We start from the raw sequence: 144,179 nt of genomic DNA on the forward strand, positions 1-144,179 counted from the left end.
TTTGTTTTTTCAATCCCCGGTATCTTGGCAATTGCATGCTGTGAAAAAAAACGGGTAATTTGTGCTTTCTTATGTGACCTTTAAACACTGGAATAGAAGATAATACGTGTAATGATGCTTCCAATTAACTTTGTGAAAATTGTGAGTGAAATTATTTTTCATATTTCACACATTTATCATCACATTTTGGCATTGTACTTGTAAGCATGTGTTGCTGGGTGGGAACTAGTTCCTGTTTATCGTCTCAAGATGAAATGGCGTTGCCGTGTCAATTTTACTGAAATTACCAAAATGCATGATCATGTATCATTTATAAAAATATATTGCATAAGCCATCACCTGCTACCACATAAGACGTGTAACTTTGGAAGTGAAGTTATCAAAATGAAATCTTGTAACTGTAAACCACTGTGTCCATTCGATTTAGATTACCAAGAAATATATATGATCGTGATGTGAAAGATATAATTATGCAAAACAATTAAGAACTATGGCATACAGAATTAAGCGTCCAAGAAGGGGTGGTCGTCGAGTTATCAGTGTTTGTGCGTGTGTCTGTGTGCGTGTGCGTGTGCGTGTGCGTGTGCGTGTGCGTGTGCGTGTGCGTGTGCGTGTGTAAAACATGTTCATACACAGATACTGGTTTCGCTGCTTGCTATTTTCGCAAGAATTAACACTGTGAATTTTAATATATGTGGACTCCTACAAATACCGATCTCAACAACGACCAAAACTTTCAACGATGACAGTATCAATACATGGCGTAAAGCACACCATCGCGTAAATTCACGACACAGTTCTCTTTCTAATACCACGCCTTTCGGAATAAATACATTCCAAAATAAACCATGACCGCATCTTTCGTTAGAGGCAGGGTCAAGGTCATCAAGATACCTTACCGACACACAACATATTGATTTACGTCCCTTGAATAACAACAAATATTGTTTTACATTAATTTTATAATAGGGTGACAGTTTGGACTATGAGCGTGATAGTCTAGTGGTTCAACACTACCGCAAGCGATATCCTGTCGGACAAGCAGTGCTGACAGTGATGGGCTCCTCACTGATTTGTTGATATGAAAATATTTTATTTTAATTGAAATGTCAATATTTAAACATTAAACAGCTACCTTACAATGACAGAATTACCTCAAGCGCCATTATTTCTGGTTCTCAGATAGGCTTTAAGGAGACCCACACTGATGATGTATTTGGTTGGTTTGTTGTTTAACACCGCGCTTAGCAGTATTCCAGTGATATGGCTGCATATATCGGAGCCTGTAAATAATCGAGTCCGGGCCACACAAATTCAGTGATCAACAGCATGAGCCTCGATCTACGTAATTAGGAACCGATGACATGTGCCAACAAAGTTAGCAATCCTGACCGATTTCGTTTGTCTTCCTTTACGACCAGCCTGAGTTACACTGTGACTGTTTTTTGTTGTCACTGGCTAAAATTGTACTTAGACTTTGTGTTGACCGTTTCTCATTTCAAGTCTGGTTATATTGACCAAACGATTGTAACATTCGCCATTGAGAAACGGACCTCCTGTCCTCGGGATTAAAATGGCGCACACTCACTTGGATTCTCCTCAGGGAGTTGAGACTGAAAATATGATATGCCGTTGAGATGAACCTCTAACGATCGAGGGAAATCAAAATACCTTTGAGCAGCTTAGATGGCTATTGGCGCTATGTATGATCCTTGTCTTCATAAGATGCGCGCTCATCCGAGTAGACAGCCACCTGATACAGTTTCATTCTACAATAAGCGTGGGTTGAGAACCAATTCGGATCCCGATTCCACTCATGATTCACATTTTATATCCAACCACAACGGAAAGATGCCGCCATTAAGTGTTTCGACGTCGGTGCCAATAACGCCGTGAATACTATACCGCGGTTGGTTAGAGTTGCTCATCGTCTCACGGACATCTTTTATCTACATAACAGTCTTCCCAATCTAAATATGGAAACATATTGTATGCAGTCAGTTGCACAGAATGTAGTATCATGTATCCCTGTTGCTATAAATAGTAAAGCACATTCTATTGATGAAGCGGGCCCCGCCAGCATGTCTGTAAGACGCCCATTTTTCCATAAATGCACCCTCCATCAACATTTACAGACTTCCGTTACGGATTTATCTCAAAGAAATATTTGAGGTTTTAGCTGACTACTTTCTTACGATAAGCTGCGAGCGGCGTTTTGTTTGATGCCTTCTGAAACCATGTAGCCGATAATTGCTATTGCGGTATCACGCCAAGCATGAGTACACCCTCCAGTACACCCAGTTGATGATACACAATGACGTACATATCCACAACTGAAACATAATCTCCCGTTCTGTAAAGCAATGTTTGGTCTTCAGTGCCGTTCTCTGATTACTCTGTTACACCCTTTACATAGTTCCGGCTCTTGGCGCCTCTGAGTAATCTATGTCCGTACACGATATTTGGCCGTATATTGAATGCAGTGTATTGAATGCCACAACGTGAAAGCTGACTCCTGGGTTGATTTTGTGTTCAAATCTTCAATAAACGAGACATGGTAGTTTGTGCCATTCCGTTCAATCGATTAAATTTGTTCTTTCAACACAGAAACGTTCTATTTTGAGAGGAAATACTTTGCATGAAGATCAACACCATTTCATAATTATTTATTTATTCATAAAACACATTCTCATGACATAGCAGACTCGCCTCTTTTTGTAAGCAGATATTTCTGATGGATGTGGAGAGAGTTTCGTGGCGTCTATCATGAGTTTATGGATGTCTAGTTTGAAAGTAACGTTTCTAAGAATAGAATTTAATGTTTCCTAATTGCATGCCCAACTGCATGTCCGACTAGACAGTATAGTTGAGAGTAAGTACTGGTATATATTTGTATTGACTCTCCAGACGAGATTGTGGGCGGTGGGGATAGCCTAGTGGTAAAGCGTTCGTTCGTCGCGCCGAAGATCCGAGTTCGATTCCCAACATGGGCACAATCAACGAAGCCCATTTCTAGTGTCACCCGACGTGATATTGCTAAATGAGACGCCAAACCGTACTCACTCACTCACTCAGACGATCTTACAAATGCAAGTAGTTAACTCTTGTTTTAGGGGATTCAAAACTGCCTCTTCAAGAATCGAAATTCCATCATAATGGATACTAACCTCAGTAGAATTTTTATCATCCGCATATTGGCCTACACGTGTTCAGAACGCCGTCAAGAGATCAGGGTACATTGTCTTTCTCAACTCCCTGGGGATGATACTACTAAAGCTACATGTCAGACGCTAAAGGGTTGACAGTCACATGACATTATAACCCGACTGCGCCCACCTCACTGATGTGTTAAGAATACAGGCAAAGATGCGACATGTCTGACTGTTCTTGTGAAAGGCTAATAATAGGGTTAATTGTGTCATATGATACAGGGTGTTACCGGTAAGCCAGACCATACATACCGCTGGAATGCATTACAATAATTTAGTGGTGTAACGATTCATCGATCACACCGATCGCACCATACGCACCGATGTATCGACCCAGGGGCCGCCGATACAGTGAATCGATACAAAGTTTTGAATCGTCGTATATCCCGATATGATAACATAATTATTATATGATATATTCTGTTATCTTCAGCTAGCTGGTTGTTATCTGGCTTCACAGTTATGGTCTCATATCGATATTTCTCTGTGCATATGAAAAATATATTCACTGTTAGGTGAGTAAATGTTTAATGAACTGTGTCAAGTGTCAGCAGATATGATACATAGATCCATGAGGATCAAGGTTAGAACTGCTCTTCAGCAAACGATATTTGTGGTAAGAGGGGACTAAGGGGACCGACTGATCAGACTCACTGACTTGGCTGACACATGTCATCGATCGATGCTCGTGATATCAAACGCTGGATTCCGGCCCAGGCTGTATTTGTCCAAGATCGTCGTCACAACACAAAACACTAAACGTAACCGGGGCGAACAGGGATTCGAACAATTAATCAAAGATAATCACAACACAGCCAATGGACCCAACAGCACAGCAAATTGCGGCGGTCCCACCCTGCCTAAGCTGTCAATGACGTAGACGATAACACAACATGCTCGCTCCGTGGTTTCAACTGCACAGGAAAGAATGTCTACACGATCTGATCCGTCGGTTCACTCCACCGTGGTATATTTGAACACCCACTGACACTGATTGATATGTTTTAATTACAAAGTTGTGAGTTTGGTGAGCATGCACCTTGAATATCATAACAAATTTGTTTGGCTCAATTCAAGGATTCGTAGTCATGGATATATAGCATGAAATGGATATAAAGTAATCAGTAGTTCTCAATAACGCATTGATTTTGTGTGCAATTATAGTACATTGGGGTCATTTACAACACAGTTTCAAGGTATTACCGAGTATTTTTGCTTTAAATATTTAGATGATAAAAATAGAAACACAGTCAGCTCTATCACATGGCAAGGGATTGATAACGTGTTCGGATACGTTTTCCGAAGTTAGGTACATCACGTGACATGTTCACAACATGGTGTAGCATTACTGAATATGTATGATTTTATTTCTGGATATTTATTTGTACAGAAACCATTTACGGTCATTAGTGCAAACTGTAAGGAGTGGGTTTCATATACACATGCTAAGGAAGAAAACGAAAGAAGGGCCTTTTCGGAAATTTGAAACTTCAGTCAATCAGCATAGTTTTGTATTTCAAAACGGATTTATCGAAAAGTGGTTAAAACAAAGTTTAGCTTTAGTAAAACATTGGTAAACAGTTCACAAAAGTTTGATTTGTTGAAACATTTACGTGTGTACGCACGTTCGCGTGTGACCTTGTACTGATAGAGGGAGTGAGTTAGTTCTATGTCACTTTTAGAAATATTCCAGGAATATCATGTCTGGGATCACCAGAAATGGACTTCAAACAGTGAACCAATATGGGGAATCGAACCCGGGTCTTTGGCCTGGCTGACAAACGCTTCAACCGCTAGGCTACCCTTCAGCTCTTGTACTGATAGAAACTAATGTCCGTTTTATTGCGCTAACACAGTATGTGTCCCCTCAATGCCGCACGCCAACCAGCGAAACAACAAGTGCTGACGAGCCAGCCAGCGAAACAACAAGTAACATTTTGACGCCTTGGGGAATCGACCCAACGATCTTCTCATCTTAGTACAGACTCCTAGGCCACGGACCTAAGTTGTGTAACTCGAAAAACTGAAACCATTACGGTGTGTCTCTACCTCTTTCACAGGATCAGGGGCGGTGGGGGTAGCCTAATGGTTAAAGTATTTGTCCGGCACGCCGAAGATTGGGTTCGATTCCCCACATAAGTACAATACGTGAAGCCCATTTCTGGTGTTCCCCGCCGTGATATTGCTAAATATTGCAAAACGCTCCTTAAAACATAACTCAATCAACAAAATCAAAGCAAAAGAGTGACTCTGATTGTTAGAAGCTGGGTTATCACATCTACAGAACACGGTATTGATCTGTTACAGCACGTTTCTGTATTTCGTTGGCAGCTCCACGGTCTGAGGAGCCGAGGTCCAGGCTGCCTCCGTCTGATGAGTGACCCGTGCCTGGCCTGCCATAACTGGTAGAACGTGGCAGAACGTGGCAGTTAGCCAGCTCCAAGCTAATTGGCGGAACTAGTAGCGTAAATTTGTACAACATGCACTTTATCAGTCTTCAACATGGCGGTTCGTTGTGGCAGAGTAGCGGTAATGATTTCGAGGAGGTATCAACATGCATCGTGTAATCAACTGCTACGTTGTATTAATACGATTACTACAGAGGATGAGTGAGTGAACGAGTGAATGAGTGAGTGAGTTTAGTTTTACCCCACACCCAGCAATATTCCCGCTATATGGCGGCTGTCTGTAAATAATCGAGTCTGGTCCAGACAATCCAGTGATCAACAACATGAACATCGATCTGCGAAATATGGAACCGATGACATGTGTCAACCAAGTCAGCGAGCCTGGCTACTCGATCCCGTTAGTCGTCTCTTACGACAAGTATAGTCACCTTTTATGGCAAGCATGGGTTGCTGAAGACCTATTCTACCACGGACCTTCACGGGTCAGTGAGTGTGAGTGAGTTTCCGTGTATCAACGCAGTTTCTCGATGTCTCAGTCTAACGTGGTAGGAAAGCGTTGAGGCAGCTTGATTGCCTTATCATCATGGGGCCACACTTAAACTGGTCGCATATCAAAATGCATTTGTTTCAACGTAGGGGTGGTGGGGTAGCACAGTGTTTAAACCGTTCGCTCGTCACAGTTTTATTCTACACACGGGTACAGTTTGAAGTCCGTTTCTGGCGTTCCCCGTCGTAAACTAAACCCCACTCACTGTTCCAAACACATTATTACAATACAGGAGAAGCTTCAGAGCCTGTAGAATTGGACGACGTATACAATTTCCGTACATTGTTCTTTTAGTCAACTATCGGTAGTTCTATGGACTCTCAACATCTGTATTGTAATGAGTGCGACCTTCCGGTGCAGTAGCGGTTGGTTGAAGCGAAGACCTGGGTTTGGTTCCCCACATGGGTACAATGTGTGAAGCCAATTTCTGGAGTTTTCGGCTGGGTATGGCTGGAATATTGCTAAACACGGCGTAAAAACATACTCACCCGTTAACTCATTAGATCACATGACACGAAGTGTCCTGCACGTGTGTATTGAGCAGATATGTAGCGGCCATGTAATCAAAGACATTAGTACGTATATAGAGGATATTACTTCAGATTACTTCATATCATAAAACGAGCAGAGAGTCATTCTAATAGTCAATGAGATTATGAGGAGAATTAGGCACCCCGATGAGAAGTTATATTCTCCTCCTCTGCAAATCTGCCTCCTTAAGCATATGAGCTAATTCTTGTTCTGACCCGTGAAGGTCCCGGGCTAGAATAGGCCTTAAGCAACCCATGCTTGCTGTAAACGGCGGCTATGTTTGTCGTAAGAGGCGAGTAACGGGGTCGAGTGGTCAGTCTCGCTGACTTGGTTAACACGTCATCGGTCCCAAATTGTGTAGATCGATGTTCATGCTGTTGATCAGTGGATTGTCTGGTCCAGACTCGATTATTTACAGACCGTCGCCATATGGCTGGAATATTGCTGAGTGTGTTGTTAAACTAAACTCACTTACTATTTGTGTATTCTGGCCAAGACTTTTAACCTCCGTTTCAGGAAATGACAATAGCACAAAGAGCCAATTTCCTTTCAGTTAGTTACGTACCTGAACTTGAAGTACAGAACCCTGGTGAATTCGATTCCTGTATGGTATGTTTAGATCTTTGCATCCAAGAGATTCACAGTGACTAAAATACCTCTCCAAATGAATTATGAGAAGAGAACATTCTCTTTATTTCGAACATCCCAGCAGTTCCAGACTTTTTAGTTTGCGTTTCACAACAAGGTACAATCATTTTTTAAGATTTCAAAGAGAGTCATTCGCCTTCTTTGAGGCTGGTCGATCGTGGCTCAAAAGCATTGAAACTTACGGATGTCGTAGCGCTACTAACGCTTTGTGGATTGAGACCCAGGGCTCTTAGAAAATATACTGTCCCCCCTAAAAACCCCATAGGCCCGAAGTCTGTTAGGAAAAGGTTGTATTTTCAAACATGTATAACCCGTCCACAAATAGTCTTTAGTGCACGACTTTTTACACCCTAATAGAAGAAGGTAATGTCTACACAACCAAGCAGATACATTTAGATAACGGAGACGATGAGCACGATGGTGATGAGGGCGAGATCTCGGGTCTCCTGGTTCTCAGACCAATTTCTTTCAACGTGTTCCTTGCAGTTTGACCGGATATCCTCAGAAATCAAGGCATCCTGACAGCTGTGCTCTCACCCCTGGCGGCGCGATCACGCAAACGTAGTACCCGGATGTACCTATCTTCGGCTGCAGTGGTAACTCCAGGTCTGTCCGTACGGAGACGGTCATTTGCTATACCTGTTTGGTTGCAACGAGCTGCCATGATATCTTGCTCAGGGTAACATTCAGACGCCTGGCAACAGAAGGTTTGCATTCTTTCAATGGCGATGTTCAGTGTTGCAGAGTCAAGAAGTGAGGTACTGATTTGACCTTGAAACTCCTTCAATACGAATGCTTCTGTTCGAAAGTAAAGCGTGAAGCGTGAAAAACCCGTGAGGGTCCAGGGGTAAAATAGGCCTTCAGCAACCCATGCTTGCCATAAAAGGCGACTATGCTTGTCTATGCGACTAACGGGACCGGGGTTGACACATGTCATCGGTTCCCAATTGCGCAGATCGATACTCTTTCTGTTGATCAGTGGTTTGTCTGGTCCAGACTGGATCACTTACAGACTGCTACATATATCTGGAATAGTGCTGACGGTGGCGTAAAACTAAACTCAATCACTGTCTCGAAAGTAATCTGGATTTTCATTGCGTGTCCTTTGATGTACAATTTCAAGTGGAAGATGATTTCTGTGGCGTTGTGGCGATGCCTTTTTAATCCTTGTCGGAAACCTCACCAACATCAATACTTTAGGTAAAAACAATTTTGTATTTGTGAAATTGTGTAAAATCATCTTATCAACACTTTTGTTTCACATTTTGACGATTGTTTGAACACAATAGGTAATGAATAGATTTCTAAAAATACAAATCGCCTATTTTGTGATAGTATATGACGCATAAGTGGGTTCTATGGATGCCAATTTCCGCCCCATTTCAATCATTAAACAGTGGTTAGAACATCTTAGAAAACACAGTGTAGAGCGATACATTTTCACTGATATACTAGACAAATAACTTGCAAAAACACCTCAGTATTAATTGACCGATATAAAGATAATTTAGAGCACTGATTTAAACTTTCGAACCGCCGCTGGTTATCAATATCAACACACCTCTGCTTGAACGATTGAATGAAGGAAGCGAGGTTGTTAATCCCTTGATCGGTTCATACCGACCCAAATCCATATTCTAAGAGCAGAGTTTTAACTCGAAAGGCCCAACAACAAATACCATCGTTATATACACATTTCATACTGATAAACAGGATGTAGTATAACATTATTAGCTTGATAGAGTAATCTAACCCAATTAATCTTGATGGAGTATCGCCCAAGCTCTCCATGAGCTGCAATATTAGGAGTTGATCTACGGAGATGTATCAGGTGTTGACAAAGTCTGTTATGGAGAGCCTCAATATCTGGTCCCGGATGGAATCCCCAGATTTCACTGCCGTATGTAAGCACATGAAACAAAACATCAAATGGTAGTTTATCAAACTGAGCAATCTCAGGCTTAAAACACCGGAAGGCTTTAAGACCTTGTTGAACAAGAGTTTTCTGGGTCATATACCATAAACCTGAGCTAGCCAAATGAACACCGAGATATCTGTATGTACTAACACACCACTTCTAGGGATTTACCATTAAACCTGAATCTAAACCCCATTTCCCGAAGACGATTTCTTTACTTTTATTATTATTGACAAGGAGTTGCCACTTACTACAGACTCAACTGCAGTCCTTTAACAGTGCTGCCAATAATAGTAATGTCATGTGCAAAAAGTAAGATAAGTAACTGGATAACGCCTTTGGCGGTACATCCTCTTCCCACAGAGGTTACTTGTCATATCTTCCTACGAACCTCTGTTCTAATACGGCCATATTTTGTTGGTTCTCATAAAATCCCCTAGCGGCAAATAATCGCAACTCGAAGTATCTCCATCCTTTCTGTTCAGTCAGAACGCGTGATACATCGACTTACATCCAACTTGACTAACCTAAGCAAGTTGGCGACTTGTGTTGATGTGACACACAAGTTTAATAACTAGCATCTCTGTTGTCAACGAGGGCGATGGAGACGCCATTGAATCGCCATTTCATGGATGTGCTCTGTGGGGAAGAGGTTCAAGTTTTCCCGATGCATACGGAAATTACCGAGGCCTTACGAATGATCACTTTTGAAAGAACGTCGGTGATTGCACAACTAAATCAGATGGCAACCAATCAATAATCTTGAAAACTCGCACCATGAAAGAGCCGTATTAGAACAGACGTTCGTAGGAAGATATGACAAGTAACCTCTGTGGAAAGAGAATGTTGGCGGTGCACCACTGATAATCTTCACCCAAGGATTTGACAACATCTTTAATGTAATTGAGAACAAAAACGTCGAAAGCTGGCATCCCTAAAGAACCCCATATGCAAATCCATCACCAAGAGAGACACAAGCTTTAAGATTTGTGTATATATTGCTTATCAACCTGTACATTTGGCCTTTGATGTTGCCAGGCCAACGCTTGTATGGCAGACCTGTACGCGAGACAGTCAAAAGCAGCCCAAAGATAGTCTACCCCGATATAACGACAAATACTTTGTTTAGACTGTGATTTCTAGACACAAGACATAATCAACAACGCTGCTGCCATCATTTGCAAAACATGTAGACCGGCCTAGATTCTTGTCTTCCCCAACACCCCTATTACAGATGCGGAGACCTGTTTGATTACACAGTTCCAGCAGATGGTAACCGCGTTTACTGATACATTTGTCCAGTCATACGAGTCCTCGACATAGTTCAGCTCTTGATCCATTGGTATGTAATAGGAGTCATCATCCGCTATATACTCACAGAAATTACCCCACCAGTACGTGCATTTAGATCCCACTGGACTTTAATATCGCAATCCGGAGTTTCTGATCTGAGAGTATTTTAGCAAAATATCAAATATAGGTTGATTGGCATGTCGGATGCTGCTTTCAGGAGAAAATCACGGTTTGATTGATTGTGCAATCTTAAACCATATAATATTATAGGAAATGCACGGTATAAGAGATACGTTCTTACAGACAATATCCTTAACTATAACCAATAGTCCCCCCTGAGTTTCTGAAGGCATGATTACCCTTGGAGCGTAATTTAATGAAGTGTTAGTAGTTTGAAAGCACAAAACAATCGCCGTTACATCATTCTGTTCAATAAAATTCAGAAAATCGTTGTTTCTGAAATGTTTCTTTAATCCTTCGCTATTCCAGACAAGAAATATCCAGAAGTCAGCACATGTGGCCTGGCCGATTCCCTAGGTGTCGTCGGAGTTATCGTCATGGGAGCGACGTGATGGGGTTTTACATATTGCAGATTACCATCACGTTCATCAAATCTATACAGCTTATTGCCAGTAATCAGTTTATCGTACCTGAGACTGAGAACAGAAAAAATTTATTTCCCTTTCGGTGAGCATCATCGATGAAAACTTTCAGTTTTCTGCGGATTGCTCTGATGCGTTCGGTGAAGTCCTGACTCACACCAATTCTGGTTTTCTTCAGTTTCTTTCAGCACCACAGTCTTTGATGCCTCGTTGGAGAAGGTAACAAGAATCGGTTTGGCTTCTGCTGACCTGGCGGTCAAGCTTTTCGCTACATCAATATCAGTCTCAGGTATATCCATACTCTCACGTAAAAGTGTCATCACCTTTTGTTCCGTGTCCACCAGCGTCTCTCCAGATGATTCTTCAACATTAAAGATAAGTAGATTGTTCCTTTTCAATTGACCATAAGACATGCCTATTTTTCGCAATGAGCTATCAACAGGTTTCTTCAGCAAAATATTATCCAGCAAGTACTGTCATTTCACATCCCATTTTACCGATTCTCTCCGTCTGTTTTTCGAAATTTCCATTCATTCCAGCACGCATATCTTTAATTCCTTTCATTATCATAAGGTCACAATTCATAGTTGTCTGGGGAAACTTCGGGTCCACCTCGGCACGTGCAGCACGCGCTGGTAGAGCATGGTATACATCTTCTTGTCATGAACGAGATGTACACGGTGCAAAAAACAGCCATTTCGTGCCCTACGCAGCCAATTCCTACCCTTCACATATCAATTAAAGAATATATGAACACGTTTAGGTGTGTGTATGCTAAAACTTTGCTCAACACAGCACTGCGTTTTCTTTCTTAGAAGCAATTTTCATCATAGCCGAAGTCCGTGCTCGTCCGTGCGGCGTGCTCCAGCGATCGGGTCACGTGATCCGGATATCCTTCGAAGCCAAAGCATCCTGGCTGCTGTGCTATCACCCCTGGCAGTACGATCACGCAAACGTAGTACCCGGATGTACCTATCTTCGGCCGCAGTGGTAACTCGAGGTCTGCCGGTACGGAGACGGTCATTTGCTATACCTGTTTGGTTGCAAAGTGCTGCAAGCCATGATATCTTGTTCAGACTAGCATTCAGAAGCCTGGCAACAGAACATTTGTTATCTCCAGCGTGCATTCTTTCAATGGCGATGTTCCGTGTCGCACAGTCAAGATGTGGCATACTGATTTGACCCTGAAACTCATTCAAAACGAATGCTACTTTTTGAAAGTAATCTGACCCGTGAAGGTCCAGGGAAGAATAAGACTTCAGCAAACCAATGCTTGCCATAAAAGGCGACACTGCTTGTCGTAAAAGGCAACAAACGGGATCGGGTGGTCTGGTTCGCTGACTTGGTTGACACATATCATCGGTTCCAATTGCGCAGATCGATGCTCACGTTGTTGATCACTGGATTGTGTGGTCCAGGCTCGATTATTTACGGATCGCCGCATATATCTGGAATATTGCTGAGTGCGGTGTAAAACTAAACTCACTCACTCGAAAATAATCTGAATTTCATTGCTGGACGTGGACAGTGCATGACCGTTGCTGTACGATTTCAAGTAGTAGGTGATTTCTGTGGTGTTTTGGCGATTTCTTTTTAATCCTTGTAGGAAATCTCTCCAGCATCAACATTTTTGGGTAAAATCAGTTGTGTATTTGTGAAATTGTGTAAAATCATGTTATCAACGCTTTTGTTACATATTTTGACGCTTGTTTGAACACAATAGGTAATGAATAGATTTTTAAGAATACAAATCGCCCATGCGTTTCTTTTTTGTATGGATATATCTGATAGTAATTCTGTAATCACAATCAAAGTTGCTTTCATCAGATGTTGAAAGTGATTTCTGTTTTTTCTTGCATGTGTTTGTGACGGATGTTAGAAGTAGTACTCTTTGAGATGATATAGTAACAACACTGTTTGATAGCGGTACATGAACATGCTCACCATATAGTATGAACAGTACAATCTCTCCTGCGTTTAGAATAGATATAGTGAAAAAGGTTATTCGCTCGGATTTACCATAAGATCAGCAGTCTTCGGGGAACGAAGCTACATTCATGCATCTGACCGTTAACAAAGTAATGTGATCTGCTAATGAACTCACTGTCAGTGGAATACTAATGTAAGATTTCCGTTCGTTACAAGAATGAGGAGAGTCATAAACTGTTTTTAAGAGAAACCCAACAAATGAATATGTTGCGTTTCTTTTTTGTATGGATATATCTGATAGTAATTCTGTAATCACAATCAAAGTTGCTTTCATCAGATGTTGAAAGTGATTTCTGTTTTTTCTTGCATGTGTTTGTGACGGATGTTAGAAGTCTTCGGGGAACGAAGCTACATTCATGCATCTGACCGTTAACAAAGTAATGTGATCTGCTAATGAACTCACTGTCAGTGGAATACTAATGTAAGATTTCCGTTCGTTACAAGAATGAGGAGAGTCATAAACTGTTTTTAAGAGAAACCCAACAAATGAATATGTTGCGTTTCTTTTTTGTATGGATATATCTGATAGTAATTCTGTAATCACAATCAAACTGTTTTTAAGAGAAACCCAACAAATGAATATGTTGCACGAAACATTTAAACTTTTCAAATGTCACCAGCATGTTAGCAATAATCCTTTTGAAAGCTTGCTCAGGACTTGATTTAACCATGATGAAAAGGAATATGGCGAAGGTCTGACTTAACCAGCTCAGCACTACTTATGGCACACTTTAATCTCCCGCTCAGGTAATACTGACAGTGACTCTGAGGTAGAAGAGTTCTAGCGGGCATTCATATATCATTGATTGCACCAGCTGTAGGATACAAGCTGGAACTAACCTCGCCATGCCACAGGAGGGTACCACCCGTTAGAATTGGCCTGCAGCAACAATGCTTGTCGTAAGAGGTGGTCAGGCTTTGATGACTTGGTTGATGCATTGAGATTCATGTTGTTGATCTTAGGATTGTCTGCTCCATACTCAGTTATTCACAGATCGCTTCCATATAGCTGAGTGTGATATTGCTGAGTATGTCGTTAAACATCAAACAGATGTAGGTACCTATATCACGGAAGCTCTGACACTCACCCTCGATTATCCGGTGTATCAAGTGCGTTATCAGGGTCCATCTCTGTATTTCTTATCAATTCCAATATCGCCAGCAGTGGAGTAGCCCAGTGGTTAATACGTTCGCTCGTCACACCTAAGACCCGGGTTTAATTCCCCACATAGAGACGATGTGTGAAACCCATTTCTGGGGTCCCCCGCTGCGGGTATATTGCTAACCTGGGTAAAACTTACTCTCTCGCACCTGCGTGTAATCTGATTAAGTTTTGTATCCGGCCATCGAGTCAGATTCAAACCAAATGGTGTCAGATTTTCCCAATGTGTAAACAAACACCCTTGAACACATGCTGGAATTGCTTAACTTACACTTTATTGCAACTGTGTTTGAATTGTTCAATAATTTCTTTAAAAAACTGATTATAACATGATTTTGTATATGTGATTTTGACTTTTAATGAGTAAATCTTCTGGTATCACCTGGTAAACGGGTTGTGTCCATTGCTACTACTCATCACTCATCACATCATCACCGTCTTGTACATTCAGTTCCAAGGTTATATATTGCTCAGTCTGTCGTCACAAATTTTATCAAACAGCAAAAACACCTTCATTCAAAATCTGGACTTGATTGTTAATTTCATGATATATCAAAAGTGTACGACATTGCAAAAATTCTCTTATTTTGTGTAAACGAAGATAAAAGAGTCGCATTTTCAATATCAAATTTTAAAATATCATTTGCATGTCATGTTTTAATAAATGTTTTATTGAGAGATGCCAAAGTATGTAAATGGACACAAGCCAATTATGCTTAATAATTCTTTGTACACATCATAAAAATATACTTTGACATAGTAAACAGTGTCTGAATTGATCATCACAGAATTTAATCTATACATTCAATGCAGTGGTGTTACAGCTGAGTATTGAATTAAACGTAACGTGCAGGGGTCATAGCTTGGAGGTCATTACGGTATATTCTGGTAGACAGTAGGCTTCCAATGACAGTTCAATGTCTGTCACGCTGCCTCATACTCTTCGACAAAATTATGTATTTGCTTCTTTTACAGATTTGCAAAAACCCTTTAATATTGCAGCTGTACAATGACTTATCGAATAACTTTTTCCTGCGGGCATATAGACATTCCAGCATCTTCCGCGAAGTAACCAGCATGCCGTCCATTGTGTTTAGTTATCGGGTGAATACATCTCTTAGCTGACATTAGGCTGTCAGTCTTGTCTGCCACCCCAGAGAAGAACAGATGTGTTGAAGATTGGAAAATATGTAGTCTGTGGAGTCTTGAGAAGTTAGTCTGAAAGTGCTCAGACACGTCTGGAGGGATGGTTGTCATGTGACATGGTCACAGCCTGCCGGACAGATTCTGGAAGTCAGGGGTCAGGGGTCAGGGGTCAGTCTGACCTGAAAGAAACAAAAAATGCAGTTAAATATCATCTCAGCAAAAATAATCTTGAATGATGTTTGCATCGGAATCTGGGGATACATTCATAGCATGGCGAACACTGATCGCATCGGAATGATGAGTAAGACAATTAGATGTCACCCTCCTTAAATTTTAGAGTCGTAAATGTTTTTTTTTTTATGGCCCTGACCTAAGTATTGCTCTGTCGTATTCCCAATGCAGGATATTAACTAGAAAGAATTGCTTTCTGACATACGACCCAAATATTGTTTTGTGTTGTTTTTATCGGATAACACAAGAATTGTTTCTGTCGTATGACCCAAGTATTGCTTCTGTCATATGACACGTATTGTTTATCTCGTATGAGCCAACCTAAGTCAGACAGGTTGTTTTGGAATAATAACAGAGGTAGATGGAGCTTGAAAAGCCCTTTCCTGTGATTATGTTTTAGTGTCTACTTCAGGACAGCCACGTCCAAATATTTCCAAAGGCCAAAACCTACGTAGCCAGGCCATGTGATATTTAGTTATTATTATTCTATCTGCATTCTTAATCTTTATCACTACCGTACAGTGCTTTGTACTGCAGGCTACCCTGTTCCTCTTTGTCACTGCCATTAATTACTGTATATGACATTCATGGCCTTTATTGGTCATCTCCCTTGGCTGTGTCTGTCATCACATCAGCTGTACAAGGAAGTGCTATTGTTTCTCTATCTGTCCATTGTTGAACCTTTGCCTGTTCATTGTTGTTAGAAACCTGCATACATATGTGTGTGTGTAGTCACTTATATACTGAATGTGAGTGCTGAGTCCGGTATTCCGACTGTCTATGTAGGGACAAGTAGTGAGCAGGATTATGCCGCTCGCAGGAAAGGCCCTGGGGTTGAGCTGGAAGTCTGCTCACCTCATTCATGTGTACTCGTTTGTCATGTCTTGTTAAACCGACTAAAGAAGTTCGAACTAAACTACGCCTTCGTCTTCATCAACGTATTCATTTGTCTTCGTCAACGTAGTGTTCATCTTAATCATGAGCTAATTCACCATGAGCCGATCCCCAGTCGTCGCACCAACCATGTACTACGCGTTGACAATTATAACGTTGTTGGAGTATGCGTCACAGTTTTCGAGAAAATAGCTTTAAAAATATGATACTAAGTGCCAAAATGACCCAAGTCAGATTTGGGTAGTTTTGGCTGACAACAGTGATGACTTTGACTGTTTGGGCATGGAACTACCGTCAACTCTTCCTGAAGGAGGTAGAAAAGTCTTCCGACTGCATGGATACCAAGCAAACGAGGAACTCAGAATAACGACAGTTAATACGGTTATAAATTATATGAAATAAAATTTAACAAAATATGTGATTGAACGATAAAATTATTAATTTAGGCCTGTAATCTCCATTTGCCCTCTCCCATGACTTAGGTTGTTTTGGCAGGGTATGATCAAACATGTTGATGTTTATTCCTACTAAATGTGTTTCAAAGAATAATTAACATGTTTTGAAGCTTAAACGATTGATAAAATGTACGGATATTAATTAACATACAGAAGTTTTACGTCATACAATACTTAAATTGACAAATCGATGATAGTTACGGTGTCCAAGACAAAAAGCCACCCCCCACCCCACTCGCCCACCCGATCCCCGATTAGGGCCACATATTGAGACGTCTGAAGCATGATTTGTCGCAAAATTCTTGGTAATTAATCACCCTACAAGATGCCAGTGTACAGCGTTATGCATAACATACACTCAATTGGTGAAGGGTTCGCTCTCACTTTGCAAGAGTCTGACCAAAAGGGTCCTGTAAAGACAACACTGTACTATGGCTGGTTGAGAGATGCGAGCCAAGTACTTACCACTAGCAGCTGAAGGGTTAGCCTTTGTTTAAGGGCTATAGTCTGTATCTACAATGCGACACATTTATGCGACTTGCGTTTCATAACATGATTACAAAAGAACACGATGTCATAAATTATCATACAATGCGTAGTGTTCACAGCAGAATAAAGCCAACGGATATTTTCGGTATCCGTTGGGGTCATATACGGATATCGATGCATATGCAAGTTTTAGGGACTATTTCAAACTGTAAACAAACATGGCGTCACGCCTATCTATCGACGATCGTGTCCAGATTGACGGTCGTGATTACGGTACTGAGAGTGTCTTGATGAGAGAAAATTTGTTTGTTTCTTGTCATTTTTCAAACTAAGTTAATATTTGTTGACATCAGTACGCTCTTTAACCTAAAAGCTGACTGGGAACTACATGACGTAACGCATTTAAATGAGTGATCAGTAGAAAACTGCGTCACCGAGCTTGTGACGTCATGTATTACTACGCACATATTTGTGACGTCATAGATATGTGGGCACATCTCAGGAAGTTTAGTTTCATGCTCTGTGGCAAATGAAATCAAACATTTTTTTAAATTTTAAAGTAAGAATGCCTTTGTATGATAAATAGGTTCTCACACACGTTTGTTTTGGGATGGTTAATACCCTGCATATGTTTATTCCCAATGCAGGATATTAACCATCCCAAAACACACTCGCGTGATAGCCTATATTTACGTGAAGCATTCAGCATACATACTGACGCCTAATAGATGACAGTGAATATATCACGAAACATCACACAGTAAATGATGCTGATCAGATTTACATTCAAACAACAAAATAATTATTTTTAAAACTTATTTTTGTATCTGCACCATTATTTATTGTATACTTATACCTATTACCCTATTTGTGTTCTTACTGTCCGTTTGCTATTGATGGTCAACATTCTACTGCTGTAGCCTGACGTGATGGAACCATTCTAATATTTATGTCCACTAAGTATTGCGGTGTTACAGGGCAAAACAGAATTCCATGTGAGGAAGTGTTTGCGTTATGATAAAAAATCAGCTGACAATATTCGGAGAGAACTACAGCTAATTTCATCAGGAATAGGATCCATAACTGCTCCATTCACTTCAATTTCCCATCTCTTGTGCTCTTAATTTCAACTGGAATCTGTTGGGGATAGGATAGTCAGGACAAGTATTCATTTGCTTGGATGGTAATATATCATGCAGAAAGAATTTCCAACTCTATAACATGTTTTGGCAGTGCCACATATACACATTTCTGCTCATCTGACACCAGTGCAGACAGGTAAGACCTTATCTCACAGAAGAGTGTCATCTGGCTATACATTCAGTGTTACTTGTTTAACTTCGCGAATAAAACCATTAATCTAGCTACCATCAAGGCGGTTTGTATATCTCTGAATGACTGTCACAGAAACCAGTGGCTGATATTATGAACGACGACAGTGTGCTGTCAGGATATATGTGAAAAACAGTTTTGTGATGACAGCGACTAGTGACTTCAAATGTTGTGATGACCTTTGGTGCTACAGGTGATGAGTTGGTTTTCAACCCAAGCATTAAGGTACACTACCTAAGTGAGATTAGTTTTACGCCGCACTCAGCAGTATTCCAGCTATATGGCGGATGTCTGTAAAAAATCGAGTCGGGGCCAGACAATCCAGTGGTCAAGGGTATCAGCATCGATTTGTGCAAATGGAAACCGATGATTTGTGTCAACCACGTCAGCGAGCCTTTACCACCCGATCCCGTTAGCTGCCTCTTCCAGCATGCATGAAGATACTGAAGGCCAATATCCTGACCCGGATCTTCATTGGCACTAACTTACTAGATAATAGAATGACATGAGTGATGTCTATGCTTTCATCAGGAGTCTGTTTCCAGCTGCAGATCCCAGTTAGCGATTGTTCATTCAAGAAGTTTGTTGTTTTGGATTGTTCCTTAGTGTTCGTGAAAATTAAAGTTTTAAATTTAGTTCATATTTTCATCTTCAACAATGTACGTTCCTGTTACTTGTGGAATTACATCGTGAAGGGCACCTCTGTCTGTGTCTCCGATCATTATGTCATGTGAAACGGATTAATTTCTACGAGATTGAATTGTGGTTTGACATACAGACAAAATTAGTATTACATACGTTTTTTATGTTACCTGAACAACAAAAACAAAACACGCTGCATTTTCTTTTCAGTTTGTTCATTTAATTGCATAAATTTTGAATTAAAACACTTCTTGAGACCCTTGATGATAGACACTGGTGAAATTCTGTTGTTTTATGACATTTGATAAGATGTTGATTGCCATGTTCATATTTCTAAATGTAAAAGAGTCTGTTCTATAATGTCATTGGCCATAATGTGGTTATGAAACTAAAAACTAAAATACACTGACACAGTGCTAAAAATTCTGTTTCATGGTTACCAATTTATAGCAACTGCAACTATAAGATTCTGGTTATCTTGTTCAACACCATATTTTTGGCGGAAACGATTTGTTCCACACTCCATATGCATGACATTGCTTGTTATAGACTGAGGCTCATGCTATTACAATCTCAGGAACATGCTGACACTAGGAACTGTTCTATTGTCATTGTTATCATTTAGCATTGAAATAAAATAATAATCATACTTACAAACATTATCATGGTAATTTACACTGAAATAATCAAACTTTTTAAGTATTTGTATGATTTAGTATATATTCATGTTTATTTTGCCATGGAACTGTTCTGACTACGGTTGTTTTGGCATGGAAACCTGTGCTGACTTGTTTTGTCACTTCATGAAGAAGTCACAAATAAACGTTGAAATATTACTGAAAAATAGAATTGTAAGGCCCCATAATCCTTAATGTATGTTTCACGTTATGATTTCTGCCTATTTAATGCCTCTAGTAAAGATGAAATTACCGTTTTTCGCCTCTCCTGTAAAATTGCGAAAAATGACTTAGGTTGTCTTGGCATGCAACATTCACCTATTGTTTCTGTCATATGACCCGAGTATTGCAGCTGGGCGCAACCGCCATAGCAGGTCACCCCAGACATATTCGCCAACATCTAATGTTATCATTTGCTTTCAGAGAGTATGTTTTTACGCTGCTCTTAGCAATATTCCAGCAATATCACGGCGAGGGACATCAGAAATGGGATTCACATTTTGTATCCTTTTTGGGGAATCGAATCTGGGTCTTCGGGGTTCCTACATTCAGCGATCCGTTGATATAAATTTTATCACTGCTTTACGACCAAGGGAATCTGTGTCGATGAGCAATCGAGACTAGGAATGCTCACGCGTTTCTGCAAACCTATGTCCACAGAATAGACATGCACAATCAGTATGAGGACATTTCACGGCGCTCAGAAAGAACATGACGCAAAACAATTCCAACCGCCCAGTTTTATGTTTGGAAAGAGACATTTCTCGATTCTACCAGTTTTCGGGTTATTGAAATGAGGTAAGGTTGCCGGAAGCTCTGTTCACTAGTACCAAGAACTTGGCTTGCTTATGAGAACGTTTCTTCATTTGACCACCGATTGGTGTCCTCCGACCTTCACACAGTGAGGTACCGCCTCAGAGTGAAACATCTGATATTAATGAGAATGACACTGCGCTTATCAAATTACATCTGCACGTTGACGTGTTCAATAATTTCGGGCTTCAATTCCTAATATTTTTATAATTGGAGTCATAGTATAGAGATGGTCCAATTCAGTTTCTATATTTCCCCTTAATTAGAAATTTAACTTCATGAGTGAACATTCTGTTAGAGAGACAGTTTGCTAAAATATGTACATCTGAACTTTCCTATCCAGCAAATTATATTTTGAACATATAGTACTTGTGAAACCAATTATGAAAACAGAATTAAACCCAAAGGCATAGATTTCTTTCGACAAATATCGTTTTTGATCATGCCAATGCTCAGTGCATCAAACGGAACGAGTTTCAACAGAAATGGATTCGAGTGGCTTTTTATTCGGGAGTCTTAATTAAATTAAAAAACCCCAAGTGGTTCCAGACTTCCGGGAAAGGGTATTAAATAACAATATAGCACTACCCGTCTAAAATAATGTCAGTTGTACAAACATATGTATTTTGTGAGAGAAAAAAGAACATAACCTAAATGTTTTCAACACTGTTTTTGAGACGAAGTGGAAGGTTTGGAACATAATCTGATTTTAGGGTGTAACAAGATATGTCAAACGTTGCCTTGGGACATTCACGCTTACAATGAGATTAACTTATACTCTGCAAAAAATAAAAATAAAAACCGCAAAAAAGAAAAATGGAAATATCTGACAGGGTTTTAAAATTTAAAATGAATACACAAAATGAACTTCTCATGTCTAAGTGATTTGTGTGGGATGAAAAACCTATGGCCAAAACGTACCAAAAAAAGTAGGGGAAACTTCACATCAACATGGAATAAACGTGCAGTTAAAATTGCGTTCCCGTTATGCCAACGTCATTTTGTCAACACGACAACGTCCGACCCTACACGGCAATACTGACAACGACGTTTTTCAGAAACCACGACATTCAAGTACATTGCTTTAAAAGTCTCAAGATCTAAGCACCATCGAACTTGTATGTGATGCATATTGGAACAAGCATTCAATGGGATAAACTGTAATCGCACTCGCTCTATGGGGTGACCATGCTGACCTTGAGAACAGTTGACCTTCACATTGACATTCGACTGTGCACGATTAACCTCGGTCAGTGACAGTGACTCGTGCCAGATCTGAACAATTTGTTGTGATCTGTTAACTATATTCATCATAAATATGCAAGTATGGTATGAAAACAACTTTTGCGTTTCTTTTTAGTAGCATATACTTCCGTTCGCAGGAATAAAGTATTCTATTGTTATAAAATACTTTAAACTGTCAAGCATCAACTGCTGCAGGTTGTGATTAATCCTATATTGTTTCACTGGATAATCAAAAGGATTAAAGAAAACGTGTTTCTTGGTGCTAATGGTAAAAGCATCATGCACAATACGAAGTTAAAGAAGGGTAAAAAGAAAACCTGTCACTGAACGTAAAATGCTCCGAATTCAATGTGTTAACTTAATTGTCTGAACAATCATTTAGTAAACCAACAAGCGCCAGCAGCGGCGCTCTCCGGTGACAGTCAATGTGAAGTGTCCTTTGAAATATTTGACAACATAATAACCGAGCCAAAAAGGTTTAAATTCAACACGCCGAATCCAATCGTCTAGCATCACAAACATAGACCTTATTTCCCCACGCACGTCCAAATATCCCTTGTGGGAGAATCCACAGCAATGAAGAGATTTCACAAATCTAATTTCTTCATACAAACAGTTTACGTGAATCATGATGTTTAATTTGCTAACGTCTTCGTTTACATTGCAGCTCAAAAGCCTCGTAAAGTAGGTTAAAGAACTAGCCCTAGTCTATATCAGATCAATGGAAGACTGAACAGATCTGGTACTTCTAGTGATTGTCATCTAGATCTGCCTTGCTCCCCAGATATGGTCTCCCCTGGTAGACTGTTTGGCATGGCAAAGTATGGTTAAGATTAATGACTATTTGAAGATGTTGACATATCGAAAATAGCCCTTGTTATAGAGTAAAATACATTGTTTGATTATTAGATTATAGAAATGGAGGGCCATGATATGCCCATGTATGTTTTTCGCTATCTGGAACGTTTTCTGTCAGTGAAATCCCTTGAATTCAGAACCAATGGCATTTAAACGTTGTTGTGTGGATGTTGATTTGACCTACATAAAAGTTTCGAGTTATCCGCGGTTCGACACAAACGTACGTTATTCGCTGTCTGGAATGTGTTCCGTGAGTGAGATTCCTCAGTATCGCCATGCAATGAAAACCGTTGTGTGGATGTTGAAGTGACAGACATAAAAGTTTTGAGTTAGCTGCAGTTCGACACAAACGCTGTCTGGAAGGTCTTCTGGGAGAGATTCCTTGATTTAAGAACCGCCATACAGTGAAACGGCATTGTGTTATCTAAAACGTTTATAAGTTAACCACGGTTAGACACAAACATACTGAAGAATTAAGAAAGCATACGAAGGGCCAAGCTTGTACTTCGACACAACGACACAACGACACAATGTTGTTAGATTGTATACATCTTTGTCCTAAGGTTTGAATCGTCAAACATGGAGGTAACAAACTTTGGAGAAAACAGTGACATTAGTTAAAACGTAGTTTCAGTATCATGCTTTATGCAGGAACTCCCCCCCCAAAAGTCGAGATACAGCCGAGATGACTTGTCTGTAACAGTGTGATAATGCAATAATGCTTTAGGAAAAAAACTACAAGTTTATCAGCTTATGCTCTGTCTGTCTAGGGAATGTTCTCTGATCAAAACGTCGGAACAATCTCTTAGGAATAGGCCTTCGTATGGAGAACACTCTAGTTACATGGTGGATGGGTTTTGTACCTGTATGCTCGCACCGATCATTGTTAGAAGCGCTACTTATTAAAATGGCGATTTCTGCTTCCTGACATTCAATACTGTGTTTAAGGGAGTGCGCTTAGTATGTTTCCCATGTCGTCTTCGAATATGTAAAATCAGATGAAGAAATTAAAGGCGGGGCAATGAAAAAAATAAGATATAAATGCATCTCAAAATATTAACCGCATGCAAGCAATTCCAAGAACATTGTGTCCCACCTCTTACTTCCTCCGGGAGAGAGACCGCGCCCTGATCATATCGAATATCCTGTCACTGTTTGACCCAGTCATTATCTTCTGTCGCATGAGCCTATGTCTCCAGTTGATGATGTCTTGCAACTGCTTCACTATTGACTCGGGGCTCTCATAACTGCTAGGTGTCTCTATATTCTGTAAATATGGGAAAGAAGAGATGAGAAATGCTTTTGAGCAATTTTAATATATACCATAAAAATGTAGGAGATATTCCATCGCGCGAGCATACTACTAGACAATGCCAATGCATATGAGATTAAAAGTTTCTAAAAGAATGGAATAAATTGTTACATCTTCCTTTATTTTCTCTTCATCATCTCTTTTCTCCTTGGCTTCATCATTTGCATTTTATCAATCTTGTAAATCCTTTATCTCTACTTTTTTGAATGATTTAGTAATCCTTCCAATGATAAATGATACCGGTTGGTGTGCAACAAATCTTTCATTTCTCAAGGATTTATCTTTCAATATAAAAAGAAATCTTCCAGCGTAGAGCTGAGTGCATGAATGAGTTTCGTTTTACGCCGCAATCAACAGTACTCAAGCTATATGGTGGCATTCAGTAGATAATCGAGTCTGGACAGACAATCCAATGGTCAAAAGCATGAGCATCGATCTACACAACTGGGATACGATGACAGGTGTCAACCCAGTTAGCGAGCCTGACCACCCGATCCCAGAGCGGACTTTTTGTGTAATTTTTCGTACATGCGGCATTATTGGTCAAAAGGCCTTATTTGCTGAATTTATAAACCGGTTACCTGTCTCTTGTCATAGAATAGGGATGAAGGGTGTCGAGAACAACAAAGAATACATTACCCGCCTACAAAGTTTTTACATGTTATTTAAGCACCACATCCTGGCTCAGCCAGCTTCAGGAATTTTGGTTCATTCCCGGAATTTTAGTAACTTCAGTTTTGCGAAATAGTGTCTGTTGAACAGAAGACTAATTACTGCGTCTAGACCAGGAAGCGCAAAGGGCAAGAGACTGCGATGTAATATATGGGTACCAAATCTGACTAATTAGTCGCCAGTGTTTGAGTAGATTGTTCTTGTAAATCATTCTGGGAGCATACTTTACTTAAATTTTAAAGGTGAAAGACCAGATGGTCGTTTTTGTCCTCCTTGGAATATGACGGAGGGAAAATCGGCTTCCTCTGTCGTAAAAGTCGTGAAAACTGTACGAATAGACAAATATGTGGCGATACCATGTGTTCAGGAAATGGGACGTGCCGGTCAATATGAAATTGTTCTTCTTTTAATGTATTCCTGTTAAAACGTGAATATGTCACTTTCTGATCCGTGTGATCGACTGAGTTTCTTTTGCGCAGGTTGTACCAATATTCCAGGGGACACCAGGAACGAGCTTCACACATTGTACCATGTGGGGAATCGAACCCGGGACCTCGGCGTCAAAGCAAACGCGTTGACCACAAGGCTAACCCACAACCCCTTCTGTTGCTTAAGATCAATCTATCGCTTTTAGATATTACAAAATCAGTATCGTGTTTCAGGAATGCCTGGTCCAGACTCAGTTGTTTACGGTGAGTAAGTTTAGTTTTACGCCGCACTCAGCAATAACCCAGCGGTCTGTAAATAATCGAGTCAGGACAGTTAATTTAGTGATCAACACCATGAGCATCGATCTATGCAACTGGCATACGATGGCATGTCTCAGCGAGCCTGACCACCCGATCCCGTTTGTATCCTCTCACGACAAGCATGGGGTGCTGAAGATCAATTCAAATCTGGATCATCGAAATTAATTTTTATAGGAAGGTTTATATTAATATATTTCTTTCAACCATTGTAGGTAGGAATTGTTCTGATGATGGCATCAACAATTTGGTCGGTTACATTGAGATACGGTGCAAACAATATTACAGTATTAAGAATATGCGTAGCGGTAGATTTTAGGCAGAAAGTACTAATACAAATCTCAACCCTCTGTTTCCGATGACATATCAGATAGGTGGACGTCGAAAATACACGATGTTGCATTTTAATAACCAGTGGAATTAAACATAGAATAAAATACCGTGGATTACATACCTGTACATAATTTCTTTTACGAAACTGAAAAAGAGAATAAAAAGGTAATAAGAGATTCATATTATGTGAATTCAAGTGAATATGTACTTTGTTTGATGGCATGTGTGATTCAGTTTGCTTAGAAGAGTTCTGCTGCTTTATGTGTGCCAGGAGCCTAGGTCTTGGGATCTCTGATGCGCCCTGGTTCGGTGATCAGGTGTGTTTGCATGATGTGATGTATGATGTAAGAGGACGTTACCTCTTGGGCTTTCCTTCCACAGTTTTCTGATCGCCGTGATTTAAATGAATTAATGTTCAAAACGGCATTAAACTATACTCATTCATCCACTATTTGATCAATCCACTTATGCTCACTTAATACATAGGATATCGTAATACTTATGATCACTTCATATTTATAATCACATACTTGTGATCAGTTAATACGTATGATCTCTTAATACTTATGATCACTTCATATTTACAACCATATCATAGTTAGGATGACATCATACTTATGATCACTTCATACTTGTGATCATTTCACATTTATGATGTCTTCACGCTTATGATCACTAAGTATTTATGATCTTTCCATACTTATGACCACTTTATACTAAGGATCGCTTCATATTTATAATCACTCCATACTCACTCCGCCTGGACAGTTCTGAAACAAGAAACAACGTTGTTAAGTATTACAAAATATACATAAAACCTTCACCGTATATCATACAATATTTTTCAAAGTACATTACAATTAAGGTAGGCTCTTCAGATATTTTCCATTTTTGAAATGCACATGAGATTACTGCATTAACTTAGATTCTAAATATAGTGGTGAAAGCTGCAACTTACCCGTGGGTGTGCCTGTAGGTTTGGAAACAAAAACCCAGAATGAGCTGTAGATTACATTAGTAAATTCAATAATAACCAAACTTAAAGATAATGGACATGGAACGACAAAAATCAATGCTATTATTCCAAGTCACCATCCAGCCACCAGTTAATATGAATTATATGGAATCTGCGGACCTTTTAAACTACAGAAATACGCCAGACCGTTCAACAATTGTGTGAATTGATCCTCTGTAGCTATTTCTGCAAGAAGCTGCATCTGGTGACCTTGAAAACCATGACACAATGTGACCATTCATTAAATCTGACCCGTACATGACACATTTTTTCAGGATTTTAAGCGCCCTACATCCAGCAACCAGTCAATCCTAACCCAAATTGAAATAATCTACAACTCACAAACTACAGCCTGTATCTCCTGCGGCTCTATGACCGACTCTATTATAGGTTTCAAATTGGAACAAAAATATCACCGTAGATATTGGAAATTACAATTAACGTTGAAACGGTTTATAGTATCTCATTCTGTCATAGGATTTTGAAAATATCGAGTTGTGTCCTGGTAAAGGGGATTAGATCCAACTTCTGCATTGTATTTTCACACTAATGACTATTATTGATGATTATATCAGTAGTAAAGCAAATGTTCCATTGGTTTTCTAATTCGATTATGATATATTCGTATTTGTATAAATTTCAATCTTACAATGAAGTCGTGAAGATGACATAGGACAAAATTAATAATTAATTTGTGTTGGTACAAGAGAGGAAAATCGCTCTTATTCCATTCTAACTGAAATGTTTTGCGCAATATTGACTTTAGTCTGTATGATAAAAACGTTTAGAAGCAGATTTATAACTTATCTTATTTTTTAAAGAAATTCTGTGCACTTACTTCATCTTTTGAAGTTGAAAATTGTCTAACATGAAAGATTGAACTTTTCACGTGGTACAAGAATAGATGTTTACCTCTCCATTTTCATCAGCAGAAAAACCTCTGAAGGTTGTACAATTAGTAAGTATCATGTTTTCAAATCACAGCCTGCGTTCCTAACAGGAAATGACCGAGGTACAAATGTGAGACTAAGTATCAGTTCTCCGGGAAATAATTTGTCTGTTCCCTGTCACTCCTTGTCGTTGTCAGCGTCTTCCCCGTCGATGAAGGCGCGGTGTATTAATTTCCCACCTAGCGACCTACGTCGAACACGGGAACAGTTTCCACGTCAGTAAAGGCTGTACCAAATTTTGAAGGGGAACATTTCGTTTCCTGTGTCTTGTTCTGAATGTGGCGCAGTACACTTGTGAAACCCACTTCTGTATAGATACACATGGGTTGGATCAATAGCTGGACACAGGACACAAACAAATGTGTTCACGCATGTTTCTGTATGCTCCTCTTAAAAAGTAACTAAAAGCGACCAAGAAATATAATGTTAATAAAGCATTGGAACACTGATGCAGAAAACGTGTACAAGAACGTTTATGTCAGCAGACACAGTTTACTTGTACCGTGAAGCGGTGGGTTAGGCCAGTGGTTTAAGCGTTCGCTCTGCATGCCGAAGACCCGAGTTCGATTCCCCACATGGGTGCAATGTGTGAAACCCATTTATGTCCCTCTGCCATGATATTGCTAAAATATTGCTAAAAAGCATAAAACTGAACTAAATCACTTGCCATACGCAGCAGTTCCATACACGTGCCTGTCCTTGCCGGTGGTAATACCGGATCATCATTTGTTTTAATAATGGCTGATTCTGCCAATCAGTTTCTATCAAATCATGTAATTTCTTAAAATCAGTGCTAATGTTTTTTTTTTCATTATTCTATTTTTTCTCTCGCCCGCCTGTTTTCTTGCTGGTTTGAGATGAAAAACACACTAAACCTATCGACTGCCTTACCGGACACGAGAGTACATGTAGCAAGTAACATGTTGTAATGGTGTTCACATGAAACAACTAGCTGGAACATGTGACATTTTAACAACTGAAACGTACCTGACACATCTGTATCCATGCAGCAAGTTAAAGACAAGAAGTCATAATTATGTTTCAGGTGATGTATAAATGTGACACCTCTTTGTCAACTGATAAGGTTCATTTCGTCACACTATAGTATGACTGGAATAAAAATAAACATAATAACAGACCCGTGAAGATCCGTGTTAGAACTGATCTTCAGTAACCCATACTGTACTAAAGGGATCGGGCGGTCAGGCTCGCTGACTTGGTTGACCCATGTCATTGTATCCAAGTTGCGTACATTGATGCTCAAGCTGTTGATCACTGGATTGTCTGGACTAGATTTATATATAGCTGCAATACTGCTGTGTTCGGCGATAAAGAACCAACCAACATACTATCAGTATGTTGTCTATATGATATATTACACATGTTACAGTCAGATTGTGAAATTAGTCATTTCTTGAAAAGGAGGGTCAGCCGTTTCGCGTCAATTTGTGTAACAAAATCAACATACTCCAGTCATTTCATGAAATTTCTTTTAGTGGCAATAAGCAATGTGATGATGTTGATTTTGTGATTCGCATTTGTAGATTAAGTTGAAATGAAATGGCGGAAGTATATTGATTGTTGTTACACAAAATGACGCCAAATTGCTGACTCAGTCATTTCACGAAAATACGTTTACCTCTCCATTTTCATCAGCAGAAGAAAACCTGAATGTTGTACAATTGGTAAGTATCATGTTTTCAAATCACAGCCTGCGTTCCTAACAGTAAATGACCGAGGTTTATATATAAAGATGACACCCTCTCTAAAGAGACAGTTTGATGTGCTCAAAGGCAGGGATCACGTGGTGTGACATGCTATGTATCTGACACGGGATGGATTATACCATTGTCACATAACACTTATAGCCATATAGGCAGGCAAAATGGATTCACATGTTTTTGACATTCTGGAATAAAAGCGACGAAAAGACAGTTAAAGGATGTTCCGCGTGTATCTCTAAGCTAAAACATATGATGGTCATAATAGTTCTAAAATGGTTTTCACATATGCTTGACATATCTTTGGATTTCACACATGCTTGACATATCATTGGATTTCACATATGCTTGACATATCATTGGATTTCACATATGCTTGACATATCATTGGATTTCATAATATGCTTGACATATTATGACTGCGTCTCTTACCAAGAGAAAGTCAAACGGAAAATCAAACGCTTCACGTCTTTTTAAAGTCTGTATCTTGTCTTTGTCATAACAATGTAAACACTTTTAAACTGTAAGATATGCAAACAGTGGAGATTACAACAAAGAAATAGCGATCTTCACAAGGTCTTGTTAGAAAATCAATACTTTCATCCTAAGTCAGACCATTCAACTGTAGCAGTTTGTGTTTGACGTAAAACGATATAAAATTCAGCCACTTTTTACTTCGTAATTGGTCTGTTAACAACAGCTGTTCCGCGTAAGTATGCCCGTCTCAAAACTGACATAGGAGACGAAAGCGGAACCAGCGTCTATATATAATGTAAAAAAACAAGTAAAATAACACTGCTCTGTGTACTAGAATCTTGCTGTTTGATACTGAGGGTACTGGGTTAATTGTATTGACGTCATACTCACCAGCTGATCACGCATGGATGCAAAAAACAAACAAAGTGCACGGTATTAAAAATAGGTCGCTATAATCATACACTGATACCGGAAGCTTAGTACAAGGAACCAAACAACACAAGAACGAGTAAAGAGAAATAAGAGTATTATTATATGTAATCAATAATAATAAATTTTATGAAATCTGTGAGTAAAAACAGGTTTAACGCTGCTTTGAACAGTATCCAGTTATATAGCGGGTTTGCCCCTGCAATACGCCTGGGAAAACCTAAGTGATAAAGTTATAAATGGTTTTTTGCATTACTTTGGTGAACCAAAGGAGAGCCAGAAGTGTCACCATTGGGCCAGATGTAGGATTCGAACAACCCACGACCAGTGGATCATTAAGGGAACTGACAGCAACACTGCTGCATGGCGACAGGCGTCGACTTAGATGAAGTAGCTGTCTACGCCCACATGAATGGTCTTAAAGGTTTCTGGGGCCGTGACGTAGCTTAGTGGCTGAAGCGTTCGCTCGTCAAGCCGAAGCACCGGTTTCCATTCCAAAGTATGTACAATATGTGAAGTGCATTTCTGTTGTGTCATATTGCTATAAGCGGAGCGAGATATACTCACTTCCTGTTTCAGCTTGGATTAGATGTTACTAATAGTCCACAGAGAGTGGAGGAGAAGAAACATCTTACTATAGATATAGGATCTTTTATCTTTAACCAAACCAAACACATAAAACTGTTGGACGACATCCACAAGTCCACAACTTCCTTTCAAGGAGCTCATTTGAAGGCTAATTCTGACTCCAGAAACTGGACGTCAAGGTCTTCAGTGAAGCAAACGGCACTTGCGAGTGGGAGCGTGTAAGTGAGGAAATGTTCTCTTCCCGGATGAGCCCGTGAAGATCCGGGTTGGAATTGATCTTCAGTCACCCATGCTGGCCGTAAAAGCGGTTGGTTAAGATCGCTGACTTGGTTGACGCATGTTATCAATTCCCAGTTGCGTACATCGATGCTCATGCTGTTGATCAGTGGATTGCCTGGTCCAGATTTATTTACAGATCGCCGCCATATAGCTGGAATATTGCTGTGTGCGGCGATAAACTAAACTCGCTCATTGACTTCACCGATGAGCACGTGTCAACAGGTTGGGGACTTGAATGTTGTGTGGTACCGAGAAGAGACTTTTGCAAACACGGGTTGCCTGCAGAACGCACTGGTGATGACGTTTTAGCACTTTAACGCCAGACCAAACGCCCCTGCAGTAGTACAACAGTCATGTTTATGTGTTACCCTATAAGATGCAGGAAATGGCACTGAATCCTCCAACAACGCTGCAGGAGCTTCGACAAATCCCTCCTTGGTTATTGGATGGTCTTTTAGTGGCCTCAGTGAAGTGAAAATACCAGGCCAGCATAAACGCCCAAGGTGGACACACACGCTTCTGACCGCGTGAACGTGCTTGTGGACCTCCGTTTGTGATATGGCTCATTTGCCTTAGCAATTACCATGTGTCTTTTCATGCAGTAGCCTATCTTCGCGGCAGTATGAGGTAAACGCTGATTCTGTGTGCCAGTTGCGTGTCCAAATAACTCTTGCCTTTAGGTTATTTTTAAAGAACCAACCTAAACAGAATAATCCTTTCATTATAGGGTTTGGGTGCCAAATTAATCACATAACCAATACCTAAATAATGAATAATAATGCCACACAACTCGCATGTTCACATGCTTTGGTGAGTCCTAAATGCATATAAATATGAGTACTCACCCTTAAACCCTTTATGATCACACATCGATGACGGGGGTTGAAAAAGAAGCATAGTTCTGTGTTAACAACATGTAATGGGTGATACAGTTTTACTTTATATATTCTCAGGTGTACGTTTACGTCATTAAAAAAACCCAAAGAACAACGATCACAAGAACATATCTCGTTAAATTGTTTAATAATGTCGATCACAGAGTATTCTTTTAATTTTCATAAATTTACAGATATTATTTTGTCATAAGAAGAATTGTACAGTGTGAGCTGATAATATTCTCAGCAACACAACCTTTTCAGCATTTCACTGTGCAGCAGTGTATACAATAACTAGTCGATACAAAATTGTAACTATGGCATTGTTCGAAAGGTAGCTAAAGATGGATATTAATTCCACAGTATTGATGAAAAACAATTATAAATACTAGTGTAGAAGACACTAAGATGGTACAATAGGCGACAGCATGCGAGGTGATACGGATACAACAATTGCACACGCACGTACACGCACACTCACTCACATAATGAAATTTCATCTTTGGAGAAATATTACCTTGAAATTTTACTATTATATGCCACGCTGAACATGGAGATAGCCCCGATTGTATGAGGTAGGTTTCCTATCCTGGATATTAGTCTACTCATGCATTATACAATATGATCACTAAGAACTTATGATACAATGACGTGACAGTTGACTATATTCTCGCAAATACCAGAATATGTGACATATATGTGTTTTTGAGAATAAGGAAATTAAACCTCATACATGCTTCAAGAGGACCTTCACCGTAAACTAGCAGGTGACATAGCTCATCAATTTACAAATCATTTCCCTAGAAGACAATACTCATAAAATGACGACATGACATTGACTGTGACTTTGAATATGACGGCGACTAAGTTATAAATAGCATACCGCTGACTGCATATCACTGTGATACATCTTATACACTCATGTGCTGCATGCAGTGATTATCGAAGAAGGAATTGATAATGCAATCTCCTGGTGTTTCAATTCTATATGCAGACATGTTACGACAGCATGACTAAAACGTTTTTTTTATCTGTGACAATATTCATCGTCAAATGTATTTGGCACTTTTGTGACATCTTATCAGTCCTCATAACCATATACCACCAAAAGGAGATAACATAAATGAATTGGCTAGTAGTTTTCAAACATAGATCAGAACGTAACAATTGACGTCACATCGAGCACACGCTCCAATTAGAATCGGGGACAGCTATATTGCACATCTGAAAACATTGTTAGAAGTATCACATTCGCTCCAATAACCCCAAGGGTCACATAAAAAATGCGTTATCGCTTAGACCTATTATCCAAGTCACGATCATTATGTCCCATTAAAATACATATGGATTTCACACACACGATGGATTAATGACACTGAACAATTAATTACACAGACATTTAACAAACAAGAGACGATTTTATTTAACTACACTTCACTGATCTCGATCAATGACTCTTTTTCTTTGATGATAAAATCGTCAACCATGCATTTTCGCTTTGCATGTTCTGAATAACACTTACATCAAACACCATTAACACGGAGTAATAAAGTGACAGATAATTGCCAATATGGACAGTCTATAGAAACAGTGGGTGTAACTGTCTCTATCATGCATTAATGAATCTGGTTCTATATTAGTATTAGCACCATATAAAAAAGTCGTATTTGCTTATCTGTTTTGGAGAATACCTGGCTATTGACATTGAACATAAATCTCAGTATACACACGCAAACATGAAACATAATTGCTAGATAATTGATAACAACGTTACGGTTATGTCTTGGTATTGTGATACATTATGCTTTTTGATATATTTGTTTACAATTGGACTGAAGTAAGCTGGCCGATCACATGCAGTTGTATATACTCATGGAAACAAATAAGAGAACACATGAAAGTACACGCCTTCCTCAATGCTTTTCCAGATTGTAACCTACAGTGCAATACAAAACATGCGAAGAAACCTGGAAAAGAATATGAGAACCCTTGTACTTTCACGTGTTCCCTTATTTGTTTCCATGAGTATATGTAGAGGGAATCGGTTTGAGGAGAATGCATGGGAGATATTAAACGAGGTAAATAACCTGCACTCACCGGGGGAGGGCTCTAGGGTGAAGACAATTATATACAAAGATGTTACTATCTACAGAAATAAGGACACACAACGTTCCTACGTGTAAATTACCAACGAATATAGCGGCACCTGTTTTGCAAGAAAATTTTAAATGATTGTGCAAAGGCATAATAATGTGCAGTTTTCTAGTCAGGAGCCATATTTTCTTGACTTGCCAATATCCGAAGCTGATATAGTGAGACGTTAACCAAATTTGGACATCATCCATGACGGATGGAAAGATCACAAGTATTAAGTAACGTCACAAAATTATGCTTCGTCACGTCAAGTAATTGTGCGTTGTCACGTCACGTAAGTATGTATTTTCTGAATCCAGGCTCAAGGAAATTTGAAGGTGAGGTAATTTGAACGCAGTGAATACAATCTGTGAATACACATTCCCTATCATTTCTAATGAGGCGTGAATGTGCATAATATGAATGCTCTAATATACATATCTGTCCGGATACCCATTTCACAAATTTGTGAAAAGAACTGAACATTCTTTATTGTTCTATAGATGCAAATACATTCGTTGGTATACTAGTACACACATCATGACAAGCATCTACTTTCCCTGCCTTGTGAGTGTGCAATGTGCAATGTGCTGACAAAGCGCTATGTCTACATGTGTGCCTAGGTAGAACCCTCACTACTTACCATGTACTACACACAGGTAGGGAAACAGAGGGAGCGATTGTTAGTTACTCGGTACATGAAAACATGTAAACTACCTTCGACAAAGAAGGCCACCTTTCATTATAGACACCTACATTTTAATCTGATTTTATAGGTTTTCTTATCTACAGGTTATGTACCAAACAGAAGCTTTGGTATAATTGAGAAGAAGCGCGTTCCACAGAGTTGTGTTTTATTGCCTTGGGCCGGAATGGTGTCAAATGGTAAAGAAAGCAAGTACCGATTGTTTCACCATTTATTGCCATGAGACATTATTCTGGAATATTTCTTGTCTTCGAGCTTCTTTCCGAGGTCGAGTGCAAGAAAAAACACCGAAAGGGAGAAAAAAGAATTTATCTTAACTTATTGTTAAGAAGAAGATCAGGAAGAAGTGTTGGACTGGAAGACAAAGATTTGAATCGATACCCGAATTGTTTGACTATACATGTACTAGCTATCTTGATGTAAATTATAGTTCTGATTTTAGCAATTTTGGTTTGCTTGATAGTTTGTTGGATATTAATAATCCAGCATATGTGACGGTGCTTTCGATCTGTACATGACATTCCAGCGAGTAATATTATGCCATACAGTAGTTACGTCAGTATAAGAATTCGAAACATTTGTTTTGAAAGGTTGACATGTTGACAGCCTTGGACGAGCTGTTTTGACAGGGTACTTATGGACAGTACGGAATGCACTGCTTCTGACAATAGACATGCCAACCATATGGGACGAACTGATTTGACAATAGCTCAGGACATGTTGACAATATGGGAAAACGTATTTTACCAATAGACATGTCAACAGTAAGGTACAAACTATATCTGACAGTAGACATGTCAACAGTAAGGAACATACTATATCTGACAGTAGACACGTCAACATATGGGACGAACGTTTTGACAATAGATCAGGACATGTTGACAATATGGGAAAACGTATTTTACCAATAGACATGTCAACAGTAAGGGACAAACTATATCTGACAGTAGACATGTCAACAGTAAGGAACAAACTATATCTGACAGTAGACATGTCAACGTATGGGACGAACGTTTTGACAATAGATCAGGACATGGAACGAACTGCTTTTGCCAATAGACTTGTCAACAGTAAGGGACAAACTGGTTCTGACAGTAGACATGTCAACGTATGGGCCGAACTGGTTTTGACAATAGATCAGGACATGTTGACAATATGGAACGAACTCGTTTTGACAATAGACATGTCAACAGTATGCTGAAAATGATTTTGGCTAAAGGCATGTCAACAAGCTGGTTCTGACAATATGGGAAGAATTGGTAGACAGTAGACATGTCAACAGCACGGGACGAACTTGTGTTGACAATAGACCTGGACATGTTAACAATATGAGACAAACTGGTTTTGACAGTAGACATGTCAATAGTATGGGACGAACTGTTTTTGACAATAGACCTGTCGACCGTATGCTACAAAATGGTTTTGACAATATACATGTCAACAATACGGGTCGAACTGGTTTTGATAATAGACATGTCAACGATAAGGGACGCACTGGTTTGACAATAGACATGTCAACAATGTACGACAAATTGATAACGACATTGCACGCGTCCGGACCCTGAAACAAACTGGTTCTGACAATAGACATATTGACGGTATATGGTTCCAGTAGGCACAATTACGACATCCAAACACAAATATGAACGAGACACGCGTTATGCCGTGGAATTCATTTCACTTATAAGGCATATGAGATGCATGTTGAACATAATGATACGCTGTAACATACAATGAATCAATGAGACACGATGATAACAGAGATTAACCTAGCATCAACATTTCTCTAATCACATATTGCAAACCCGATCAAATACAAAAATGTCGAACAAAATAAAAAGTAAACACATCCGTTCGAAATCTCTTTCCTCTTCACTGATGTAACGGTAAAAAAGGAGAAAGTACACTATCATTATGACTATTTTGGTTCTTGAAACGCCTATATTTATTTAGACAGAGAAGGTGCAATTTCTGTATACACTTGCTGAACTGACAATCTGGAGTAACGTATCTAAAGGTATATTTTCTATGTTATCATGAACTGGCAGTGAACGTAATGTCCTTACTGACTTTGTATTCATCAAATCTATGGAATGTATTTTGAATCTGAGTGGTGATTTGTTGACTGAAGTTATCTGGAATAGTGTTCATTAACTTCGTTTTTCCACCTGTGTAAGAAATAAACTTTGTACAATCAATGATACACAGCTGAATATACCATCTGACTTTGAATTGCACCATGGCAGCCTTTTATGGCATACTAAATTGAGTATTTTCAACATGTGCCTCCATCGCTAAAAAATCTCTGCCATGGTTACTCCGGAGATAGTGACCAAACACTTTTTACTCTCCATGTTTCATGGATCAATGTTCTTGAAAACCAAGTGTCAGTTTTGATAATGGACAATACTGAAACATGCGTTTTTCCCCTGTTGATCAATATTTTTCTACAATGTGTCATTCAATGTAAACACAACTATGTTTTTCAATTTTATGGACTTATGCATTATGACAATATGCATATTATACACTTTGTTTTTGTGCAATATTTAATGTTCTTTTTCTCCTTATAGAACTATAGAACCCATAAAATACCAATTATTCAACATACCGCTCTTTTCAGCACGTGTGATGACTGCTGTGAAACTTCGACTTGTGGAATGTATGCTGAAAACAGATAATAATACATCTAAATAAAAATAAAAAAAATAATGAAAAATTGTCCATAAACATTATGCTAAATTTGTGGCAGGTGAGTGAGTTTAGTTTATTAGACTATTCCGGCAATATCACGGCGGGGGACACCATTGTAACCATGTTGGAATCGAACCCGGGTGTTCAGCGACACGAGCAAACGCGCGCGAGAGAGAGAGAGAGAGAGAGAGAGAGAGAGAGAGAGATAGATAGATAGATAGATAGATAGAGAGAGAGAGAGAGAGAGAGAGATGATACAACCAAACGTAGAAAACATCATTTAATCAATACGAAAAGGAATTACAGGTAAAGAAAACAAACTATTGCATAGCAAGATGCCTTCATCTTATTGACGTATTAGTGTAATAGAAACATATCTCATTCATAATATGCAGCCATAACGAAAGACTATACTATTTTGTATATAGAATGACCCAGAATATACGTTTGTGCACGGAATGCCGCGCCTTGTTCCGGGGTATGTGATAATGCACTTCATTAAATGCAAATAACAATAAATGGTAATTTATTTATAAATACAGACGTTAACAGGGCCCTGTATATTGATGGGAGGCTTAATGCTTTCAGTGGTCTTCATCTGTTTTCATTTGTTTGCGATGGTCACTATGACAAATTATGCATACATGTCAGTGCTACTTCACAGCATTTCGGTGTCATTGTTTCAAGAAGGATCACAATAAGGTGTATAAGGGGATTGTTACAGGTAATTGGTGGTGATTTTTTAAAGGTATTTGTAAGTCGACTGTTCATACATAGTACTGAGAGATAACCTACTTCAATGACAGAGGAATGGTGGGCGGAATGGTAGTCTAGTGGTTAAAGAGCCGAAGAACAGTGTTCGATTCCACGCATGAATATAATGTGTGAAGTCCATTTCTGATATGCTGGGATATAGCTAAAAACGGTGCAATACTAAACTCATTCACGCCGTTGAATGTAGGAAGTCAGGGGCGAAGCATCATGTGTATTTTCATAAATTCTTTAGAGACTGATATTAAGTTTTCAAAAGTAAATATGGTTCAGAAACATATGGTACCATAGCTGAGGTATATAAGTGTCACTCAGGCCATCACTTCTTCCCCGACTCGTCCTGTAAGCTCTAAATACATTTTGCAAGCAATTTCGTCTCCAGTTCACCCCTTCCATTGTCTCCATTTCGTCCGAGCACACATTCGAACAATTAATCAACAAAACAAGTCAGTAATTGACAAGGATTAATGTACGGCGTTCACAAGTAGCACCGAGTTTACCATAATACCAGATTTGCTGGAACTAAGACAAATGCAACAGGGAATAAACCACTGAGCTGGAACGGCAAACATTGAAACAACGTTGTTAGTTGTCACGCCAAGGCTACCAAGAAGCAAAGATTTATTGAAGATAGAGATACATTTCTACATAAATCTTTTTCTTGCTCGAAGACCTGTTACGTTCACAGACTGATGGGTTGAAAGTTTGCAACACTGTTGTCTCTCAGTGTGAAGAGTGTTTCAACACAGTTCTAAATGTGCTTGCCAGAATGATCGATTGTAAAATCTCGAGGCTTTTTGTCCACCGAGGTTTGTCGTAAAAACCAGTGTTGGTCGTGGTGTGATGTGGTGAATTAACACACGTCTACCGTCTGTAGGGGACACATTGATTTATTTTTCTAACTAGGAAAAGAAATGTGAGTTTGAGATATTTTGTGCAAAACATTACACGTGTATGATATGAGTTATGACAACGACTATTGCCGGGTTAAAACAATATCGAAACAGTTTCGTAGAAGAAAATGTAACGATTCCGCGGTCAGCGCGTTATATCGATCTGATGCGTAGTATTAGAACTCGACAAAGAATGGTATTTGTTATTATCATACAAGTGAAGATCTGGTTTAGAACTGATCTCCAGTAACCCATACTTGTTGCACAATGTAACGGGATCGGGTGATCAGGCCCGCTGACTTGGAATTCACATGTCACCATATTCCAACCGTATAATTATATAATTAGATACGAATTTAGCAAGCTTTCGTGAATAATCACCTTCAACCAATCCATTAGAGCATTATAAAATATTTAGAACCCAGTTTGACTTTATTTTAAAACCTGAAGATACAATATTCATTCGTACTTAGTGCTGGATTCAAAAGCTCAATAACAATCAGTACAAACAAATATATATCGCTTGCTATAGCAAAAGTACCACCAAACTCCTATCTTAGATACTAATTGGTACAATCGAGGAAGGAGAAACTTAATGCTCACAGAACATATTTGAGACAGAGGAATATCTAACACTTGACAATCTCAAGATTTCAAGGGATTTGTTGGGCATTTTGCAAACCATGTTCAATTCTGTCAAACCTAGTATTTTCTCAACTGTGTATGTCACCATTTCACACAAAACCGGAATGTAAAGATTCCACATGCTGTTACTACTGTGCAGGAACACCTTACATGCAGCTAAACATCTATCGCTAGTGGAATATGTCTAAAAGGTTGTCAGAAACAACAGTCCTCGTTTCATCCAGGTTACCATCATCTAAGATGGTGGCATCTTGTAGGCTGCTTATTCCACTGAATAATGAACGAGTCGCGTTTTGCAATATTCCACTAATTTCACGACGGCGAACACTAGAAATGGGCTCCACACTCTGTACCCTCTCGGGTACTCACTACTAAGCTACACCGCCGCCTAGCACAAAGGATGATTAACCTGTCCGAATTTTTTCGGAGAATGCTGGAATGGCGTCCTCGTCACAAGAAATGACATTTGAAATAAGAGCACATGTGGGAATGATTAATTAATATTTCATTTCGTAATTCTATGATAACAAACATGTGTTTTGCATTGTAACTTCCTAGGCTCAAGTTAGTAAAAACTATTTGAACGATACGTTTTCCTTAGTGTGATACAGCTAAAACAATAGTTTCCTTAGTAAAGAAGGCAATGCCACAATGTTGCAGATTATTGCAAGTAAGTAAGAATGTGGTTCTATGCCACTTTTAGAAATATCACGGCAGAAGACATGAGAAATGGGATTCACACATGGCATACGTGTGGGGAATCGAACCTGGGTTTTCAGCGTAGGCTTTAACCAATAGGCTACCCCATGGGCCTGTAACAAAGATATTTAATTCAAATAGTGATAGATTGTTAACAGACTTAAAAAGAATTTACACACAGTTCTATTTCACCGAACGTGATAACAAATGTTATTTGCTGAATAAGAAGTCATCAGCTGACAACGAAAGGAAACAAAATAATACAAAATAATTAAGAACAACACTAGCCGTTGGAGTAAAACTACATTCAAACCTAAATCAAATTCAATTAACGCATGAACACTATCATTTTAACCACATCGCTGAATACTGCACGCTGGCATGTTCCTTACACAGAAAAATGAACCTTTCACAAATTTTAAAAAATAGATTACAATGCAAGAAATATCTGCATTTCCACCACCATAAAATCTGCAGAATCTATTAGTCGCCGTTGTTTGGTGTTTTGAGGCACCTGGTCCAAGTGATTGCACTCAGTTTCTCGCTTTCAAATCTACTCAGCTGTCGACATGCGACTGGTGTCTACAGCTGTCTTTTAATACATTTAATTATGTGCCGCGGAAACGTTCCATATGGTTTGCATTCATGTAAGCAAGTAAACATTACAATATCAGAAACGTGTCTCAAAAGAGATTGTTCTGTTACAGTAAGTGAGTGCATGAATATGGTTCCACGCCACTCTTTCCAGCAACATCACGGTAGTGGACACCAGAAATGTCTTCACACATTATATCCATGTGGGGAATCGAACCCGGTTCTTAGGCGTGACGAGTTAACGATTTAACCACTAGGCTACACCGTCGCCCCTCTGTTACAGGAATGTCACAGTAGGCAAAACGCTCTCTTCGTGCTGGTTGCCTGCGAATAGACGTGTATGGATTAGGTGGCACAGTAAGAACTGGTCCTCCATATGCTCGCCGTAAAAGACACCTACTCTAATGGCCAGATGCTCATGATGTCAGTCACTTGGTTGTCTCGCTTGAACTGTTTTACAGACCACCGCCATATAACCATATTATTGATAAGTACGACAGTATACAACACAAAGTCTAAAAGAGCCTGAAAAAAAGATCCCCGAGGTCAAAGTCACTAGTCGGCGCTTGAGACATGTAAGTAGTCCTGGGGCGCTTTGCTACCCGAATACATTTTTTGAATTATTTTAATTTTTTTCACAATGTTTAACGGCGGTGGACACCTTATGCCCGGCATCGAATCCAAGCACCCTTTCTCCACTTGACTACCAATGGATCACTATGTGTAAACTCGATGTAGTGTAAGTCGTTGCGTATTTGCGATTGTGAGTTAGTACTTCGTCAATTTAAGCATTTAGTGTTAACGTTCAATAAATACAATCTGCCGGATTCAGACTGTAGAAACATCGATGAAACAAGCAGTTCCTGTACCATTACATGTTTGTTGATACTGAGATTAACAGAATGGTGACGTCATGAAATATCTCCTTGAGATGATATTGATACTGATGCTTGAAATTATCTGAATGAAACACCAAAGGAATAAAACAGGCCTATAATGAGACCAACAGAAAGCTGCCAAATTGTCAATGAAAGTTTATCATCGGTTTGATAAATCGGAAACAACCGTAGTCCAATGAACATCCTTTCATAGACACGTTTGTGTCTGTCTAAAGGAGGCTTCTACATTGAAGATTACAGGACACACCGTCTGATTAGTTTCATCATCTTGTTTGATCGTGATCAATACGTCAACATTTGTAATTTGTTTATCCAAAGTGGACGTCTCGGTTTACCTAAGCATGATCATGTATATCTGCTTCTCATCTAGAATACATCGATACTCGTCCAAATCAATATGGCTGTAGAGACCAGCTTTATGTCATTAACAACATTTAGTATGACCAACATACTGAGTGATGTCTGCAGACTGGGAGAGTGTTACAGACAAACCCTTTCATGTCTCGCTAATGGGGCCACACTTGTTCCAATCGTGGTTTTTGTTTCTGAAGGCTATTATAGTGTCTGAGAAAACATTACGTGTCGTTACTTCAAAGATAATACTGTGTATGTTTTGCAGCTGTGTCGTTTGACTGCATAAAGCCACAAGATCAACTAGTTCTGGTTTAACCGTAGGTTTGAATGACGTGGGTGTCTTCAATGGAAGGTCAGTTGAACTTTATAAGGATGTTAAAATTTCTGCAAAGTGCGTCAGTTATTGATGACTGGAAGTAAAAGATAAACCTTTTTAAAAAATGGATTTCAAATAGCGAGTAAATAAGAAGAGGCTGTTGAACTTAATGAGACATTAATGAAAGGTAAAATCAAAGTGTTTGAGTTTATTATCCCTTGGCTCATAACCCAAGCTGTCAATGAAGACATACGCTCCATTATTTAGCCGTAGACAATACTATATTGTTTAAGATGGGGCCTGTGGGGTAATTTGCGTGTGGTGAGGAATTAAATCGACGGGGTATGTGAGCGAGTGAGTTTAGTTTTAAGTCGCTTTCAGCAATATTCCATCAATGTCACGGCGGGGGACACCAGCAGTGGGCTTCACACATTGTACTCATGTGGGGAATCGAACCCGGATCTTCTGCGTGGCGAGCGACCGCCTTGACCACTTGGTTACCCCACCGTCCCATGCAGGGTATGTGGTGTGGTGGCGACGTTTGTACAGATAATGCTGGCAAAATAAAGTCTGTTTTTTAGAATTAAACAATTGTACATTGGACGTGATTTATATCCCATCAGTTCAATATTTATTTTAGCTTAAAGACCAAATAAAGGACTAATAACTATAATATTAGCTTTTAATATTTGTATATGGGGAGGATGGGGAAACTCATTGGTTAAAGCACCTGTGGAAGTTCGGTTAGAATTGATCTTCAGTAACCCATGATTGTCGTAAGAGGCGACTAACGTGACAAATGATCAGGTTCACTCACTAGGTTGTCATTGTATCCAAATTGTGTTGACCGATGCGTATGATATGTTCATCACTGGATTGTATAGCCCAGACTAGATTGTTTACAGACCGCTGCCACACAGCTGGAATACTGCTGGGTGCTGCCTCAAACAACAACCAACCAATCTTACTTCAAGCTTTGGTTCATCCAGGTTTGTAATGCCAAATCTATAACCAAAATGAAGCCAAATTTGGGTGTTCCCAACTGAAGTAAATTTGAAAGGAGTGTAAACAAAACTCATTCATATTCCATCTGTAAAGCTATCTGTTATTTCCGGTCCGTGTTTGTGAAAAAAGAGGGGCATATGAGGGCATAAATCGTGATACTAACAGATCGCTTCCATGTATGGCAGAGCTAAGGAGGTGGAATGCAACCAATTCTCCTTATCTTTACTACCCCATTGACACATAATACTTTAATGGGATTCACAGTAATCCCTGGTCCAAAAATATATCTTCTTTGGCGTCCTTTAATATAGAGACTTGCCTGAGTGTGGATACACAACAGCTGCTGGAGACACTGACTCTCAAACGCTTCCCACTGTCATCCCCCCCGAAGATATCCCATCCCTCAACCCCCGCCTCTATCACATCACGGCTTCATTAGCTGTTGATTCGCTAATCGATACTAGGCCCTTATGGCTTGAAGGGGCCGGGCCCAAGCATAACAAACTCATATGCCCTCTTTTTACCACATAACGAGTGAGATAAGTGTTCCCATTGCGCTTCATTAAACTTTGTTCCGTTGATCAATGCCCTTATAGCCGATTTCTCCCCTTGGTCCTAGAGGAGGAACACCTTCTGCTCGGGTGGTCTTTTTGGGAGGCAGCTGAAGGACAGTTGTCACAGCGAAGGTTGAAGAACCCTGCTAGGAGCCTAACTCTTTGATCTTGCTCTTGAGAAAGATTTCTTCCGAGTGCAGACGCTCGATCTGTGGGCAAACTACTTGAGAGACAAAGCGAGAGACAATTCTGGCAGCAAACATGAAGACGTTGGCTTCATTGCCTTGTAACCGGCATCAGAAGTGATAACGCTGTTCGTTGTTCTCCAGCGGTATACCACGGTTGCTTTGCGCCTAATCAGGTGTCCCAAGGTGATTAGACATGTTTGTGTGTTTGGTCGTGGGCAGACAGTCCAAATGATTGTTTGCAATTGATACCCGTTTTCCGAACAGTATTCAATCAGTGAATGTATCGTTTTGAAACATGTTTTGATCGGGTGTGAGGGACTCTAAAGTGGACTATATCCAGGCAAATATAAACGCTATGGTTGTTTTAATCGACCCCAGTTTTAACATTATGCGTGTGATGCTGTTCAGACAAACATATTCCAACACCGGTTTATTTTCTGTTCAGTTTTTGTTTCTGGAAAAAAAAAATCTGCATTCGAAGTATTGTGTTTTGCATGGTCGTTTCACTTGACTCAATACAAACTGCATTCGACGTATTTTGTTTTGCATAATACATTTACTTGAAATTATCATCTTTAAAACTATCAATCATAACACTTTATAGGGTACAGAAGAAAGGATATAGTATACGAAAATGGTAAAGAATCATTGGCTTGTGGCAAAAGCGTTTTAGGAGGGCCATAAATCCATACTGAACCAAAAGCGCAGCGATGTGTCTGTTCTGTATAATCGTGCGTTCAGGCTTACATCTAATTTAGCAGGCCTACAAAGACTTTCAGATAAAAACATGGCACAGGTCATCCTCCCACACCTCCTTGGCGTCTCAAGTACCACCTTCAAAATGTAGGAAAAACTCCACTCTACGGATGTTGGTATTACTTTTCCTTTTAAACAAGAAAGGACAAAGTTAATGTTATTTGGGGTGGCTCAGTGGTCAAGTGTTGCGAGAGAGTTCTTTTAGAGTTGCCTTCCCCTGCAGTGACAGAAATTCCTTCTCCCTACCTCCCTACAAAACCAACCAAAACTTTTCCTCTCTGGCTGTTGGTTCTATTTTACCTTTCTGTAGTCCAGAGATAGTTTTGAGATTCCGTATAAGATCAAGGGAAATCCTATCTCTCCGGCTATTGATAACATTTTGCCTTTTAACATTTAAACGCAAAATTAATGCAATGTAAACATAGCCCAGCGGCCTAAGGGTTTAGGATTAGCTGTTTAAAGGTGCCTCCCTTAGCACTGTCAGAAATGTGCCCCGTACAAGATCAAGGGAAACTTTAACTCTAGAACAACTCAAAACATTTCACCTTTCAATATATAAACGCATCATTTATGTTATGCATAGATGGCCTAGCGATGGTTTTCTTTATAGTTGCTTCCCTTAACAGTGCCATAAACAAATTGATTAGTATGTTCTGAAATTAACACCGATGATGATCACCATGGTGAATGTCTACTTGCTTTAGCCTTCGGGTGATCATTCTGCATCCACCAAAATACCATTCAGGAGACGTTCAGTAGCACCTCATGAGAACGAGGGTAAACCCATTTTCCTCACTCACTCTATGCCCCCAAATAATATTTCACTTACGTGAGTGACAGAGTTTAGGTTAATATCAGGATTGATGACACGTGTCAACGAAGTCAGTGATCCTGATCTCCCGATCCCGTTAGTCGCCTCTTACAACAAGCATGGGTTACTGAAGATCAGTTCTAACCTGTATCTTGACGGGTCCTTTACAACGTACCGCACATCAAACAACATAACGTTTAAAGTCCTGCAGGAACTGATGCTATGAAAAAAGTCTTGAAAGTTTAAGCTTATTGAACACATTCAAAGCACCGGTCCCAGATACGGAAACAATCGTATAGACGGCGAAATAAAAGAGTTTTGATTGTATAACGCCATTCCCAGTTGTCAACAACTTGAAGAGGAAGTAAAGGTATGGGCTTGTTTCGATAGGCTGCACGTGTCTCGCATCCAGAACCAAAGCCTCCAGAAGACAAGGACATTTTCTCTTTGATGTACGGCCATCTGAAAAGGTTCATTTGCCATCCTCCAGAACCGACGGTGTTTCTTATATAATAACATGTCTAAAAGCCCTTGATTGTAAAGAAAATGCTTTCGTAGTGATATGTGATTGTAAAAAGAAATTAAAATGGTTGTTTGATCTTTACAGTCAATCAGGTGAGCAAAGAAATCAAAAGTGGCAAACAAGAGGATCTCATTGATGGCTTACTTGTGAATGATTTGCGGGATTTCCTTAAGGGCGTCGGGCGATTTGTTCTGCAAATGATCGGAGTTAATATTGCAGAGAGCGTGTTAAATTAGCATGGAAATAATATCTGGAAATAGACGCACACACGCAAAGAAAGAATGGCCCATTGCGATTACTGCCCTTAGCGTGATTGGTCATGTGTTTCATTTGACTCGAAAAGAATGGCTGTAAGACTACCTTTTTGACAAAGAAAAGTTTCAGTTGTCCCTTATCAAGTTTCAATTCATTTAAGCCTCCAAGGAATGAAAAGATGGTTACTTTGTTGTTCAGAAAAAAACATATACTAGAATGACTGTTTTGCATGGAAATGTCAATACCCTCAGTGAACCATGACCCTTAGAACAGCTACCCATGATGTGTACCATGTTTGTTCTGATTTTTTTCCAGGTTTCATCAATCCAGATGATGAATTCACCTATTACTGGCTTAATGAAGAGGATACATGCATGATCTTCCTTTTTGTGTTGCATAGAGTGCGTCTGTAGGAATTACCATGAGGTATTTTGATGACATATTTCTCACCTGTGTCAACTGGGTGCAAATAAGTCATCTGAGAATGTGTAAAGGTATCCATGCCCTTTGCAAGAAGAGCTTATTGAAGAGCTATTTTGAAAACGTAATGTCGCAAAATTGATATTATACTTCGTGATATTCTTGTATAATTGCGTGTTGAGGTTGAGCAAAGAAACGCACATTAATCATTCATACATTACTACCGTCACAGCCGTTTCAGATTACCACAAACCTTTCATCCTGTACGAATCATAGAAATGAAGTAACCAAAGAGATTTTATCGTAATGATTTTATATGTGCCCTTTAACTATATAAACGGTACTAACGGGTATTTCTACCAAAATGCAAAACATGAAACCTATTTCAATCTTTATTGTATCATGAAAGGAAGAAACCGACGATATTCAATTCTCAAAAATAGTATCCTTTTGAGTACATGTTTGTCTAGTTGTCCTGTAGTGAAACCTGTCACAACTCATGAGGAAAGCAAGGCATTCTAAAGTTTTCTTACACGAGCCACATATTTATGACATAGTCTTAATTTCACTGTCAGTTTTCTTCATGTTTCTCTTGGGCGGTACAAAGATGAGTAACAACTAAACAAAGTTCCATATGAAATCGGGCCGGTTTCTTAAGGGAAGGTTTTCCGAAAAAAACACCGCAATGACCTGAAAATTGAAAGACGAAACTTCAGAGTCAGGCTCAGCTGAAACGGTCAATGTGTGGTTCTGTATGAAATATGAAACGAAATTGTGCCATGGAATTAATGACAATGCCAAAAACATTGTCAGTGGATGCTCAACTTTAGTATAAACACAGTGTATTAAGCGCCATGACAACTTGGCTCGATTATTTGTTAACGTCACCGTTGTGGTTTTGACTCTGAAGTCTTTCCGGGTGTTTTACCCTAGTGGTTAAACGGTTCGATTCCCAACATGGGCACAACGTGTGAAGCACATTTCTGTTGTCCCTCGAGGTGATATCGCTGAAATATTTTAAAAAGCTACGTACTTTTAGGTACCGAGAAGATGCTTCCGTGCAAAATGATAACTATAATAGTTTTAGAGCAGGCTCGCATTCAGGTAACACGGCAAGACCGATCCTGCCTCATTTCATATATCAACTGAAACGATTTATATCATTTGTATTCCTGTCCTATTTGTCACTTGCGGTTTTCGCCAGATTCTGGAAAAACGAATACGACAATGTCCCAGTGATCTGCTTCTGAATCACGGTGTAACTAGTGATAATATAGGGTGAGTACAGAAGGGTGATTGTTCGAAGTTTTGTACATCCGAAGCTACAATTTTCTATCTCAAGTCTATAGGTGTACCTCTGTTCCGGGCCAGTTTTGAGAACAAATCTGCTTTTCAAAGATCCGTTCATATATATTTTTCACCACGATTTTGCCGAATTAACTCTGTTTCGGCAGATAATGAATTATGCGATTTTATATTAATAATTATATTTAATTGAACTGTATGTACTCTTTGAAACAGTTCCTGACCTTTCATTTTGCAAAATTAGCTTATTTGTCAGATAACCGTTAGATGTGCTGATGGGATAGAGTAACTGTTATCAACCTTGAAAAACATGTGGATATATTTAAAGACAGTAATGATTTTGCGCCATCTTGTCTTTTTTCATTTCCCTTGCGCTTTTTCTTTCTGTGACTAAGAACTTGAAGTTTGCTTTGAAAATGCCACTTTAAGTATGCGATGACGCACATGGTTTCGAAGGAGTGCGGTAAATTGGTCAGCATGGGAGCAGGACATAGTCCCACTATAACGGAAGTCCAGGTGTATACACATTCAGTTCCGGATATAATGGACTAAACTGCGGGTTCATTCAAATCTGCACTTACAGCATAAAAAGTCTATGTCGAGGGTACGCTTTAACTTTACAGAGGAAAACGTCTCGTTGATTAGGAATGGAGGAGGATTGTAGCGAGGAAACATTTTACACATAAGAACTGTGACTGGTATGTAAACAACATTGTATGATGTAAACATGAGTGCGTGAGTTTATTTTATGGCACTCTCACGCGCCACATTACAGATTCCCCATGCCGGTATAACGCTGGTTGGTTGGTTCTTTAACGCCGCAGTCGGTAATATTCCTTATATGTCGCAGTCTGAAAATAACCTAGTCTCGACCAGACAATCCAGTGATCAACGGCATGAGCATTAGTCTACACTATTGGAATACGATGACTTGTGTCAACCCAGTCAGCATAGGCTACTGAAGACCAGTTCTAACCCGGATCTGTAAGGGCATGGTTATAGGAAATACCTTTCTTTATCGATCTCTAAAGTGGTTTGACGGTGTAACAGCATTGAATTTCACTGTACCATATTACCCCTATAGCTAATGCCAGAGATTAACCAGCCTTGATTATCCACCAAAACATTCGTTGATAAAGGTAAAATATCCCTAGGCAAGCCTGGGATATATGTACCGTTATGAACTCGTGGTGATATATTTGATATCAAAGGACAATCGAGTAAGATTCTCTGTAATACCAACATGAGAGGACCAACGAGAGGACGTGTTTTAACTGCACAGACTGAAAACTGAAGACGAAAGCCTCGTTTTATCACACTTACCTTTGTAACTACGTGTGCAGTATTTTTTTTATTTTTTACGGAATTGTTTTTGACAAAAATTTGTTTTTATTATTTCAGATCGCAATATAGTTCATTTTACTGCGAAATCGTACAAACCTTTCCTCAAAAGACGTATTTTTTTATTGTTTAACAAACGATTCTCCCCTTTAAAGTATTTTATGGCATAAAAGTTATGTTTGCTTTCAAAGTTTACGATATAGTCTCTCAGAAACCTAAACGGGTGGCTCACTTTGTTCTGTATTATAACGTGCATATGCCTCACATTTTACATGTGAGGTGAGGCTGAAATAAATAATTTGTCTACCAATACGTACACCCAGTTAAAACACTGGGTGATCACTGTTTATTAGGAAATTGCATTTTGAATTTCAGGTGTTGCGCGAAATTGCAGGTATTCATCGTACATTGATTACCTATAGTTGACTTCAGTGCGCTGTACAAACATATTTTTCATTTCTATGTTAGCTAATGAGAAATTAATAATTAGCAGCTTTAGAACAAAACCCAAACATACGAGAACAATCCGGTATGATACAGAAAAGGGACTTCAAGCAACCATATGTATTCTTCCTTCATAGATACGGAATATTGTCCTTGGAAATTATTAGGTTTTATATCTAATGAGGCGATGTGTGGCTTTGGGGAACAGCATACGTAAATGATGATGGCAGAATTAAAGGCCACCCTAATTCATTTAATGAGAGGAATACGATCAAACTATATTTATAGTGGACTGTTGTAAAGACATAGGTCGGTTCCAGATCTGAGAGTATGCAACGTTTATCTGACAAAACTGATCAGGTTGTCCTTTTATTCAGGGGGCGGTGGAATAGCCTGATGGTTAAACAGATCTCTCGTCACGCTGAAGACCCGGGTTTGATTCCCAATATGAGTACAACATGTGAAGCTCATATAGCTGTTTGTGGTTATAAGACGTTAAGGGTGTAACACAGTTGTCATTGGCACATGTAATTGTCACATGTCATTGTCACGCTGTCATTGTCACATGTCATTGTCACATCACTACCTTTATGATGACATTCATCCCACCTCGATACTGGCATCTATCGACTGACAATATGATAGACAATTAGTTAATACGCCATTTGCTGCTGAGCAACCACCTGGCTTCATTTAAGAGAGGGAGAATGAGGTCCATTTCACTACAACTTGCCGTGATAACTGGAAACATAATGGAACTTTTGCCCCTCCTACACTTTCCAGCAGTAGGTGAGTGGGTATCGTTCTCTGCGGACATTTGAAAATTGAATAAATCAAGACCCTTTCGTCAATAATTCAAGCAAAAGCTGCTTTTTTCAGAGTATGTCTGAAAACCGTTTGCAATGTTGTACAAAGTTCCACTGGAGAAAGAAGCAAAGAATAGGACGTATTTCTTGGTTTCCCCATTTGAATTCGGAATGTATACGTACCTATCTAGTTTAAATGTATCGCTAGCTCTGTATGAGAACGATAGCTCAAGCATTCTTAAGAACAGAAGCATGTTCCTATAAATAATTAAAGTGGAATTCGCGCACTGATGACTCGAAATTACATTAAATGAAAGAGTACCGCGTAGATAATATCTTCCTGGAACAAAAAACTAATTTGTTTGTCTCTCAGTTTGTGTTACAAGAGTGTATTGTCTGTAAATTGTATAATTAATTAAGTTATAATTATTATTGGGTCACAACGTTTGTTGTTTTGAATGATAATTATTATGGGTCACATCCCGTATCATAAATGTCAGTACGTTTCGTATTTTGGCAGCAGGCCTCTAAGGATGTTCTTTAGAGTTACCTCCCCTTAACCTTTATGTTTTGATTATTTGCGTACTTCCGGGAGATTTCTAGAGCATTCTACGGTGATGGCGATGGTGCTTTAACTTTCAGGACTTTATATAATATATCTAAAGGCTAGATGCCGTGTTGTCGGACACGGAAATACACACAGATTACTGGATGTAATTATACATGTATAAATATCTTCTTGCCTCCGTCAAAGCTTGATCTTCATAACCGCTGCCTAACCGCTCCCTCGCTGTGTTACATTCTGAATAACTGTTTCTCATTCTCGCACCAAGACTTCCGTGAATTGACATTATATTGTGACCCATTACTTGCTTCAGAATTGATTCAGTAGTATTGTACATGAAACCTCTCTTGTGAACCTGTATATTTTTGCCTTTGTTTTGCTTAATAAAAAGAGTTATTGAAAATCTTAAACTTCTCAGTGTAGTATTTTACTGGTCCTGAGGGGATTTCTTACAACTTTTGTCATGGCAAATTAGTAACCGTAACGGTTTGTATGACCTTCGTGGTGGCTCAAGGTCATGTGACTCTCTTGGACGACAATGACGTTGGTCATAATATCAATCACGGGTTTGTAAGTCCAAACTTGATTAGTTCAAGACCGTGAATATACAGCTGGAATATATATGCGTTCGGGGTTAGAAAGAGACATATCAACACATTCATTTTCAAAGTCCAATATTAACTTTCTCATCACACATTGAACTTTCTCATCACATATTCAAAGTCTAGCATTTGAATGATTTTCATCAGTGATGATTCCGTTTCAGGGTATAAACAAGTAGAATGAAATACAGGGATCAATCGGTTTATGTGTTAGCATGTAGACTCTCATGAATAGTCAACACCAACGGACATTTTCCTCAAAATACTCACGACAGGAATAGAACGCTTATCGCATAGTTTATTCTTTCTGTACTATTTCTAACTTATTGATTCAAATAAACTATTTTAAAGAGTTCTTTTAATTCCACTTGGATATCTAATATTCTGAGGTGAAATACATCCTTGTTAACGACCTAGGCATCCCCTTTTCAATCTTAAGCGGCACCACGTCACAGCTTGGTACGAAATTACAGCCGCCCTATCACATTGCCTCCTTTTGACCACGTGACGTTCCTTGAAATGGCCGACGAGAAGGTGGCCGCGTAGAAAGAATTGTGAGGGGCACGGTACTGGGCGTGACTTGGAAGTGTGAACTCCGTTGCCATCACGTTCTCTGTGCTTCCCGATGGTACCATTGATCAATCAATCTTTTTCTCCAATTAATTGGTTCCTGGTTGTAGGCATTATTGAAGATCTGATAGTTGCCATTTACAACTCTTGGACAGGTGAAAACTGCTCTTAGTCTCTCATCGTTCCTTTTAATGCGATTTATGGATTATTTTTATCGATACATTCTCATGGAGGTGACAACATAAGCGGCTCCTATTGGCACTCGTGGCATAACGAAGCATGTTTGTCGCAATTACTCTGCAAACCAGATGAAACATTCCTATGAAAATTACAGCACGCGGATGCAAGGCTACCGCAATAAGAAGTTATTATGACTCGGATTTAGCAGCAGAAAAAGACAAAATATTATACCGACTTTTAAAGAACATGTCAGTTTACTTTGATCAAATCGTTTTATGTCAAAGGACAATTATGTCGCGACAAAAAAGAAAAAATGTTTTATAGCATAAAACAGCTTTAAGGGAAAATTATTTGATGTTTTATGTTAGAAATGGGCTGCGTGTAGAACATGACAGAATATTCAATTTGGGGTAGATTGGTTGAATTATTGCTGTCATTGTGTTAAACATGTCACTTGAACAAATCTGCAGAAATACTCACAATGAGTATTAAGGACTGAAAAAAAGGATGTGCTTAAGGATCTTTTAACTTCTATTACGGATCAGAGAAATAAATTGGCACATTGCTATGGTATTTCGAAAAGAACGAAGATGTGAGAGTGACAGATATATTATCCAGCGGTTAAAGAATAATTGAATCTGAGGTTTTCTCGCTAGAAATACATCATCCGTATAAATTCATTCGTATTTGTGTGAGGTCAAGTGGAATACTCAAGGATGTCCGCATGATTGAGAGAAGATAGCCCAACGCGAATAAACATGTCTTGTTACATTTATCTTAAATCTGAGAAGGAAGAGTGAATGTCTTTTTTAAAAATTGAAAAGTTTCAAGGAAATCCAGTAACAGCGATAAGAGGCAAGAAACATTTGCACTTTTGAAAGATATACCACTTTTCGGTTAATGAAAGACCTTAGTTTCCGATTCATTGGCATCAAGTTACAATCAGGGTCTAAAAACATGAAAACAGTAATAATATATAGGATTTGAAAATGAACCTTCTGATGTGACTAGCGATGGATGACCTCGAGATGCAGTCCCATATTTCGAGATCGATATTTTTCCTGATTGCAGAAAATTATTAGAAGTGGATGAAAACGTTGTAAGCCCCCACTTCACACGAACGCTGCCGTCACTTGCGTTAATTGTCTTACTGCAAGTCGACAGATGAAAGAAATTAGCTTTTAGGAATTATAAAAACATATGTAGGCTTCCCATGAACTCTTACAATAGATTTGAGTTTGTCGTTATCAAAACATGAAACTGGGAGGTACACAAACTACCGCCCGATAATGCCTCTCACTTGTAGCATTGAATAAAAATCGAAATTTTCTTTTAAAAATGATCAATACGATGACCCTTGTGAAATCAATAAAACCTTTTCACGTCAATCAAGATCTTCATAAAACACAAAAGGGTTTCAGTAAGTTTTGTTGTACAGTCCGGTTCTGAGTGGGATTACGTTCTGTCATATCGCCATGTTGTGAGACGTATTATATCTCCGGGCCAATACCATTGTGGTTAAGGGTCTTCACGTTAACCAGGGTTGGTCTAGGTTTTGTGTTGTATCCATGTGAGTAGGTCTTTTCAATGCCAAAATGGAGAAACTTGCGTTATTTTAGCAATACCTACACGTGTACATGTATTTCATCACAGACACATTCATGACGTATTGAATTTCTATTTTATATACGCTGCGGATTGATAGCTTCCACCGACGTCATTATGAAGAATGCCAGCGGGAATTCGAGAGTAACCAGTTCTTCATGTTGAATGTGCCGTCGAACCGATGAAATGAGCTCAAGGTGATTATGTATCGTCTTATTATAAGCAAGCGTATGATTGATCAGGGTATCTAAAAGTGGTTTGCCAAGATTTGAATATTCTCAGATCCCCGCGATAAATGTAACATATGTAATTTGGGTATACACGTTCTTAGTATATAGCACAGATTCTAGGACTTCTGTTTCACGAGGCCCGTCGTTTGACCCATTTCTTAGTGACATTGTGTGTTCACATTGGTCCTAAAACTAAGGTATTGTTCATCCCGCTTATGTACGCTTCTTGGAACAATCAGACAATGAAACTTATGCACCAATTGGAATGATTGAAAAAACAACACTAATATACTTTTATAGTTAATTTTCGAGACCCAGGTCTAACGTCCATGAAATTGACCAACTAATCTTACGAGTGTTGTTGGACAGAGTTCTTCATGAACATTTCCAGTTAATAGATCATCTAGTTCGAAAGGAACATGTCCCTGAAGCATAATGGGATGTACGTGTACATACGTGTACAGGGGCGGTGGGGTAGCCCAGTGGTTAAAGCGTTTGCTCGTCACGCCGAAGACCCGGGTTCGATTCCCCACATGGGTACAATGTGTGAGGCCCATTTTCTGGTGTCCCCCGCCGTGATATCGCTGGAATATTGCTAAAAGCGGCATTAAACCAAACTCACTCACTCACTCACATACGTGTACAGCAGATTTGAGCTCGTCATTACCGGCATAGCGTTTTTCACGGAGATGTTCCTTCAATTTGGGAAATAGGTGAGAGTCTCTTGGGGCCAGGTAAGGTGAATATGGAGGATGAGGAACTTCTTCGACGCAACATTGATGTACTGCAGACTTTGCTAATCGAGAGGTATGAGACGAAGCATTGTCATGTAAAGTCAGATCTCCAGTCCTCAACATCTCTAATGTTGTTCTCGTATGTATACTCCAATATGCTTCAAGGACATGTTGCTTTTGAAATAGTTGATCTATTTTAGTAAGATAACTGAAAATGCTGATGAAGAACACTATCCAACAACACTCCTAAGATTATTTGGTGTCACCAGTCTGGAGGCTATGTAGGCTTACAACTTTCTCGTATTGTCAACCCTTAACAATAACCTCCAAACATTTTTTCCCGGTGTCAAATTGTCCATCGAAATATTTCATTTTGATCTTCACTAACCCATGCCTGCAAGAGGCGGCTAACGGGATCGGGTGGTCATGCTCGCTGACTTGGTTGACACATGTCATCGTACCACAATTGCGAAGATTGATGCTCATGCTGTTGATCACTGGATTGTCTGATCCAGGCTAGATTATTTGCAGACCGCCGCCATGTAGCTGGAATATCGCTTTGTGCGGCGTAAAACAGAAAACCATTGTCACTCGTTATCTAGAGAGTGTAGACTCTTGAACGTGTTTAGAAACAGTTCTCTGTCAGCGACGCGGAGATACCAACAAGGATGTCTCCAGTGCTTTGGCGTTCCCAATATAATATGTCCTTTATCATAACAGATATCGACAAAACCACATTTAGTGCAATTGCAGTCGTGTAGAACAGCGTATCGCTATCTCCTTGAGACTGTCTGTCGGCAGTAACATGATGTCTGTTTTATCTATGTCATGGTTGAACTCTCACAGACATTGTTATAGATCAATGATCGATGACACAATATAGATCATGGCTGTTGTTCTATTCTGGTTGGAATACACGCTACTATTGCTGTTGTCGATTGAGTGGCTCTCTGATCAGATGAGCAGGGTAGCAAGCACCGTCCTGAACAGCCTTTTTATCCGTCGGTTCCGCTCGCAAAGACTAGTAACGGAAGAATACTAACACCTTAATGTAGACGGACAATACTCAGGAATGTGTGTAAAACGGACTCAGTGGGATATGTGTGGATTTGTAATATTTCAGTCTGCGACATTAAAAACATCTTTGAACGAGTTGGCAGTCTATTTGTTCAGGTGTTTGCGTATTACAACGCGAACAATGTTCAATGTGAGCAATGTATCGCTGCGGTCGGTAAATGACGAGAATCGACCAGACAATCCAGTGACTGTCATCACGAGCATCGATCCATGCAGTTCGAATACGATGAGATGCATCTATCAAATCATTGAGTCAAATTGCATCTCATCAAAACTAGTTCTTGGGAAACTTCACCATTCGCTTAGGACGTTTCAAAGACGCTTATACGTATTCAAAAAAGTGTTTGATTGTGATACAGCATTACAGGGTTTCAAAAACCCCATCGCTCAACGCCCAGTGGATAAGTCAGTTTTCATTTCAGTAGTCAAATAATGTTATCTTACTTGTCCGAGAGCTACTAGATATTTTATGCTTATGGTGTCAAACTGCAAATAAACTTGTATCTCATTTCATATCTGGTCAAATTGTACGTTTTAAATTTCGCAACAATAAAGAAAGACTATCAGTCTTTGCTATTTATCATTTCCAAATCAAACACCATGTTAATTTATTCTTTCATAATTTCATCATCATGATTATGTCAAAAAATTAGGGAAAGTGGAAAATTAGTCAGGACAAGTGTTAAGGTCACTTACCCTGTGGCAAGTGGCTTTTAAAAAAACAAGAACGCAACCCCGCACCCCCTCAACCACCTCCCCCTCTTCCCCGTCGTAACGTTTACTCAGTGAACGCCGTAACAATTCCCTATTTCAACTTGCACCATATGTTTCCTGATTTATCTGATGAACATATGGCTTTGCATGTATTTTGCAGGACTGTTTTTAGAGATGTCTTGTGAAAGATTTATCACAGACAGCACTTTAACAGCATTGTCCCTGTTTAGTGTTGTTAGTATTCAAGAATGGTGCCGTGAAACAGCACCGTGACAATCTCCCATGTCCCTAGATTACACTAAAACTACAAATCTGAAACCAGGGACAAGTTTCACATATGCGGCTTTTCCATTGTTCATCAGTCAACATGATATATTAAGAAACCAAGATATGCTCACAATCACAGTTATTTTTCTGATAGCTGATGTACAATCATCGAACCTCGCAGTTCGGCTTAGCAATGAATATGTTTACCTCAGAATGTCACTTGCAATGCAAACGATGAAAGATACATGGTCGGTTGGTGAAACCTTCAAAATTATCGGATCCAGGTTTAACATGAAATATAGGAAAAGGATAGTAAGTGCTAGGTTTTGCAATAGTTTTCTCTCTCCTTGAATTGTCTCATTTGAAGTCATTTCCCAAAGGAATGTATACTTTATATGAAATATAACAAGCTGAGAACTTTCAGTCTCTTTTTATAACTTACAAGAACCCTTAAATCCAGATCAAGTTTGTTTTTACAAAAGATGACAGAGGCAGAGAGCTCTAAATCAAAGTGAATGAATCTGGACCCTTTATTCTCGAAACATTTCGTAGACCTAAGAATTCTTAACTTTGATCGTAGCCAATGTGTTAAGAATTCGACTTTAAGACGTTCGTAGGGCTACGAACGTTTCGAGAATATCTCCCGGGTACTTCCTGTATTTTGCGCTGCGCATTTATCTATGTAAGTCAATTACTGAGCTATGGATAACCACACGTACTATCGATGTATCGAATTTTTTCTTCTTCATCGGTTAATTGCCATCGTAGACTCGACAACTGCAATCCATCGATAGTTAAATTCATCGTTACATGCCGAATAAATGCTGAACCAGCAACTGACAACTTGTGAAGTGTAGCTGCAGATCAAAAGTTTGCTGAAAAAATAACCCCGATGATTTTGTAACACATAACATTTTAAACAGATTGGGATCAGGATTTAAAAAAAATACATTCACTCAACGAGCTGGATGTCCTGGATAACAACGTTTTGATGACGTGTAATTGACGTTATACTGGGATCTTTTGGATATCGGATAATCAGATAATCGAGTAATCGAGGATGGCTAATATCTGACGGTTTGTTTTTCAGATTTGTCATATTGAATGTCTCCACTGAAAGCTTGTTTGGTTTCTTCTAACAGAGCAGGGTTATGTTTTGATCTCTTGAAAGGGTGATGGATTGGCATTTATTCAGTATTACGTGTGTTTGTGCGAGTGTACGTGTGTGTCTGTGTGTTCGTGCGTATATGTGTCCGTGTGTGCGTGTGCGTGTGCGTGTGCGTGTGCGTATGTGAGTTGATGTGTGTCCGTGTGTGCGTACGTGCCTATGTGTTGTGTCTTGTGCGTGCATGTGCGTGTGTCTGTGTGTCTAGCGTAGGTGAGTGCGTGCATGTGCGTGTATATATGTGTTTGTTTTTGTGTGTGCGTGCATATGTGTCTTGTGAGTGCGTGCGTGAATGTGCGTGCGTGCATATGCGCGTATCTGTGCACAGATACTCAGTGTATATGAGTGCGTGCATGTACAGGTGTATATGTGCGCGTGTCTTGTGAATGCGTGCGTACCTATGTGCGTGTATATGTATACGCGCGTATGTGTGTATCTGTGAGTGCTGAGTGCCTTCTAACTGTGATATCATGCCACAGTATAACTTGAATACACCAACCAGACACAGTATGATAGCGCCAACACTAATGTCCTTGGTTTATCATCAAAATATAAACCGGGCAGGATAATAATAAATCATATATTGTAACGAATGGTTCATATCGCAGGCGATGATAACAACATCACCTTTCGGCTCTCCGAGCAGACGCTCGCCCATTCGAGCACTTTGACGGTCTGCACTGTGACGGAAACGCTACCCTGAAGCATTTTCTGCTTTAAAAAATTCCATGCGCCTTCCCTCGTAACGTCGATGATCGGTTCCTCGTAACTTAAAACACAATTCTACTTTACTTTTTTGTTGAATAAATTTGCCCCAAAACCCCTATAAACTAACAGGCTTCTGTCTCAAAACATCATTTTTGAAAAAAAATGTTTATCATATCTGCCCCCAAAATTATATTTCAGGTTCGAGTGAATTCCACTGTTTAGAAGATTCTCCAACTGTACATTTCTTCCCCTCTGTTTGACGTAGTAGGAATCGACCACTCCGTCAATCGATTACCCTAAACTATAACAGTCTTCTCCGTTTGATGAGGAGTGATCTAATTTTGCTCAAATCAGTCCTAATCAATACCCCCCTTCCCGACTTATCCCGTCTGTATAAGTAATGTTGCGCAAGGTTTCGTTGCCATCTATATCTTGTAGGAAAGCTGGCGTGTGTCACTTGACACGTTTACAAAGAAAGTATTTTAATCCTGCGTAGGTAGATTTGTGTTGAAGGTATAAACCCGGACCCAAACACTACCTACGATAGAACACGAGTTGTCTGTACGGTAGACACTGAGAATCGCTGAGTCAGTATCTTTGTTTTCTGTCTTGGTCCATGGCGTGGTAAATATGGCTCCGATCATGTTCTTGAACCTCTTATTTGCTTTGGATATCGACACTTTCATCTATCGTGTAGATAAACCAGTTTTTGATGGAAAGCAGAAAAACAGAAAGCGATCTTAGTAACAAGTAACAAGAATCATCAAGAGTTGTATGAGCTTACAAAAAATTAGTTTTGTGCGTCTAACCCTTTTTGTGAACTATGATAGTTCCGTCAATTACTTATTTGGTTAAAAAATAATTTACAATTATATAAAGGTCTATTTGTCTGTATATAAAACTTGTTAATATAAAAACTATAAAAAATGCGATATACTGTAAAGTTTACTTCATTGATAGCTGGCTTGTCTCGCCACAAGTTAGGGGGCCGGGGGTAGTCGAGTGGTTAAAGTGTTTGCTCGTCACACCGAAGACCCGGGTTCGATTCCCCACATAGGTACGATGTGCAAAGCCCATTTCTGGTGTCTCACGCTCTGATGTTGCTGGAATATTGCTTAAAGTGGCACAAAGGTCACCCACTTACACGGTACCAGTTCCACGTCACCTGATTAACGTATGAAGTAAACCATCAGCAGATGTAACACACTGATGTATTACAGAAATGTCTTACAATAACACCAATAGTTTACGTATTATTTTGATGTTCCTGTCACAATTACAGAACGAGGTGTTCTAGTGTCTTCTTGCAAGTTTCAACAGGCTCATACGGAGCGATAAGCAATGTTTTCGTTCTGTCTTGACGGTGTCCAAAACTCTCACTACATGCAGCATGTTACAGCATGAACAAAGGCAATTTCTCTTTTACATATCTTCGTTTGAGTCTTTGTCTTTGTTTGGGAGTACAAATAATTGTTTTACCTCATTCCTGACATTAATAGTTATATCTCAAGAAAGAAACCTCCAGCAATGATTGTCAAATGCCTGTCGTTAACAGACTTATGCAATGTACATGTTGCATGTTTTCAAGTTGCAAAATCTCCAGTAATGAAAACTGAGAAGCTAACGTTAAGAAAACAGATCACGGTTTAACACAAAATACATGAAACCGCCAGTAATAAGTACAAAGTACAGACTGATAATGGATAAATATTGTAGATAGGGCGTATTTTCAACATGCAATAATATGAATGTTATCATTCATGTCAATTAATTACACGGACACAGAGGACTGCAATACATGTTCAATAACATTCTGTCTGGAGATCCTATCGTCAGTACCATCAAGCAGCATTGAGCATGGGTTTAAATGGTTTACCGTTACATCCTCTGACGGTGCCACATGGGCATTCCAGCAAGTCTAACATTTACGTTAACCATCCTTCCATACGACGCTGCTGATTGGGAGCTTCATCAATTGACTCTGGAAGTACTTTGTGAGGATGAAGCATGACATTATCCCAACATTGTTATCTTTACGCGTGTACTGTCCTGTCACATCGGGAGCAGGCAATATCTCTGAGTTATGAGTTTCAATCATTGTGAGCTCCGATGATGTAATTACAGGTCGTTAAGGTGATTTATGATCCGATTAAGCGAGCTGCTGACACCTTCTGGAACGCTTGAGACAACATTTCGGCACCTTGGTGAATGATAGGGTCAACGTATCGGTGAAGGGGTACAGCCTACGGAACGAGGAACTAACGATGTGTGCGCACAGTCTGCATACGTGGAATGAGAATATGTTCTTTATGCATATTCATTAACATTCATTTGTCATTTGGTTAGTATATCCCTACATATAGTGGACTTGATAGTCATATGGTTTTACTGGTATGTTCCTCTATCTGTTACCTCTATTTTACTCGTATCTGTTCCTCTGTCTGTTAACATGATCCTACTCGTATATGAACATCTATCTGTTACTTCTATTTTACTCCTATACGTTCCTCTATCTGTTACCTCTATTTTACTCGTATACGTTTATCTATCTGTTAACTTAATCATAATCGTATATATTCCTCTGTCTGTTAGTTCAATTTTACTCGTATATGTCCTTCTGTGTGTTGCCTCTATTTTGCTGCATTTACTTGTACACGAGTATAATTATGCTCCGTGTTATACTCGAGCATGTTTCTCCATGAGTTGACGTGTTATACTTCTATGTGTTCCTCTATGTTTTAACGTCTTATACTTCTATATGTTCTTCTATATGTTAACGTCTTATACTTCAATATGTTCCTCTATGTGTTAATGTGTTATACTTCTATATGTTCCTCTATGTTAACGTGTTACACTTCTACACGTTCCTCTATGTGTTAACTTGGTATAATCCCCTATGAACCTCTGTGTATAAACATAGAATACTCTAACCTATTCACTCATTACGGTATGCTTTTATATATTCCTTTCCGCGTAAATGTGGTATACTCATATATATCCTATGCGCTCAATATACAAACGCTATAAGTTGATGAATATGGAGAGATTTTCTATCCTATTGTTGGTTTAATGCTATCTCGTACAACAACTCATCACATATATCGACTTTCAACAATGCAAGTTTCATTTTAACACCTTGCGATTAAAGGTTAAAGCAATAGTCTACAATTCGTATTGGCGCTTATACGAATTGTTTTTGAAATTATATGAGTGTATAATAATAAGTGTAGGGAAGTATCTTCAATGATGTAATGCTCTTTTCTATCTTCGTCGCATATATGCAGCAGTTTGATAAGAGAGGGACGGTGGGGTAGTCGAGTGGTTAAAACGTTTGCTCGTCAAGCAGGTGGCCGGAGTTCGATTCCCACATGGGTACAATGTGTGAAGCCCAATTCTGGAGTCCCCGGCCGTGATGTTGTTGGGAGATAGCTACTGAAGCTATATACTGCTACATATTCTCCTACAACGAGTACATTGCTGCTAATTGTGCAACCAATCAAATCAAGGACGCCGTCACTACAAGTAAAAAACTACGTCAAAAAGACAAAAAACCCTGTCACTACTGCAGTTACTACTACCACTTGTCATACACGTGTGACGGAAATGAATCTCACCGTGAGTACTTGAATCAGGAAATATATACATCAAAAAGTAAGAGTTGTTACTGATAAAGGATTCTGTTATCACTTCTGCCACAATTGCTTCTGTTACCGCTTCTGTTACCGCTAGGTCTTCTCCATGGCAGAAATGGCCTTGCAATTAACGTGTGAAACAGGACCAAGCAATTAAGAAGAGCTGTTACATTGATCTTACAGCTCTTCCACAAACACATGGGACGGCAAAAATGTATAGCTCACTTTGATTGAAAAGAGTAACGAAACAACCCTTTTTATTGGGAAATTTATTCCTAGTTATTAAAAACTGAATATTGTTCTCAACGCCCTCTTGCAAATGCCGTTAAAGTGTCCTATATTACGGTGTCTTAAGGTGCACCGTGGTTGTTGCGTCACGTCCATTGAAATGCATCAAACACGTCTGCTCTGAAAGAAGTTGAGATGTTCTAGAACTGAAACCTGGCCATTTACAAAGCCAATATTGAAAAGGAGCTTTCTAATTAGCTGACATATTTCGACTGACTGAATCAGGAATAACTACGCAGGTCAACCCACAACATAGCCCGTGCGCTTTTTAAACGATTTACTTCCGAGTCAGGATGATGTTATGAACCATAAATTCTCTAACAGGTTTCTCGAGCACGATAAATTTCTCCCATCAGCCGAACATGCATACAGATTAATACATCGATAACGAAAATTGCCTAAATGAAAAATCAATCACTCCTGTAGTGATTCTATCAGCTGTGTTCGAACGCCACACCGGAAGGTAAACATTGATCGGTGATCGCATCCAATCAGAAGCAATAATCTCTGATCCCATTCAATCAAACGATAAGCTAGGATCCAAATTCAATTTCTTCAGTGTCTTGGGAAGTGGCTCCAAGGCTGAAGGCGGGGAGCAGTATGACTATCTAATGATGTGTTTCAACACAATATGTGAAATGTACATGCTGCTTCATAAATAACCAGATGTGTGTACGATTGAATTCAAACCTATTCTTCATCGTGAATGTGTAATTGTGTGCGTGCCCGTATGTTGGTGTATGCGTGCGTGCATGCGTGTGTTCGAGTGTCTGAGTACGCGTCGAACTTCTTAAATAACCAGATGTGTGTATGGCTGAATTTAAGGCTATTGTTCACCTTAGGCATGGGACTACGTGTATGCATGCGTGTGTTTTTGAGTGTCTGTGTATGCGTGTGCGTGTGCGTGTGCGTGTGCGTGTGCGTGTTGGTGTATGCATGCATGCGCGTTTGTGATTGTCTGAGTATGTGTCTTAAACTTCTTTAATAACCAGATGTGTGTATGAATTCAGACCTGTTCACCGTAGGTGTGAGACTATACGCGTGCGTGTTTTTAAGTGTCTGAGTATGCGTGAGCATTCTGTGCCTTCGTTTTGGCGTCATTTCTAGGTGTAATGTAAAATCTATGGTGTCCGACCTAAACTGAAACCTTCCATTAACCGCATCATGATAGTCGTCAATTAAAGTCACATGCTGTGCCCACTCATTTTTCCAGTTATATTTAATTGTTACGATCAATATTTCGGCACAATCATTCAAAAGGTTAAAAGGTTTCAAAGTTTACAATATTACAGGTTTATACAACATAGTGACTAAATACCACAGGTGATCACATATCACAGGGAAGAAAATGAAAAATGCACCCTTTCTGCATGAGATTATCTTAGACCATTGAGCGAGCGAGTGAGTGAGTGAGTGAGTTTAGTTTTACGCCGCACTCAGCAATATTCCAGCTACATGGCGGCGGTCTGTAAATAATCGAGTCTGGACCAGACAATCCAGTGATCAACAACATGTGTAAACCAAGTCAGCGAGTCTGACCACCCGATCCCGTTAGTCGCCTCTAACGACAAGCAGAGTCACCTTTCATGGTAAACATGGGTTGCTGAAGGCCTATTCTACGCCGGACCTTCACGGGACATCTCACACCAGTGAACTGGGACCCTATGACAAAAGGTGCTGGGTATGTGAGAATGATCCCTCCAATCACTCCCATGACGCAGGCTCTCATACGCAGTAACACAGTTTTACCCAGCGCTTCGCACGAATGGGGCTCAAAGTCGAAGTTCAAATTAACATCTTTATTTTACGAAGTATGGTCAAAGGAGTGTCATTTGCCTCAGCATGAGAAGACAAACTGCTATCACAATCATGACTCACATATCAGCCTTTCAAATCTAATATGACCAGTTGATATCTGGTCGTCTCAAAGTTGCTATGATTCACATTGAACAAATAAACATGATACTGATTCACGTTACAAGGTGTCGTGTCATATCGCAAACTCGTCTGTATGAATCACATGTCTCAGTATGACTCAGTGCAAGTCAACCTTGCCTGTCGGCCAGTCACTGATGCGATGATGTTTTTGGAACAATCTACATGTCTATTCTAATTTGTCCAAATTATTTATTTTTTCTGTAGCATTACAATATGACAGCAAAAAACTGAAGGGATTACCAATACAAAACAAAGCTAAATGACTTAAAAACAACAAAAACAAACAGGAAAAAATACAACCAAATTACAATTACAAATATCCACAGTGACAAAATTAACCAAATTTTTGGACAAAATGTATTGTACGTAGTCGTCAGCAATCTTAGTAATATCTCGGCAACGTCGCAACTATTTTTTTTGTTAAATTTGAATTTGGCTGTTTCATATAGTTGAAGATGTGATTATGAACTCCTTGGGGGGACTGTGTTTTTACGTGTACGGTGTAGGCGGTAGACCGAGGCTAACCGTTGAAAGGAATATGATACTCAAGAATCCCCAAGGGATGGCGCCCTTGTGGTTGAAAACACATCCCTTTGTGAAGAAAACACCCTTTGTTAATCTGAACACCACTGGGTCAGGATACTGTCTTTTGTGTCTCTGGCGTTCAGTCGTGTGCATTAGATACAAGTACCACAAGAAGATAAGTGTTTTCAGACAGTGGCATTTATTATGTATATGTTTGTGATAGGAGTGTGTTTGAGATCCATTCCAACTGCGGATAATGGTATCATTCGTAAGAAATGTCTTGTCAAAATGTCAACTACTTTGACTCGAATGGTCTCACTGTTACAGGTTATAGTTTGCATAAACTTGTAGTTGAAGAAAATGTTCACATTCATAAATATATAATCATTAGATACAAGGAAGGGAGATGTTGTTTCTTTCTTTTTTCAATCTTTCTACCGTCTTCGTCATAAACTCCTTTTCAGAATAATTTCCTCTTTCGTGAAGTTGTTTCTATTTCATTTATGAGCTGGAAAAAACCCGATGTCTTTGTTCACCAAACTTTTCAGACATCGGCAATGGCGATTCACAAATTAAAAAAACTATGCTGACGTGACGTGCTGACGAAACATTAACTTTGAAAGTCAACCCAGATATTCAAATAAAGTATAATTCCTTTAAATGAACATATTAAAACAATGCTAAAACATGTTTAACGACGTATGAGTTCAGATTAAAACTGAAAGAAGTGTAGTCTCTTCAGTTTAAAGAGAAATTATGAGACATTAACCCAGATGTACAGTTACGCACCTTTTAGCGAAAGAAATTATTCGAGCAGGACATATGAAATAGGTTAGTTTCATTGAACGTTCAGTTAGGATTAACATTGCCAAATCTTTTTTGCGATTTCATATTTATCTTGAAAAAACGAGGTCTAAGACTAAGAGGCAGCACCATGCCAAACTTTACACTTATTTAAACTCAATGAACGGCGACTAGAGCCAGCGGGGATAACTATCAACGACGCCGGACTTGCTGGTTCTGTGTGTGTTGCAGAATTTCTGCTACGCAGTCCTCTTGTAAAGATAATCAAACTCCGCCTGTCCTGGTGACCAGAGTCGTTACCGTGAGTACTTAAACAGTCACTGCCTGTCTTGCTCCTCACAATCCAGGCACGATGAGGTTGCTATTTCATACATAAAGATTCCCGATGCCCAGATGACCCGGGGGTGGTGGGCAGTGAATAACCACAGCCAGCACCAGTCTTTGGGTTCCAGGACAAGGATTAGTCAAGAAAGTTCCCATTGTAAAGCTGCTCGCCCCAAGTAATATTTTTGAAGTAATCTAGCTCGTTCCGGAGTCATTGTGGGAGATGAATACTTGCGCAACCGGACTGGAATATGTGGCCAGCCTTTGCTAGATGATCTCAAAAGTAACCATACCAGCGTACATGGTATTTTATTAGGCTTACAACAGATGCTACCTACAAAACGCTAAGGTGGGTTCTGACAGTGGGTCAGATTGAGGAGGATATTTCAGTGCTTAGTGTATGCGCTGCCTTGAAATGGTCAGTAGTTGCCGGATATGAATACTTTATTTTCGCGAGGTGTATCTCTTAAAATCTGACAGTGAGTGGGCAGTTTAGTTTTAAAACCTATTAAAAAATATTCCAGACTCATTTCCGAGGAGACATGGGTCAAGAATGGACTTGACACATTGTATCAACTGGACTAGGGAAAACCAAAATCTGTGTTCCTGGTTTCATGAACCATGTCAGAAAAACTGCAATATTTCTGCTACACCAATTTTCTGAACCCTTGAAGGGAAATTCACCCACAACAGGACACTGCTCAAAATTTGTCTTTTCATTGCTAATACATTAAATACAATTTTGGTGGTAGGTTAAGATATGATACTTGTTGTTACCCTGCCTGGCGCTTGGCGTTAAGTCAGTGAGTGAGTTTTGTTTTACGGCGCGTTTAGCTATGATTCAACCATATCACGAAAATGGGATTGACATGTTATACCCATGTGGGTAATCCAGCCCGGGTTTCAGCGTGACGAGAGAATGCTTTAACCACTAGGCTACCCCACCACCCCGCCCGGGAGATGAATAAGGACTCGATGTATTGAAGTCGCATAACACATACATTTTCAATAGTACTGATTCTTCGGTATGCTAGCCATGCTGTGGACGAGAATCGTGGTGCTTACTGGCAGCAATATACCGTGCATATTGCAATATACATATACATGCATATACGTGGAAAAATGAGTCAAATAATGTTTAAAACATCTTCAACCCTCTTTTACTTTCACCTCTTAACATGTAAAAGACAACTATATTTTCATTACTATCGAAATGAAACGTTTGTTGATAGCTCAGCCTTCAAGGACTACAGGTCAAATTTCAACAAAGGCGTAATTATACTGGTCTGGTAATTAGAAAGGTCAAGGTCAAGGATATTCATAGTGTTTAGCGAACGAATACATATCTGAAACGGGGTGTGAATAAATGATGAGACAAGCCTGAAATATAGCTTGTTGGAAATATTATCTCCCCACCCCAGCTAACAATGTTTAACCATACATCATTTATCCACACCTGTCACACTTTCTAAATGTTTTACGGTCGTATATATCAAGGAGAAATGAAACATCAACGTATTTTTTCTGTAATGCCAGATAGCTGAAAGTAATATAACCTGATATGTTCAAAATCTGAACAGAACAGAAAAGTCTATATGCAAATACACATAACACGTTTTGGCATTAATGTCATAATGTACTGTAATAGCTTTGATGTAAGTAGCACCGTGACTTTTTCTGTATTCTTATGATGTGTTTTGAATAATCCTTTTCTTAGTCATTCGTACACGTCATTGTTTTTTCATGACTGTTCAAGTCTAAGAAGAACGGCTATTGAGCTTAATTTCTATTTTCACTTTTTGTATCCGTTTTGTTAGACAAATACATTTGTTTTTACCACAAATGCCCTTTCTTGATGAAGGCATTAGAGTCAGGATTTGAATGCGATATTTATATTGAAAAGGATTTGTAGGTTCGGTATTAGTTGGTTTTAGTGTGCCTTCCATATAATTAAATTAACATGACCTACGAAATATAGTAGGCTGCATTATCAAGGAGGACCAGGATTACATGGTCACCATCATCAGTCTACCTCTGACACAAAGCGGTATCTAGGTTATGAGAATGTGAAGTATAAGATGCACTAATTGTTCTAATACATCATCGACCAGTTAAAAATATGAAAAAAATAATAAAGAAAACAAATTAAGAAGTGTCAAAACTTCAATTGCAATGGAAGCAACTGTTTCGACATTTTCGACAGTGATTTACAATCTTACTGAAATCACCAGTCGCACGGTTAAGAGAATGTCTATTCTTTGCCTGTAGCTTTTCAGAAACAGACTGAGTCGAAGACATTTATCATGCCCTTACAAATACCTGTAGATGCCATAATGACATACATCATTGATGCGTTTAGCTATTGCCGCATTGGACTTTTTCTTTCCAGGCGAGTAGCTAAACCAAACTCATGTTCCGTGTGTGTGTAGGCGTTCATTGTTATGTTTTCACTGTTGATCTTTTCCTGATGTTAATGTTGCAATTGTTGCTATCACCGATGTCAGTGTTGTGGATATTAATGTTGGTATTTGCTGCTGTTATCGATGTCAATATTGGTAATTGCTGCTGTTAGTGATGCCTATGTTGGTAATGTTAACTTTGGTTTGGTTGCTGTTACCGGTGTCAATAGTGATTATGTTAATGTTGGTCATGTTGCCCTTACCGATGTCATTGTTGATGATGTTAATGTTAGTTTTGTTGATGCTACCGATGTCAATGTTGATGATGTTAGTGTTTGTGATGTTGCTGTTACCGATGTCAATGTTGATGATGTTAATGCTGGTAGTGTTGCTGTTACCGATGTCATTGTTGATGATGTTAATGCTGGTAGTGTTGCTGTTACCGATGTCATTGTTGATGATGTTAATGTTGGTTGTGTTGCTGTTACCGGTGTCAATAGTGATTATGTTAATGTTGGTCATGTTGCCCTTACCGATGTCATTGTTGATGATGTTAATGTTAGTTTTGTTGATGCTACCGATGTCATTGTTGATGATGTTAGTGTTGGTTGTGTTGCTGTTACCGATGTCAATGTTGATGATGTTAATGCTGGTAGTGTTGCTGTTACCGATGTCAGTGTTGATGATGTTAATGTTGGTTGTGTTGCTGTTACCGATGTCAATGTTGATGATGTTAATGTTGGTTGTGTTGCTGTTACCGATGTCAATGGTGATGGTGTTAATGTTGGTTGTGTTGCTGTTACCGGTGTCATTGTTGATGATGTTAATGTTGGTTGTGTTGCTGTTACCGATGTCAATGTTGATGATGTTAATGTTGGTTATGTTGCTGTTACCGATGTCAATGGTGATGGTGTTAATGTTGGTTGTGTTGCTGTTACCGATGTCAGTGTTGATGATGTTAATGTTGGTTGTGTTGCTGTTACCGGTGTCATTGTTGATGATGTTAATGTTGGTTGTGTTGCTGTTACCGATGTCAATGTTGATGATGTTAATGTTGGTTATGTTGCTGTTACCGATGTCAATGGTGATGGTGTTTATGTTGGTTGTGTTGCTGTTACCGATGTCAATGTTGATGATGTTAATATTGGTTGTGTTGCTGTTACCGATGTCTTTGTTGATGATGCTAATGTTGGTTGTGTTGCTGTTACCGATGTCAATGGTGATGGTGTTAATGTTGGTTGTGTTGCTGTTACCGATGTCAATGGTGATGGTGTTAATGTTGGTTGTGTTGCTGTTACCGATGTCAATGTTGATGATGTTAATGTTGGTTATGTTGCTGTTACCGATGTCAATGGTGATGGTGTTAATGTTGGTTGTGTTGCTGTTACCGATGTCAGTGTTGATGATGTTAATGTTGGTTGTGTTGCTGTTACCGATGTCAGCGGTGATGATGTTAATGTTGATTAATGTATTGCTGTTACCGATATTAATATTGGTTAAGTTTTTGTTACCGATGTCAATGTTGATGAAGTTAGTGTTGGTTTTGTTGGTGGATGTGGAAGTTATCAGGATGCTAAGTTATCAAGATGTAGAAGTTAATTCTAATGTTGATCCGGATTTTTTGTTGCTGCTTCTTGTCGCCGGGGCTGATGCCGATCCTGATGTTTCTCATGTTGCCCATGTTAATCCTAGATATCTTATTGGTGTCACTGTAAGGATTTGAAGGGGGTAATCAAGAATTCCTCAATCTGTAGCCACATTTTGAAGACATCCAACGTCATACTTCCTGGACAGTTCCACAGACTACAAGTGTGACTTATAACTCCAGCAGCTGAACATTAATCACATCAGTAACACCAGTATGTTATCATCTGACTCAGAGACCAGTTCCTCATCACTTTAGACACACTGTTACCAGCACAGACAGCAATTTCCAACAGACCAGAATCTGGTACCAGCTCTGGAAGTCGAAGTCTACAATCGAGCACTGGTGTATCCGTCAGTGCTGTTTATATTTAGAGTGGGTTCATTCTAATCAAGATAATACTCGCTGCCATCGTGTTATACATGGAATTAAAGCCACAAGACGTATCTGCCCTTCTCACCCTCACCGGCTTCCCAGTCACACTCGGTTCAAGATTAGCAATAACAACCAACACTAGCAATTGGCGATTAGCTTGACCAGTGCTGACCCAGCCAATAAACAAATCAAATTAACAGCTATCAAGAGCCACGGAATTGTGGGGCGAGACTACGACCCCCGTCCTACGTTGGTATTAAACAAACAGCTATATTCTGGTCGTCTCGATTGCTTGCTCTTGGTCGGTGTTTGTAGCCCACTGATTCAGTGTAAGTGTTTGGGATAAACTGGGAAATTGGTTTTGTTCCCCAATATGGACCCATGCTTCAAGTGTAAAGAGAGATCAGTCGGTGTTCGGTGCCGAAAACGTGGTTACTAAAATTAAAAGCGTCCCTAACGTTTAAATCCTGTCATTAATTGGTTTCATTAAACTGAAAATAAATCCTAAACTACAGACAAAAGCTTTTTAAGGCGAAGTGCCTTGCACAATCAACATTAGTTTATCTTATCCTGGTTCCAAACGTAGACGAAATTACCAAGTATCAAAGGTTTCCTTAATGGGTCAGAAAGTCATTTCGAAGTGTTTGATAAAACTTTAAAGACCTTAAAATCAATATACAAGGCAGCGGGTTCCATTGATCTTTCTGCTATGGCTTCTACTTTATTCAACAGTCTTCTGGGCTGTTCAGTGGTGTTTCGTTCTGTTACCTACTACTACTACTACTACTACTACTACTACTACTACTACTACTACTACTACTACTACTACTACTACTACTACTACTACTACTACTACTACTACTACTACTACTACTACCACTGCTACTGCTGCTACTGCTACTACTACTACTATAACCTCGACTACCGAATATTACGACTACTGCTGGTACACATACAACACTCCAGCCAAACGTAGTGCCTATTCCCACCGGGTACCCATTTACATAAAGACAAGCAGTGGACATTTGAAACTGTCAGTGTGTAACCTAAACAAGTCACAATACATCCATTTGGCTTACCAATGGACCTACTCGTGTACAATAGTATCTCAATAACAAACACGCTTCAGTGCCCCCAACACCTTTCTCTCCCACTAGCCGATGGAATTTGAAGATACTTTGTGTCAAAATGTAATCGACAGGAAACAATGCATTCTGGATAATAATGTTATTCTCTTTCAGTGGAAACATTTTATCAAAACCTTTATCGCGAATTTATTAAAACCGGTGCACAAGCTTTCATATTCTTTTGTCATCTAATACTCTGGATAATATGTTTTAACATCAATAGGAAATATGATTACTCAACCGTACCTATGTCGCAGTAATTCTATTGTATCGAGTAATGAATCTAAATGTAGGATGCATTATCACTTTCCGATGTTTGGGTGAATTCACTTAAGCGTATAACTCTACATCGCTATGGCCGAAAAACGACAATCGATCGTTGATTCATTATGGCTTTGATTAAACTGAGCAGTTGATCTCAGCAGAATTATCGTCAGTGTCGAGAGTTGGAGTCTCTGGCTTTCTCGCTAGTAGTGTTATACGTTAGTTTGTTCACTGGACCTTGCTAAGTGTGTTTCTGGAGCTTTGCGTGTGTCGTTTTGAGAACGCCGTCTTGGAGAACGTTGACGACTTGTAATATGTACACACGTTTCTCGTGGTCGACTTCTAGATATCATTGCACTTGGACAATTTGTACTGGTTCGCGTGTTTGTCCGTCAAGGTATCACTAAAGCATTCCAAATTTATGTTTGTTTGTTGAATTCCGCACTTAATTACGTCATTACGATATGATGACATGAGTCAACCAAGCCAGCGTGTGTGAACACCCTATCTCATTAGACGATTCTTACCACAGGCATAGGCTTCGGTGACCATTTCTTACCTGGACTATCACTGGTCTCATATATGACGGGCGGGGAAAGGGTTCGCTCGTCACACCAAAGACCCCACATGGGTACAATGTGTAAAGCCCATTTCTGATGTCCCCTGCCCTGATAGTGCTGGAATATTTCTTCACCCATAAAACTAAATTCACTCACACAATCACTCATAAACTAGTGTCCAAAAGAAACGCCACCAAATATTTTTCTGGTCTAAAACAAAACTTAAGCTAAATATGGTGACATTAAATGTATTATTGCAAAAATCAGTCATTCAGCAACAGTATTTAATGGATAACAAGACGATAAACGACTCAGCTCGTGATCTAATATTATATGAAGGACATTGGGGACGTTATCTAGTATTCAAGCAAGGCAGAATCGACTGGGAGCTTTTACAACTGTCTGGGTAGCATATATTGATCAATGCCGGGTGTGACCACCCCTAGCAGTGATGCAGGCCCGACCCCGGCGTTGAACTCAGTAGCTGAGTCTCTTGACGTCTTGATTAGGGATCCGACGCCCTTCCTTTAGCTGAGCAGCTGCTAAAGCGTTCCTCGTCAATGGCTGAATTTGGCCAAAACAACCCTCAAAAAACAAAAATGCCACATTTTGACATGACTGCTGGTGAGATTTAAGGGAGTTTTTATACTGCATTTATTAATATTCCGGCAAAATCACGACTTGATACAACTGATATGGGCCTGACACATTGTTTCCAACCGAGTCGTCAAGCTGACTCCGTTATCACAAATTTTTCCATTACCCAGTAGTGCACTAGCTCTGTAAATACGACCTATAGCTAGACCTAAAACCCCCAGTTAATTAGATTGAAAGAATTAACACCTAATATGAAAGGAATGTACATAAAATAAACAAAATAAATTAAAAAGGTATAAACAATTATTTCCATCAAGACGTTTCTTTGGTCCACACTGGTAACAAATCTAAATCTGTCTCGAATACCTGCCAAAATAGATTCCACGAGATGTAAAATTGCAAACGACTGATGCAAAATTAATTACAACAATGGGTCACTGAAAATTAGGAAAGATGGCTGTGTTCTCGAAATAGTCAGCATGTCCTACTCCTGTATAACTCCCGTCATTTATAGACGGTTCATTAAAAGGTATGACGATGACTTTGTTGATTAGATTATCAGCGCAAAATAAACCATTTATTTAGAAGTACATTTTTCACGGACCAGCACGATTGGAAAATGTTCAAATTTCAAATTCGAAAGCTTTGTCTAATAACTTGTTGCGATTTTTAGATGTTTGACACAGACATTTCTATATTTGTTGGGCTGATCAACTCATTGAAGAAGAGAGGGAGTTATCAAATTTAGTAGCGTCAACATACATAAACTTCAATTTTCACATGATTTCGGCCTACTTGCACACACCGAGTTTAGTGCTACAATCATTGCGAGTCACTACTGCTAACACAATTCATAAAGGAATCTTCACCAAACCCTCAGTTCGTCGATTTAACCTATTGAAAACATCTGGCATTCATATTAATATAAGAGATCGCGTGTATTTGTAATGTAGTCGTATTGGTAGGAAACTGATACAGCTGCGGTTTTAACTGACATGAATTGGGGCTCTAATTCAATGAGTTCCAAATCTTGCCTTATCGCGATCGGTATCGAGTAAAGTCACAAATATGAACAAAATCAAAGGAACGTAGACGTTTTTGCAACACTATTGAATGTCTTAACTTGGAGATTCACTGTGACCTTCAACTATGTATACTTTTTTTATTAGTATATCAGTGTATAAAGACTCCAATGGCATTTACAACAGTAACGGTAAAGTAATTAGCTACTGGTGTGACAACTACTTTTACACAATTTAAGCTGAGGGCTTTATAACATAGAAACAAAAATATTTTCACAATCATATGTGAGTGAGTGAGTGAGTGAGTGAGTGAGTGAATGAGTTTAGTTTTACCTCGAGTTCAGTAATATTGCTGCAATATCTCGACAGGGGACAGCTGAAATGGTCTTCACACGCTGTTCCCATATAGGGAATAGAACCCGGGCCATTGGCGTGACTGGTCAATGCTTTAACCAGTGGGCTACCCCCACCGCATAATCATGAGAGTCCATCGTGTGACACCTACTGTATTGTTTGTAAATATTTGAGAAATAATGATGTTACCAGGTGTTCGCGGAAGCAACACATGTGAGAACGTTGATGGTCTTATTGCAACAGTGTGATATAAATTACACCCAACAGGTAAAACTGACGAATACCTCGCGAACACTGTTTGCATGAATTACATAAGCATCACTTACTTAGTCTGATATTTTAAGTTCAAAGTTGTAACATTAATTTCCATGTATATTTTCAAAGCGGGGACAAGCGGGCTATCTCTGATTCAGACTGTTAATAGTTTGATATGTTACAGCGTGTAGACAATTTAATAAGAAAAGGTTGCGGGAGTCGTTTGATTCGAAAGATACAAGGTACAGTCTTGATCTTTACTTCCACTGGCTCTTTAATGAAAGAAAACAAATTTTCTTCGGCCTTTCATGTGACAGTGAACGTCTTTGGGATTCCGGAAACGAAAACGGCGTATTTTTGGTCATAACATGCGTATGGCACTGATGGACACAACAGTGATATCCATTTACTTTCCATGGCCATCCGATCAGGCCGATTGCTTTAAGGGATATAGATGGATGATATATATTCTAATATCTAAACTTTCATGCCAAAGATGGTGTCATTTCAGAACTTACATGTTGGTAAAAACATGTAAAAATGTTTCATGTCGATCACTGCTCCTGCGTTTCTCTATCAAAAGCCAGTCCAAAATTGCACATTCAAAGATGATGTATTTGATTTGACTTGACAGGTCGTCGAAAAGGATGTTAGCGGTAACGTTAGATGTACTTTCGGGATTATTTATCAAAACATCACAATTTCATGGTTTGTTTTGCAACATGAAGAAACATTTCTTTTGGTATGGTTTTCAAAGAACGGTCCTCTTTCTTTCCAGCTTGTCTGAATTTTTAATGGTGTAGATTAAATTTTCAACGGTAAATGTGTGCTTTTGAAGCACTGACTTTTTATGGTGATCTGAAGGCATTCAGAAGGTCCATATAAAGACTGCAATCTGATCCATTTGTGTCAGCATTCTTGACTGCAGTGATGTAGATCATTTTACTGTTTTACTCCTGCAGATCATTTCACCGTTTTACTCCTGTAGATCATTTTACTGGTTTACTCCTAACACATTCCTGTGTCAGTTGAACATTTTCAGTTGCCACAGAATCATAAATAATATTTTTAAGACCTTGAACAATATCATCATGAATGTAATTGTCAGGAGATACCATTGGAAAGTCTTATGAAAGGATGGACGAACACATAACTGCCACAACACAACTGTGATTAGGGCTGAGACGTTGCATCGAACTATCGATCGATTGCAATTGTTGAGTCTCCGATAGCAATTAATCGATGGTAGAAACGAAAAACTATCGGAGCATCGATAGTTTGTTTGAGTATCGCTAGTATATTAATTGACTTCTATTTATAAACGCGCAGCGCTAAATACAGGGAGTACCAGTTTCATTCAGTTTGATTTCGATTCATCCCCTGTTACCTTTTAAAAAAACTCGATCTGGGGTTCGAGTAATTGTGAGTTATTAACACAGCCTGAAACGATTTTCAATGATTTCAAATGCGACAATTCTTGGAGAGAGACAAATATTGGAATAGTTAGTCGCAAGAAGCTATCGCTATAGTATGTTGTAATAGAATATTGCTATCAAAATAGCTGTTTTCTCCTCAGTGCTTACCCCTATCTCTGATGCATCTTCAATATCTCGGCCAGCTTGTTGTGTCAGGGGACATGTCACAACATAGTCCACCTGAGTTTCCACTTGATGATGTATCTTACCCACAAAATAAACTGTTTACGATGCTAATTTAAGGACCATTAATGAACATTTGCGTTGCGAAATTGTGTCTCAACCACAAGTGTATATAGATTGTGCGTTTGACCATTCAGTGCGCATGATGTGAAAACATGACCAGTAAGAGATTTTAATGACAGATAACGGCGCCATCTGACGGTAGCATCAAAGGGGGACAATCGATGGCGGCATTTCAACCGTTCCCTTTTGGGATAATAAAGTATTGCAACAGTAATGTTTGTCTAATGAACTCATATTACATCAAGACCAACTTAGTCAATGGAGCTTACACGATGAACGCCATGTACAGCACTGTTACCATTCCACACTTCCATTGATTCCATACTTCAGCATACTACTATCTTCTGCCCTATGACCATACTAACCTGTCAGTTTCACAAAACACTTTCAAAGGGAGATTGATTTCGGATATCTGACTCTTTCTCGTTAACGTTAAAAATGTTTCCTTAATCAAAGCGGTACGGGGATCCTTCTGTCCAAGATCCCTTCCATACAAAACATAACTGGCTACTGGAAGCGATTGAAACGGATTTAAACAGATTACTGTGTGACACACAGAGCTGTACACAAACTATGTTCTGATTGCTGAAGAACCAGGCAGTGGTTGGGGATGTCTTTCTAATCAATTGAATTGCTGTGGCACCACTATGCACTGAATCCGTGTTTAGGCTTACATAGTCCCACGAATTATAGGGCAAGAAAGAGTTATGGCTTGAAGTGTTTTTGTATCTCCTGTTCATAATGCCTTAATCGCTCCCAAGATGAATATGGCGTACGCATCAGTTTATTTGGTCGTATTGTTACTGTCGTAGCATGAAGTGATAATCTGAGTAGCGAAGCGATAGTTTGAGTAGTGTAGTGATTATTTGAATAGTGTAGTGTAGTGATAGTTTGAGTAGTGAAGTGATAGTTTGAATAGTGTAGTGATAGTTTGTGATAGTTTGAGTAGTGTAGTGATAGTTAGAGTAGTTTGAGTAGTGTAGTGATAGTTTGAATAGTGTAGTGATAGTTTGAGAGTGTAGTGATAGTTTGAGAGTGTAGTGATAGTTTGAGTAGTGTAGTGATAGTTTGAGTAGTGTAGTGATTGTTGAAGAAATGAAATGATAGTTGGCGAAGTGATGTTAGAGTTGAAATGATAGTTGGATAGTTGGAGTAGTGAAATGATAGTTAGAGTAGTGAAATGATAGTTGGAGGAGTAAAGTGATAGTTGGTGGAGTGATATGATAGTTGGAGAAATGAAATGATAGTTGGAGGAGTGAAATGATATTTGGAGTAGTGAAGTGATAGAGTGTTGAAATGATAGTTGGAGGAGTGAAGTGACTTTTGGAGTAGTGAAATGTTTGGGTAGTAAAATGATAGTTAGGGGACAGAAATGATAATAGATGTAGTACCATTGTAGTGGTAGTAGCTGTAGCAGTGACAGCAGTAGTAGTAAGAGCAGTATGAGTACTAGCTGCAGTAGCAGTAGTAGTAGCAGCGCCAACAGTGGTTGTAGTAGTTGGAGTGGTAGATAGTAATAGTCGTTCCAGCAACAGCAGCAGCAGCAGCAGAATAACTTGTAGACGGGATGGTGGAAGAAGGAGAAGAAGAGATGAAGAAGAAATGATTTAGAATAACTTGGGTTGTTTTCTAAAATCAGGTACATCACCACACTTCTGACAATATCATGGTATGTAAATGGGCGTGTCTCTTTTCAGTCATAAGAGTGTTACTTTGATCTTTGAAAACAAAACATACCGTAAATGCTCCCACAGCTATGCACATAGTACATTTAGATCTCGCAGTAAACAGTACACAATATTTTAAATACATGTACTTCAAGTGGTAGATTAAGCTCATATTAATCTAACGCCGATCTTTTTTGTATGATACTATGCCTGAAAAACTGTTACATTAATTGATCGCAAATTATCATGAATAATTGAACACATAACACAAAGTGGCACACCAGTCGATGGGACCCCCACAAATGCCCCCCTTGTGTTAATCAGAGAAAGTCCGGTAGATCTAAATGACGCTGTTTTCTCCAAGATGGAAATATCCGTCACAAGCTGCAAACCTTTTCGCAGTCAAACACTCTAAAAAGGATTACACGTAACAAACATCGGCTTGTGATAAGCGTACGGCCAATGTACCGAATGATCGGTTTACAAAACACACATAAGTTTGAAAAGATTGCTGTCTAATCTCTAAATAACATTATACGGCGTGGCACAGTTCATCCCTGCCCTAGCAATCACTGCAGATCGAAGTATTCACCGGCCATGCCGTCTTCCGTGTGGTAATGGCGTCCCGACATGACGCGGAAGTGTACCCTGAGTTGAGGAAATGTGATCACTGGTGCTACAATCCATGTGATGTGGCTTGGTTGTTTACTTGAATACTTGAATACTTGTTGTTTAACGCCGTACTCATCATTGGTCATGGTATATGATGACCACTTGAGAGTACTGGAGTTATGACCAAACAATCTGACATCATGAACATCGATTCACGTTAACCGTTTGTGTTTGTTGCTTGACTCTGCAATGGTCAATGAATATGACCACTGCTTGTAAGAAATGGTTTCTTGCCCAAATAATTTGACAGCTTGAACACTGATCCACTTGAAAAGGATTCGACGATAACTAAGCAAGGCATTAGCCAGTGCGTCTAGTGTCCTCGTTAGATATGTCTGTTTGGTCCTGGGAATCGACATTCTCCTCCGGAAAGTAGTCGTGGTTGCTTGGTATATAACTGTATGAATATATGAACTTATATATGAATGTGCTTATGTCTGGGTATGAATGAGAGTGTGGCGTGTGCGCACACTTCACACGTTGAAAAAATGCTCATTGTTATCTAACTATTGAAAATGTCTGTTACTATACCTTTTGATGAATAATGGGTTTCATCGAAGATTAAGCAACACGAAGTTGATCACAGGATTGTCTTGTCCCAGGGATGATAACCAAGATGCAGTTTTAGGAACTGAGATGGGAAAGGTAAAGGTAGAAAGTATTCTTGCTTTATGCCAATATCTTAATCCAAATGTATACAGCCTCTGTGCCCTAGCATGTGAACCAAGAAAACCAGTGATTAATATTATGAAAGTATTATCTTGATACTAAAGAATATATTTTATGAAAGGAATACATATGACGTATTATTTCAAAGTACTGCCGGGTACACATGCAGCGAACGGTAACAAATCATTGAAATTAGTCTATCCTAAGTCGCTTTCATCAAGGATTTGTTTATTGTCGAGACTAGTCTACTGTCAATAATGTTCAAAGGCTGTTTGGCATGTATGCTGTTTCAGTCATTAGGCTGACATACGTTTATTACCATGTTTGGTAACAGAACATCTAGTAACTCGAGTGATTATTTTATAAACTTATGAAGTTTGATCTGAAAAAATATTTTGCCTTAATGAAGAACGTCTGACATTTGTTCAGTTCAGATAAAATGGACCAAAACAATATTTTCCTCTTATGGCCGAAATACATGAAACGACTATTAAAAGCCGGATTAGGAATGTCAAACATAATTCCTGTCCTCAAACAAAACAGTGCACATGTCTGTAACATCTGAAAGGGAAATCTGTTTCTGGACTTGTCAATATGTGTGTATTATCCACAATTACATATATTGGAGTGAGAAGGATAATATGTTTTGTACATCGGTCAAGATCATTAGATCTTTTCGGCGTTTCGTGCAATGCCGGAGAGAGACATGGGTTGTTCTTGTGTGTGTGTGTGTGTGTGTGTGTGTGTGTGTGTGTGTGTGTGTGTGTGTGTGTGTGTGAGAGAGAGAGAGAGAGAGGGGGCATATAAAATATATACATATTCACATATGCATATATATGTGTGTGTGCGTGCATGTATGTTTGAGAGAGAGACGGGGCGGGTGTATGTACGTCTCTGTCTGTATGTGTTTGAGTCCGTGTGTGCGTGTGTGGGTTTGTGTGTGTGGGCGCGCATTGTCTTCCCAAGCGTCAGCTACAGCACCAACTCTAGACTGAGGCCAATCATTTCAAGTTATTGTTAGTATAAAGTAGAGCCAGTTAGTGCTAATCTTTAAAGAGATGACATAAAGGCCAAATTCACTCCTGCAAAATATAGATTGTTTCCCAGACTGCACTGACAATCTTCCACCCAGTGATGAGGTCAGGTTGTTTATTGTGGGTTATTCTTGTACGATTGTATAGATCGTTCTCAAAGTCACTGTACAGTGATTTTCTTGATTGTGTTTATTTTCTGACTTAACTTTACTTTAAGAAGGGAATGTACACTGAGTGAATATACATTAATACGGCTGTAACTCACAAAGACAGTGTTTGACAAGACGGTCAGGAAGCGAGTGAAACATTTATGAAGGTAAATACAGAATAAGGACAATTTGGCAAACATGAGAAGATACGTTATAAAGAGCTGCGGCTTACAAGGACTGAGGGCAAACAATACACGTAATAATGCTGTATTCATGCGGCTTCACTGAAACATACCGCGATGGGTTAACACGGTTTTGAAATGACAACAGTTCTCAAAGAAATGCACTGGCTACCAGCGAGACAGAGCCATGTTAAACTGCTAGTATTTGTGTACAAATCACTGAATGGTGTGGTTACCGGTGCATCATAGCCCTGCTGAACTCCTGTTATTTGTCTGCATGCCGCTTAACGGTCTCTCCATCGTAACAGCAAGAACTTCAGATTTTTAACGGTACGGTATCACTATCTGAATGCCAATAATAGGTGATGGATTGGCTCTAGTCGGAAAGGGTGACGTAGACGGAGTTTAACGTCGGATTTTTGGATTCTTGCCTGTGCAAATTGAAATTATACTACGCCATAGATAAAATACCCACACGTTTTATGTGAACTCCGAACCTGGTTTTGTTTGATTTCTCTTATGCCGACAGCCAGGGCAAAAGCCAGAATCATATTTTAACGTCTTTTGGTATTTCGTTACTGAAAGTCGAGCACCGCCATTCCTTTCTCTTGACAGAAGCTCTACCCATGAAACCACAAGCTCTTCTTCGGGACATAAAGTTGTTGAAATTATATAAAATAGTTAGATCTGAATATGCCAAAGCCTTGGCGACTCCATTCGGACACTGTTGGAAGATCCAACCACTGGCTATATTCCAGCACAAGTTCTACATACAGCACTAGGGAGGCGGTCATTCGTGTTCGATTCTAACATCGGTACAATGTGTGATGTCATTCTTGGAGCGAACTGATGTGATATGGCAAGGCAAATATTGGAAGAATTAACTGTCGTTATTAAAAGAGATGCCTTGACCTTGGCACTGATGACCTCAAACCCAAATATGGAACATCACAGTATTCCCAGAGTGATGGATTGTTTCTTTTTAATCATATGCGACTATTTAGATAATTGTGATCACTGGATGTAAGTCATTGTGATCAAGGGTCATTGTCACCGCATTGTGAAATCAATGTTTTGTGTCCGACGTCATCAGACTGTTAACACACATCAACAATGCCAGATATTCCATTCGTGTATGACACAATGACGCAAAATATAAAATCCATATGGCACAATAGATGGAAAACAAAAAAATCCAATGTAAAGCCAAATTTGTGTCCCGCACCACACAAGCATCATTATGCATGACTTTGCACATTCACACTTGTTGAGACTTTGTCCCATGAGTCTAATGTGGACAAAGTAAGACATCAAACATAGCGTTAGCGTCATGAACACCATACATTTAGAAATAAACAATAAACTCCAAGGGGAGTATTCAAATTAGTCACACATAAAAAATCTTCATATTGCTCACAGCACCAACGAATGCTATAATGGTATAGCTGAAAGGCTACGGCTTCAATGCACCCGACAATGGTTATGTGTTCCATAGTCCTAACCGTTACTGACAGCAGGTGTTATGCAGGGAGATCGCACAGCTGCTACTCCCTTACCAACAAAGGCAAACATGAGAACAAATGGAATGTTGTAATAGGCTTGATGATTGTTGATAACATGTTCCCGAAGGAACTGCCCTTGCTGGCAAATCTCATTCCACAACTGAAATAAGCCGAAGCCGTGATTTGTAAATCGGAACATCGAAGCGCGTTTATTGTATTGTATCAGAAAGTAGATATTATAAAGAACGACGAGCAGATGTTTTGGGGAGTTAAAAAAAAATAATCCTCGCTTAAGTTAGCTTTACTGCTCCACGCAAGCATTTCTCAATTGTCCGCACTAACACATCCAGCATAATTGACGTTAAAACATTTTACATGCGTTCTTATTGATCCGCAATTTGAAATGTCCAATTTCTTAAAGGGGCAATTTGAGTAAGTGTGACATGTGGAGTGAACGCACGTTACTGTTTTCTCCGAAGTAGCTGGTCGTTTTTCAAGGCTGTTTGCTAGGGCAAACCTTTTAAACCACAAAAGTTGGGATAACATATGGCGACATGCATCCTTAACATATACTAGATCCTGATCAACATTAAGCACTTCCATAACTGGAGGGAAGGGTGTAAAACTGAATCATCCAGTTTCGGTCTCTATTTGGGGTAAGGTGATTAACTCGTGGTGGCGAGTGGTCCTGTGGTGGCGAGTGGTCCTGTGTGAAGTGCTCAGGTCACAAAATCAGTTGAAGTTAAGCACCGTTGAACTCGGACAGTCCTTGGATGGGTGGCAGTTTGGCACTTTGACTCCCGAGATTTTCTAGGACGTCGGTCCTGCCCCACAACGAAGCACATGTGAAACATGTGGTCTCACCTTAGGCAAGTGAGTTTGTTCAAGATGCCTCTGTCCACCCAGCAGAAAATGGGTACCCGGTGAGATAAAGTCATGTGACTATAACCTTCTAGCGCCTAACAGGCAGCTTGGGTTATCTAGGGTAATAATAATGATGTTCAGTGTATGCGCTTAGAGCATGTCCCTTAGTGATGTGCATGAGGCGCCATATATAGTATTCCCAGAAATTATTGAGAATCATGTTGCGTCATGTAACTCATTACGTTTATTAACTTCTGGCGTTTTACTTACATAAACATGTTAAAACATCATCCTTTTACAGTCTCAGTCTTGTTTTAGTACTTTGTTAGACCTCCTCGCTCAGCAATGCATGCCTGAATACGCCTAGGCACACTACCCATCAAAGTTTGTAGGTAATCGTGTGACAGGGTATCCCAATATTGCACCACCTCGGCCTTCATATCTTCAATATTTCTCAGTCCCTTTTGGTTTATTCTGTCGTTCATGACTCCCCACACATTCTCAATTGGGTTTAGGTCTGGGCTGTAACTGGGCCAGTCTAAAACTTGAACATTTTCGCCCGACAGCCACTGTTTTGTGTAGCGCGCAGTGTGTTTTGGGTCATTATCATGCTGGAAAATCCAATCATCTTCATACAATGTTTGTGCTGTCGGAAGGAGGTGACCATTTAGAATGTCAACGTATCTTTCTTTTGTCTAGTTTCCCGTTAAAACACACAATGGCGTCACTCCGCGAGCCGATATGCCACCCCACATGTGAAACTTCGGGCTATGTTTGGGTCGCTGGTAGATAGGTTTGACAGTATCTTTGGTCCAAATTTTCACACAATTAGGGAAAAGCCAAACAGAACTTTCATCCGAAAAGAAAACATTATCCCAGTCTTGATTTTCATGAGCCCGACACCAGTTTAAACGTTTTTCCTTTTGTGCATCTTTCATCAACGGCGAGGGAATTCCACGTTTTTTCACCCAATTAAGTCTCAGTAATTCCTGCCTAACTGTTTCATCGCATACCTGAGGACTTCCTCTGCTAATCATTTCATTTCTGATGTTCTCAACACTTTTCAATTTGCCCCTACTCACAATCTGCCCAAGTCTTCGGCGATCCACAACACTGAATTTCCTAGGCCGACCTGCCCCTGCTTTGTGCTCTATCCCGGTTCCTGTTTGAATATTCTTCAAAGTTCTGTATACTGTAGACAGAGGAATACCATGTCTACAAGCTAACACTTTAGCATCAGCCTCACCCCTTTCAAAATCATCTAGAATGAGCTTTCTTTTCTCTCTTGTTGTAAATTCTGCCATGTCAACACAGGAAGCCGTCTGCTCAGACAAGGGAGATAACTCTTGACGTAATGAGCTGCCTTCTAAGCCTTCAAGAGTTGTCTCCCTTATTTAGTATGCTTAGTGCATAGTGAAAGCCCTTTTTCCAATCTTAGCATCATTAGAAAAAACCCCAAAGATTTTCTCAATAATTTCTGGGAACACTGTAAGTAGTCTTATTATTATTAATGGCTCTGTTCGGTTAGTTATACTCTATATAAGCTTGTAAGGGCCATGAATATTTACCTCCTCTTACATTCAAATGTAAAAAGACTCCTATCTAGCATGAAAACACAGCATATCCTTCAAATCAGTTACACAGCCATATCCATTAGTATTTAGGATTATTTCACGAATTTGTGTTGTCCTAGAGAATGCACAATCCGAAAAATGGTGAGTGAGTGAGTGCTTTTAAGCCGCTTTTAGCAATACTCCATTGCTTGAGTATATGTGGAGTTTATATCATATTGTATGTTTGTAATTTGACAACAGTAACTGCGAAATTCAAATACTTCCTCCTTTTTGGGAGGATGAGGGTGAGGGTGAGTGAGTTTTGCAAGATTCCAGCAATAACACGTCGGGGGACACCAGAAGTGGGCTTCATCACATTGTGCCCATGTAGGGAATCCCGGGTTTTGACAAGCCAAAGCTTGAACAACTGGGCTGCCCGTCTTCCGCCTCCGAATGTTCACGGGAATGTTCTTTATGCTAGATTGGTTTATTTGTCCAACTTGTTCCACTTTAACAGGTTATGTGGATGCATGGGTAAATTTCAACCAGTTCACGACGAGCCAGCGTTACGCGGTAAATGGTATGGGTCTTTGATTCGAACCCAAAACTAACAGATCCAATGTCTATACTGCGAATTAGACCAGTGACAAACGAGTGAGTTTAGTTTTACGCTGCTTTTAGCAATATTCCAGCAATATCACGCCATGGGAAACCATTCATGAGTTTGAGTTTCCCATATTGTAAGTGTGGGAATTGAAGAAGGCGTGACGAGCGAACGCTTTAGCCACTAGGCTACCAAACCGCCCCCGTGACAAATGACGAGGGTGAATGAGTGCAGAATTCGGTAATCCGGTTCGAAATCCAACTGGACCATCTAAGGACATTATATCAATAAACAATAAAATCAATATTTTGCAACGACCGTGTCTTTCTATCAGAGATACGACTATGCTTGTCGTAAGAGGCGGCTAACGAGATCGGGTGGTCAGGCTCGCTGACTTGGTTGACACATGTCATTGTTTCCCAGTTGCGCAGATAGATGCTCATGCTGTTGATCACTGGATTGTCTGACTCGATTATTTACAGACCGCCGCCATGTAGCTGGAATATTGCTGAGTGCGGAGTAAAACTAAACTCATTCATTTCTATGAGAGATACTGAAATAAATGATGATGGAAATTACACAACATCATGGTGACCTGTGTGTTCACCTTTACGTGTGTTACACAACATCAAGGTGACCTGTGTGTTCACCTTTACGTGTGTTACACAACATCAAGGTGACCTGTGTGTTCACCTTTACGTGTGTAACACAACATCATGGTGACCTGTGTGTTCACCTTTACGTGTGTTACACAACATCATGGTGACTTGTGTGTTCACCTTTACGTGTGTTACACAACATCAATGTGACCTGTGTGTTCACCTTTACGTGTGTTACACAACAACATGGTGACCTGTGTGTTCACCTTTACGTGTGTTACACAACATCAAGGTGACCTGTGTGTTCACCTTTACGTGTGTTACACAACATCAAGGTGACCTGTGTGTTCACCTTTACGTGTGTTACACAACATCCTCCGGCACAGACAGCGTGTTACTCAACTGAACATCAATAACGAGACATGTGAATTTGTATCCTCGTCCATACCGGGTTCGCATTGGGGATTATTTCCAGCCTAGGGTTATCGCAGATTATCTAAAGGCGTGTGCGAAAGAATACATCATGCAGTCGCTCGACAATCTCAACACCGGTAGAGGCTTCAGAGGTCATGGATCTTCCATTTAATCGTTGATCTCTGACTGCAATTGACACTTAAACAATATGCGTATCTCTACTTTAGGGGACCGTTTCTACATGTTCCCTCGGTTGCGTCTGGTAAATTAGTGTTTTGGTGATACACTTGTGTGAGCAATGTGGAACCTGCATGGAACGCTGTGGGTTGAAACGGTGGATGAGAGGTATATCATGGAACTCTGGAATGAGTGTTTAGAGACATTTAGAGTCGAATCCCATCAAGCGCTTGGAGCCACCAGCTGTATCGTCTGACACACGTGAAGCTATTTGTCTGACGACTGGCGTGACAGTCCCAGAAGTAACACACAGAAAGCGGGATCAGGATAATTTCATCAACTAAGGAATTTGCGGAAATCAGCTTTGTGCCTGTTCTGTGGTACATGGGTGTGCTGAGATGTTCATTCTGTTTGGCATTGTTCTGTGAGTGAATGTGAAATTCCGCTTGTGTTGCATGGTGGACGAGAAGAGAGAGAGAAAGGGAAGGGGAGAGATGTTTGAGTGTGAGTGAGAGAGCGTGAGGGATGCTTGTGTGTGTGAGAGAGAGAGTGGGAGAAGATAGAGATGTTTGAGTGTGAGAGAGAGCGAGAGAGAGAATAGGAGGAGAGAGATGTTTGAGTGTGCGAGAGCGAGCCTGAGGGATGATGCCTGTGCGTGAGAGAGAGAGAGAGAGAGAGAGAGAGAGAGAGAGAGAGAGAGAGAGAGAGAGAGAGAGAGAGAGAGATGTCTGAGTGTGGGAGACCGTGGGGGATGCTTGGGTGAGAGAGAGAGGGACAGGATAGAGAGATGTTTGAGTGTGTGGGGTGGTGGGTGGGGGGTGGTGGTGGGGGACACAGAGAGAGAGGAGGAGGAGAGAGATGTCTGAGTGTGCGAGAGAGAGCCTGGGGGATCATGTGTGTGTGTGTGTGTGAAAGAGAGACAGGTAGTACCAATTAGAAAGCAAACAATTCATTGGAGCATGGGTGTAATATCACTATTAATATGCAAATATACTGTATATGTACTTTACACATACGCTATATTCACGTCTCAGCATGTTCAACACCGACTCCATTGACGATATTCGGCAATGCATTCTAGCGTCCTCGCACTAAGAATCTTAAGTAATGTATATTGATTTTCTCCATTTTAAGATTTCCTGGATATACCATCTTTACATCACACTGATAGTCAATGTATTATCCCTTTACTGGTCAATAATCCTCCCAAGTATGGCTACAGTGATTGTTGAAGGACTTGACACCTACAACCATGTACAATGTCCGACATGGGTTGTCAGTGTACAAAGCTGGTCAATTGTAAACATAAAACAGGCACGTCGACACCGAGAGTCGAGTTTTCTAGAGGACGTGAAGATACTTAGGCGTGCTTCGTTACAACTTTAATGACTTAAGAGACCTAGCTTCGCGTGGTTCTGAGTGTTTTCATAGAACGAGGAAAGCATTTTGTTCCTGTAGAGTTCAATTGCGAAAACATAATTGGAAATGAATCGATATATTCGTCCATTTAAAGACATCAATCGTTTTGCCTCTGAAAAGATGCAGTTGAGGAAAATGAAATATGAAATGAAACACTTATAATGGAAAGAGACAGCGGATTTGTTGAAAGTGAAGTGAAATCCCACAGTTACAGGATGGATCATTACAGTTACATACTGGACCATGTGGTGGACCTTTACAGTTACATAGCAGATCGCCAAGGTTACATAGTGGATCACAGTTTCGTGGTGGATCACAGTTTCGTGGTGGATCACAGTTTCGTGGTGGATCATCACAGTTACATAGAGGACGACATAGTGAGTGAGTTTAGTTTTACGCCGCTTTTAGCAGTATTCCAGCAAGACGACGGAAGGGGACACCAGAAGTTGGCCTCACACATTGTACCCACGTGGGGATTCGAACTCGGGTCTTAAGCGCTACGAGTAAACGCTGTAACCACTAGGCTACCCGCCTGTCCGAGGACCAAATAACGGGTCGCCACTGTTACAAGATGAATCGCCTCATGAATGGTGATCACAAATGATATATACTAGGGACGTCTTTGAGACAAAACAGGGATGTGGAATGGTTCTGAGCATGGACCCCATGTCACAAGTCAGTTGCAGTTAGACGACGTTTGTTACGGAGTCTCTTTCATGACCGTGTCTTGCAGCTTGACATCTGACAGTTTTTCGGACCTTTGCCTGGCCCGAACTACACGTGACATGTACATATCAGTTTGTTTAAAACTGCTTCTGTTCGCCCAGCAGTGAATGGGTACCCGGTGGGATACGTCACATGAATATTAATGTTCAACTTGTGTTAACCGGGGTAATAATGCCGGTATGTCGTTTGTGTTTAGAACATGTCCCTGTGGCGTACAGTTCAAGACATAGAAGTAGCCACATTATTATTCATTCTATTTTTACCGTTGCTCACAGAGAATGAACTCTTTGAAATAATAAACCGATGTCCCAGTTATATTGTGCAATGTTCTTGCTTATCTAAAAATACCACCATGTTTGATGTAGTGAAAGTAATACACGCTTCAGGAATGTGTAAATATTCTTTGCAACCCCGCATCAACACTCTCTGGTCCAAAGTTACAACATACTTGTAGGAAGGTATTTGGGCAATGAGTGTTCCAATTCATTCTCAACGTTCTGCATCACATAGGTATTGATATGGTATTGGTATACATGTTCTACACGTGTGTCTATCCACAGGCAACATTCTACACTCAACACCGTGTGTAAGATATGTGTGAAAGATGGATGACACTCCCATCATGTACAGCTACACTCCAGCAACACCTTTGGTGATGGCAGTTTTAAATACCCTTTGATCAAACGCACAATTAACGTTACTCTTTCCACGTATATTTCAATGAACACCACACAGTTCTGCCTCAAACTTTGGATCAGGATACCGCATCGAAAACCTTAACACCTTCATGGTAGACATGTTGAAGATATTTGCGAGTAGACACATCAGTAACCAGAAAAATATCTGATGCAACTCCCGTTATGACTTGCACTACATGTTCTTATGTGTTTTCCGTGAACACTTGACTTGCCCTTGCGTGTGTTTATGATGGGACAGAACCTTGTTTTAGTGATCAAGTCGTTACTGATCATAACTGGAAATTTTAGAAAATTGCGCACATTCGGAATTACCTCTCTTGTCAATGGTAAATCAATGTCAAGAAATTGTTTAAAATGTGAGTGAGTGAACTGGGTTTATCCCCACTTGAAACAGTATTCCAGTTATAGTTTGGCTTGCAAGTCTGGACAAATTCCCCGAAAAATTTCAAGTCTAAGACGTGTACATCCTCTGGGTCACCCGGGTACGGGCTTTGAGCTAACAAACCTGGATACCCAGTCTGGACGAATCTGGGTTCGAACCCATTGTGAGCGGTTTCTGGGTTACCCAACTGAAACAACTCTGTAACAGACTGGGCCTCCGTGCCCCTTGTTTCCAGGATGTGCTATGGAGTTTTGAGTGACTATGGTTTTACGTCGCTTTTAGCAATATCCCATCAATCTCACCACGAGGAACGGCAAAATGGGCTTCACACATTGTGGGGAATCGAACCTGGGTCTTCGGCGAGACGAGCGGATGCTTTAACCACAAGGCTACGGAGTGTGGATCAGTGGACCTTTACCCGACCACAGTAGCCACACAACCACCGAGAATTACGAACACTTATACAAGTGCCCAACAATAAGTCAATATACGTAAGACCCGTTTTCTTAAAATATGTCTGAATCCGGTTGTGCTGTAGGTATATACCATGAAGGTATAAACATCGGCTAAAACGCCTGTAAAATAATACAGCTGATCTTAAACCTTTGTTCAGATAACATCGTTAGCTGCCGAAATGGGATGACAAGCGACTATATAAACATATTTTCTTTGCCCCGGCTCGAATTCGAAACCGTAAGGGTAAACCTGTAATATCTAAGTAATAGATATCCATTTCATATCTTTTTCCTAGTGGATAATAGCTCATCGTTATAAATTGCATGGTTTTTGTCCATTACCTCTTGTCAAACAGTCTAAATAGTCCACAAAAAGTTGAAGTTAAAAGTTCGACTTCAGTTTTACAGATGGATAAGTTTCACAAAGCTTTTGTCGTGTAACAACGGGAAGACGTTGATGTTAGTTAATTCTTGTACATGGCTTTTTAGAACGTTTTATAAGAACCACAATCTTAGCTATAACAGGGTGCGTTGCACGGGGACACGATCTCCCCGCAGTTGGAATCCTCTACACGTAGACGCTATATTCCCTGCTGAATCACAACTGGAATTGCATTCAGTCTTTATTTAATTATTCGGCCGTTGGAAAACTATATACTAGTTCTACTATCTCCGTCAATAAGGCGTATACGGTCAAAGCGGGGAGTGATTTACTTCCGACGTATTTCATAAGGTTGCATACTGTATGAGTAAAGGAGCACGTAGGTGCATGGATGCATGAATGGACAGATGGATGAATCAGCTGATGCCTTTCTTAAGAAACAGGTGATTGAAGGTTATCTTAAATGGCAGAGAGTGAAAACAAAGTTTCATTTCCTGAAACCCGCAATGTCACTGCACGTAACATTTAGTACATGTATAATTCAACGTTGAATTAGTCGAGCGGCCATATTATATTTTATCTGATCAAAATTAAATCTTGTAAAATTGGTATTTCCGTCACAATAAACAAGGAAGCTCCAGTTAACTCAAATTTAAATTTAAAATCAAATTAGTCGTCTCCAGGAACTTTTAGTTTATACCGATTTTACATGAACTGTAAGCCAAACTAATCCGTTGATGATAATCGTTTGGTCACTTTGAAACGAGCCGTTGGCTGTTCTTGACGCAATATCTAATGAGACAATTGGAATTTCGAAACTTTTTCTCTATATATATTCTCTACATATCTTACAATTGTAGAAAACTCTATACTCATCGAATCTTACATTTGATGTACTGATTTTGTAAAAAGGATACTCTCGACTGAAATTATTCAGTGAAAATCGAACATGAAAACCTAGATGAAAATTTGCGATGCAGAAAGAATAAATATGGCCGGCATACAGATATTTGTGACACACGAAAGACATAAAATGTTGAGGACACAGTTAAGCAACTGTAAGCCAGTCATGAAACAATAATGTCTAATTTAATGTAATTGGTCAAACACGAATAGTATCCTGGACCTATTTGATAACGGATTACTATCTAGTTCAGAGAAAGTGGAAATCGATATTCCGAAACACTGAATAGGGTGTCCTTACTTTGCAGATCCAGTTTCGAGGTGAGTGAATAAAGATTTTAAGTTGACTTTGCAGTTCCCCGATCATAACAAAACTGGTCTTTGGCTACTTATTTCATATTCGAAGAAGTCCGTACACGTGTATGTTTAGTTTGATGTGGTGAATGACCGATAATTAATTAAATACCCGAGACTGAAATCAGTTAAAATCATTTCCATTGTCGAAATATACCAGTTTTTCAAATATTCTATCTTTTTTAAGTACGGTGTTTTACAATGTTAAATTAATCATAAAGAAAATAGATTTGGTGCCCATGAGAAATATTATAAAACACGTGACGTCTTAATGTGCTTAAGTGCATACATGCACACAAACCGACACAGACCTCCAAGATTCCACCTGGAACGCTGTTATCGTGACAATAACGCTGACACGCGTAATTTGACACCAGCATTCTATTAAATATTTAAGGTAACTTACCTGCGAAACCTCGTGTTGTTATTAGAGCCACACAAACAAAGAAAGCACCGATTCTTGAACAGCTCATGGGAGTCATCGTGTAACAGCGGAGCAATATATTTGCAACGATGATGGAAACCTCAGAGATAGTTAGTCTTCTTTTTGAAAAAAAATATTCTCAATCTGTTTTTGACCGTCGAAGAATTTCAGCAAATGAACACCACTTTCTTGGCTAGTACTAAGGATTGATGTATCCAGAAACTTTGGACAATTGAGCGGATTCTCAGTCTTAAACTTGTACAAAGTAGTCCTTTAGTGTTATTGAGGCTTGTAGCAATTCATGTTTCAAACAGGGGCTTCCTTCCAACTTAACCTGTCTCCTCTGACGTCCGCTCGTTTTGGCGTTTCTGTGCTGTTTCCTCCCAGGTCCGCGCGATTGCTCACTTTCACGTCCGCGCGCGTGATGCCGATGGGCCTGTTTGGCCGCTGGCTGCTGGTGGTTGACGCCTTTCCCTCCTACACTATTTGTGGCCGACCCGGCGAATCACATGATCCTCTGAATGCATGGACTGTAGGATTCGATCGAAAACGCCCCAAATGAAATGTCAGTGATTTCCTTGTCGTTAAGAATCAATATGCAGGCAAAACTTATTTGCACGGAGCAAAGGTGTTACTTGGAAGGAGACGGGCCAGACGAAGCAACAACTAAATAGCACAGGGTCTAATGTAGATAGCACTGGGGAAAGGCAATAGTCAAAGAAATGAAAGCTAGGGGGGTGTTAGTAGGGGGCAATGGGACGTGTTTACAGTGCCCACGCTCATCTATGTATCTGTGTTGACGTGCTGAGGAAATTAGCTAAGCTGACGTATTTCACCCCCATGGTAATGATTTCAGGCGTGTTTCTCGCTGTCGTTCATCCCCTCCCCCTCTCTTTGTGAGTTGTGTCTTTGAACCTTGTGTGTATGTTTCGTTTGAGAGTGTCCCCGCGCATGTGTGCATGTGCGTGTGTGAGAGAGAGAGAGAGAGAAAGGGAGAGGGAGAGAGAAAGAAAAAGGAAGAGAGTTGTGTTTGAGTGTGTGAGTGAGCATGGGTGTGAGTGATGTTGGAGTGTTTATGGAAGAGAAAGAGACAGAGAGAGAGAGAGAGAGAGAGAGAGAGAGAGATGTTTGAGTGCGAAAATGAGAGGGTGAGAGCTAGAGAGATGTTTAAGTGTACATGAGAAAGCGAGTGAGGTGTTTTAGTGTGTGTGTGAGAGAGAGAGGAGAGAAAAAAGTTTGAATGAGAGGTGGGGGTGGAGGTGAAGTGTGTGGCTGAGAGCGCGAGAAGGATGCTTGAGTGTGTGTGTGTGTGTGTGTGTGAGAGAGAGAGAGAGAGAGGGGGAGGACGGTTACACGTTAGAGAGCGTGAGGGATACTTTGTGTGTGTGTGTATGTGTGTGTGTGTGTGTGTGTGTGTGTGTGTGTGAGAGAGAGAGAGAGAGAGAGAGAGTGAGAGAGAGGGACTATGATGTTGCAGGCTATAATATAATATAGGTCATTATATCTGCAGAGCGTATACCCGGGGCTTGTAGATATTGGATTTCTAAGCGGTCGTGATTACTGTCGATAAACCAGAATCCAGCCGAGTTCAGAGATGAAGCAGATCTTACTTAAAAGTCAATGAGGATGTAGCATAATAGGCAAGATTATGAGATGAGATAAGTAGAAGTAGAAATTTTAAACGAGGAATAACACGGCTCATGACTATCAACACGAGCAGCACGCTCTGCCTAACTGCTGGCTATTGCTGGGTCTGACTACTGGCTATTGCTGGGCCTGACTGCTGGCTATTGCTGGGCCTGACTACTGGCTATTGCTGGGCCTGACTGCTGGCTATTGCTGGGCCTGACTGCTGGCTATTGCCGGGCCTGACTGCTGGCTATTGCTGGGCCTAGTAGGCGCTGCTTTAACCTTAACCCTTTGTTATACATAATCTCATCATACAACGAAAACAAGCCATGAGTGAGTGAGTGAAGGAGTGAGTGAGTGAGTATACTTTTAAACGTAGTTTACTATTCCTATACTTGCAGATCATTTGGTAAACGCAAATAAAGGGATTGGATGGTCCAGCTCGGAAAACCTGGTTGATGCATGCTATCTCATCCCAGCTGCGTCGATCCAAGCCCATGATGTCAGTGACCGTCTGGTCAAGAGGTGGTTATGTACAGAGTAAGTTTGTATGGTTTTACGTCTCTTGCGATTGTTCAGCAAAACAAAAAACATACCAGGAATGGACCTCACACATTGTATCCAAGAATGGAACCCGGTTCCTGAGCTTGACGCTCGAACGCTTTAACCACTAGGCTATCCTACTGTCCCTGTCGCCCATGAGCATCCAGACATAGTTGGTGAGGCAAGGCGTTGTACATGGTTTCATAGTTTAGGCGTGTCAGGCACTAATGGTCGTCTACAGGTTTGTCAATAGTGAACCCTTTCAGGAAGGTTTCATCAAATAGGAAAAAAATGATACACTTCGTTATCTTCTCCAAAATGAAGTTGATGTAGGCTTTGTTTAACAATTGGAACTGGTATAAAAGAATTATAACGATTTGACTCAAACCTAAAACAAACAAACAAACAAACAAACAAACAAACAAACAAACAAACAAACAAATAAATAAATAAATAAAAGCCAAAAAAAAAAAGAAAAGAAAAAACTAACAAAAGCAGAAGCAGAAACACAAAAGACCCTATTCGAATCCCTCCCACTCTAAAGTGATAGAAACTAAAACATAAAACACAAAACAAGAAAACAAACCCCACACCATGTTCCTGTTTTCCATCATTGTTGGATTTATGGTGAGTACACAAAACATAAGATCATACAACAATTAACAGCGATTGGCGCAATCTCTTCTTTAAATCTTCCATTAATTTTACTTCACAACAGCGGGAAACAGTCGGTGAAACCACACATGATAGCTTGTTGTTGCTGAACACGGCATAATATCGATCATGTATGATTGAGGTCTGCCATTAATCAAGTCTGGACAAGACAATCCAGTGATACAATGACCTGCAACCTTAAGGCCCAAGAGGGAAACCTCCCAATCCCGTAACTCACCACTAAAGACAAGTGTCGTTTACTGAAGACTGTTCTAACGTGGATGTTCACGTGGGACACGCATAGTTACACAGAGAAACATACACCTAATGCGGAAATCGAACCAACTATTGTGTTCTATTCAGGAATTTATTAGAAGTAATATCAAAGGGAAAACATTACTCGTCTTAAGAACTAAGTCAGAGTCAGGTCATTCAGTGGTATTCATGTGGCGAACTCTACCTGCACTGATAAGTGATGTTTTGATAAATATTATATATTCATAATGCCGTAGCGGCCTTGTGACAGTCTATGTGGCAGTGGTAATTGTGTGCTGAGACCCACATGCAGCGGCAATTGTGTGCTAAATCCCACCCGCAGTAGGCAAACGCGTGCTAAAATCCACCTGTAATGCTGACTAATGCTGGGGATTGGTTGAAATATCACAATCGATGATTGCTTCATTACCAACGAACAATCATTGAATAAAATTGGTTAACGTTATTTTCCAGATTTCCCTATCCAGGTTGTTACTGTAGATATGTGTCACATGATGCTACTTGACAATTTAAAGTGATGACCAGTATATCATGAAAATAAAATACGTGCCGAGATCCACATTTAACCGTGACCTGACATCTAAGATTTACATGAAAATGAAACCGTGTAGTAAACCATATATACAATGGTAGACATCTATTAAGCATATGTGTGTCTGCAGTAAAATGGCATTGTCTTTAACAGAATAGTTCCAAGAGCGTACTAATCATTATAACTAAATACTTGATGGGTATATAGCTTTTAGACAGAATATCGATTTTCCTCCAACACTTACATTTCCCTCATAGGGTTATGACGCACATGCTGGAAGATGGTGTTGACGAGAACACATTGGTTTTAGTGCTACCTGTTTCCTGTTATGGCTATGGGAGACAACTCTACGCAGTGGGTTATTTACGATCCTCGAAAAGATTTAGCAACCGCGTAAGGCACGGTTCAGTCTCTCTATTGGAGAGGTGCATCCCTTTGAATGGCAGAAACCTAAGATCGTAGGTTTGAATGCCGGTTTTGGGCATTACATGTTTATAGGTCTGTCAGTTCCAGGTGAGTGATTGCTGGTGTAGACAGAACGTGGCACTAGTTAACTGGCGTAATGCCGTCACTATCATACTGAGTGAGTGAGTGAGTGAGTTGGGTTTTACGCTGATTATAGCAATATTCCAACAGTATCACGGCAGGGGACACCAGAAATGGGCTTCACCCATGTGAGGAATCGAACCCGTGTCTTCGGCGTGACGAGTGAACGCTTTAGCCACTAGGCTAGATCCATCACGTAGATCTATTTTACCACACAAACACCGTTAAGCCATATAGGTCGTCTTAATGAAGGTCTACCAGAGCATTGTGTATTGAGCGAAATGCCCTCTGAACAAGCGAAGAACAACACAGAAAAGTCAGGTTACACTATCACTTTCCCACCGCCCTGTCAGTTCCGACCTCGAGGGTTAACACCCCAAATTGGTAATCATTAAAGACCAGCACATTCTTTCTTCTTGAAAGAAAATCGTTGTTTGAAGAGATTGGGGTTAAGCATCCTCTAAATATACTGACAGACACAAGAAACTTTCTCCTCGTTCAATTTGATCTCACGAAAAACCAACAACAAGCTGTAAGTTGTAACTTGTGAAACAATGATATAGGCACGTACTAGGTACAAGTGTTTGACTTTTGACAGCACTGATGATTTATTGAACAGGCTATGGTGTCAAACTAGAGAATTCACGATCAGTGGGTCCATTCGAGAAACACAGTAAAACGTGAAAAGAAATCTATCCAATTCTGGCTAGGATACATGCACGTCTTCTGACTAAAGTTGTGAGGAGCCTGTTAACATCTGCTGATATTCTTCTACATGTTTCGACAAGGGTTTGAGTCATTTGCTGTACGTAACTACTGGATTCTGTGCCCGTCGAATAACTTAATCAAGGTGGTCACATAAGTGCAAGAGAACGTGCAGATCATGACAGGACGTTGGCGTTGTTGGCGTGAAAAACTTTCTGGACAGCTCAGGCGATGATGTCTGTCTGTCCGCAGCATTCCTAGGCACGGTCCATGGGTTCTGATTCCTTGTCACTGTCCTTCGACTCACTGCAGTTGCAGTTGACGCTGATGACGTTACCGTCAGCAAACGGTTTGTAAGGTTTGTCAGGCGGTGGTCTTCCTGTGCACCCGGGGTCTGCCTGTCCGGGATCTGTCTGAGGTCTGACCAGTCTCTTGGTAACGCCGACGAAGGTTCGTGACGGTCACGACGGAGCAATTGAAGGTTCTTTGCAACGTGACCCGTTTATAGCGCCCGTTTACTCATTTATGGCCCTCTCTCGCTCTGCTCTAACCTCGGCATTGTAAAGTGGTTTTCTGCTGAAGTACGGTCTGCTCTTTACTATGAAGTGGGTTTATATCGTGCATGCGCGTGCATTTAACCCTTACCTGCAAAAACACGTGGATATTTTCGATGCGAAGTTGTCAGTAGGTGCAGTGAGCGTTGCTGTTGGTCAGAATCGAACTCTTGGTGTTTGCAATAACTATTGGGCAACTTTCATTTGATAATATTTTATGTTGATATTTTGTAAGATTTTGCAAGAGAACGTTTCTTTTGCCCATGAGCATATTATGGCTAATAAGTAGTTGTCCACGAACATGCTGTCACCAACGAAGTTGTCTTTGCCTTACTCTATATTCCGAGTATCACTCAAAATTCGACTCATCTAATGCTCTCCCCAAAATGCGTTAACCATACATTGTACAAGCTTATAGATAGTACTGTCAGTAACTGTAATTTAAACACGGCTGTGTCGATTACTCTTTTCAACGTTAAACTCGCCACACTAAATTCACTTTGTTCAACACAGTATTGCAAAACAAAGCCATGTGTGTTAACACCTCAGAATTACTACTGAAATAAGATTTCACATATAGAATATGTGAAGCACTTGTGTGCTGGCTGCCTTCCAATGACGATAATGAAATAAGTGGTTAAGGATTCGGGTCGCTTTGAATAGTATTTCACATCGAGTCGGCCTGGATGCTGTAGTCTTGTACCTATACTGCACTTATAGCCAAGATACTAGTACCTTTTCATATTAAGCTTTGCTTGGGTTGTTCCTTAGCTGCGGGGCTGTGGGATAGCCTTGTGGTAAAGGCGTTTGCTCGTCACGCCGAAAACCCGAGTTTCATTCACATGGGTACTAAATGTGAAGCCCATTTCTGATGTTTCCTGCGTTGATATTGCTGGAATAATGCGCCTTCGCCAGACCAGTTTTTATCAGTCTGTAAATAATCAAGTGTTAACGAGACAATCTAGTGACTGATAACATGAAAATCGATCCAAGCAAATGGGTTACGGTTAAATACAGCAACCATGATCCTTCAACAAGCACAGGTCGCTGAAGACATTGAGTGAGCGAGTGAGTGAGTGAGTGGGTAGGTGGGTGGGTGAGTGATCGAGTGAGTGATCGAGTGAGTGAGTGATCGAGTGAGTGATCGAGTGAGTGATCGAGTGGGTAGGTGGGTGGGTGAGTGATCGAGTGAGTGATCGAGTGAGTGAGTGATCAAGTGAATGCGTGATTGAGTGATCGAGTGATCGAGTAAGAGAGGGGATAATTACGTTGTACAAAGCATAAAGCATAGTACATCATATACAACACACAAAATAGTAGATGGGTGATAACAAAAGTGAAATAGTTAAAAGAGGAAAACAAAGTAAAACGTTTAAATGTATAAAGAGCGGGTAGATAAAAGACCAATTTCCCGGAACATATGTATTACAGTTACAGCTATATTTTTTGAAATTTGCGATATTAGCAGAAATAAATGAATTATTAAGAATATGACTAAAAATTGGTAGGAAAGGAAAACTGTTTGAAAAGTAAGAGGATAAAATGTATAAAGAGCCATTACTGGAAAAGACATGCATACTTATTACAGTCGAGGCTATATTTTCTAATATTTTCGATATCAACAGTAGTTATTAAATGTAAAGATTAAAGGATATCAATAAACCTGTGTGGAAATCTCAAAATTTAAAACAAAGGTCTGGATAGAAACTTCATTCTAAAAGAAACTTATATTGATATTTGATCCAGATTCGATTCAGTTACGTACGCATTGATGGAATGTATGAAATTGGCGTGAAATAATAGACTTTTCCTAAAGATAAGAAAATGACGTCAAAACTCGTACGGATTCATATCTCCCACTCTCACACTTTCTCGCTCTCTCTCTCTCTTGCTCTCGCTCACTTGCTCTCGTTCTCTTTCTCTCGCTCACTTGCTCTTGTTCGCTTGCTCTCTCTCTTGCTCTCGCTCACATGCCCTCTCTCTCTCTTGCCCTTCCTCCCTCTCTCTCTTTTATCAGAAATCAGACTTATTGACACACCTCTCAACCATCTTAAATAAGATGATAACCATCTTCAAATACTGAAACGAGTATTGTAGAGGATAACAAATGAAGCCAGTCACCATCCTCCAATTACCGTCCTAATGTGTTCTTGTCATGGCGGAGATGTAGCTGTGTCATCTGTCAAAATGTGCATCATGCTGGTGGAATTCGTAACTATGGTGATTAAGTAGCACCGGCATGGACTGTGTCTGATACTTCTAGACGCTGATTATGAAATACGAGCTCGTAACTTATACTGACGTACAAAAGAAAGTACGCAACTCTTGTTTGGGGATTAGAAAGACAAACTTACATAGTTTATAAGTGTTTTATCTGTAACTATGTCAGAAATATTGTCTGCGTGTTGTCGAGTAAAGCTGGCAACAACTGACATATATGTGTGGTGTCGCAACCCACATAATTCTGCCATTAGCACTGGGGTAGCCTAACCCACGAAATTCGTCAATAAGCACATTTAGACTCTGGTAGTCGAACCTATGAAATTCGTGAATAAACCAAATTTAGACTAGGGTAGCTTACCCCACAAAATTCTGTTATTAGCACATGAAACCTCGGGTGCCCTAAGCCACGAAATTCGTGAATAAGCGCATTATGACTGGGGTAGCCTACCCCACAAAATTCTGTCATTAGCACATGAAACCTGGGGTGCCCTAAGCCACGAAATTCGTGAATAAGCACATTGTGACTGGGGTAGGGTGCCCTAAGCCACGAAATTCGTGAATAAGCACATTTTGACTGGGGTAGCCTACCCCACAAAATTCTGTCATTAGCACATGAAACCTGGGGTGCCCTAAGCCACGAAATTCGTGAATAAGCACATTTTGACTGGAGTAGCCTATCCAAGGAAATTCCCTAATAAGCACGTGTAGACTAGAGAAGTCTAGCCTGAGCAATTCCTCAGATGCACGTGCACATTTAGGTTGGGGTAACCTAACCCACATAATTCTGCCATTTGCACATGAAATCTGGGGTAGCCTAACCAACATAATTCTGCCATTTGCACATGAAATCTGGGGTAGCCTAACCAACATAATTCTGCCATTAGCACATGAAATCTGGGGTAGCCTAACCAAGCAATTATACCAATGGCAGCTTTAACAACTCATCAGTTAGTAAGTCTCCAGAATGTCAGCATGACCTGGAATAACTGTTGAAGTGGTACAAAAACATTAATCCTGACTGGCTTCATGAAATGGAAGGACAAGAAATCACTGCATGTAGTTTCTGCAAGTAGTCCTTATAACTTTTCTTGCATTATTTGCTGATAAACAATCTTAAATACAAATAGTGTCTCCGATTTTGTAATTATAGCCAACACTTGTTACCATTTCCTAGTATTTTTGTACGTTCCTTTTAATGACTCATACAATTTAAACTTTGCTTAAAAAATAAGTTACTATTGAAATGTAAAAAAGGCCAAAATGTAAACTAATTAAGAAAACATCTCGGCCCGGAAACGGCTCAGGTGTCGTTTATGAGATATTTCGGGCAGGTATTCTTTCAAAGACTATACCAAAACCCACGGGGTGTCAATCGCATCTTTGTGCTTTTAATGTCAGATTTTCTCAGGGGATACCCACTGTGTTTGAAGATGAGAAAGTAGATGAACCGAGTTCTTAATCTAACGGTATCCGGATGTGTGGGCAAGTCGGACTATGCATGTACCACGTGAGCCGTACGCAACGTCTGTAGTCCAATACTTTTCTGGCCTTCTTGCGTGAGGAATCGCTTTGAGGTCAAATCGTGTTAGTTGTGGCGATGTCGGGCGATTTGTTTCCCTCCGTGTGATTGTCTGGTTCACAGTTTTTGGTTGAAATGAGAGATAAACGTGCCATAGCTCTGTCCACATCTTAAACGCAATTATCACCGGATCCTTCAAGAATGAGATTATGTTCGAGTGAGCAGAGATTTTTTAGTATTGGGTAATATTTCAATGGGACAATAAGAGAATGAATTTGGCTTAAAATAGACTTGAACAAATCTGAAAGCTAAAAATTAAGAGTTTTATGATATTTAAAAAAACCCCAAAACATAATGACTGACAGAAAGGGGTCCTCTAGATTTGCCTATTTGAAGTTTAGAGTTTGTACATCCATGGGGACCAGTGAAGGTCCGGGGTAGAATAGACCTTCAGCAACCCATGTTTGCCATAAAAGGCGACTATGCTTGTCATAAGAGGCGACTAACGGGATCGGATGGTCAGGCTTGCTGACTTGGTTGACACATGTCATCGGTTCCCAATTGCGCAGATCGATGCTCATGCTGTTGATCACTGGATTGTCTGGTCCAGTCTCGATAATTTACAGACCGCCACCATATAGCTGAGTGCGGCGTAAAGCTGAACTCACTCACTCACTCACTCTGATTTGACTCGACTTTGCATATTTTAATGCTGGATGCCACCGGTGGGGCAGGATACGCTCACCTTTTCGTGGTCACCTGATAGGAGCAAAGCTAGGTTTAACACTGCTTTTAATTATATTCCAGTTCATCTTTATGTGGACGGGAAGCTCAAAGTGATTTCTTTTTTGGAGCATGGTGATTTTTATGGAGAAGCATGTACAATGTGAATTACCCCTACCCCTAAAATGTATGTACAAAGAAAGTGCCCCATTCTACATGTCACGTACAAAATCAATGACCCAGTCCCAGTTCCTGTAATTTTAAAGTCTTTTCAAAATATCACGGTGTTCGTTTAGCTCGATACCCAGCTGTTAATGTAATGAGTAGATTCCTTCTTAACAGCTGGAAGAGTCATCTTTCTTTTCATTGAGAGTAATCGCCCTTCGATTGCTACTATACGTTTTGAAAGTCGTCTTTAAACATTAAACGTAAACGTTTAGCTATGCGTACAGCTTTAAGTGATCAATAGACCTCTTGAAGCTGTCAGTATCACCCGAAGGGAACGATATGAATATGTAATTCATGTAATTTAAAATTATATAATTATTCTCAAATTTCATTATGTCTACTTAACCGTCACTCGTTCATGCAACAGTTAAAGGCAATCTATTGCGGTTTTACAGTCCTACTTTTAGTAACATTAGATTGATTCAATAAAGATTGGCATTAGAAATGAATTTGTAAATACATGTCGCCTACAATGTTTGAAATGTCAATCTGTTCTCAAAAAGAAAATTTCTTGGGTACAAAAGAGAAAACGTTTTTTCTTTTTCCTTTTTATTCTTTTTTAAATCAATAGAAATAGTTAAAAAATAAAATCAAGTAAAGGTACTATCTGAGTGTTGACTAAGCGCCAGATGAGTTCACCATTTGTACATACATGTATTTCATAAAAGTGTTTGTCATTTGCTCCAGGGAATCAGGATGAGTGGATGAGTGGGTGAGTGGGTTGAGTTTTACACCGCTTTTAGCAAAATTCCAGTGATACCATGGCTGCGGACTCCAGAAAGGGCTTCAAACATTGAACCCATATGGGAAATCGAACCCGGGTCTTCGGCGTTACGAGCGACCGTTTTAACCCCTCGGCTACCTCACCGCCCCGAAATCAAGACGAGCGTTGCGAGATCGCTTTCGTCATCACGCGTTTATCACAATCTTGTTGGCGAGTTTGTTGGTTTGAGAAGAACGACTTGTACGGCAACACACACATCAATTGACACACACGAAAAAACACTGCAATGGGTTTTTGGAAGGACAGTGCGAGGAAGGCGAATCGTCAGTTCCTTGAATCATTTATTAACGAAATAGGTTCTGTAAGGCCGACACTGTGAGAGCTATACTTAATGGAGAAATAAATACATTACCTACCTTGTCATCTGCAGATACTGTTATAATTAGTCTCGTAGATTTCAAATGTATCTTCTGTCACTCATTATATAACTTTGAAAACACACTAAGAATGACTTTAAATGCATTTAATTTTTGGTCATCGGCTTACTGACGCACTCTCTTCGAACACATGTAGGAAACTTTAAAACAGGGCGTGGTAAGTGGATTCAGATAAGCTGCAAGCAGTGCGTGTAGTATGTTGAGGAAGTCGTACCAGGGGTTGACATGTTGGCATATGTGTGATAAAGACGGAATAAAATCTATTTCAATTTTCCACCTTTTCGAGTCGAACTCGACTTAGTTGAAACGAAAAGATGAACTTCATATCAGTAGGTATGGAATGAATTCCTGAAGATCCGAAATCGAACTGATTTTCAGCAATCCACCCCTGTCGTGTGAGACAACTAACGGGACAGATTGTTCGACTATCGCATCCCAACTGCCTAGATTGATGCTCATGGTGTCGATCACCAGATTGCCCTGATGCGACTGTTTACAGACCGATGTTGGAATATTCCTGATTGTGGCGTTTTACAGCAACAAACCATACCAGTAAGTACTGAAAGTAATTATGAAATAGAAAGTAAGCACAAAAGACGAATGAATAATTAACATTTTATACAGAAAAATGCCGGATTAGGTTAATAAAAACGTAATAGCAATAAAATGTCCGCATATGTAACAGCAGCAATAGTCAGTGTGTGAGAGAGTATAGTTTTACGCCGCTTTTATCAAATGTTCCAGGAGTATCACCGTAGGGAACACTAAAAACGGTTTTCGCTCAGTGTGAGCATGTGGTGAATCGAACCCGGGTCGAGGGAACGCTTTAACCACGAGGCTACCCTATCTGCAGCATTAGATACGAGGATGTGAAATATCCTTGAAGTCAAGGATGTTGGCTTATGGTCACTGCTTCTGTTTTAGATGGGTGCCCTGGTCGCGCTAAATGCAGTCCATCTCCAAGTCCCTAAGGAGTTCGACTCGGCACGAGAAAGTTTGCCTCATCTCATTTGATCACTATCATAATCACAAACAGAAGAGATGACTGATATTGATACAGAACACCGATCAGAACCTTGAAGAATTTGATCAGTCGTTGGAATATGAACTATTCCAGACTCCATAGGTTTTTTTAAAAAATATTTTTATTTATGCAGATATGAATTATCAGGAAAGGAAACTTTATTTTTCACACCATACAAGTCAAATATTATGGTTTAACCACAAGGTTATCCAACGGAGTGTATTGAGAATATCACCCAAGTGTCTACCGATATAACTTATATCAACACGAGTTGATAAAATTACAACTAGTCGAGGCTTGCCGAGGATATGTTTACATTTATCAACGAATGTTGATGTAAATGATATCAGTAGACAAGAGGGTGATTCTATTTAACATAAAAAGTCACTGTTCATTAGTTTTCAGTGAAAAATGTACATATTTGAACAAGGTAACACGATCAGTCTTTCAGGGTGCCGGTACCATAGCATTGTGACATCATCATGTTGATGACGGTATTACATTGTCATGGCATTGTAAAATATCTACTGTCAAAAGGATATCGTTTGATCTCACACAAACAATATCTACAGTGGAACACAGTTTTGGATAAAAAGTACATGTAATAATATAATGCGTTTGTAAATAATTGCCAAAGTGTATCCACGTGTCCAGAAACAGATTTTTCTCTCAGATGATTCAAACACCAGCACTGTTTAATTGCCGTTTCATGCCGTTATATATATTCATAAGTAGTTACATTACGAGTTTTCTGTGACGTCGTCTGTCGTAATCTGATGTGACTTATGCTTAAGTTCGCATATTATCCAAATATAAATGCGTTGAGTCACGGTGTTGCTGCTCTCAAGTGCTTGCTGGCATTACAGCTTTGTCCAATTTAGATACTGATTCTAATACTAGTATTCATGTTAATAAGCCATATTCTATACACAAACATGACTTTAGTTAGAGACATTATCATTCAGTGAGAAAATCCAGCTTTGGACTTGGTTTATTGTAAACGAGGGGAACCCACGAGACAATCGAATCTTGTGATGTCATGCGAGTAGGCCGATGTTTTTGTTGTTATGAAATTGATTATAATTGCCGTTAAGCTATCTGTTTGGGTCATGAAAAATCGAGAAGAGAATGCATCGGATGACGTGGAGACTCTCATCGCTATCAACTAAACTGATTCCAGGTCGTAAGTTGTCGTGGGGTTGAACCGTCTGCATAATTTTTGTTTATTAGTGTCTTAGAGTTATTGCGTTTAGTTTTACGCCGCACTCAGAAATAGTCCAGCTATATGGCAATGGTCTGTAAATAGTCAAGTCTGGGCCACACAATCCTGTGATAAACAACATGAACATTGATCACAGCAGTTGGGATACAACGACAGTTCTCCACCTAGTATGTAAGCTTGACAACCTGATCCCGCCAGCCGCCTATTACGACAAGCATGGATTGCTGAAGATCAGTTCTAACCAAGATCTTCACGGGTCTCTGAGTCGTCAAAACTGACTGACTTGACATGTTTGTTAAATTTGACAATGTTTGTTTGTTGTCAGGATCACACTAATCACGAATACATTCAGGCGCCATGCTGTCTGATTCACGTCTGGACCAAGCAATCCAGTGATTGACATTATGAACATCGATCTGAACATTTAGGACACCTCGTGAAATGCATGTATACTATTCATACCCTACATCTCCAGGTCGTGTATCAGCAACGTAACTGTATTTTTGTCCTGTTCTAATAGAGACCACAATGAGCAATCGTGTCCTGATCAAGAAAGGCGTCACATACTTACTCACTGATATCTATTCCAACCGGCCTTGTCCTCGTAAAACATGAAATTTATGTGCAACATAAAATGTAACAGTTGTGAGACTCAAACGCAAACAACGTTCTTGTTATTTCATTTTCCCCGACCTCCAAGTATCTGGACTGAAAAAATATAATAATCATTAAAATTAATCTATTTCTATCCAAGGTCTGTTTGACAATACACACACTCGAAAACATACCGTCAGTATATTTCTACAATGGTCAAGCAGTTTGTGCTTCGTCCAGTGTTTATTCAGAAGTTGTGACAAAAGTGTGAGACATCTCCGTACCAGGTCCCCCGCAGTCCAGCTGTAGACAAGTTTAATATTTGATAGCCTAGCGTCTCGACACAAATACTTCATCACCAGTTCAATTAGTGCAAAGGGATTCTAAATATTTAACAAATCCCAGAGCAATGTCATTAGTGGACACATCGATCATACAGCGTACAATTCTATATCACTAACAACCTACGGGGCATTTCATTCGAAAGAACAGAACGTAAATTGGTTGTTCTGTTTCAACTCTTGATAAAACATTTCTATACTATAGTATATACGATACTGGATGCAACTTACACCTATCAACATATTTTATAATATACGCAGTAATGTGTCTAAAATAACAGAATCTGCACTGAACAGAAAAGAAGATATGTTGTGGTAAGTTTGAAATGTTACAACGAATCAAATATATCTACTTATACTTATATAATACACAAGTCACAGAGGACATGTAACTGTACTCGGTAATAGGCTAAAATATTTTCACTGGGTGAAAGAGGAAAGGTAGTGGTGCAAAGTGAAAAAAAATGAAAGTGTTCCTACAAAACAGTGGTGGCACGACGTATTTTACCAACAAATAAACAAAGTAAAACAAACAAACAACCAAACCAAACCAAAACAATACAAAACAAAACATATAAACAAAAACCCACAAAACAAAAAAAGAACAACAAACAAAAAAGCAAAACAAGCAAGCAAGCAAACGAACAGCAAAACGATGAAAAAACAACAAAAACAAAAGCAAAACACCGACACAGAAATAAGTGAGTGAATATGCTAGGGTTGTTCTCTTTTTGAACACTATTTCATTTACGCAGTGTCCAGTGTAATGCTAGAATACCGTTTTGATGAAATAGACAAACACGTGGACAGCTATAAAACACCTAGAAACAAAATCGTGGATAATCGGGATTCGAACTTACAATTATTGGTTTCCGTCGTGCATCAGTCAAAATAGGAATGACTCATATTTTCAAGATCCCAATCATTAAATAAAGAAGACAAAAACACTAGAAAAAACAGCCAAATGGAATACCAAAGCTGCATGGTTGAAAGACACCCGTGCTTCTAACGTTACTGTGAAAGGAATCGTAATTAAGTTCAGAATAAATAAATCGTTAAGTAATTCTTGGCATAAATCAGTTCTGGTCGAGGAATCAGGGTGTAATTTAGTCCGACAAAAGTTGTTTTCTGTAGATAATTACATTCAAAGCTGTCTCCGTGAGATTTACAACCGCACCAATACATCAGAGGATGTAATGGCGCTTCCGGGTGCATGGTGATGAACATGCGCAGACGCTCAATAATACGATCAATTCCGGTTACTGAGCGAGAAGAGTCGTGCCGGTTTGAGCCAATAAGTCAGGCGTCCACCAGACCATGTGGCAATGCTGGATGATTTCTCTCAATGGTACAAGCTACCTCAAGTTCAAATTTCAGAAAATTAGTTAAAAATTCATAGCGTGGGTTTATTTTCGATCTGTCTATTATCGTGCAGTGAAACTAACTTCGCACATGAGATGGAATGTGATAATTATGAACGGTAACTGCGAGGAGCGGGTTGCTGAAACAACTAAGGGTGATTTTAAGTAGACAGGTTTATACGTGTTTATTTGGACAGTGGATTGTTTATCGACAAAACATCAGCCATGTTCACTGACATTAGGGTGACTCTGCTATTGTTTATCATGATGATAATGATGATGATACAAAGAGGACACAAATAAGTGATAAAAAGTAATAGCTCTGTCATAAACTTGACTGAACACATCTCGTAAATGTTTACACGTTTTGAAGTAATATGTTTACTGTCGTTGTGAGATGCCAAATTGATTTTGGTCGGAAAATGAGTTATATATTCATATTCACATGAAGACAGCTTTCATCTAACAAGACACGAATCATGTCCTTTTGAATAAATGTTTAATCAGAAAGAAAAAGAAAAGAATTACGAAATAGATTCATGGATTTTAGTTTCAGGATATGTTCACCTTGACGACAATGGCTGTAAGTGTATTTGTTTTTGTCTATAAATCAACACTTCATCTTTAGAAGATCCACACGCATTAGATGCTTCAATTTAAAAAATCGATGCTGGGATGGGTTGTGTTTACGTAATTACATACATAACACATGTTAATGACCCGTGAAACATACAAACTGTCTGTCTCAGGATTGATTAAAGTGAAGTCTAGTTTTCGTGACGTAACGCCAACCGTCCTTGAACAGTGTTTACAAACTGGTCATTGGCATTTGTTATGCTTATCCGTAGCATGTGGTAAAGGCCTACATTCCAATAAGACCAATACTAACACCGACGCACATCAACGCTCACTCACATTGCTCACTGTACGTAAAACTGGTTCACCGTAAAGTGCGTGTGCGTGTGCGTGTGCGTGTGCGGAAGCCGCCACACTTGTAGCATGTAGCCCCCTCCCTGGACCTCAGCCAAAATAAACCCCCCAAAATCCAAACAAACAACAAAAGACCCTGCCCCCCCCCCCCCAAAAAAAAAAAATAACAACAAACAAAACAAAGCAAAACAAAGCAAAGCAAAAAACCCCCAAAAACAACAACACCCCCCCCAAAAAAACCCAAACAAAATACCACAGCATTAAACAAAAAATCAAAACTAACTCTAAACACAAAAAAAACCCGAAAAATAAAACAAACACAACACAACAACACAAATGAAACAAAAAACCCCTTGCCAAAATACATAAACAAAACAAAACACAACACAACTGCCAGACAAAATAACGTACTGAGGGTTATATTGCTGAAATATTGCGAAGTGCGACGTAAAACAAAACTCACTATTGCATGGTATCCCTACGTGCCCTGGTAATAAGCAAAGGGCGATGTCATTTTGGGCAACAGGAAGATCCTTGTGAAGATCTAAACTTTTGAGGATGATAGGATGCCTCGAAATGACATTTTGGAGTGCCAGAAGGCAAGACAATGAATCTGAGAAGAAGGTCAATTTGTTTCAATGGTTTAGTATTCTGAAACAGTTAGAAGTCGGAACATACCCGCTAAAACACTTTTGACACAATATACTCAAGATACGAAGCACGATACCTATATCAAATACTTCTTGCCGATTTCATTTTTGTTTCAGCCACTGTGGGGTGAGTGAGTGAATTTAGTTTTACGCCGCACTCAGCAATATTCTAGGTATATGGCGGCGGTCTGTAAATAATCGAGTCTTGACCAGACAATCCAGTGATCAACAACATGAGCATCTATCTGCGCAATGGGGAACCGATGACATGTGTCAACCAAGTCAGCGAGCCTGACCGCCCGATCCCGTTAGTCGCCTCTTACCATAAGCATAGTCGTCTTTTATGGCAAGTATGGGTTGCTGAAGGTCAGCCACTGTGGAACATGGGTACATACTTAACTTTCCTAAGCAATGAGAGTGAATAGGCGCCCATGTCCCATCCCGGGAAAAAACATGTTGTATCCATATGCAAACGCTTTAGTCACCAGGCTAACCCACTAATCAGTACTAACAGGGATGGTGGGTTAGCCCGAGGGCTAAAACGTTCGCTTTTGACGCTGAACACCGCGGTTCGACTCCCCACATGGGTACAGTGTGAAACGCTGATTTCTGGTCACATTACAAGCATACATTATAATATACATTCCACAAAAGCACACAAAAATCTCATTCCATATCCTCGTAAATATATAAAACAACTCCAAAGAAAAACTTTTAGAGTCAGAGGATATTACGAATCTGAATAGTCGCATTGACGTTAGTTGGACAGCTGGAAGGTAATCTTAACACATGTCACGAGTTTTGAATACACGTTGTCGCAGTTTCCTAATGACATCCTATGAAGGCCAGTAATTGGTTATATATTGATTCTGCGACAGGGAATTCTAGAGACGATGAAAATATAATTGAAGGCCCTCCGCTGACACTTGAAGCTTGCATTTGCATACTCGTCAGTGTTCGCCACTATTATCTTCATCAAGCCGATTCGATTTTATCCAATTATATGACTACGCCAGACGACGGGGCCCTACACACGTTCTGTTGAAAGTCATGTGGAAAATATCACCTTTGCATCAATTGATGTCGCGCGAGATCTGTGTTCAGATCACGTGATCAAAGGGCACTCGGCGGTGTATTTAATTGGCTAAGTGGATTAGAACATATTTAGAAATGCTTTCACACCACGTTTCAGGTTTGTGCATGTGATGGAAAGACTAGAGAGGTAATATGTTTGTTGGCGACGAGCTTGATGGGAACTAAACCATACAGAATCTTACAATATGTTGATGTACCGTATGGCGAAAAGATGGCAACACAGTGTTTCAATACTTGATCGTGTTTGTATCCTTGTCAATCTAAGTGTGACGTGTTTGTCAGTTCCGTCAACTCTCTACTGGGTTTGCTGGTTCTTCAGGTCGAGATAGTTCCGAGTTGGCCATTTCAAATAGATGGCCGTGTGATTGATCGTTCATTTGGCATATCATCTTTGTCGATTTCACATCTGGCTAGTTCAGTGGGCACATGATCATGGTAGGGGTTCACACCTTGATTGTTAAGCGGGCACGTTCTTTGTGGATGTCCATACATCCATTGTTCAGTAGAGACATCATCTTTGGTGTCCTCACTTTGTTGTTCAGTAGGTACACAATCTTTGTGGATGTCTACACCTTGATTGTTCAGTAGGTACACAATCTTTGTTGATTTCCACACCTTGTTGTTTACTAGGCACATCATCTTTGTGGATGTCTACACCTTGATTGTTCAGTAGGTACAAATCTTTGTGGATGTCTACACCTCGATTGTTCAGTAGGTACACAATCTTTGTTGATTTCCACACCTTGTTGTTTACTAGGCACATCATCTTTGTGGATGTCTACACCTTGATTGTTCAGTAGGTACAAATCTTTGTGGATGTCTACAGCTGGATTGTTCAGTAGGTACACAATCTTTTAGTTGATTTCCACACCTTGTTGTTTACTAGGCACATCATCTTTGTGGATGTCTACACCTTGATTGTTCAGTAGGTACACAATCTTTTAGTTGATTTCCACACCTTGTTGTTTACTAGGCACATCATCTTTGTGGATGTCTACACCTTGATTGTTCAGTAGGCGCACAATCTTTGTGGATGTCTACACCTCGATTGTTCAATAGGTACACAATCTTTGTTGATTTCCACACCTTGTTGTTTACTAGGCACATCATCTTTGTGGATGTCTACACCTTGATTGTTCAGTAGGTACAAATCTTTGTGGATGTCTACACCTTGATTGTTCAGTAGGTACACAATCTTTGTTGATGTCCACACCTTGTTGTTCACTAGGCACATCATCTTTGTGGATGTCTACACCTTGATTGTTCAGTAGGCGCACAATCTTTGTGGATGTCTACAGCTGGATTGTTCAGTAGGTACACAATCTTTTAGTTGATGTCCACACCTTGTTGTTCACTAGGCACATCATCTTTGTGGATGTCTACACCTTGATTGTTCAGTAGGTGCACAATCTTTGTGGATGTCTACACCTTGATTGTTCAGTAGGTACACAATCTTTGTGGATGTCTACACCTCGATTGTTCAGTAGGTACACAATTTTGTAGTTGATGTCCACACCTTGTTGTTCACTAGGCACATCATCTTTGTGGATGTCTACACCTTGATTGTTCAGTAGGTGCACAATCTTTGTGGATGTCTACACCTTGATTGTTCAGTAGGTACACAATCTTTTAGTTGATGTCCACACGTTGTTTACTAGGCACATCATCTTTGTGGATGTCTACACCTTGATTGTTCAGTAGGTACACAATCTTTTAGTTGATGTCCACACGTTGTTTACTAGGCACATCATCTTTGTGGATGTCTACACCTCGATTGTTCAGTAGGTACACAATCTTTTAGTTGATGTCCACACGTTGTTTACTAGGCACATCATCTTTGTGGATGTCTACACCTCGATTGTTCAGTAGGTACACAATCTTTTAGTTGATGTCCACACGTTGTTTACTAGGCACATCATCTTTGTGGATGTCTACACCTCGATTGTTCAGTAGGTACACAATCTTTGTTGATTTCCACACCTTGTTGTTTACTAGGCACATCATCTTTGTGGATGTCTACACCTTGATTGTTCAGTAGGTGTACAATCTTTGTGGATGTCTACACCTTGATTGTTCAGTAGGCGCACAATCTTTGTGGATGTCTACACCTCGATTGTTCAGTAGGTACACAATCTTGTAGTTGATGTCCACACCTTGTTGTTCACTAGGCACATCATCTTTGTGGATGTCTACACCTTGATTGTTCAGTAGGTGCACAATCTTGGTGGATGTCTACACCTTGATTGTTCAGTAGGTACACAATCTTTGTGGATGTCTACACCTCGATTGTTCAGTAGGTACGCAATCTTTTAGTTGATGTCCACACCTTGTTGTTCACTAGGCACATCATCTTTGTGGATGTCTACACCTTGATTGTTCAGTAGGTGTACAATCTTTGTGGATGTCTACACCTCGATTGTTCAGTAGGTACACAATCTTTGTTGATTTCCACACCTTGTTGTTTACTAGGCACATCATCTTTGTGGATGTCTACACCTTGATTGTTCAGTAGGTACAAATCTTTGTGGATGTCTACACCTTGATTGTTCAGTAGGTACACAATCTTTGTTGATGTCCACACCTTGTTGTTCACTAGGCACATCATCTTTGTGGATGTCTACACCTTGATTGTTCAGTAGGCGCACAATCTTTGTGGATGTCTACACCTGGATTGTTCAGTAGGTACACAATCTTTTAGTTGATGTCCACACCTTGTTGTTCACTAGGCACATCATCTTTGTGGATGTCTACACCTTGATTGTTCAGTAGGCGCACAATCTTTGTGGATGTCTACACCTCGATTGTTCAGTAGGTACACAATCTTTTAGTTGATGTCCACACCTTGTTGTTCACTAGGCACATCATCTTTGTGGATGTCTACACCTTGATTGTTCAGTAGGTGCACAATCTTTGTGGATGTCTACACCTTGATTGTTCAGTAGGCACATCATCTGTTGATGTCCACATTATGCTAGTTCGATGAGCATGGCTCAGTGTTGTCAGACAGTTCTGTGCGTCGGATATACCCATACCCTTCCAGTTAAATATATCTGAATCTTGCCAATTCTGTGTACGCCAAGTATATCTGAATCCTGCCAGTTCTTGGTGTAACGGGGATGACTCAACCACACAAGGCCAAAGTCTGTTGAAGCTGTAGATCTGGTCTGTTACCGTAGTTTTGGCAGTATGACACAAATCTGAAAACATGAATATGAATATATAAAGCTCCATCAAAAATATCTATTTTTACCACATTTAATTCATTGCACATTGTTCAGTTAACAATTGCTGGTCTACCAGTGAACAGAGAAAATACAAGGATGGTTCAGTTACATGATGAGACTCTTCGAAGTGCAATTATGGAACAATTTTGGCATCTTCCATATAATGAAATTTCAGCTTGTGTTACCATCTGTGGGACGACTTGCATCAAACTGGCCACATGTTGTGCACCAAAATATACACCATCCAAGGACCTCAAATATGTAGCCCTTAATTGGCATGGGACTATTAAGTATCATCAGTAAAATGAATGTACAATTTGTTAGGACACAAACATTAAGCTGGATCAATTTAAAGTGAAATTATTGACATTGACAACTAGCCCTGAGTCAAATTATGCCTCCACCAAATACAGATACAATATATACTGAATTAACCTTCCAACAATTAAACATATTTTGTACCTTATTCCTTTCATATAAAATCAAGTACAACTTGATATAACTAATCTGAAATCCACCAAAGTAAAAATCTTCCACTCATGACGTTCAAGCCACCTTGCCCAGTTGGGAGAACGACAGCACGTGAACAAGCACTTCTCATCAACATACTGCACATCTTCAGCCAATGGAAAGCAAGGAAAGACAGCAGGCCTGACCTCATTATAACTTGGCTAATTTGCATAGGAACTACTTTCAACCCATGGTCCAGTGGTGACTTTGAATACATTATGGACTTGTGAAAATATAAATCTTTTCAATGACCTTTGTATTATTGTTTAAGGTATTGTGAACTGACCCCAAACAGATAAATAGGCCAAGACATGTTAAATAGTTGTTTTTATTCCAAAACACTTTACAAATTGTATATTTTGTACTTGTTACACACATCCTCTCCAGGGGAAAATGACACCCTCGTCATTTCCATCAATCTTTTACAGATAAGATTGTTTGTTTGTCCCCCACAGGAAGAGTTTGAAAGAAATCAGATTGTGGTAACTCACACAGAACAGTTGTTTTGTCAAGCTATTGTGGCGTTGAAGCACTCTCCGAAATACACTGACCTCATGTTAACGAATCTGCTTGGCGTCTTATTCTACATGAACGACGAGGTAAATGCTCTGCCTGAACCTCCTGAGCAGGGGAATCTTCTTCTGTCACTGTGGACTCGGCTGTTGCCGTTGATTCAGCATCACTTGTTAAAGTGAGTGACTGAGTGATTTTGGTTGTACGCCGCTTTTAGCAATATTCCAGCGATATCACGGCGGGGGACACCAGAAAATGGGCCTCACATCACTTGTTAAAGCATCTACAGTATCCTCTGAAGGGGGTGATACAACACCCAGGGACCAATAGCTACCACAACCTCATCATCACCAGTTTCATCTACCTCATCGACAACTTTATCAATTACATTCTCAACATAAAAGTGATTCTCATGCACCTCTTTAGGAGCATGCTGTGGCAATGAAGTTCGCTTTCTTGACTTTATAACTGGCGCAACCTTTTCCTCTGAAGAGGGAAGAAACCCTATGGAAAGCAGGTGATTCATATGAAGACATCTTTGCCTACCAACTCCACCCTCCCGTTGCACTCGAAATACTGGAATCCCGACATTAGGTTGTTCAAGCACAACATACACCTGTTGCTCCCACTTATCAGATGTGTTGTGCTTACTATTGAAGGCAAGAGCACGGACCAAAACCCTGTCTCCAAGATGAAGAGGGGCCAAACGAGCTTTTTCATCATATTTCCGTTTCTGACGACTCTGGGCTCGTTTTTCGTTGAACTAGAAGCTAACTCATAAGATACCTTCAAACGACCTCTCAATGATTCAATGTACTTTGACAACGAACACTGTTTATCACCAGTCTCCAACCAAAACGCTAAATCTGTTGGTAAGCGAGGATGGTGTTCAAACATTAGAAATATGGAGAAAAATCTGTGGTTTCATGACGTGTACAATTGTATGCATGAACAAGTGGACTAACATAAGATTTCAAATTTGACTTCTGAGACGGTTGCAAGATACCCAGCACATCCAACACAGTGTGACGGAAACATTCACTAAGACCATTTCCCCTGGGGTGATAAGGTGTACGATTTCTTCATACCTCTGAGAGAACACAATTCCTTAATGATGTTACTCTCATAACTGGCTCCTTGGTCACTATGGATACTGGCTGGAATTCCATAATGTACAACGAAGTTATTGAAAAGAGCTTCAGTCGTTGTTTTTGTAGTTACATTTCGAGTCGGCATGGCCTGTGCATACTTCGTGAAATGGTCCGCAATGTCCAAAATATGCTGAAAGTTTGATGATTAAAAAAACCCAAGCAAGCCAAATGGGAGACGGTTAATTTCGTATAAACCTAACTGCCCGACCTAACATGCAGTTTGTTCCTTGTGCTCTTCTGTCATTTCAACTTGGTAATGACCAGATTTCATGTCAAGTTTGCTAAAGAAGCTATTTGCACCCGAATTTCCTCAATTCTTGGCAGAGTGTTAGAGTCTTTCAATGTCCGAAGATTCAACTCTCTGTAGTCGGTACACATCCTAAGTTTACCATGTTTACACCTACACAAGACAACATTGGTAGATCATGGACAATGAAAAGGGTCGATGACGTCACGAGCTAACAACTGATTGAAACGTGACTTGGCCTCATCAAACATGGATGGTGGAATGCGTCTACACCTCTGTTTAAAGGGGACGTTATCAGTTAACTCTATCCTATGCTTCACTGCAGATGTTTGACCTTTCTCCAAATAATCATTTTAAAAAACATCACAATAACTCGAGATAAGATTTTTGTCCAACTCCTCAGGTGATAGTGTCTGTACCAATTTCAATACCAGCAAAACCTTCGGACCCCTTTTTACACCTGTCTGTGATAGCCTGTAGTACACTGGTACTCAACAGAATAGGAACAGCATGGTTATATCTGTTATCAGGTACTACAAAAAGGTGATAGAGTCATACTGTCTACACCATGAACCACTATGTATGTAATGACATATCCCAAAGAAAGGTAAACTTTGACCAAACTTTGACCATCTGCAAATTCTATCTCAAGAATTGCCTGAAGTGGATGAAGTGGAATATGACTGAAGTGTAAACTGTAATAACTTTCACGCTTAGTGGAAACTGTACAGCGTGTGTCTAACAAAGCCATTCCCATTTCTAGGTACAAGTATGTCTGAATCCAGCCAGGTCTGTGCACGTCAAGTATTTCTCAATCCTGCCAGTGCTGGGTACGACAAATTTGTCTGAATCCTGCCAGATCTGTGCACGTTAAATATGTCGGACTCCTGACTTTTCAGGGTACGTCAAATATACCTGACCGTTGACAGCAGAGGGTACGTCAAATATATGTGAATCCTAAACGTTCTGAGCACTCCAAACATATCTGAATTCTGCAAGTTCTGTGCAGGTTTATTTCCGAATATGAGCAAACTGTGATCACAAGTAAGCATCATATTCATGGGTTTATTTCCGACAATTAGCAAACATTGATCTCAAATTAGCATAACATTCATGGGTTCATGTGCCACATTAAGCAAATTCTGATCGCAAGTTACGAATCATATTTCCGATTATAAGCAAATCATGATATCACGTAAGCATCATATTCGTCCCTGTAGAATTCACATCCTGCTTCACTGCAGGTTATTGCTGAACATCAACCTGATATTCGGTGGCGCAACAGAAACACTGTTTACAGCAGTGTTCACGCCCAACTTATCAACTCTCGTCACTGTTAGTTGCCATCGACGACAAACACAGGCAACGATGAGCCCGTCTTGAATCGCCATGGAAGCAATCAATACTATTGCCATTGGGTACAAAGTCTGTACGTGAACACTTTAGATCACCTAAATTGGAAAAAAAAGGTTGGGTGGTGATAGAAGGGTAGGGGTTAGATATCGCATAGGGCAGCTGGGCAGCTTAAAGGGCGGTTGGGCAGCTTAAAGGGCGATTAGGTAGCTTAAAGGGTGGTTGGGCAGCTTAGAGGGCGGTTGGGCAGCTTGTAGGGCGGTTGGATAACTAAAAGGGCAGTTGGGTAGCTTATAGTTCGTTTAGGTAGCTTAAAGGGTGCATGGATAGCTTTTAGTTCGGTTAGGTAGCTTAGAGGGTGCTTGGATATGCATATGTTAGGTTACAGGGTCGCCTCGTTAAATACTATAATTCGTCTGTAGCTGTAAATACGTACAGTTGTAGTCGTTGTTGATTGAATACATCGTCACGCGGTACCAGGCTTGGTTTCATCGTTCACGAATTAGGTCTGACTCATTTAATTATCAAAACATTTACACGAATAAACCACGGACAATTCGATTTCAAGAGACTCTCCGTTTTCACATCGCTATGTCCGATACTCATTGTTTAAAGGATCTCCTGTATTCACAGGTGTAGCAAGAGCTGTATCGTTGCTATGAGCAACTTTGTTGCATCCATAGGCGGTCGTGCTTTGTCATTCAGGAAGTTATTGCCTGTTTGTCTGTCCATGCGTGGAGCATCTTCTGTCTCCTCCAGATGGATGTGTCGTCTGGTTTTGTGTGAGTACTTCCTCCTTGCTCAGTAACAGGGACGTGCACCCTTTACAACACCAGGATATCACGGTTAGCCGATTGAGAAGAATGCTTTGTAAGCTCTCATAAAGGTTCTGTTTGAGTGCGTGAGTTAGTTAGTGAGTGAGAGTTGTTCTGCGAATGCCTTAGGAGTACCCAAGCAATATCACGGCGGGGAACACCAGGATTGTCTTTCAAGCATTGTACTAAGGTGAATAACAGGCGTATAGAGACAAAGCGTTAAACCCCTTTGTCTGTCTGTTTGGAATACCACACATAAATTATATATGTATATTATATTTCACAATTAAACATATCACCGTGGCGTTGACCTGTAAAATTTAGCCAGATATTAGCGTTTGGTTGTCTTCACTAGACATTAAAGAGGAGAAAATGGTGCTTTTACTTTGACTAAATGTAAATGTGGAGAAGGAAGTTTCTGCACACGACTAAATGTAAATGTGGAGAAGGAGGTTTCTGGGCATGACTAAATGTAAATGTGGAGAAGGAGGTTTCTGGACATGACTAAATGTAAATGTGGAGAAGGAGGTTTCTGGACAGGACTAAATGTAAATGTGGAGAAGGAGGTTTCTGGACACGACTAAATGTAAATGTGGAGAAGGAGGTTTCTGGACAGGACTATATGTAAATGTGGAGAAGGAGGTTTCTGGACATGACTAAATGTAAATGTGGAGAAAGAGGTTTCTGGGCATGACTAAATGTAAATGTGGAGAAGGAGGTTTCTGGACACGACTAAATGTAAATGTGGAGAAGGAGGTTTCTGGGCATGACTAAATGTAAATGTGGAGATGGAGGTTTCTGGGCATGACTAAATGTAAATGTGGAGAAGGAGGTTTCTGGGCATGACTATATGTAAATGTGGAGAAGGAAGTTTCTGGACATGACTAAATGTAAATGTGGAGAAGGAGGTTTCTGGGCATGACTAATTGTAAATGTGGAGAAGGAGGTTTCTGGGCATGACTAAATGTAAATGTGGAGATGGAGGTTTCTGGGCATGACTATATGTAAATGTGGAGAAGGAGGTTTCTGGACATGACTAAATGTAAATGTGGAGAAGGAGGTTTCTGGGCATGACTAAATGTAAATGTGGAGAAGGAGGTTTCTGGGCATGACTAAATGTAAATGTGGAGATGGAGAGAGAGAGAGGGATGAGAGAGGGAGAAAGGTGGGGGGGGGGGGGGGGGGTGAGGAAGAGGGAGAGGTAAAGGGAGAGAAAGAGCATCAGTATTCAACCTGAATATCCTACAGCGTTCATTTACCGTAGAAAGACGTAACGGTTGTTTAATATTTGAAGTATGTTAAGGAGGTTATTTCAGCGTAGTCAGAACCGTGCCGTTAGATGTAAAACAGGGGTGAATTGAAACCAGTTCAAAGATGCCAGTACTGATTAAATGCTGTGATTTTTTAAAATTGTAAACTGATTTGACGAACAAAGCACAATTTCATCAAAATTTTCTTCGAATTTCATTATGGCTAATTTACACCTCGTGGTATTGAACGTTTCGTAATATAATTGTGTCCAAAAATAAATAATAACGTCAGCGTAAGAGAAAAACAAGTTCCCAGTATTTCCCGAAATAGAACGCACAGGGGGTAAATACAAGATAATGGAACAAGATATATCAGTCTGTGATGACAGCAGGGCCTAAGTTTTAGCTCAAATTTCAAACTGAGTTTCACAATTTTAAACAACTAAATTTCTATCTCAACTGCGTTTCCAAAATCAAAAATCTAAAATAACTTCGGTAACAGATCTACCAACTACAATTGCCCACTAGGTATGATAGTTATATCGATTTCGGTTTATTCTCGGAAAAACACTTTACTGCTTTTTCACTTTTGAGTATTACTTGTAAATTAAGTAAAAGGTAAGCCATAAGTTGTTTCGAGAAATCGGGAACAGGCCCTAGGTGTTGGCGAAAGGAGTACTTGAAAGTCAAACTCACAACAATGAAATGTAGAACACAGTGTTAGGCCAAATCACTACTTCCGGATACGATCGACTTGTGGAATAATCTACTTGATGATGTAATTAATGCACTTTTATTAAAAGAATTTGGATCCTCGGTCAATCATTTAAACAGAATTTGAATAATCTGGACATGAACTGTGGGTCTAGATTCAGTCAAATTGTCCACTGTTGCCCAAGACTCGTGCCTTAAAGGCGGATACATTAAGGCGTCATGTATCGTACACCCTAGTTTGCACACGTGGGTATCACGTTGAGAATACAACTAATGTTTGTCTTTTTGTCAAATACAAACATATGACAAAATCTATGTACTTTTAGATACATGGGTCAGTCCTGTCTTACCATCCATCACCTGTTGAGAATAGCAATGACCAATTCTAACCCAGATGTTCACAGGTAATTGCTATTGCGATTTCGTATGTGTGTGTGACTATTTATCCTCCACATTAACCCGGATCTGTACGGGGAGACAGTGAGAAGTACAACTCGTGTCTGACGAGGGCCAAACATGAAATGATTATGTGAAGATGCTGTACATATATCAAAGACATGTGTTGCATCTAATGTTTACAGTGTCTTTGAATTTATTATAACGTTTTGGCCAAACTTCGTTTACGTATGGGCATTTATCATACCACTGAATAAACAACTATACGTTTCTAGATCAATCTTAAATCAATCTGAAACTGGATCGTAATTGATTATTATTATCGAATAGTATTTCTGAAGATGGTTAAAGCTGATATCAACGGCCCACTTTCAGGTTTTCATCATGTTTCACCAATTGTGAGGAATAATTGTTTCATGTCATGAAAATCCTTCCTATTTTATCATTTTTCAGCTCTCCTAACTCCACACGGAGAACACGTCGGTTCCTTCACATTTTATGATTTTTAAGCTCTTCTAACTCCATAGAAGATGTCTCGATATTTCGGATATCTCGATATAAGTTAATGATCCGAAGACACAAAATTACCCTTTGTACTCGATATTTGCAAAGACACTTGATATTTGCCTACCTTTCATATCATCCACAGATATACGTAACTATACGTGGAGTAGAATAAGTCAGTTCACAATTCCATATTTGGGGCTTACACAGACAGTGTCAGTTTACAGTCGTGGTGCTCAGAATAATCTGGGGTTGTTAGACCCGAGCAAATGGATGCTGCCTTCAGCAACATAATGATTAGTCTTACGAGTTAGTTATTCTGTTATCACACACAGGCATATTTCTTCACGAGAATTAAATATGCTTAATTTCGATTTCTAATTATATTAGTTTATACATTACTTCTATGACCATTATAACGGTACTACATCAGCACCGCCTGTCAAGCTATACAGTCTTGATGAAGGACTTACATTTACGATGGCCGAAACATGAACATTCAGTCAGAAGGGAACAGGAAGCATGGTTGTGAGTGACATCGGATGGTATTCTTCCTCCCAAATGTGAAGCACATTGTTAGTATCCAGCCAACCCAGTCAATAGAATAGAAATGACAAAACCCTTGCCTCATCCATCAGAAGATAATCTGCTAAAAGCAGAGTTAATTTTACACTGTGACTACGTCACGAGTATGTTTGTTTCAGCAGTATTACTGTTGTGTAGTGTTGTTTGTAAACACATCAAGTCTGGAACAAACAATCCAGTGATTGTCACAAGTGTGCCAAATAGTTTCCAAACTTTAGTAGCTATTCGGAGTAGGTATTCTTGAGTTATTAGCCGTCAAATATTTCACTTGAATGTAGATACTAAGCAAAAGTTGTCCAAATTTGAAATACTAACTAAAAACGAATGACCCCATGAAAATTCACTATCCAGTCAGGACAGTGACTATGGCGATATTTGACTAGCCAGGCCAAGCGAGCCTGTCACCATTTCTCACACTGACTGTCCCTATGCGATTCAATGACAGAGCATGCCTCTATGAATCACTATCAAATAGTCATGATATCAGGTGACCACGAAAAGGTGAGCGTATCCTGCCCCACCGGTGGCATCCAGCATTAAAATATGCAAAGTCGGGTCAAATCAGAGTGAGTGAGTGAGTGAGTTCAGCTTTACGCCGCACTCAGCTATATGGTGGCGGTCTGTAAATAATCGAGTCTGGACCAAACAATCCAGTGATCAACAACATGATCATCGATCTGCGCATTTGGGAACCGATGACATGTGTCAACCAAGTCAGCGAGCCTGACCACCTAATCCCGTTAGTCGCCTCTTACGACAAGCATAGTCGCCTCTCATGCAAGCATGGGTTGTTGAAGGCCTATTCTACCACGGACCTTCACGGATTCAAATATATAAGAGCGTATAGTTAACTGTTCACAAGTCAAAATAGGTCATTGCATCGGGCATCAATTTGTCAATAAAACCATTATGACCACTATGGCCTCAACTCAAGAGACAAACCTACACATGAGCAATCGGCACCATCAATCTTCAGAATACCAAACATCGATACAACAATCCATCCATCATATCAATAGAATACTAAAGAAAAAAGTCGACATAGATGTTGTGTTCGAGAGAGGCAGATCAATTCAGAATACCCTCACAGGTAAACCTTCCACAAGAAAAAGAAACATCCTTCTTTCCTTATCTTCATTCAGTGCGAATTTGGCTTCTACATTCATTGCAAATGTGGAAACGGTCCGCCCAATAAACATGAGAGTAACATCAGGTATCTGCCGACAAAAAGACTCCACATCAGCCATCTCCGACCGCAAGCAAAGAATCATAGATTCCTATGGAACAACAGCAACATCCTTGAAGACAACCAGTAAGACTGCAAGATAACAAAACTCCTAGAGGCAGTCAGCATCGAGCGATTCAACCCGACAATGAACAGAAATCAAGGTTATTACATCCCTATGGTTTACAATCATCTAATCAAGACTAGACGTTCCATAACGTTTGTTGATCTAGCTTCATAACCATTATCACTATCTCAACAACTATCAGCATTGTCATCAACTTGAAGTAAACTATTACACCAACCTGGTCATTTGCTAAAACTCAAATATCCTTCATGTAAATACATACGATTTCCCTTGTCCATAGTGATCACTCGTTTGATCACCCGAGTCTAACATTCAAAAAACAATATTTTCCAGGAGTATATCCGTTAAAAACTCCGTAAAATAATTTGTCAGTGGGAATGCAGGTTCAGGTGTTTTCACGGAAATTGAAAGAGCAATTAAGGCAATATCTTGGTGAAAAACGTGTTTTCATTGAACGCCGTGGACGTTCAGACTTATTGGTCTCAAGTGTAGTCTCTATGAGTGATGCTCTACGAAAAGCATCTGAATTGCAAGAACAGTATTTCAGTGATGATGCTGAAGATGGCTGTGATCTTATGCCTACACCTGGACTATCTGAGATTGATGAAAGACAGATCCTTCATTCTGCAGCAAATATCTTGAGAAACTATATGTCAAGTATCTGTGACTGTAATTCATAATATGAACCATCTACTCAAATAAATATGTTGTCATGTCCGGTATGTGTTCCCAATTTACTGCAGGATTTTGTAACGAGGGTTACCAATGAAAAACTCATACAAACACATATCAGATTGTGGTGATGCAAATGTTTCAAAGAATGATCCTAGCAACACTTGCAATTTTGTCATGATGTTATCTCTAAATCTACCCATTTGTTTGGGTATTAGCGTGTACATACATCATTAATTGGGGAGTAAGCTGCTCACAGATATAATACATTCACTGGGTCACCGTGTATCCTATCATGAAGTTCGTCGATTCCTTACCTCGATCGCCCTTGATCAACAAGCTCAAACTGTGTATGTGCCTAGAGGTCTCCAGTTGTCAAGTGAGCATATCTTCCAAATTCATGCAGCAATTGATAACTTTGGCCAACACGAAGAGACCCTTGATGGAAAATCAACCAGCCATGCCATGGCTGCAGTCATCAGAGAAATCTCAAATTCCACGTGCCACTCAAAAGTCTATCCAGTTTGAAGACAATGAACTTGTTTTGACAAGGTATGTTATAAATTATTGGCGAATATACGCCAACATAAATAGATAAATTTAGTTATATACATTGAAAAGAGTACATGAACCTACCACATTATACATGTAAAATCATTTTCATACATACAATGTGATATGAACAAGAAACAACATCGTGTAGAATTGTATTGCCTACACTGGTTCATGAGAATTTGATTTCAGTTCTAAGTAGGACCCAATCCAGTGGCTGGTGGTTCTATTACTGAGGCCCATTCGACTTCTCCAGTCCATGCCAGTGCCCAGAACAAGGACATACTATGGAAGCTAGCTCGCATGAGAAAAGAAGAAGGACAAACATATTTCGTCCTCGACCAGGTTCAGTTATTTTATGTCAGAAGAAAGTGCATCCGTTGCATCCGTAAGATATTTTCCCTTAATTCAGGCATCTCCAACAGATCTCTCCACAATATACACTGTACTACTGCAGCTTGTTCAGCTGGCTGAGAAACTAGGCCAAGACCACATACTTGCAACTGCTAACATGGCCATCTACCCGAAGGCACAGTAATTCCGGTAGCCAGACCTCCTGCCTTGTACAAAAAGGTAACTATGAGAGCCATGGCTTCAACAACAAGGGCGCTCTTTAGAGACTTTCATTCTGGGCAAACAGTTGAAGGAACTGCATTGAAGATGCATTGCTTTGAAAAATCGTGATTCTGCAATCAATCAAGATAGCAAATGAACTTCAGTATCAGAATCTTGATACACTCATAAAAACTACTGATGAGTTTAGACAGATAGGTCGAAGCATGTCTCCAACATTTTTTCTCCTGTGACACTTTCTTTGATGGAGGGGGTACACTTCTGCGTTTACTGTGCAGAGCGTGAAGCAAACTTCAGTCTTCATCTGAATACTGTTTGTGAAACTATTCCATGGATGTGGCTATAGGTAGGCGCACATATGCCAGGCTTGTTCCTACGTCTGTAGCGGACATGAAGAACTTCAGAGACAAGGATTTGCCAGCCTACAGACACTTGGATCGAGGTGGGTTTCTCGACAAAGATCTTCAAGACACAACTTCAATAGTGTTGCAACAGACCACAGATCAAGTGGGATGACAAACGCAAAGGAAGGGTTATTGGTCTGACGCTACGCAAAGGTGCTCTTGTCCGGTGGTTAAAGACAAGGCATATCACTGCAGAATACGCTGAATCTTTTAAGTCTCTGTGTAGTGAACGAAGCAGGACTGATAAGCCACATGAGGAACTTGGAAATGCAAGACTTGTCAGGAAGGAACAGGATGTTACCAGGATCATGGAGCTGCTTCTCAATATGAAAATCCATTTGACCTACTGACCTACCGACCTACTAACATTGCCTCTGGACAGGTTGCCTCATCTGAGGTAAGTAAACGTTTGAATGGCGTTTTGGATACAGACAAGAAACAAATCAGGATTTCCTAGCAAAGCGCCTCGTTAAAGAAACGAAGAACAAGAGTTTTTAGGATCCGGAACCTCGCATCAAAGTACGGACCATTTCAGAGATGCGCAAAGGTTTCCCAACAAAGAAAACTGACTGGTTTGAGGTTTTTCCTAGTGTGGTTTTTCGTCGACTGCTAGTTGTGTCGAAGCAGAAAGGTGTCAGTTTGAATATGTCCTTATACATGAACTTGCAGCAGCCTCTCCTTCCCTTATCCATGATGATGGCACAATAAGAAAATGCACCAAATCTGATCTAGCAAGGAAACCTAAAGCTACATGTGATGAAGTTCACAGCTTGACGACAGGTCCCGATGCAGCTTATGTAGTTGATTACAAGGTACACTTGCAAAGCTTGAAAGACACACAGTTCGCAACCTTTGATGACTTTAGGACATTGCATTCTTCGACGACGGAAGGTAATTCTTGATGTCAATCTTGGTGTTAGGGCCATTGCCATTGTGTTTGACAGATATGACAGACCAAATTCTTCGAAACGCTTGGAGCGACAAAGACGTTAATGTAATAGGCGGTCGTACAGTTCCAAACCACGGGAAATTTCTGAAGAATTCTACTGACAAGGCAGGTTTAGTAATTTCAGAATATATTCTGCTCAGAAAAGAATTTCTTCTCTGTGGACATGAACTCATCATTGCTGGTGGATGTGTTGATGGTTGTATGATTAAGTGTATCAATGGAACCAGTGTGTCTGATCTATTCTGTTCCCATGAGGAAGCCGATACAAGGATGGGGATGCATGCAATCCACTTTTCAGAGCGATATGATCGTATTGTTATTCGAAGTGACGACATAGATATCATAGTACTTTTCCTGTACTATACAACTAATACCATGCCTAGATCATATGTATATATGGAACTAGTTGCTTCTACAAAGTTGGAAAATCCACTGTTTACGGTAAACTCTAGCAACATGTCAAGGAAGAACATGCATCTTCGGGTCGATTGGGAATGTCGTGCAATTTTGAGGATGATGTTACAACAGCAACGTGATTTATTCTGTCAAGAGACCAGTCCTGCGCAACACTGGATCTGCGACATGTGATGGTGTCAACAGCTACTAATCTACCTCCCTCTGAGGATGCCTTCTCCCAGCATGTGAGGAGAGCCAGGTACCAAGCTGCCATTTGGTGCCAAAGCCACGTACCCATGCCAGTCCTTGGTGTAGCCATGGACAATGGGTGGGCAGCTGCTGTGGACGATTCTCTTGAACCTGTGATGTTAACAAAAGAGATAGCTCCATCTGGACTGTCACACTGATATTGCGCAGACAGTGACTTTATATTGGACAGACAACGACTGTAGTGCTGGGAAGAAGCGCCAGTGTCTCCATTCGGGTCTCAAATGTACTGAATTTTGCAAATGTGTAGGACAGCGTTGTCAGAACAATTGTTCTTCCATATTCTGTGACAGTGATGTAGACAAACACTGATCACAGATGGTGACATTTCAAACAGGATGGTTGTTGGCAAACATGGTGTTTGAATCTTACCCACAATGTAGGTCCAGATGTAATTAAGTCTTTCGATGGATATGTGAACAAACAGATGAATCTGTAGCTACATACATTGTACAAACTATCATATATCTTAATTCATGCCCAGTTTATCATGAAAGCAGGTGCTTGATGGATGACAACCCCTTTTTACAGTTAGGTTATTTTAACATAGATCCCAATGCTGTGGTCATACAAATGTGACTCTTGTCTTGACACATCATAGTATAGTTTGCCCCAACATATATGGGGGGTAATCCGGCAAAAGATGCATTGGCTACTTACCCCAAATTGAAGTGTCCATAAAAGTTTCATGTTTTTTTAAACGTTCCAATTAAACACAGATATATTAACAAGTGCATTGCACATATTCTCAGTTTTGGTGATTTTTTGTGAAGCTGAAGGCTTCAACAATCTAATGGACACAACCTTCCTCTTCTTTTTGTCATTTCATTCTTTCAGTGAGTCATGAATTTACAATTTTCACTAAACTTTCAATTTTGGTGGACGAAAAAGCAGAAACCATTAGTCTATTTATTCTGCCCCGGATCTTCACGGGTAACGTCCAAGTCACTCTTCATTCCTGAAAACTAACGGAACCGAGGCACAATGGTTTTAAGGACTGCAGAGTTACAAGAATATTACCCCACTTTAATTACATTTAAAGCATATATAATTTTATAAGTCAAAAGTATCAAGGTCTTACAACTAAAACTGGCACACATCGCCCCATTTCTGAAAAAATAATTGAGTGAGCAGGAAATAGCATGACGTCAAACAAAATGTAATTTAACTCCAACGAAGCGTCGCATCTATTACAATAAAGACGTAATCTATCCATACAAAAGAAGTGTTTCTCCTCACCATACCAGCATCTTAATGCCACTTTTCAGAAGTCACTTATTCTGTGGTTTGACTCTTCCTGCAATGCTTAAATGTCCCTAAGTATATCACAGCTGAATTACGATGACCCTACTGTAAACCACTCGCTGCAACACTAAATACATCCTTCCAAAATGAAACGCATAGGTGGTTTTAAGAATATTGGATCCCTTATTGTGGTATCGATCTTTATAAAGAGGCAGACTTTATGTTTAATTTTGTCATTCCTCTTTGCATTGAGGAAATCATCATGCCAGGACTAACTGCTGCTACCAGAACCTCGTCTTACGTCGTCCTAAAGCTGGAAAGTCGCAGTCTGCAGTTGCTCGACATTTCAACGTTTTGCCCCTAGTTGCATTTGACAAGTCGACAGATTCGGCGAAGAAAGTAGTATGGCGTTGGGTGTGATGTCCAGAGCACAGAGATGTGATTTAGTGGTGGTGTCGGGGAATTTGACAGCAAACGGTAGATCAACGAAGTCCTGCACGTCACATGTTGGCGATTATGGACCGACAGGAGGATTTGTTCAAATAAATCAACGCTAATTCAGATATAACATTCGCTGCGGTCTGCTACCTTGTCATTTCTAACGTCAATGTCTTGCCGTGAGCTTCCCGATCACCAGATCTAAACCCAAAAGGACACCTATGGGATGAACTCGATCGACGTTTACGTCAACGTCAAAACACGCTTTAGACATTTCCACAACTGGTCATGGCTTTGCGGGAAGAGTGGGGAAGAATCCGTAAGAACGACTTAGACGACTTATTCGGTTTGTGCCAAGACAGTACCGAGCAGTAATTGCTGCCAATGGTGGCCATACGAAGTACTGTCCTTGACGCCATATTGTGGACTCAAATATACAGAAACACACGTATGTACATGGAAGCAATATTTTGAGTTTTGTGAGATTCTTAGTCAGAAACAGACCAAGAGAGATTTAAGTTCTGTCCAAATAGGTTTCCACAATCAAATTGCACGCGTTTATAATGTACATTTCACTAATACGTTTGAAAAGGCCGAAGGCCCGGGTTCGATTCCCCACATGGAAACAATATCTGAAGCCCATTTCTAGTGTCCCCCACTATGATGTTACTGGATTATTGCTGAAAGAAGTGTTCAAATAAATACCTGGTTTTGAACAACATCATCAGCCATACTGTAATACGTATTGGGAAATAACACACTAGCGTGGTGCAACTGTAACTACTTTGGGAATTACAAATATTGGAAAACAACGCAGCGAAACTGTCTACCCGAGGGGGCGGGAAGTGGCGGCGTGGGTGGGAATATGTCAATCCGATGTATTTGATCAACACGGAAGGGAATGAGGACTGCCCCATTACATCTGTTACGTGTTAGGTGTTGGCGGGCAAACACTCGCTAACCCGCTAGAACTAGTATCGGATATGTTGGCGGAGGGTATTCTTGATTGTTATCTTGCTCGCAAAGTCAACACAGATTTGTGTTTAAATGTATCACAAACCATCACATCTGTAATTACATTCATGCAGCTATATCCATAGGCTCTGTTTAGACTGTTAAATTTAAAGAAAATGAAATTAAAATGCATTTGGATGATTGATGAACCACAGGACTGGTGCGGTCAGTCGTATTTCCAAGGTTGGTTTAGTCAAATGTCAGGTTGCAATGGGATGACTAATCTAGGAAATAGATTTTCATAGCTTGTATTTTTCCAAAGAATTAGCTATAAGCTATTTGAGAAAATACTTATCGAATTATTTGAAAATCAAAATGATCAAAACATGTTAAGTTTCTGTCCCTAGTATGGTGATCTACCTTCTGTTGTTGGCGATCTATAGCCTGTTTTTATATTGTATTGTCTAAATATTGATATTAATTTTAACTCTTCATGCTAGTTTTAATTCAAATTGTGATACTGTAGTTGTTTTACTGTCCTTTATCGACAGGTTTTTATAATACACATATATTCCATTTCAGTGTTATGTTCCAGTCACGATATGGCAGAAATATTGCCGATGTGACGTTAAATATTAACTCACTCACTCTGACTGACGTTCATTTGGTCTTCAGTAAGCGGCGACTAACGTTATGGGGCAGTGAGGCTAGCTGACTTGGTTGATACATGTCACCGTATGCCAACTGCACACATCGATGCTCATACTGTTGATCACTAGATAGTCTGGTCCAGGCTCGAAAATTTACAGACCGCGGCCACGTAGCTGGAATATTGTTGAGTGCGGCGTAAAACTAAACTCGTATCCCCATTTGAGCAGACGGATGCTCATACTATTGATCACTGGATTGTCTCGTTTAGACTCGATTATTAACACACCACCGGCTTAACTGCAATATGACTGAGTATAGCCTTAAAATAGATATCAACAAACAAACAAACATATCAACAAACAAAACCTTTTGGTACAATCCACGTAAAAAGGCAAGTAAGTTTGAAGGAACGCTTGGAAGCTTGGAAGATTCCTAGTTGATGAACAGTCGAAAGTTAAATACATTTTATCCATTATTGAATCAATTACTAGCACAAATCATTTTGCTGGTGAATGACGTCAATCGATTAACATTTGATAAAATAAGTTAACCGAGTTAAAACATGGGCATTGCACTTTCACCAAGGTTGTTCGGGGTTTTGAAATTGAAATTATGAGAGACCCAAAAGCACGACTGAGTAACTGAGTGACTTAAGTTTTACGCCGCCCTCAGCAGTATTACAGCTATAAGGCAGTAGTCTGTAAATAATGGAGTCTGGACCAGGTAGCCTACTAATCAACAGCATAAGCATCGATCTGGTTGTTTTGATATGAAGACACGCTTCACCCAAGTCTGACCACCTGATCCCGGATGTAGTCGTTATCTGGGACACGGGGACTAGGACGTTTTGCGCCATATCTGATGACTGAGGGAGATTTTACAGCCGCTTGAATAACATGTTGGGACAGTAGCTCGGTGTCTGTGTGATCGTTACATGTAGAGAGAGAGAGAGAGAGAGAGAGAGAGAGAGAGAGAGAGAGAGAGAGAGAGGAGAGAGAGAGAGAGAGAGGAGAGAGAGAGAGAGAAGAGAGAGAGAGAGAGAGAGAGAGAGAGAGAGAGAGAGAGAGAGAGAGAGAGAGAGAGAGAGAGAGATGTTATAACTTGAGGGCAAAGTTTACTTTATTGAGAGAGAGAGAGAGAGAGAGAGAGAGAGAGAGGAGATGTTATAACTTGATTGCAAAGTTTACTTTATTGAGAGAGAGAGATATTATAACTTGATTGCAAAGTTTACTTTATTGCTTTATTGGCATATTATCTTCTACATGCTTGGACATATCCCGACATATAATTAGTCATTGTTCCCGACCCGATAAGGACCGAGACACGGAACGCTCGTCGCGTATTCTGTGATATAACAGATAACTGATTGTTGCTGCGTTTCATGTCTTATGGCCTCAGATATTACGTATATATCTTCATCAGCCTGCATAACAGGAATAAGTTAGCACGTTATGTAGCGAAGGCACAGATACACGCAAGGATTGTAAGCTTATTGACTGTGAATGACACCAGGTCGATACCAGAACTTCCCAAAGCTTTGGATATTTGTTCTATACCCTCCTGGAACTGTTCTGTAACCGATGAGGAGTTACCGGATGTGGAGCTGTTGGATGAGGAGTTACTTGAAGAGGAACTGGCGGATGGTGAAAGTCCCGGCATATTAGTTTTCGCTACGTCAATGACGTCATCGCTTGCCCTCGTCACCAGTGCATGCGGGAGTATTGTTGTCATGTGTCCAGTTGGCTTGTTTGAGATGTTCCCCGTGCTCATGCTGCTGGTCTCTGCTTGTCGATTTACAGCGCTCTTAGTACATGCTGCAAGTGAAATACGAAAACAAACGTTTTCATGGAATGGCTCTTCACAACAACAAAAGTTCACTGTACTGAATTAATTAATGTATTGTAATTATCATTCTACACTCTTAAAAAAATGAAACGTATTGGTGTTATCAGCTGTTTATTTCGATATATTTCGACAACAGCTCAGATTGTTGTTATTTCGTGTTGTTATTATGTGTTTGTCATAAAAATAGAAACGATACATGAATAATGACAACAGAAAGCGTTTTCCATGTAATGCACGTACAAAGTTTCTGAAACACGAGGAACAATCTATGAAAGATCAAACCAATTTCACCATTTCATCCGTGTGTCGCAGTTCGTGCTTAATCAACCCATGTACACTTAAATACGTGTAATAAATTTCCCTATTTTTGGAATGTGCTTTTTGAAGTGTTTCATATATTTACATATAGTTTCATACAACTGGCCCTTGATTACGTGAAGATACGTATCTTGATAAGGTTTAAAAGAGTTTCAAATCTTTAGAATCAGTTTACTCTAACTGGCCTTTGATTAGATGACGGTAAGTTTCTTGTTAAGGTTTTAAAGAATTTCATATATTTACAAACAGTTTCACCCACCTGCCCTTTAATTAGGTGACGATAGGTTTCTTGATGAGGTTTTAAAGAATTTCATATATTTACAAACAGTTTCGTCCAACTGCCATTTAAGTAGGTGACGATAAGTTTCTTGATGATTTTTTAAAGAATTTCATATATTTACAAACAGTTTCACCCAACTGCCCTTTAATTAGGTGACGATGGGTTTCTTGATGAGGTTTTAAAGAATTTCATATATTTACAAATAGTTTCACCCAACTGCCCTTTAATTAGATGACGATAAGTTTCTTGATGATTTTTTAAAGAATTTCATATATTTACAAACAGTTTCACCCTACTGCCCTTTAATTAGGTGACGATAAGTTTCTTGATGAGATTTTAAAGAATTTCATATATTTACAAACAGTTTCATCCAACTTGTCTTTCATTAGGTGACGATAAGTTTCTTGTCCTGTTAAAACCAGTGAATATGAAGACAATACATCTTGAGTGCGTGCGCAGTCTGATTTGTCGACTTAAGTTCGTGCGTTCCACTTCGTTCGAATCTCGGGAATACTACAGCTGTACAGGCGAATGGCATGTCGGAATACTGATCGCAACACGTAAATGAATGACATTAAAATCGGAACATCTATATTGTATTGAACATGTTTTGATGAATACTGATTGACTGACGAAAACAAATTAGGTAGTTTAGGTGCCATAATACACATGACGTGGTACAATATTTATGACGTCTTTTCGTCCCAAATAAACGTCACGGATATTTTAACCAAAGAGAGGAAGTAGACAGAACAACCGAATAGTACGAATAGTACGAATAGTACGAATAGTACGAATAGGTTTGTGTCAGTAATATCACATCAGCTATTTGGTTTCAAATCGCTGGCGTTACTTTAACGTTTGTGAAACGGTTACAGTGCACCCATTTGGTCTGAAGCAATCCATCCCTGAGGCCGATGTATATATATATACGTATGTATTTTTCCAAAACTGTGTTCCACTGGAGATATTGCTTGTGTCAGACCAAACGATATCGGAAACCTGATGACATCACAAAGCTATGACGTCAAACACTTGATGACATCACAATGTTTTGACATCACTCCACTGCAATAGCAAAGATTTTTTATTGAAAACTAATATTGAAGGGTGATTTTGTATGATGGCTTCTAACATCAAATATATCTACACTCGTTGATAAAAATGTAAATCACACCTGCAAACCTGGATATATGTAACTTTATCAACTCATGTCGATATATTTGATATCAGTAGACACTTGGGTTACTTTCTCAAAATATCCATGACTTACCCTGGGATCCGGGACTGCATTCACCTCTGACAGAGCCAGCCATCCCGGGTACTGGAACAAACATGCAAATATTATCTCTTGTGAAAACCAGTCGCATATCCATGCTGATCCAACTGACCAGCCTCGCTAGTCAAGAACATATTTTTCCCTGGTTCGATAAAACAAAGTAAAAGAAGGAAAAAAGAAAACACCCAAAACAAAACCAAAAAACCCCACAAAAAACAAACAAACAAAACAAAACAAATAAACAGAAAAACACCCCACCCACCCCACCCCAAACAAGAATAGCGACAAGAAGAAACATCGACCCGACCAGATTTGATTATTTACACACCGCCACCTTATTGCTGACATATTGCTGAGTGTGGCGTAAAAACTAAACTCACTCACTCACTCACTCTTCTGGAGGTGTATTGCTCACAACGGGAGGTGTATTGCTGAAAGCGGACTGACTCTCACTCACCGGTCCTGGAACACTTTGAACTGCAGACTCCTCTACAACATCTTTGCATGAGTAAGATGCTGCAGTCGGCGTCAACATCACAGGCTGCGACACAGGAAGATCCTTTCAAAACATAGCCATGGTTGCAGGACAGGCTTGGTTCTGAAGAATGTCAATGTCACTCGCTGTTGTTAATGCAGACATATAATGTAGAATATTCATAACGCATCTTTCTATGTTCCATATTATATCCTGCTCAAAGCGCACACATATGATCTGATCATTATTACCAAGGATAATCCCAACTAGAATGTCAGATGTTAAAAAGTCACGTGAATTATCCCACCAGGTACCCATTTACTGCTGGGTGAACAGACTCCCGACACGTGTCACGTCTGCTTCGTTATGGAGCAGAACTGCAGTTCTATGAACTCTCAGGAGTCAAGCTGTCACACACTGTCACCCCTTCAAGACTCACTGCACTCAATGTTGCTTAACTTCAAATGACTTGTGATCCAAACGTAATGAAAGAGATCACACCTATATACCCGGCATGTACAAGTGAAGATGACACTAATCATATTACCTCGCTCAAAATGGGCAGGACATCGCAAGCTACTGCGTCAGGTTTGGGACAAACTTTTTGAATAGGAAAATTTGCGTAAAGGCGGTCTACAACCAGTCTCTATGATGGTATACCAGGTTAGAACTGATCTCAGGCAACCCAGAAATGTCGTAAGAGGCGTCTTACCGGATCGAGTCGTCAGGCTCGCTAACCCGGGCCCACTTGCACAGTGCAGTCTAAGTTGCAATCAATCTTATTGCATTACAATCAACTTTACAACCTCCATGCAATCGCCCTTATCCACTTGTACAAAGCTGATCTTAGCGTCATTGTAAGATTCATAAGGTCGCGATCTTAAGGATTTACAGTAATTGTACCGCTAAAATCGTTCTGTGCAAGTGGGCCCTTGTTTGCAATTGTCATCGTGTCCGAGTTGCGTAGATCGATGCTCATGATGTTGATCACTGGATTGTATGGTCACAACTGTTACTTACAGACCTCTGTCATGTGGCAGGAAATTTGTTTGTACCGCAAACAAACAACCAAAAAAAACCAACAAACCCAAGCAAACACAGCGAAACTCCTTTAAGACTAAGATGCGCAGCCTGTTTTATGGAACCAACGTCAGGAAACAACTGGATTCCTGACCAAGATACCAGGGCCTGGATGTTCGATGCTCTTTTAGGGCTATGATAGTCGTGACATACCTTAACATTAACTTACGACTATCTTAGCGCTAAGATAGCTTCGAAAATCTAGGCCCAGGCTACTCCCAAATATTACTAACTCGATGAATGATAACTCAGGATTATCAACAACTGACAGATATTCCTGGCATCCTGACACATGCACAGTATCATCAAGTTTAGAATTGGTCTTCAGTAACACATGCCTGTCGTTAGAGGCGACTAACGGGATGGGGCCCTCAGGCTCGCTGACTTGGTCGACACATGCCATCGTATCCCAGTTGTGTAGAACGATTTTCATGCTGATCAGTTGACACATATCATTGGTTCCCATTTGCGTAGATCGATGCTCAAGTTGTTGATCACTGGATTGTCTGGCCCAGACTCGATTATTTACAGACCACCGTCATGTAGCTGGAATATTGCTAAGTGCGGCTTTAAACTGACAGCAAACCAACCAACAAACCAGTATGACCACACCGTGTTGAGCATATTGCTCAACCCTCCAGCTTAACCCCCTTAACCCCCCGTTAGTTCCCTCTTTCGACAAGCACAGGCACGCGCCTTTTATGGCAAGCATGGGTTGCTGAAAGCCTATTCTAATCCGGACCTTCACAGGTGTGAAACCATAGGTAAGAGGAGAGTAATATCATTATAATAACAAATGAAGAGGATACATCACATATTTAACAACAATGGCGGGTGTTACCAGTAGTGCTAACTATCGATCAGGGGCACAGTAATCGATAATCGTTAACCTAGCAACCTAACCTATCGACCGATTATCGATAGATATCGCAGAAGAAACTCTGAACCAAAACGACGGTAAGTCCAGAAAAAAATGAAATGTTTCACAGAACATGTGAGCGGCGACATGTTTATGCACGGGTTACCACCAACGCCCTGAACATAATTCTGCTTTTCAGTAACCATCTCACACATTGGCTGACTATGGACGTACATAAAGTGAATATCAGAGTGAACAAACATACTGTAGAGATACAACAAACATACACATTCATATACGTATGGACGAATTCACGTTAACGCTGAGGTGTACAATCCCACACAGACGCACTTGTCAACTGGGGTTCTTCTATAACTTACTGGGAAGCAACGCCGTCACGGGTCCGTTCTTACTGCCGCACTGATACTTGGCACCTGAAGAAAACACGTAACTGGTGGAGTATGTGACTAGTTCCGGTTGAAGGAGGATCGTATTCAGTACATGATTTGGGTATTATATTCTGCTGGGATTCTGGTTTGGGTATGGGGCACAGCTTGATTATCTGATATTATGGTGGGATATGATTTATGCACACACCCCGAATAGAAAAAATAAATAACTCACGTCGTAAGATCTGTATTGAGCATCAATGAAATGGCATTTATAGCATCTGGGTGAGTGAATAAGTTTAACTTTACGTCGTTTTAGCACTGTCCCAAAAATATCACGACGGGGGACGCAAGAAATGTCGGGAATCGAACCTGGGTCTTCAGCGAGACGAGCGAATGCGCTCACGATTAGGCTTACAGTTACATGTTGAGCAATTAATACCCCTTCGCTTTAATCAATACATGCACTATATGTTTGGAAATATGCTTACACCCATGTGATGATCAGAGTTTTGTCTGTGTGATGATTACAGCTTTCTCTGTGTGATCACAGCTTTTTGTAAACGATGGTCAATGCTTACCCTTGGCGTCGATGAATGCTTTCATTAGGTGATGATCTATGCTTACCCTTGGCGTCGATAAATGTTTTCACTAGGTGATGATCTATGCTTATCTTTTGCTTTGATAAATGCTTTCTCGAGGTGATGAAACAAGGTTTACCCCTGGCGTCGATAAATGCTTTTAATAGGTGATCAGGGCTTACCCTCCACGGCGACTAATGCTGTTACTAGGTGATGTTCAGTGCTTACTCTGGGCGTCGATATATGCTTTCTCTAGTTAATGATGAACGCTTACTCTGGGTGTCGATATATGCTTTCTCTACTTAATGATGAACGCTTACTCTGGGCGTCGATATATGCTTTCTCTAGTTAATGATGAACGCTTACTCTGGGTGTCGATATATGCTTTCTCTAGTTAATGATGAACGCTTACTCTGGGTGTCGATATATGCTTTCTCTAGTTAATGATGAACGCTTACTCTGGGTGTCGATATATGCTTTCTCTAGTTAATGATGAACGCTTACTCTGGGTGTCGATATATGCTTTCTCTAGTTAATGATGAACGCTTACTCTGGGTGTTGATATATGCTTTCTCTAGTTAATGATGAACGCTTACTCTGGGTGTCGATATACGCTTTCTCTAGTTAATGGTGAACGCTTACTCTGGGTGTCGATATATGCTTTCTCTAGTTAATGATGAACGCTTACTCTGGGAGTCGACCAATGCTTTCCCTTGATGATGATCAGTGCTTCCCGCAGGTGAGGATCAAAGCTTACCCTTTGCATTGATAAATGCTTTCTCTGGGTGATGATCAATGCTTACTGTCTGCGTCGATCAAAGTTTACTGTGGCTCCTCATCATTCTATGTCAGTATTTGTATGTCTCCAACTTGATGGAGTTGGACAAGTCATTGTCGACCACTATCGCCTTCTTCCCTCTCCATCAATGGTAGGGATCTTGGTTACAGTGAGTGTGGAATCTTTGTGATTTTTACAACCGAAACTGCCATATGTTATTATACGGAAGCGTAATAGGGCCACGGTGAAAAATTTGTTTAGTCTCATTATCTCCTACGTAGGACTTACTATCTCCTACGTAGGACTGACTATCTCCTACGTAGGACGTAGACGTAAGACGTAGGACCTAAGACGTAGGACTTACTATCTGCTACGTAGGACTTAATGTCTCATACGTAGGACTTAATGTCTCCTAACTAGGAGATACTATCTTCTACATAGGACTTAGTATTTTGCAGATTTTGTTTATATTGGGGCTCCTTGCGGGCCATAGTAATGTTTCAGTGGCGGTTTCAAAGGCGGCAATGATTCACATGCGTTCAAAGACACATTCAATTCCACGTCCAGCATTTCTATAATTGTTTGTTACTGATGGAAACCTAATGAAAGTAAATTCAAGTGAATTCAGCTCTCTTGTAATAATGATTTTGTCGGTATACAGACCATTTATCGTACCTTACCCTTCCCTTGCTGATGCTAAAATGGCAAAGATTGTGGCACATTGCAACAATCACAAAGACTCCACCCACTGTTACCAAGTTCCCTACCAGCGTTCAGTTTTATACTCGAAAAGTTCCTTTTTCTTATGGGGGCGGTTAATATTGCCTTGTGGTTAAAACCTTCGTTCGTCACTCCGTGGACTCCCGTTAAATTCCGGTGTCAACTGTGACATCGCTAAAAGCGGCGAGAAATCACACCCCCAACTATCGAAGACAATTGTAACTGAGATATATATTCTTACCAAACGACCAGTCTGCATGATTCTCACTGAAGATGCTCATGTATATATACAGATGCAAGTCAGGACTGGACCAATTCAAAAGTCTCTCTGACATCCCATCGCATCCTCCAAACTCCAAATGATTTTGTGAATAGTTCACTCGAAATGTTCGGAAGTCATTGCAAGGTTTTTCATCTGGAATGAATACTTTACTGATGTTCTCCACACTTTTAAATGGCGGTCCTATTCCCTTTATAATAGAAGCTTTTATTAATCCGGCTCGGTTGTCAATTTCAACCTTGTATTGATATACAAAAGGCAATACCCAACGCGTTCTGTGAAGCATTAGAGCCAATTTCCCACAGCCTTTCACACTGAATGCAAAGGGTGCTGATACGTTTATGCTCTTGGGTGTGAGCGGAAGGTAGCCAGTTGTTTTTGAGGTATGGAACTCTGCAACACAGAACATTTTAAATATGTTGTGTACAACGATGTACATATATGATAAGTTGCATGATGCACGGAAATAACCGATGCTTTACGAATGTAAATCGATGGAAGGGGGATAACTCTAAAACTGTTTCTTTCTTGAGTCGTCTGCAAAATGAAGCGATGGCTACGAAAAGATTTACCTCGTATTCCAATAAATAAATATTGACAAAACGTTCACATGTAATTCCTGTGAATGTTAAGAAGGGGAATTACACTACGACGACTTTACTAAGACAGTACTTAATGGGAAAAAACGGCAAGATGCAAGATTCTAAATGTTTGATTCACACAGGTAGGCTGAAATACATGCTTGAAACAGTTCAAAATTAATAAAATTATTGAGATTTTCGGTAAGATAAAAACGGCGTTTAGCTTCGGACTTAGGGGACATAAACAAACATCGAAGGTACATCAACCTCCAGGGTACACCAACCATTCGGGCTCAGGGAACATAAACAAACATTGAGAGTACATCAACCCGTGCACCCACTCGTGACCAGTGAACAACATATAATATACGTCTTTGGTTGTATACTTCTTTGGAGGATAAAACGGTCAGATGTGAGCACTTGTTTGTATCAGTGTCACTGGTGCCGGTAGGAGAGGGATTATACTTAAAGTTACAAAAAGGCGTACAGCAGACCGTATTACTCGAGGGACAAATTTACAACCTTACCATGAGAAATGTAAATATGATATCAGTTTGCTTTATTTTGAATATCAATAAGATCGCTACCATCAATATGACATGTACACAAAATGGCGTCTACCTCTCGACTGATTATTTTGAAATGCGTGAAACATACTCTAACAACCTTAAAACTACGATCACAACTGTCAGTTATGTTCAAGTTGAATGTGCAAACGATGCAATGTATGAAATAACTTACATGAAGCAGTGAAAGACTGTAAATCATTTTGTACATAGTGAACACAAAAACGGCTGATCGAACGGTTTTCGAACTCAGTGCACTGCATGCGTCAAAATATGACGTCATATGTTTGTTTCCAATACAACTTCTCGGTAGCGAGTTTGGCAGGTACCGTGTCAGCGGCAATATCTATTTTTTCAAGATGCAATCAACAATATTCCAGCTCTGAAAGAAAGTGAGTCTGGAGCCAGTGATCAACAGCAAGACCATCGCTCTACGCAGCTGGGATACGATGACATTTGTCAATCAAGTCAGCGAGTCTGACCACCCGATCCCTAATGTCGCCTCCAAGGACAAGCAAGGGCTACTGAAGACCAATTCTCACCTAACACGGAAAGGTGTATTCTCGTTGAAGTAAGACTGAAGAAAGAATATCCTTCAGTGTATAAGGGTCAAGTTAACAATGGACACTGGTCAGTGAGTATAATTCATAAGGTAAGTTAAAACAAAGGATTTCGGTGTTCTTTAGATAGTTAAGAACACGCGCGCGCCGCCCACACGCACGCGCATCTATATTATCATTGTTAAGCGTCATTTGTTGTTTCTAGATACAAAACTCACCTTTGATGCCGGTGTTCTCGGGTAAATGTGGCGCGAAGTGTTTCCCATCGCAGACATCCCCTATATCGTTAAAAGCGAAAGTAGCATGCTAGGGTAACGAAACTAAACCATTAAAAACTATACAATTTCAACATTCTTGATTCCGACTGCTCAGCCAGAGGTTTCATATACCGAACATCGCCGAATGTGAAGAACTAACACAAGATCACAAGTGCTGTGGTTTGATATTGCTCATTGCATTTCTAGCAGCGAACGCCAGTTCTATACATGAGCAGCTATATCAGTGAAAAAAGAGAGAAATACACTCCAGGAACCCCAATGCCGTTAACATTTTGCGAAGACAATATCTCGCAGAATCTCCGCTTGGACACCTGACATAAAAACATATTTCAATAAAGCATTTGAAAAAGATGTCAAGTTAAAGTCAAATATACTATATGTACATATATAGCATTTGTCTGTGGTATTCAAGTTTCATAAAAGAGAGTGAGTGAGTTTAGTTTTCACAACCTTAACTAGGATAATGGAGTTATTTAGTGTCGACATGGTTCAAAAGGGTGAAAAATAACACCGAAAGATCCATAACATCATAATGGATACAATACAAACACCAATAGTGACGTGAAGAGTAGTGACGTAACAATAGTCATTGCCGACGTCTTGTTGATTGACGTCAGGTTGATATAAAGCCATTGAGCTTGCCAGTCTACATGAACTTACGACTGGACGGTGCTTTGTTGTCCCTTCGCAGACCTTTAGTAAGTGAGCGAGCAAATAATTGAGTCGGGACCAGACAGTCCACTGATCAACAGCATGAACATCGATTTACGCAATTGGGATACGAAGACATTTGTCGACTATGTCAGCGAGCCTGACTACTCGATCCCGTTAGTCGCCTCTAACGGGAGGTTACCCATGATCAAGTTTAATTCCAAACCGGATCTTCACGGGTCGGCAGATCTTCAGCTGCGATATGCCTGACATGTCAAAGAGATAATTATCTGCAATGCTTCTGCATTGGGAATTTTGGCGCATACTCTTTGACGTTGTCCCTTCTCTATTTACGTGAAAGTTTTGCATAGGTATTATCATTCTTGATATATATAATTGATCTTCGCTTTCGTAAGAGTTTCTTGAATATTGTCTGAATTGTAAAAATCAATACAACTGATACTTTCTGTCTTTTAATTACATTACAGATCCAAATTATCGTAATTTGGATATACAGTCTACGACCCTTCACAGATGCATTATCCTTCACACACTCTGGGGTCGACCGGGTGGCCAAATGATTACAGGGTCAACACGCCACGATGAAGAGACCGGTTCGATTCCCCCATTGGGTACAATGCGTGAAGCTGATATCTGGTGTGCCCCGCGGTGATACTGCTGGATTATTGCTAAACTCACTCACTCACTCACTTGATACGCTCTACGTTCCTGGTAACTGTCAGGATCCGCATATCTCTGTTTGAATTCCCAAGCTGCCCAGAATGCGATGACAACGACT

General features: G+C 39.9%; 2 protein-coding genes across 2 annotated transcripts in view; both read right to left on the reverse strand.

Annotated features, from left to right (window-relative positions):
• Positions 1-14,567: 14,567 nt before the first annotated feature.
• On the reverse strand, positions 14,568-94,183 carry LOC137262063 (uncharacterized). Its single transcript, XM_067799850.1, has 7 exons — positions 93,657-94,183; positions 37,937-37,992; positions 27,111-27,122; positions 26,908-26,922; positions 26,274-26,297; positions 24,186-24,356; positions 14,568-15,632 (listed from the first exon to the last, which is right to left on the reverse strand). Exons 1-6 carry the CDS (start codon positions 93,730-93,732, stop codon positions 24,189-24,191), a joined length of 351 nt encoding a protein of 116 aa, XP_067655951.1. The 5' UTR covers positions 93,733-94,183; the 3' UTR covers positions 14,568-15,632; positions 24,186-24,188.
• Positions 94,184-133,086: 38,903 nt separating this feature from the next.
• The window catches only part of LOC137262144 (uncharacterized), a 13,661-nt gene continuing 2,568 nt past the window's right edge, over positions 133,087-144,179 (reverse strand). Inside the window, exons 4-9 of the mRNA XM_067799926.1 lie at positions 142,670-142,729; positions 140,706-141,137; positions 138,377-138,430; positions 136,040-136,180; positions 135,577-135,627; positions 133,087-133,674 (exon numbers count right to left, since the gene is read on the reverse strand). Of these exons, the coding sequence (XP_067656027.1) occupies positions 133,310-133,674; positions 135,577-135,627; positions 136,040-136,180; positions 138,377-138,430; positions 140,706-141,137; positions 142,670-142,729 (1,103 nt within the window). The 3' untranslated portion in view covers positions 133,087-133,309. The remainder of the gene's footprint in view (positions 133,675-135,576; positions 135,628-136,039; positions 136,181-138,376; positions 138,431-140,705; positions 141,138-142,669; positions 142,730-144,179) is intronic.

This window comes from Haliotis asinina, chromosome 14, assembly GCF_037392515.1.
Source record: "Haliotis asinina isolate JCU_RB_2024 chromosome 14, JCU_Hal_asi_v2, whole genome shotgun sequence".
Lineage (NCBI taxonomy): Eukaryota > Metazoa > Mollusca > Gastropoda > Lepetellida > Haliotidae > Haliotis > Haliotis asinina.

Excerpts from the sequence above, each read along its gene's own strand:
- LOC137262063 (XM_067799850.1), bottom strand. The coding sequence starts at position 93,732 with ATGACTCCCATGAGCTGTTCAAGAATCGGTGCTTTCTTTGTTTGTGTG. Across the intron at positions 37,993-93,656 it reads AACAACACGAGGTTTCGCAG|CATACATTCCACAAGTCGAA; the intron begins GTAAGTTACCTT and ends ATCTGTTTTCAG. Across the intron at positions 24,357-26,273 it reads GTAAAAGAAATTATGTACAG|AATATAGAGACACCTAGCAG; the intron begins GTATGTAATCCA and ends CCATATTTACAG.